General features: G+C 33.0%; 5 protein-coding genes across 8 annotated transcripts; 4 read left to right on the forward strand and 1 right to left on the reverse strand.

The window, feature by feature from the left end:
- Positions 1-2,972: 2,972 nt before the first annotated feature.
- LOC136982960 (patched domain-containing protein 3-like) lies at positions 2,973-6,959 on the forward strand. Its single transcript, XM_067279535.1, has 2 exons — positions 2,973-3,150; positions 5,626-6,959. The coding sequence occupies exons 1-2, from the start codon at positions 2,973-2,975 to the stop codon at positions 6,957-6,959; spliced, it is 1,512 nt and encodes a 503-aa protein (XP_067135636.1).
- A 2,933-nt stretch (positions 6,960-9,892) lies between these two features.
- Positions 9,893-16,981, reverse strand: LOC136983048 (patched domain-containing protein 3-like). 2 transcript variants are annotated; one of them, XM_067279682.1, is made up of 5 exons: positions 16,924-16,981; positions 13,573-14,112; positions 12,445-12,923; positions 12,048-12,374; positions 9,893-11,223 (listed from the first exon to the last, which is right to left on the reverse strand). In XM_067279682.1, the coding sequence occupies exons 2-5, from the start codon at positions 14,091-14,093 to the stop codon at positions 9,926-9,928; spliced, it is 2,625 nt and encodes an 874-aa protein (XP_067135783.1). In that variant the 5' UTR covers positions 14,094-14,112; positions 16,924-16,981; the 3' UTR covers positions 9,893-9,925. The 2 variants fall into 2 exon arrangements, with proteins under 2 accessions (XP_067135783.1, XP_067135789.1); XM_067279688.1 differs by lacking the exon at positions 16,924-16,981 and having other exon boundaries at positions 13,573-14,114.
- A 22,480-nt stretch (positions 16,982-39,461) lies between these two features.
- On the forward strand, positions 39,462-106,848 carry LOC136982974 (patched domain-containing protein 3-like). The gene is made up of 4 exons (XM_067279557.1): positions 39,462-39,999; positions 41,579-42,060; positions 63,127-63,462; positions 105,959-106,848. Exons 1-4 carry the CDS (start codon positions 39,479-39,481, stop codon positions 106,846-106,848), a joined length of 2,229 nt encoding a protein of 742 aa, XP_067135658.1. The 5' UTR covers positions 39,462-39,478.
- LOC136983062 (patched domain-containing protein 1-like) lies at positions 74,159-83,867 on the forward strand. Of its 2 annotated transcripts, XM_067279704.1 has the most exons (5): positions 74,159-74,799; positions 78,083-78,564; positions 78,648-78,788; positions 78,867-78,983; positions 82,339-83,867. In XM_067279704.1, the coding sequence occupies exons 1-5, from the start codon at positions 74,279-74,281 to the stop codon at positions 82,539-82,541; spliced, it is 1,464 nt and encodes a 487-aa protein (XP_067135805.1). In that variant the 5' UTR covers positions 74,159-74,278; the 3' UTR covers positions 82,542-83,867. The 2 variants fall into 2 exon arrangements, with proteins under 2 accessions (XP_067135805.1, XP_067135798.1); XM_067279697.1 differs by having other exon boundaries at positions 74,160-74,799; positions 78,648-78,983.
- A 15,324-nt stretch (positions 106,849-122,172) lies between the features above and the next one.
- On the forward strand, positions 122,173-136,702 carry LOC136983037 (patched domain-containing protein 3-like). 2 transcript variants are annotated; one of them, XM_067279669.1, is made up of 5 exons: positions 122,173-122,238; positions 127,533-128,101; positions 131,201-131,682; positions 131,769-132,104; positions 134,800-136,702. In XM_067279669.1, the coding sequence occupies exons 2-5, from the start codon at positions 127,581-127,583 to the stop codon at positions 136,092-136,094; spliced, it is 2,634 nt and encodes an 877-aa protein (XP_067135770.1). In that variant the 5' UTR covers positions 122,173-122,238; positions 127,533-127,580; the 3' UTR covers positions 136,095-136,702. The 2 variants fall into 2 exon arrangements, with proteins under 2 accessions (XP_067135770.1, XP_067135760.1); XM_067279659.1 differs by lacking the exon at positions 122,173-122,238 and adding an exon at positions 126,108-126,389.
- The last annotated feature ends 7,477 nt before the right edge of the window (positions 136,703-144,179 follow it).

The following is a 144,179-nucleotide window of genomic DNA, read 5'->3' on the forward strand; positions in this document are numbered from 1 at the left end:
CTATTATAATGCCGAAAAGTCACTTAACTCAGGTTTTACAACCAATTTGCGGGATTCTTTACGCACTTTCTTATTTAAAAGGTGTAGCATGGCAGGAATAGAGACATGTGCTGAGGGCATTATGTCCTCAGCACGTCTCTAGCCTGTCATGCTACACCTCTTAATTAAATAGCTCCTTACGGACATAGAGTTAATAACTAATATTTAATCATAATCATTGCTGTGATAACCGGAAAGTATTATCGTTTTAATCACACTTTTGACATGCGAAACTACACAACACCATTTACTTATTAATTATTATAATTTAGCTATTTACCTTACACAATATATTCTTACCTTCTACGTAAATGAAATTAAGGTTAATTATATAAAAGATTCCCTATATCTAATTATCCAGATAATAAAGTAAAAATTGAGATAGAGGGAAGAGTTATGTGATTAATGCTTCCCACAATGACCCACACGAAATTGCCCGTATGGATTCTTAATATCCTTAACCCAGTGTTGGTTTAAGTGTATTTATTTTGAGTTTATCATACGCTAAAATGTAATTATCAAGAGTAAAAAAATAATTGTTTTTTTAATATAATTTCCAGATTAACACAAACATGAAGTACGATTACATAAACAGATTTATTTCGTCAAAATTCAGGATTTTGGGATTATACGTGGGAAGGCATCCATTTATATTTATAATCGTTCCGCTAATAATTGCGACTATATTGTCGCTTGGATTGAAAAAATATCATCTGGTATACGACACAGAATATCTCTACTGTCCTCGAAGTGGGAGAGCCATACGCGATAGAAAAGTTGCCGAAACTCTCTTCCCTCCGGATGAAAATAATTTCGATATAATGAAAATGATGCGGTTTGGAAGAATGGGCATGCTGCTAATGGAAGCTAAAGATGGAGGCTCGTTGTTAAGGGAGAATATACTGAAAGAAATTAAGAACATTGATAAAATTATTCAAAATATCACTGTGACTTACCATAACAAGACTTACCAATTTGAGCAGTTGTGTTTAAGATCTGCTAACAGAAAATGTATCGAAAATTATGTTCTTAGTTTAAGTGGAAAAATGGAAGATATTAAAAATAATAAATTTCGTATGAAGTAAGTAAAGGTTTAATTAATAACTATATAAAGCTTTAAGGGTTAATATAATATTTGTAGAATTTAATTTCAGCAATTAAGTGTGCAATTTTTGAGCCACTTTTGATCTTCTCCCTTGTACTTTCGACAAATCTATTTCCCTTTAATAACGTTCATGGACCCCCTGACATTGAAGAAACGACTTTTTAACTGATAATTTATTCATTTAACTAATAAGTCGGCTTGTAAAAACAAATTCTCATGCCATTAATACTATTAATATTAGAAAAAGTCTATGTTGACAACCTCGAGAACTTCTCTCCCCTTAAACTGTACACATAACGAACGGCTTCTAATAGTCCCTTATCGTAGAAAACAGTTTAAAATTTTACCAATTTAATTATAAAGTTTGTATAATTATAATTTTTAGCAATAATTTATAATAATAATTTATTGACAAGAAGTAGTGTGTTCTAACAAACACGCTACTTCTAGAAATCATGTCATAATTTAAAATTACATTCATGTTTTAAAATAAGAGAATTTCCTTTAAAAATAGTGAAAAACTTATTAATACACCCAATTTTTAGTATAATATTTTTAAAAATAACATTATAAAACAGGGTATGAAAGAGAAATGACGACAGAATGTAGAGCATGTGTTAATAATCATGATATACTAGGAAAATACGTGACTTGTTTTTTAATTTAAAATCCCAATTGAACTGCTTAAACTATACAGTATATATATATAAACAGATATACACACGCATACTAAATGACTATATATAATCCTCTTGTCAAATTTACTCACATATAAATGTAATCTACTGTAAAAATATCCTACTCTTTTCAATCGTGTAAAACGAAATTAATTGGGAATTTTTATAGGAAACTTTATCCATGACAGCTGACGAATATCCAATTGACTGTAATACTTATCAAAACAAGAACATAAAATAGTAATTTACAGGAAAAGAATAGGATATTGTAACTTCCTCGTGCTATTTTAAGTGTATAATTAAACGATAAATGCCAAGGGATAAATATATTTTAGTTAACCCTACATAATGTAGGTTTGTTAACACTTTAATTAAGATAAATAATACAATTCTTATACAATTAAATGTTTTCTCTTGTGTATTTTTTTTTCAGATTTCCTTTCGAAGTGAAAAAGGAATCGAATAAACTTCTACTTTCGGTTGTAAATTTTGGCGGTGTGACGACTGACGAAAATGATTACATTTTGGAATCGAAGGCAATTAGACTTACTTATTTATTAAAATATACAACTAAGGAATGGAACGAAATATCATTAAAGTGGGAAAATGAATTTTTGGAAACTGTATCACGTTTAAAATCACAACGTTTGAATTTTTATAAATTCATCGGTGGTACCTTCGATAACGAATTTCACAAAGCTACAGAAATGGTTCTGCCATTCGTTCTTTTCGTGGCACCATTAATGGCAGCATTCGCCGTTATAACGTCCATGACTAAAGATTGGGTTACCAGTAAACCATGGATAGGAATTGCTGGATGCATATGCCCCATAATTGCTGGAATGGCTGCTTTTGGTCTGCTTCTTTTCTGTGGTGCCGAATACATCGATTTAAATATATCTATTATTTTCCTCCTCTTAGGTAGGGAAAGGAATTTATTAATTTTTTTTCGATTATATCGTATACTTTATACACGACACTATTTCTTACGTGCAGGTATAGGTTTGGACGATTCGTTTGTACTTTTAGCTGCCTGGAGAAGAACGGATCCTAACGATAGTGTTGAAAAAAGGATAAGTGATGCTTATTCCGAAGCTGCAACATCCATAACGATTACTTCTTTAACAAATTTTATATCATTTACTGTAGGGATGACAACACCTTATAAAGTGATACAGATTTTTTCTGTTTACGCAGCATTATCTATTCTTTTCGATTATCTTGTTCAAGTTACACTTTTTGGAGGAATATTAGCCCTTAGTGGCTTTAGGGAACAGAATAAACTGCATTCGCTATTCTGCATTGGTGTAAACCCCACGAAGCATTACAGTAAGTCATATATACACCTTACTTGTATTGTATAATTTGTATAATTTTTATTGTAAATTTTATTGTATATTTTAAAATGTATACATACCTTCTGAGGTGTTACTGAAAAGTAAATTCATGCACTAGATTATACAATTTACTAATTAGTAAAGATTTCATTGTACACAAGGAGCTGCTTCATAAGGAGCTCACATAAACACAAAAGCAAGCGAATTATCATAAAAATATTAAATGACAAGTTAAAGTCATATTTAATATTTTTTAAAGGAAATTGAGCTATTTAAGCGTCACATTTCTTTTAAAGTTAGATTGTCGACATTAATTGCTGTCACCGTTTGTATTATTTGTAGTATCTAGGCTGGTTATACTTCTACATAATCAAGTATAACAACCCGACGTAAATAAAGACACGATAAATAAAGTTATTTTAAATGTCAATCTGCACAATCCATTATCATAGTTTAGTTTCCTTTTTTCTTTTATTTATTATTAACTGCGTTGAAGGAAGTTTACTATTAAACAATGTCTGAACAATGCATTCATTATTTTCTCACTTGGATTTTCCCAAAATCTTTCATAATAGATGTAATAACAATTAATTAGTTGACAATTACATTAATGTGTAATAACTAAAGCAATTAACAATATGAAACATTAATCCCGTGCAAATATTTGAAAGCTCGTGTTTTGTGTTTATCTATTCATCTATTCAATACTTTTTCTATTCGATTTTCCCATAGAAAAAGTATTGAATTTTTAACGCTTTAATGGCGATTGTGTGCATAAAATATGATGTTACAACCAGCCTTAAGAGATTAATTTAAAATAAAAAAAACAATCGATTCAAGAAGACGTAGTCTGTTCAAAAAGTAATTTTTGGGTCCACCATTTATTTCTTAACTGTGTTCTAGAACACCCTTTGACGACCGGACCTTTCCTTTGAGGCTGCTAGGCCGCCGGGTTAAAATAGTTCCTTTAAAAAAACACAATAAAACATCCAAATTAAAACATAGGTTTAATTTGGAGTACTGGTTATACTTACTACAATAACATCCAATTAATAACAATCCCGACGTAATTTGTTTTAATTTGGATGTTTTATTGTGTATTGTATAACATACCCTGACCCTTTGTTTTAATTTGGATGTTTTATTGTGTTTTTTTAAAGGAACTATTTTAACCCGGCGGCCTAGCAGCCTCAAAGGAAAGGTCCGGTCGTCAAAGGGTGTTCTAGAACACAGTTAAGAAATAAATGGTGGACCCAAAAATTACTTTTTGAACAGACTACGTCTTCTTGAATCGACTAAAAAATTATCTAAAGACGAAATTTAATAATAAAAAAACAATATTTTATTTTGTAGTTATTGTCAGCATTCAAGAACGGAAAACAATGGAATTTTTTAAGGTTATTACATATTTCTGTAATAAGTTAATCGACTAAACTTTAATTTAGATCTTTCCTTGTTAATTAAATATCTTCCAGCATATCGAGAGCATTTCTTAGATAAAACAAGTTTATAGTTACCTAATTTTATTTTAATTGTCATTAAAAAGGGTTTTTATTTAGCTAATTTATTAATCTATATTTCTGTATTCTGTTAAAATGCATGTGAAAGGAATTACATATTATAAAATACAAATGAATACTCACAATAATAACTTTTTAACAGTTAAATAAAATTTAATTATACGTTACACAATTAGTCGCTATATAAATATTATTAATTAATAATTAATTTTATATTCTACAGGATGATTCGAACTACTACACGAAGTAACGCACTATAAAATAAATTACTACAAATTATTGTTATTACTGTATTTTATACAGAAAACACGCTGTGTTTCCTGTTGTTTTGTGCTACATAACAGACACTTGTTCTGCACTCTGATGAGCAACATAAGACTTGTTAGTCTTGCGTTACTCATTGGAGTGCATAAAAAGTGTATGGTATCACATCATGATATAAAAGCATTAAAATCCTTTATTTTAATTGTTAGCAATTTTATATATGAGGGCTATATCTAAACTAATGCAAAAGTGGATATGACATTTTTATTTGCTGATAGATCATTCAAATTGCACTTGTTAGTAGAATAACTCTTCCTCTATACAAAGGTACCATTCAACTTAGTCTCTACTACAAGCACTATCGTTGAAATCCTCCTTGAAAAAATTCAGGTGCGCACCTATTGTGTCCACTTCTTCACAGCCACTTTCATTGTCTCCTGAAGACTGATCTTCATTGGACCGAACAGGTAGAAGTCCTACGGCACCAGATCACGGCTTTACGATAGATAGGGATCAGATAATGCATTTGATGACACAGACGAGTTGAAAGTTGCTGTGAAGAAGTGGGTACAACAGTGCACACCTGAATTTTTCAAAGAGGATTTGGGTTATGTCCACTTTTGCATTATTTCGATGCAACACTCGTAACTAAATACATTAATTGAAATACATTTATCTTTCAGAAAACGCATTGCATCGATTTCTACATGTCGGTCTGATTAAAGAAAGTGCAGACCTTGAAGACAGTAACATATTTTTGAAAATTTACAAAGACTTTATTGGAAAAGCACTGACGCAGCCATCCGTAAAATTAATGATTATATTATTTTTTATAATATATATTTCGGGAGCTATATATTGTTTAGGAAATCTTAAACAAGGTTTCGACTACAGAATTGCCGTTCCTAAAAATTCCTACTCGTTCGATTTCATTACTAAGCATTACCAATATTTTGTGCAGTATCCTCACGGTATACAAGTCATTATTAACCAAACATTGGATTATTCTGATCCACAAGTACAAAAAGATGTCACTGAGATCGTTCGCAAATTTTCGACCGCTCCTTACATGGCTGGACAAGATATGGTGGATTCGTGGCTTAAATTCTATTTACTATCATTAAATGATACAAAACTGTGGCTTTCATATAGAGGATACGATATGACAAAATCTGAAGATTTTCTTAAGGGTTTTGTCGATGTTTTCCTTAAAATTCCCTATTATAGAAGATACAAAAATGACGTAGTGTTCAATAAAAATATGACTCAAATTATTGCATCTAGGTATTTAGTTGCCAGTAAAGATATCAACGATTTTGATTTGGAACGTCAAATGTTAACCAAATTATGGGAATTGGCTGATTCTTGTAAGTACCCTGTATATGTACATAACTACTGGTTTGCCATTCTAAATCAGCATATCAATATTAAAGAAAGCTCAGTACAAGCAATATTAATTGCTGCTCTAACTGTGACTGTGATGTTTTTTCTCTTTGTTCCTCATTTACTGTGTGCTGTTTGCGTGGCTCTAACTATTGCTTCGGTATTGATCGGAGTCATCGGTTATATGTCGTTACTGGGTATTAATTTGGATACTGTATCCATGTTGATCCTCATAATGGCTACTGGATTATCTGTAGATTATGCTGCTCATATATCTTACGCTTATATTACAGCCAAACAGAAGAGTCCAAACGAGAAAACCAAGAGAGCTCTAGAGGTAGCTGGGCATCCTATTTTTCAAGGGTGTATAACATCTATTGTTGCAGTCGCCATTCTTGGACTTGGACCTTCGTACTCGTTTATTATTGTTTTTAAAATTGTAACGCTGCAAATGGTGTTTGCGTTTTTGCACGGTATATTTTTGCTACCTGTATTGTTAAATGTATTGGAAAGTTTCATTTTATGTTTGACCAGAAAATTACCCGAAGAAGAACATTCAGAATGCGATGTTGAAAATAAAGAAGCCACGAACTTTCTTATGAAAGGAGGAGAATCCGTAATAACAGATAATTAACATACCTATAATTGATTTAGTCATTAAACATACACTGGCAAATTATTAATATGTTATATAGTAATTTCATTAGAAAAATTAATAATATTAATTAATTTATTTATAGAAATGCAACTGTATTGTGATCATTTCAAACACTTGAAATTAATATTAAATAAAAGCTTTTCATGTGAAGTATTTTATGTGTAGTTATTACATACAATTTTTTGAATGATTATATGTAAATTAAATATCGCTTTCTTAATTTATTTGAGACTCTGCTGTATAAAATTTTCAGAATATTGCCTTTCAAATTTCGTCTTAACCATTAGTAATTATATTGAGACTATAGGGAATTTTCATCTGATTTTATTATGATTAGATATAAGAATAAAGATAATTTCATAAGTTAATCTACAGAATATGTTGCCATAATGTATGAGCTGCTCAGAAAAAAATTTAAGTAAGCACCAAAATGAAAATGTTAAGAGGTACTAAGAATAAAGCTGGATTTGAGCTATAAATTTGAATAATTTTATTTTTATGTTTATTTTTTACACAGTATATTTAAGCGTTACTCTAAAACCATACTATCTTAATCATAGAAATAAACGACCATTTTTTTATTATGTATTATAAAAGCTGTAAGAATGTACAGTACTCCGGTCATACCGTTTTGTTTTCCGAGAAGATCAACATAAATCTTAATTACATGAGTAGAAATTTAAATTGTAAGGATAAGACAAAAATATTTTTAAAAACATATTTTAACTTCCCTCAATATTTACTGGCTTAGGGTATAAAGAACATTTTTATCTCTGTTATCAATACGACAGGGAAAAAATGTCCCTATCATATTGCTAACAGGAATGAGAACGTTTTTATTTCCATCATAAATATTACAGCCACACAATGAAGAGACAGAGAAAGAGCCAATCGCACAAGAAATGATTGCTGAAGGGTCATTATTTCTAGTGTGAACTCACACTAGAAATAATGACCCCTCAGCAATCATTGGCTGACTCACTCTGTTACGTCAATTTTGGATTAAACAGGGTAGACACATTTGCCTTTACATTTTGGAATTCTAATCCAGGCTTGTGATATAGTTCTTAAGAACTATTGAATAGTTCCTCTATTCTTCTATGAACTACTGCTAACTAGTGTTTGTTTACAACATGAAAAAAATTCAGCGATTACGAAATCGTAACTGTAGGCTACCTTCGTGAAGTTTTCTCTTGTATGTTTCTTTATTGGTACATACTTAATTAGCATGCGTTACATAAATTATCTTTAGTGATTGATATATATACATTTTATATTTTGAAATTTTGTATGGATAATAAGCATTTGATGTAGCTTTACAAAAATGTAATGAAAGCATGTTACATTATACTTAAAAATGTATTCAAAAATATAACTTTTCTTGAAGTACGTTCTGTGGCAAACTTAAAAATAATTCATCCAAGTACTTATAACAAAGTATTACGCTTGCTAAACAATAAATGTCAGTGTTATGGTATGCAAAAGTATGGAGAATACTAAGGAAATTGATAAAAATCCTATTCTTTCGAATTTGATATACAGTATATAAGAAGATAATTCGAAATGCAGACATAAAATAAGCAGAAAAGACCATTTCATCATTATTTTACTGTATATAAGTAAATTTAATACGATTCTTATAAATGGTATTTTATTTTGTAAATAAAATTATAACATATAAAAACAATACACATGCGTGTATATACAGATAATAAAATTTTATAACCTATAATATCTTATAAAACACAACATGCCCAGTGTTTGATATTGCTTTTAAGGATGATGGATCTGTTCTCACAAGTAAAGATTGCATTAAGCAATCACATAATTACATAAAACAATTGTCAGGTAGTCAATTACTGTACGTTAAACAATCGCTAAGTAAACGATCACACTCAACAATCACTTTGGCTACAATATAATTACAAATAGTTGTACAATAATTACTATTAATGTTTCCAGTTCGTGTTACAATTAAAAATATATATTTTATTTAAAGAATAAATATTTCCTATTGAATATACCGATATAAATACATTGCTGTAAATATAATTTATTTCACTTCGTATTTAAGTAAACAATTGCAGGGTTCATAGTAATTATGAAAAAAACCCTTAAAAGTAAGGAATTTTAATGGAAATTACTGCCCCATGTTAATTCGTGTATAATGGATAGAAATTTTCCAAAGCATCCAACTTTATTGAACCAATGAGTGCATTCAGAAACGAGTTTTATTATAAACTGAGTGCTCACTTTCTGAATAGATTAGTTGACCCAGATTCCAACACCTTATGAAGTGCTTAAAAAAGTAAATCCTGGCTTACTGGTTACGTACGGTACATACATTCCCATGTATTTTTGATGACACTTGCTGTTGTAGATGAGTACACTCACGCTATTTACACATTTAAGTGAGATTAAATTGAAATTAATAATCCATCAGTTTGTATATTTCTGGTTAAGTCGGGTAGTTTTACTTTCTGTTGATTGTCCGACATGTAATGCTTTGTTACTTCTGTCTCGCAGGTGATCAAGTGTCTCGCTATTGACTCTCTCCATTAAGGTCTACTAATGCATACTACTAAGCCGTTTACAATACTGCCAAATACCAGATTTGAGCATTACTCATAGTATAAATACATATATTGGGCGCGATTGACATGCACTTTCACTTACAAAAATTAATCATATAAAATTATCAACCGTAACTATTCTCGTTTGTATATTAATAAATACAGTCGAATTTTTAACAACCTGTAAACAACGGCCATCTCCGAATAACGGCCATTTTTTAATGTTCTCCTCAGTGTCTGTTGTTCGGAGAAATATGTATTTAATACATAAAAATAAACCTGTTTATGTATTATACGTTACATAATAAATTACTTCACAGTCAATTGATTAATACTAACGGTAAATATTTCACGATATTTCAGTTTATATTATTCAAATAAACGGGAAGAAACATTTGGATATTCACGTAATTCCGATGGCTGATTGGTTTCTTTATTCTTAGTTTTTCGCCATAACGAATATAAATTATCAAGAAACGATAGCATCACAGGTATTATAAATAAACCTAAAAACAATGCAGAAAACATTATAAGGGAAAAAATTTTTAATAAATCGTTAAAAACGGGATAAGGACTGTCAATAAATACAAGAAACGGCGAAATTGTGGAAATACACCCTTTTACGATTGCACTCCCAGCTGAATGAAGGGAATCTTTTATTTTTTCATTAGAACCTGTTTGTTTAGAACTAGCGTACGCGTAGGAAATATGAGTGGAATAATCTGTACAGAACCCGGCAAGAAATATCAAAATAATCTCTGATACTCCATTAATACTTATTCCCCATGCGGACATATAACCGATGGTAATTACTTCAATCGATGCTATGGTAAAACCTATACAAATGGCGCAAACGAAATTCGGAATGGCTATCACAAACACAAGAATCACCAGACAAGAACTAGCAATTATTGATTGTTTAAGTATTGCTGGAAATATAAATAACAAATCGAAATATGTAAATCGATGATTGAAAGGTCTTGCGGGTATATCCGATTGTTTTGTCAATTGTATCATATTATAAAACACTTCTTTTTCTTTGTCTGTGTTGTCGACTAAGTCGGTAAGAACCAAAAATCTGGAACCTAATATTTTCTTGCCATCAGGACTGAATTTGATATCATTATTCAACGATTGAGCCCATTTGATTTTCAAGAAAATATTACGCAGTACTGTTACAAAGTCGTCAGGGTTACTCATATTATACCCCCGTAGAGATATCCAAGAATATGGATTCTGTATAAAATTAAGATACATTCTCAGCCATGATTCCGTATAATTTTGTCCAGCCATATGCGGAGAATTTTCTAATTGATTTGTCAATTTTTCAATCCTTTTTTGTATATTCATATCTGAATAATCTAATGGTTTATCGATCAATATGTGAATTCTGTCTCGAAATTTCGAAAAGTATTTAACGTCGTAACGAAAAAAGTCATGAATATAGGAAGTTTTGGGGAATGCTAATGAGAAATCCGTAGACAAATGTGCATATTTTAGAAAATATATTCCTCCGCTAAGATATATTAGAAATAGTAACATGACAAAACATTTAACTGCTGGAAAAGTTAGTAGCTTTCCTAATTTATCTCTGTAAAAATATGTCTCAGTTTTATCGTCTTTTCCATCATTAGAAAATGAATTTGTTGTTAAACATCCTTGAAAACCTGTGAAAGAAAGTGATATATAATAAGTGTGATAACTATTATACAGGGTGGTTCCAAACTTCGGGTATAAGCTTTCATATGTGGATTTCTGGCAGGATATAGAAAATAATGATCATATTAAGAAATATCTGGAAATTCACTGGTGCTGAGACAGGATGACACCATTAGTATCATGAGCAGCACCTGCAGCTGTCATAAATAGTGATACATTTCCTCGGGCAAAAATCATAGTAGATACTCAGTATCCTCTATGACTCTCAATGCAAATGGTCATATGTTACATTATTGTATCTATGGTTCAATTGTGCGGGCTTCTGACATTTCTCATTCACTTTTCTGTATGTGAATAACTTTTCCACCTGTTCCTAATAAGAATATTGTGTCATTCCCCATTACCCCAACAGTTGTACCACAGAACCTCTTCTGCAGACAGACGCCATATTGCATACTCACACTTTAACTGTTAGGTTGCTGATAAGCAGATCTAATGTGTTGATGCCCACTGGTGTCATCCATCTCTGGTACATTTCTGAACTTTTATTAATAGTACATTTTTGTTCTTTTTCCTTTCAGGAATCCACTACTAAGGTTTGTTTCCGTAGTTTGGAATCACCCTGTATAAATATTAAAAAGTTATTATACTTATTCGTAAAGTTTTAATTTTAATTTTAATTAATTAGGATCGTTGATAGATTTCATCAACAAGTAAGTTGGGATTATTTATGTGTACAATATTCATGTATATTTTTAATTAATATGTACAAAGAATGACAGTATACAACATACAGTCTACGTAATACGAATTAACAAAAAAGTCCTAATACCTGATTTCGACGTAACGGGCATGCAAAGAAATGCGTGCAAGTTCTTCGCCTCCCTGTAGCCGCTGATTGCAAGACAACCTCCAAAAAATGTCATCTGGTAGACGTAGTCCATGGCTAAACTTAAAGCCAAATAAATGCTGGTAATTTGGATTACCTTAACAGGAATACTTATCCCAATCACCGCACATATTGTATTCGTCAACGAAGTAATTGTAATTGACACAGCAGCTTCGGAGTATGCCTCACTTATTCTTTTTTCGACACTGTCCTTTGGATCAGTTTTTCTCCAAGCAGCGACTAAAACAAATGAGTCATCTAATCCGATTCCTATAAAATGAAATTAAATTAAAGTTGTAATTACAATTAAGCATTAATTGTAAAATGTTTTAATACAAACCTAAAACTATAAATAGAACCATTATAGTCAATTCGACGAATTCCATTCCGCAAAGAAGTAGAATGCCAAATGCTGATATTACTCCTAATGTGGATGAAATGCAAGCAGAGATTCCAATTAATGGCTTACTCCTTACACAATCCATTGAAAGACAGGATAAACTTGCGAGTATTATCAATATAACTCCAGTGATTAACACGTAAAATGTTATGTGTCTGATTATTCTTGATTCGATATTCGCACTAACACTACACATTTTTGACAATTGAACGTGAACGAATGATACACGAGAAACATAATTTATTATTTTTTCTTCCCATCTTTCTGAGATTTGTTGCCTCGTAGAATCGCTGTTGTCTACAAAATATGTCAAACGAATTGCTTTGAAATTCTCTACGAAATTGTCTTTATCCGTTAATACACCACCCAATTGTATGGCATCCGTATTGATACTTGATGAACCTATTGTCAGTGGATATCTGTCATAAACGTAATTTTTATTTATTCTGTAAACATTATTATATTAATTTTATCATTTTTCTAGAATTAAAGGTTTCCAAAAAGTAACGTTAAAGTTAGCCATTGTTTCAGTAAGTGTAAGTATTCAAAATTAAGATGTGTTGCTAAATTTTATCTATAAATTCTATTTGATTTCCAAAATTCTAGCTCGTATGTTAATGGAAGAATGATATGGGACTCTAATGCAAAAATATGCTTGGTTCTATCTACTTCCGTATTAGAAAATTTTTGGAAACAGAATTTCCCATAGAAAAAACAATAAATTTTTAATACTACTGGAGTTGGCATGCACAACCAAAGAGGTTATGCATGCCAACTCCATGATGCATTTGATGGCATAATGATGCCATATTATATTGGCATAATGATGCAACTCCATGATGCCATAATGATGCATTACGTGGGCAATCTTGGAAGATTGCCCACGTAATGCATCATTTAAGGCAAACCTAATTAATTTTAATGAAATAGACGACAATTTATATATAAAATGGCAGACTTCCTGGAAAATAACTATATAAAATAATCTGTTAAATTTACACCAAAATTAACTGTATAGGCTTAAATAAAGAATATTTGTAAAATTTATAATTTTAACACGAAACAAACCTGATTCGGTACTTCTTATTTTTAATATCTTCAATTTTATCTCTTAAAGTTAAAATTCCATTAAAATTACAGCTTTCCCTGTATTTCCTACATATATCATTATATGTAAGATTGCGTTGATTCCAATATATATTCAAGTTCCAAATATTTCTGTCTAGTCGTTGTAATTCATCAAAAATTGCATCATTTAGCATGAATTCATCATTTTTAGCTGTTGCTATAATTACACAACTTCCTTTCATGTCTATTATTCGGGATAAGTCAAAATCGAATTCATTTTGTGGAAGTAACCTTTCTATGGCCTTTCTTATCTTTGAGCTCTCTCCGTGGATTGGAAGATATAGATATTCTGCATCAGTCACAATGTGTAATCTCAATAGACCCAAAGTTGTAAGTGCAGCGAAGAGAAGCGGAATAAATACAAAATATAATGGATGTCTGCCAATAAATAAACCAAGACGTTCGTACATAACAGACAAACGTTTATGAATCATGAAGAAGCGTAGTTTCCTGCACGGCATCTTTCAAATTCTTCAATTTCTAAAAAATAAAACCATTTAATACAATTTTTTCCATCATAAATGTTCTTATTGTTTAATTATTTTAAAAGTTCTACATTATTTATATATAAATACATAAAATACTTTCATACTGTCTACTCTAAAACAACTTTTATGTTAACATTCTTACGAACAAAAATTAATTCCTGTAGAAAAGAGTCTAGCAGGAAAGTTGCTCAACTTTCTCGGCAACATTTAAAACTGCGTGTGTGACGCCATCTGTTATGATATTTTATTATTAAAAGTTTTTACATTTATAATTAATTATTATAAAATGTCAAAAGGATTAACTTTGAGGATAATGACGAGTTTTATAAATAACTGTAAATGATAATAACTAATAAAATTTTCGTTAAGTCTGACCCTACTCGAGATATGACACGATCGCCTTTATTTCTCCATCCCCTCGACCTTTAACCACCAAAATTTAATAATATCAACCCCCCTAATAAACAAATCTATCTGCGAAATTTCAGAAATTTTCGACAAAAAGCACGGGAGTTATTAATCTAAAAACGGGGTGAACACAATCGTGCCCACACACTAACATCAATACATACAGAAATTACCCCCGAATTCTTTTGTATTTCTCGACGTTTCGAGGTGTCCTAAGTCCAAAAATGTAAAAATCTGGGAAGGGGGCCATTTTTTGTCGAATCGCCTCCTGTCATAACAGCCAGGAAAAAAAAATTTTCAACGTACAATAATAAAAGAATTATAATTTACTAGCAGATAAGCCTGGCGTTGCTCGGGCAAAAAGTAACGATAGCGAAGATTAAAATGATTACATTATAGCCAATTTTACCCATTTTCACAGAATGCAAGAATTAAGTCCTCCTGTTTCCACTGTGTTACGGCTAACGGAAATCTTAGCCGGGCACAAGTACAGGGTCGTCGACACTCGAGAGTCGGTAACCCAAGGTTCAATCTATTTTGGAGTATACGTTCGTTTTTCTTGCTTCGCATTCGCCGACGTTCTAGCAACAAGTGACCAAAAAACAAATTGTCTGAACCTGCTGTTCCTCTCGTCCTGCGCAGGGTTACTATCGAAACAACTACTGTAGGGGGTTCTGCCTTAGGGGCGTTCAGTCATAATCCCACGAACAATAGCTTCGCACCACTGGTTACTTGACCAAGCACATGTACCAAGTTCCGTTACAGACTAATTAGAGAATTTTTAGATGGGTCTAAAAATATGTTCGATTTGCCGCAAAAACGCAAAAAAGCGCATCTGCGCCTGTAAATCTTGCACGCTGCTTTCTGTTAACACTTCCATTGTTGACACTTCCATTGTTAACACTTCCCCCGCGGGAGGGAAGTGTTAACAACTTTCCCCCGCGGGAAATTTCGAAAAATCCCTTCTTAGTGTACGTTCTCGTGACGTACCAAATTTCAACTTTCAACTCCTAACCGTTTGGGCTCTGCGCTTATTATTATTATTATTATTATTATCAACCCATCTCGATTATATATAGGGAAGGACGAGGCAACTTCGACACGTTAAGAATAAGTTAAATTTTTTGTAATAAATACTGCTTTAAATTAAAATAAAAGCGTTGATTATTGTATACCAGAATGTAACCTTACCATAGAACTGGTTAAAATCAATTTGGAAATAAAAATAATCATAATAATAATAACTTTATAAAAAAGAGCAATTGCCGAAGTTGCCCCAATATCAGGAGCAACTTCGGCAACAGTAATGGGACAAGATAGGCAGGTATATAAATTTGTGTCATTAACAATGTATAAGTTAAAATTCACTATTAAAACAACGAAATAGAAGTTCAAAGGTATATTTAAGTAAATAAAACGTAAACAAAAATTAATTACAAAAAAATCAAACAGATAATAAATGAAAACATCCTAATGCAAGTTAAAAGCAAAATAAATGAATTAGTGAACTCAAACAAACAGTAGAAATGAAATATGCTTAACAGCAAATTGTTTATGCCCTACACATATCGCAAATAAATTGAACCAACTCATTTTCCACATGAACACACAGTTCACACTTGCAGCACATAATCCACTTTTCCTGAGTAGTTCTATATTGTTCATTGCAATAAGTATTTTCATCGTCATTTTCGGGTCTTTAGGACTTTCCTGCCCCTTTCCTTTAGTGAACTTCCGATCCGATTTCTCCAAATCCGTTGCCCTTCCGCAAGTTCCTGATTTTTTAACTTTAGCCTTGGCTTCTAGTGTGACTTTGTATGGGAATCCAGTTATTTCTTCCGCTTGTTGTTGTTTGCGGCCAAATCAAACCATAGCAAAATACGACCAGGAACAAGATCGGCAACACTGATTTAGAAACATTAAGTGGAACCCTGAGAATAGAATACCAAGCCATGATCTGGCCACATGAATAAGTTAACGTTTTATCCTTCTATCAGGAAAACAACTTTCGTTATTATGGAATTATAACAAAACATGCCAATTATATATAAATGGAAGCAAAATATTATAAGAAATTGAATGAAACAGACAACTTAACTGATATTTCGACTACGCTCGTCGGAGAACAACACAGACACCACACTCAACAAGCCGTCATTAGAACTCAACTGTCTAGCCTCTAAAGAGAATCTCCTTTTATTTTTTTTCAAAGAAAAATTAATTGACGAACTTGCCCCGTATGTCCTCCACTATAGATTAGGCGTTTAGGTTTTAATATCAAAATTTGATTATTAACATTGAATAATTTGATAAAATTTAACAAAATACATGTATTTCTGTTTTTTATTATCGAAATTATATATAAATTACATTAAAAATAAATTATTTATCTTACCAAATATAGCGATAATTCATTTTAATGGTTCCTCATTGACACGTTGTATAAAAAGGAAAGAATTTCTCACATAGTAGCTTAAGTAATCAGAAAATTAAACTTTGATACCAATAACAAATAAGAATAAAATAGCTTTTATAAAACAAAATTCATCTAAAAATGTGATAAGAAATGTATAGTGTAGTGGTTAAGTTTGATAATTCGCTTCGATAAAGTGTAAATTGACCTCCGAAATGTAGATATTCGATATCTCTGAAATAAAATATTATTATTAGTAGCTATCATTTTCTTATATAATTTCAATTGTTTTTTTTAAATTTATATTATAAATGCAAATACAAGATATCGATTGCTATACTTTAAGTGAAAAGCATTTGAAATTTTTGTAAAATCGGCTTTCGTTCGTTATAAAAACATTTAACACAAATCTCTTTGATTTAGGTTATCGGTGAGGTTTTCTGTTAAAATGATAGATATATTTGTAAAAATAATATTTATTTGATCTGCAGATAAAAACTGTTACTCTTTAAGCAATTACTGTTATTTTTAGAATTCGTATTACATTTAAATTTTGAAATATATACTTGCTTAGATCTATAAAACAACATATAATTTGAATTAATATGCGATAATATAAAATAATGTAATCGGAATTTTATGAAAATTTATTAGGTTATTCTCAACGCTTACATGTCGAATTTCCTAATATGAGGTCCATTCAAGTTCTAAGGTCTCTGAGGCCCACCAGTCGCCAAGCGGTTCCGTTCCCTAAATACTGGAAGTTCGGTCGTGAAGTTCGGATTGACCTGAACAGGTACCAGTTACCCTAAAAAGACCTATTGGAAGGCATCGCCAAAGTGTTGCCGAGGAGCATTATCCTGTTGGAAAAGCATGCTCCAACTATTTTCGGTTCATTTTTCTTGCAATGCTGGAAAGATATTCGTTAATTGAATAACGGAATCCATTCTACATGTTTGTTTATAAAGTAAATATTTTAACATCGATGAAGAACACTGAATTGAAACAGCAGCAGTCTTTTTCTTTCAGTGTCATTTTAATGCAAAGTAGAGGCTAGCGAGTTCGCACGTCAGATATAACGTAACATTGCTCTGGTGTATCAATCATGTGCATTAAACTACATAAAATAAATATGAAATTTATATAAATACATATATAAAACGATATTAAAAATGTTCTTCAATAAAATCGATTGATTTTTGATACAGCCTAAAATAAATTAACATTATAAAGTTTAGAAATAGCTAAATCATAAATTTTGGTAATGCTTGGTCTTTTAAAATAACCACATTCAGCCTTGTAATTTCTATTTTATTTATTATTTCCTTATGACTGACATTTAAACTTTTTTTATTCCATTATTTAATACAACTATAGTGGAAAAACATTTTATTTCAAGGACTAAAGCTGCTATTCTCAACCTTCTTACCTCCGCGACCCCCGAGTAGTAAATATAAATATAATTAATATTTCGCGACCCCCCACCCAAAGGAATAATAACAGTAAGCCTTACTATTACTAATTGAATTTTGACTGTAATTATAAATGTAATTTTTAAAAATATTATATAATCACAATGCACTATTTTATACATTAAGAAAATACCGACAGTATAAAAAATGTAATACAACTATTGCTATTATTTTATGTCGCTGCGTTTATAGCGACAGTATGAACACGCATGCATGACGTGTGCATACATACACGAGCAATTTACAAATTCCAACTTGATGTGTACATGCTCTTTGTAATTTGATCTCCTTCTATAATACTCGCTGCGAGAGCATGTTTGAACATGCATACGGATGAGTTTGAACGAGTCGTGCTGTCACTAGTATAAAAGAGGTGCTGGCGATCGCACCACTTCAGTTAAGTTTCGAATGCGAAGCGTGCGTCTGGTGCTTTTATTTTAGTGTGCGGTCAACCGTAAAACTGAATTGTTTTTTTTAATTTCTAATGCGAAATGGATAAATTTAGGAAAAAACGAAGTGAGCCATCTACATCCAGTGAATCGGTTGGTAAAAAGACAAGGTTGTACAATGACAGTTATTTAAATTATGGTTTTATCTCATTGGATAGAAAGCCACAGTGCGTTGTTTGTTCTCAAGTTCTCTCTGATGAAAGCACGAAGCCATCGAAATTAGTTCGACACTTGAAAACTAAACACCCGGCTCATAAAAACGAACCGTTGGAATTTTTCGAAAGAAAATCACGTAACTTGAGAAATCAACAAACTTCTATTTGTAAGTTAAATTAACTGTCTTAACTCGTAAAAAAGTTAAACTTCAAATGCATCTGTAACTATTATAACTAAAACACTAAAAATAGATAAATAACAAACCATTAAACCACTCGAATCGCATTATTGCCACAACAACGTAGACCACGTGTGGTTTAAGTACAACTCCAGTGCTCAATGTGCAATAAAATTCCAGTAACTGTAGTAAAATCGGTAATAAGGTAGATTTTTAACGAATAATATTGCCAATATTAAACACGTGCTAACACAAAACTCACGTGAGTTACATTTGTCACGTGATTATTGTGTTTAATTTGAACGTCGTTTAAAAATATTGAATCTATTACAAATTTTTCTTTTGTGACTCCAATTTTAATGCATATTGAATAAAACATTGAACGTGACAAGTACTCACCAATGCACGTGGTCTACATAGTTGTGGTTACACGGTGATTAACACGGTTAAATGGTTTATTAAATACATATTTTAAATTAGATTAGTGAGTTATAAATTTCTTTGCTTTTAACAAACAGCTTGAACTACTGTAAAGAATTTTAGAAAAACCATTAATCAGGATAATTGGCCCATTAAAGATTTGCTTAACTTTCCTCCTGTCAATAAAGTTAAAATTGTGTGTGCGTTCTTCATCTGTTTTGAGATTTTATCAAAAACTTTTATATCATTAATTATTATAAAATGGCAAAAGGTTGAGTTTTGAGGATAGAAATGTGTTTATAAAAAAATTGTAAATACTAATAAAGAGTAAAAGCTTCACTAAATCCGAGATATGACACATGATCTCCACTATCTCCCCACCCCTCGACCTTTAACCACTAAAATTTAATAGCACCAATCCCCAAATACACTGACTTCCCCGGAAAAAAACACACACACACACAGAAGTTATTCAGCTTCAAAATGGGCGAAACAAGTCCTGTCCTCCACACCCACTGACATCCGTACATACAGAAAAACCTCGAATTTTTTTTGCATTTTTCGGCGTTTCCCAAAAAGTTTTTAAATATATATATAAACTGTATATAATAGAAGGAAAGTCTGGCCATTGATCAAAAATTTTTAATGATTTAATCGATGGCCAAGTCTTTTCCTTTTATCTAACAGTCAGGAAAGTAAAACTGCTTTGAATTCAGTGGAGATAATTTTCAGGAAAATAATATAAATTAACATACAATGATAACTACTAGAAGTTATTTGATTTAATTTCACTTTAGTAAATGCTATATAAACAGTCATTCTAAATTAAAAGGAGAATTTGCGTGAAAACATAAAAACAATCCTAAATTTAGAGAATTGTATCGCTGAAAGTCAAATATTATAAACAGGAAATTTTTAAATAATTTTTATTTTAAAAATAAAATTCATTGTAGATTACTTTTATAGAATTTCAAAGATCTTTTTATTGGCTTCAATTTTGGGCGATCTTCCAAGAGATGTATATTCAAACTGGTTCTTGTGTAAGTGAATTAACGATATATTTTTTGTTTCTACTTTTTAATTTTTACTTTTCCGACAGAGGGAAAAGTATGGCGATCAGTCAAAAAAATGACTTTTCCAGATTTTTACATCTTTGGACTCAAGGGACCTGGAAAAGTCGACAGATGTTAATGTTAAGATGGTGGGGATTTTTTTCTATATATGGATGTTAGTGTGCGTGTGAAGCACGATTTCGTTCACCCTGTCTGAAGCTTAATAACTCCTGTGCTTTATGTCAAAAATTTCTGAATTTTTGCGGGGAGGTTTGTATATTTGGGGGATTGGTTCTATTATGTTTTGGTAGTTAAAATTTGAGGGGATGGGGATATAGATGTGTCATATCTCGAAGTGGGGTCGAATTTAATCAAATTTACAACACAAATACATTTACTTTTCGGTAAACTAAAAATTTGTACCAGTAAAAAATTTCATGACTTGGAAGCTGTTCGAGATATTGTCCCACTCCATTAATATCTCAGCAACAAATAATCCGATTTACCTGAATATTTCTATAAATATTTCATTCTGAAACACAAACCTACTTGCAAAATTTCAGAAGTTTTTGACGAAAGGAACAGCTTATTAAGCTTCAAATTGAGTGAAGAAAGTCATGCAACCACGCACGCACAAAAGCACTAATAAACATACAAACAGAAAAAATACCCAGTTTCTTTTGCATTTATGGACATTACAAGACCAATTTAGTTAAAAATGTAAAAATCTTGAAAGATCATGTTTTGACCGATCGATTTACTTCCTCTCTGTCGGGTAAGTATTAATAAATAACGACCTATTAAACCTATTTCGTAACATGGAAGTTAGTGATCTCCTGGCATGACTTGAAGATTGAATTTTTCTTATATAATAGTTTATTAAAAAATGGAAAACGTACATTTTACTCAACAGACGAGCCAAAAAACTTTCAAAAGTCATTAATATTATGTTATCGATTGCATTTGATTAAATGATAATATGTTAATTCAAGTTCACTCAGCTTAACCACGAAATGTAAGCACGTTGTAATATTTAGGTGGACAGATTCATTTTCATAAACAGTTAAAGTTCTACTTACTTCTTATCTAGAATCATAATAGATTTAAATATATGGACAGAGGAATCTTGGTAGAATTATTAAGACTGGTGCAGTCATTGGTACAATCATAAATCAAATAGGTTAGTGCTTTTCTATGGGAAAACCCTCTTCCAGAAATTGTCGAAAACGGAAGTAGATACAACCATACATTTTTTTGCATTAGAATTCTGTTTAATTCTTCTATTAACGTACAGTTCAGAATTTCAAAAATCGAATTCGTTAATTTCCTACGAATTTTCTACGAATTTAAGAATTTCTAGAAAACTAACGAATTCGGTTTTCAGAATTCTAAACCGCTCTTTAATAGAAGAATTAAATAGGATTTTAAGGCAAATAACTGTTTGGTTCTAACTGCTTCCGTTTTAGAGAATTTTCGGAGATGCGGCCCCCCTGTTAAGAATGACTGTTCTAGATTATGAGGGAAAAAGAAACAAAGAATCATTCGTTCTCAACAATATATTTGATTTCTATTGGATCATTTAAAGGCACATATATAAGGTCAGAATAAGCCATTAATTAATTGCTATGCCAACATTTCACGAAATTCTATCACTATGGTCCTTGGACTTACAGATTGACTAGTAGCGATATTTATTGTAACTCTTTAAAAACATTGAGTCAGTTATTTTTTTCACTCGACTCAATGTAACATAGGTAAGACGATAGCTGTCTCTTTTTTCCCTATATTTATTTTCATTTTTGGAAGAGTTAATCCCTGTGATTTATGTATAGTCATCGAGTATGCTAAGGTAAGGGGAAACTGTCTACGAGATCGCAATATACTGCCAACGTTCAAAGAGCGCGTTATGGGGATTATTGGAAACAAATTACCATAGATGAAAGGTTCTTGATACCTATCGAATTCCACTAAAATAAACAGGAAGAGCTGGAGGGCGAGCATTAGGAACATATATAATGTAGCGTGTAGTTCCTAGTGAACCATTGTAGAGACCAAAAGCTGAGTCATCTTTGGACGAAGGCAGAGCAATATCTGAAGTGTTTTCAGATGCTATATAAGCAAGAGGGCATCCAGTTGACTGCAAGTAGTCTTCGTTTCTTTGTTTAACTTGCTCGTTTGTTGGATATAGCTCTACTGCCGTTTGGAACTGATCAAGTTCATCTCTGGATAAATAGGCTCGATTTCTTGTCGTCAGAATGTTCAGATCTGTATCCGAGAAATCACCCGAAGCTAGATGTTGTAAGACATCTGTGAAGGAACTATCTGCGCTATTTTGTTTATGAGAATTACTAAGTTTAATGAACTTCTCAAAAAAATCAAATGCGAATGTAATGTAATATCCCAACAGGGTTACTACCTTGTTGGGACATTACATTGCAAAAAACACTTGAGTAGAGAGGAGTATCTTTAACAGGAAGAAGCTGACGAAAATCACCAAACAAATAGATAAAGAATCCACCAAACGACTCATCTTTCTCGGGGTTTATCTCCCTCAATCTTCTCTCGATCATGTAAAGCATTCTTGCACCAATCATTGCCATTTCATCGATGATGATAAATTTGAGCGACTTCATCTCAATCTGGAATTTCTGTGCAGCTTCTCTATTTAGAGATCGAAATTTCGTACTAACGATAGGAAGACGAAGGAGAGAATGGATCGTAAAGCCGTCAATATTGATCACTGCTGCTCCATGTTTTTTTTTTTTTTTAAGTCTTTCCGTCCTGTGGGCACTAAGAGGGCCTCTTTTAGTAGGCCCATTATGGGTTCGGCCAGGCCCACAATGGGGCGACCGGGTGAGGGACGGGGCCCGACATATCCGAACGGACCACCCCCCGAAAAATTCCTGGGGATTATTCGACCCGTTCGGATTCGATCCCGGGTCCCCCAGAGCGGTAGGCTGCCACTTTTACCGCTCGGCCATCTGGCCGTCGAGCTGCTCCATGATATAGAAGAATAAGTTAAAAAAAACTTTTTTAACTTTTTCTTCTATAAAGATTCTTTATATTAAGATTGTTGTGTATGTAGTTAGCGATAACATTTACCTTTCAAAATTACTGTTTTAATGCTTGTCATATTTTCCGACCACTAGATGACGCTTCTACACGTGCGTGCAGCAAGGTCTGTATAAGACCTGAAAAAAATTTTACTGAATAAAAAATGAAAAAAACCTGCTGATGTCATCGAAAACATCCAATAGAGTTTTAAAAAATTTTACAGGAGTCAATTATGTTCCAATTCGATTGAAATTTTCATATGCTGCACAAAACAAATCGCACAAAAACAGGTTTGAGTGTATACGCGAGCTCACATTAAATTATTTGTTGTTCAGCTTCATTTCGAAGAATCTCAGTTAGAACTGTTCATCTCAACTTTTCTGTCAGTAAGATTACATATTTTTGCCAGAGATATGAACAGTACTTTGAATGTAAAAAAGCTGTATGGAAGCAAAAACTCATTTATGCGTACTTCTGCCGGCTTCCGAAAATGGTGTTTTATTATATTTGTATCTTGTGTGTTTACAGAGAAAGAAGTTATGTCTCAGATAAGCTCTGTTAAAAATATCATCAAATAGTGTTTAATATTATCCTTTTTGATTAAATTTTATATAATTAGGAAAATATGACGTTTAAGTCTTTCTAAAGCCAAACATGTTCGTTGATTAAACGTTAGTCCAGTATTTATTTTTTAATGCATTAATATTGTATTGGTAAATGCTTTAAAATAAAATTTTGGATAACTTATGTTATTGCATTACTTTACCAAGTGCTTATATACGTAATTGCATCAGTTTTAGCACCTATTTAATTAGTTTCATTCACGACAGCGAGTGATGTGGATGATTGTTTCTTTTAAACTATTTGATCGAAAAGTTACATAAAATTGGGGATGCATAATCATCCGAAATTATTATTATAATTTTGACTGGAAATCACTGGATTTATGCACTTTTAGTTTAATTAATGTCGTATAAAACTGACTGCTCGTACAAGTTTGCTTGCAACATGCGACTCAAAATACCCCAAAATGGCGGCTCAAGAAGTAGGTGTCCTGACCTTCTTATACAGACCTTGGCGTGCAGGAAGCGACTAACATTTGACTTCATGCATTCCTTGTCAACATTATAACTCTGGAATGAATTGTCCGATCTTGATGAAATTTTCTAAGACGACTCACCATCACTCAAGGACGAACTGATTAAAATTTCAACTCACAAAAATGATCCATACTGAAGAAAAACTCCTATCTCCAGTTCTACAAAAACGGATCATTTTTGAAAGTTGAAATTTTAATCAGTTCATTCTTGAGTGATGATGAGTCTTTCTAGAAAATTTCATCAAGATCGGACAACTCATTCCAGAGTTATTTTGTTGACAAGGAATGCACGAAGTCAAGTATTAGTCGTCTCTACGTTCCGACAATTAATTATTATAAAACGACAATAAGCTTAATTTTGAGAGTAGAGATGGGGTTTTATAAAAAAAATTGTAAATGGTAATCATCATTATTTCCTTCCTACACGAGATATGACACATGATCCCCTCTATCTTTCTACCCTCGTAGACTTGTTACTACCAAAATTTATTAACGTTAATTCCCTAATTCTCAAACCTCCCTGCAAAATTTCATAAAATTTTTGACAAAACACACAGGAGTTATTAAGCTTCGAAGTGGGTGAAGTTTCCAAATTGTCCACACACTAACATCCATATATACAGGAAAAAAAAACCCAATTTTTTTTTAATTTCTCGACGTTTTAAGCTTCTCTCAGTCCAAAAATGAAAATCTGGGAGGAAGTCATTCTTCAAAAAAAATCCCGAAAACAAAATCTGGGGATCATTTCTTGACTGATCACCATATTTTCTTCTATTATATATAACAGCACTGAGAAAGTAAAGTGTTATTATTTAATTAAACATTATTATTACTTGCCATAGCTAAACATCTTTTGCACGTATTTATCTTAAATATTTTAACGGTAAATTTTAATTGTAATTAAATTACTTCTTTTAAACTTCTTTTCTTTTCTTTTGCTAAATAAAAGTGTGCATTCTAATTTTATTTATTTATTTATTTTATCAATACGACAAAAAAGAAATTCCCTAACGAGTTGCGTAACTTTCCCAGTGAAAAAAAATATTTATGTTTAAGAATTGTAATACAGTATTAGGAAAGTTTTAAAAAATGTAGCTCCATCTGTTATGAGATTTTATTTAAAAAAATAACTTTTATATTATTAATTATAATAAAAAAGGCAAACAATTTAATTTTGAGGGTGAAGATAAGTTTTTATTTGATAAACTATACGTTTGTACGAATAATAAAAAAATTCATAACTTAGAAGCTTTTTGAGCTATGGCTCCAGATGTCTTTAACCCCGGAAATATCCCGGAAAACATATCACTTTTATTTTCGAAATCCCAGGATAAGCAAAAGACCGGAAAACAAGAAACCGCATAGACAACATTAAAAGTACTTAGCTCTAGATACAAAATAGTTAGATTGGTAACAGTAAGTGTAACGGAGGGGATATTTTAGTTACCAAATCGCCATTTTACCGGAGACTGCACTATTTTTACTTCTTGTATATCCGACAATTTTAAAATGTTATCAAATAACGGGGGCAATATGACAAACTGGCCGTGACGCAGGTAAACGGCCAGTTTGAATAAAGAAGGAAAAAATGGCGACGCTTCCAGTTTGCTGTATCTATGTTAGATTGTTTTATTGACAGAATATACATTATTTGTCATAGCAGAAACAATTGCTCGGTTATGAAAGTCATTGTTTTGATTCTTATTTATTATGTTTTATAAATATATTTATAGATATTTCGTAAGTTCTACAGACAAACTCGAAATGTACAGTAGACACGCAACTTTCGTATTTATCTGTTATTTATGCACTTTAAAAAATAATTGAATTACACATTACACATATATGCACACATTATGAATTACACATTTGTGAGAGGGTGATATTGAGTTAATTAAACGATTTAATTAATTAAAGTAATATTCCAATCCAATACCCCCCGGGGAAAAGGGGCAAACGAAAGGTCACCGAGGAAGAGAAGACCATCCGGGACAAAACCCATACACATTCTATTTCCTGTGATTTCTGGACAGATAAAACAGTTTGAATATTAACAATTATTACTAAGGTCGCAAGACCAATCCTGACCTTAGTCACCTCCAGCTATTAATTCAGTTTGTTTGACAGCTGTTATCAATTATATGAGGTAGAATGAGTAACAATACCGGATAGAAAGAGGTAATAAATTTGACGAAACGTTCGATTTTTGACAATTAACATAAACAAGAGCCAGATCGAACTTGGAACGGGTTACATCATACATAGCATTAGTCAGCTCCCTTCGAAAACGGGTATAGAAAGGGGTTGGACACAGTCCTCCGGACGCGGACATCAACAGTGGACACAGGACCCGTTCCCGCCATCATCCACAACAGTCACCTCCGGCCCGAAGCCGCCCAATCCGCCAGCTCTCCGACGGTCTACCGATTCTCAGGCGAATGTCTTCAGGACAACGCATAAACCAGGATCCAAACAGCGAGTAATCGTCATGAGGTATTAACTTAGGCCGTTTTTGTAAACTCTCTCTCTGCCCGAATAGTTTATCAGTTAGACTAATATTAGCTCCCGATGTGAAAATCTAATCCTATCGGATCGTGGAACCCGAGAAGTGTCGACAAGACGTATAAATCAATGTCGCGCTAATAGAGTTATTAATCGTTTAACCTACATTGTATCTTCCATTTTTGTACTTTCTTTGTATAAGTTTATCTGTTTATTAAATTAGTTTTATGTTCAATGCATGTCATCCTTGAGTACGGCCGACACCTTATCATGACCTCACCGACCCTCCCCACTACACTAAATTACCCTCCTACGGCCATCCCTTGACAGGGAAGCCGATAAGCGGGTCGAGCTCGCAACTTAACCCCCTCTGTTTTCACACATTATCGGCTTTAATAGAAGAGTTAAATAGAATTCGAATGCAAAAAAAAAACAGCTTTATTTCCATCTATCGATGATACATCCGTAATCCATAATATATGGAAAAGGATTTTCCTATTGAAAAAGCATTAAATCATTGTCATGCCATCTGCTAAACGGTCGCTTGCATAATAAACCAGATTACAATGAGTCTAACGAATAATTAATAATTGAGACATAAATTTTGAGTTCTTAATACATAAATTCTATAAATGTCATTAATTTATAAACCAATAAACGTCATTAAAAGAACATTTTTCTTCTTTCTTGTCTATTGTATTAGAAATTTCCTTGTAAGTGAGATTATAAATAAAATAAGCTCATTATTTATTATACTTACCAGTAAATTTTCCATTAGGACTTGACATAGAGGAAACAAATTTATAGGAGGCGCAAAGATTCTAAATACAATAATAATAATAATGATAACAGTAAAATAATGCAAAAAACTTTAAGCAGTAATAATTCATAAAGGATTTACGGTAAATTAAAAGCGTAGATGACTACATAAGACATCGCAGTTGACTAGTATTGATAATTTATGTGAAAGTACTGTATGTTGCTTGATTAGTACGGTAGTACTCACGATTGGTTTGTAACATTAATGCCCTTTACCTTTTCAATATTTAAAAATCTCGAAAAATAAAATTAATTCAGAATTAAAATTATAAAATAGAATCATTCGGTGGAGAAGTGGACTTATTTGTTTTGGGATCCCAGCACCTTGTAAGCTTAGGGGCATTATATTTCTAAATACCCTATTGACACTTAGAACAAAAATATTTAATTTTCAACAATCAGGAAAGAATATTCGAACAATTTACATCCATATAAAAACGGGATATAATAAATAAAAAATTACAGGAATCCTATACAAACTTATTATAATAAATAACAATGTAAAAATTATTCATTAAACAGTTAAGTCTATTTTACAATGATCATAGTTAACCAGTTAACCAGAAGTAAAATAATCAAGCTTATTATACTCGTAAGGAGTATAATAAAAACTTGGTTCATTACTCCTGGTTAAGTACGTGTTTTGTAAATTAGTATTACTGGCAAGAAACTTTTTAATATCTTATTATATTTCAATTTTATTAACCAAAAGCGACATTGGATTCGAAAAAAATGATTGGCTAGTTCTAAATATTAGGAAACGGATACTTAGTTTTAAATCGTGACGACTGGAACCCTTTACGGGAAAAGAATAAAAAAGTGGAAACTATGACATCGAAATTCGAGGGATAGTCAAGAAATTTCTGAATGAATGAACGAAATAATCGCTATAAAATTTGGTTGCAGTTTTACAAATAATCAAGTAGTCTATTTAATTATAGAAATTTGCTTAGGTATAAAAAAGAATGGAGGAAAATGTCACTCTTTTTCATATTGCTGTTTCGCACGCATAATATATTTGATTAACTGAACGTATAACTGAGTTGTTTGACTACTTTAGACACAACAGGAGACAGCTTCAAATTCTCTGTTCATATAGCCAGGTACAACGATAAAGTATTTACTGCCGAATGAAAAGAAATTGCAGTTTTCGGCATAATAGAAAGTGAGTAAATATTTTTTCTTTTTATTTTTTGACCTTTATTCTTTGAGGATATGAAAAACAACTAACATTTGGAAATGTATTCAGCAATAAGAATTCTAGAATTTTTAATTATTTTTAATATATTTATAATCATACTTTTATATCGTTTTTCTAATAATGAAATTCAGCAATAAGCGGCGATAAAATGTGTTTATTTATAATATATTTTAAAAATATAATAAACTAAAACAATAGACAGTGATTGGAAAATTTAAGTACGGTTAAAGCTATTGCGAGCAATGAAAATTTCTGAATATTTCCGTCTAAAATCTCTAATCTGTGAACACATTTGTAATATATTATAGTCTCTTAAATCTTAAATTAAATCTTAAGCTGAAGAGAGGGTTCAGCTGTTGCCAATTCTTTAAAAGCACTGATTCTGAGTAAATTGTTTATGACACTGAATTGTTAAATATATAATTTTAGATCTTATTAATTGATTTTAGTCAATTAATTACCGGTAGGCCTATAAGGATATTATATTGTTTGTTGTGTAAAGGTGTTTCTTGCCTACGGTAATTATTATTTCCGATTAAACATTACATTAAAGTATACGTATTTATTTTAATTTTTAATTCATTAATGCTTATATAAATGTCTGATTTGCCATTATTATGCTTTTGATGGCATTTAATTAAATCATGTCATAAAAAAACTCTGGTTTACTCATGTAAAACTGTTATAATAAGGATGGATGATGCTGTGATGTAACGACGAAATAGTATTCAGGCTGTGATTCATCAAGGTAAACCAGTTCCTGTTCTGACTATAGTCAGGTATTATTAAAAAGAAAAATTATAAGTAGATACATTCTAACGAAAGAAAGAATAGAAAGATACTTTCAAAAACCTTTAATACGCAGTTAAAATTATCAAAACAGTTGACCGAACACATGAGATTGTTTTGATAGACGTTGGTTGTGGAGTAGTTCGCCCACGCTACGCTTACAGGACGTTACGCTATTCGGACGGTTGGTGAGCAGCAGAAGATTCTACGATCGGTTTTGGACCCGAGTGAACCCTTCAAGTACCGAAATCGTCGCAAGGTGTCTTCCCGACGAACCTGATCAACGGTGTTTACTCATGTATATTTTATTTTTTTTATTTTATTTTATTTCTTTATTATTTTATTTTTATTTTTGTTTTTACTCTTAACTCTATTATTCAATTTGTACTGTTTGATCTGTAACATGTAATTCTCATATTCTTTATGTATTCTGTCACCTTCCCGGTTGTGCATATGCGGTACTGGGTTTGTGTACTTATCTCTGTACATAATAAAGAAAAAAAAACAAAACGGTGTTTTCTGATCGAACTTACAGAACTTCATCTGATGTTATTGGCGCACCGGATCGATCGCCAATAGTGTACGCATCGGATGTTTTGAATTTTACTGGTGCAGAATCGACAGGATTGGAAAAGACGCTCTTCGGGAAGACTGAGCTGCGACGCAAGACAACGCAGAAAGCGAACCTAGGAACAGACGGAGCACCGCCGGCAATCAGAGACCCAGGTACACCATTTTACTCCCTTTCGCACAGAGATGCCGAAACGCGGGAAATCGCGGGGTTTTAAGGCAAGGGATTGAGACGTCGATGAGCCGGGAACGTCGGGCGATCATAACGGAAACCGACAGGAAGATGGGTCACGAGGCGAAGGCAGTCCGACCATGGGACGCGGGCCAAACGTGACGAGAGACCGATCTAGGGATGAACTTGAAGGGCTTAGGCTGCAGATCGAACTCGAAAAGATCAAGCAGGAAACGGCGAGAATCGAGTTAGAACGGAATAAACAACGTAACGAGGCTCGACACTCTGAGAACAGTGCAGTCAAGGAAAAGTTTGACGACTATGCATGGAGAGTAAAAGGGGCCCTTCCCAAAATGCCGGAAGGAGAAGAGGCAGTGCCATCGTGGTTTCGTACGGTCGAAATAGTTCTGGAGACCTACGAAGTACCGGAAGAACTGCAGGGGCAAATAGTTCTGAGCGTACTATCGGAAAGATGCAAAGCGGCGCTAACAAGATTGTCGGTAGATTAAGTCAGACACTACCTCTCCTTAAAGCAATTCATTCTCGAAGAGTTGAGGCTTTTCCCTGCGGAATATTTGAAGGGATTCAGGCGGGTCGAACGTTATGTGGGGGGAGACGTGGCCCCAGTTCGCGTCGCGTCTGAAGGACCTTTATGAATACTACGTAGATAGTAGGGAGGTTAAGACGAGGGAAGAACTTATTGAGTTAACAGTGGCGGACCATTTAAAGACAGTCTTACCCCACGACGCGAGGAAGTACGTAACCTTGCAAGAGGGGATGGGATGGAGCAAGCCCGCGGAATTAGCGAAGTTTATCGAGAAGTTCGCGGAGGCATCTGGCGGTAATCTGGGAAGCAAGAAAGAGGAGAATAGGAACCAACGGGACACCCAGGGAGAGATGGCGAGAAAGCCCGACCTGGTGACCAGGAATACTAGCGAGCGAACACCCAGGGCTAGCTGCTACTCATGCGGGAAGGCCGGGCACTGGAAGAGAGATTGCCCTAATCGGAAGGCGACTAGCGAGTTCAAACAGGCACGGCTCGTGTCCACGAGCAAAACGCCCGAGACGGAGAACCACTTGGTGGCAAGAGTAACGGCGTACGATCAGCCAGAGGCTGGGGAGTCGCCGAATAGAATTAAGTTAGTATGTGGCGGAAATCGACTTTCGGCTATAGTCGACTCGGGAGCGGAGATTTCAGTCATAAGGGAAGCAATGGGCCCGACGTCGGTGATGGAATCGAAAGGCGAAATCCAACTGGTTGGAGCCTTTGGTCACCGGATCAACGCGTTTTTGGTAACGATCCCAATAGGGTTGTAGGAGAAAGGCAGCCCAGGATTGCAGGGGCCGGTGCTGGTAACGTGTGCCGTAACGGACAAGTTAAATCAATCCATGGACGCGCTGTTATCGGAAGAGGATTACCGAACGTTGTTAGACCGGAAGAGGGAGGTCCAAGGGAAAGGGGAAAGACACACAAGAAACGTAAGAATAAAGGGAAGTGGTCTCTCCCAAGGGAAAGAACCGGAACCCCACCTGGGTGCGGCGGGCGACCGAGATGAAGACAGTGAGGGGAACGGGACGGATCTGTGAGATGCCCAAGTCCGAGACGATTCGCTCTCCCGATTGTGGGAGGCCGCCAAACACGGGAAAGATGGGCTAGTGGTTAATGACGGAATACTCTACCGTCGGGATAGTTGGTAGTGCCCCAAGAGCGGAGGGCAGGGGTTTTAAGTCTAGCCCACAATTCCGACTACCGTTCCGACTACCTAAATGTCCTCCGTGGGGAGGACATTTAGGTAGTCGGAAGACAGCGGGTCGCATTCGTGAGGTCTTCTATTGGCCAGGAATGGCGACGGATATTCGGAGATACTGCCAGAGCTGCCACGGTGCCAAGTAAGGGCGCCGGCACGTATTCTAGATAGGACTCCAATTACACCGCTCACGCGACCCTCTACCCCGTTTCAAGTGGTCAATATAGATATGATCGGACCGATAGAGCCCCCATCGTCCAGGAGTCACCGGTACGCTCTCTGTATGATCGACCTATGCACTCGATGGCCCGAAGTCGAGCTTATGAGATCACTTTCAGCAGCGGCCACTTGTTCGACACTCTTACAGGTGTTTACGCGGACAAGCTTTCTCAAGCTCATTTGCTGTGACCAGGAAACTAACTTTACCGTAGGGCTAACGCGGGAGATGACTCGAATTATTAGGAGTGCGCATTAGATTTTCGATCCCGGAACAACCACAAAGCAATGGAAGCGTGGAGAGGTGGAATCAGACATTCAAAAATATGCTAAGCCACACCATAGCGGAAAGCAAGAGGAACTGGGACAAGGTCGTTCCCTTTCTGCTATGGGCATACAGGGAGGTACCACATGAGACTACCGGTATATCACCCTTCGAAATGCTGTACGGAAGGGCTCCAGTAGGTCCGCTAGCCATTTTAAAAAGGGTATGGACCGGATCGGTAACGCCACCCGATAGTCTGAACAACAAAGCCGCGGCATACTTGCAGACCCTAGTGGAGCGTATTAAGGCGGTCAGCGAGATAGCGACCAAGCATGCGGCCGTGAAACAAAATCAGTAATCGACAAATTATAATTTGAGGGCACGGCCCAAGGAATTTAGCATTGGGGACACGGTCTTGGTGAGAAAAACGTATCCTGATAACAAATCCAACGATCGGTGGGAAGGACCAGCCATAGTGGAAAGGCGAGAGCGTGAGGGCAGCTACCGAATAAGACTAGAAGACGGTAGGACGAAGTGGGTCCACGTGGACCGACTCAGAAAATACCAAAGGCAAATTTGTGCCATTGGAGTGGTATTTGATTCGAACGCGAGTTTCGGGGAAATGGTGGAGACACCGTCGACGCGGCAGTTACACGACCGTGAACGAAAGAGCGGAGAGATTGGGGAGATTCCGTCACACCTCCCGGCATCGGCACAGACCGGCCTACGCAAGGTGCTAGAGGAATACCACTCGGTATTCGGGAGTAAGCCGGGAAAAACAAACCTAGTGACGCACAGGATAACCCTTACCGAGGGGTGGACTCCGAAACGGTTCGCCCCGTATCGGATTCCGCAAGCTTTGCGGAATAAGGTGGATGAGACCATAGGGGAACTTATAGACGCAAAGCTAATCCGGCCTAGCGTATCGGAATGCGCTCACCCAATAGTCTGTGTAGCCAAAAAGGGGGGTGGAATGCGCCTATGGGTGGATTATCGGCACCTGAACGCCGCTACGGTGCCTGATCGATATCTGATGGTGCCCTCCGCCGAATTAGTCTATCAGTTAGCTGATTCCAGATACATAACCTCGCTCGATCTCTGTAGAGGTTACTAACAGGTGCGATTAGAGGATGAATGTAAACACCTTACAGCGTTTGTTACGTATCGCGGTCAGTATGAATGGAAAGTGATGCCGTTTGGTCTGAGAAACGCAGCCGCGACATTCCAAAGACTGATGAATTTGGTGTTGGCCCCTTTCAAAGACTTCGCCGTGGCGTACATTGACGACGTGGCCATCTACTCGCGGAGTTGGGAAGAACACCTGACCCACATCAAAGCGGTGTTAAGGGCATTAAGAGACGCCGGACTGACGGTGAATGCCAACAAATGTCAGTTCGCTAGACCGCGCCTTCTATATCTAGGACACATTGTTGGCTCCGGACGACACGCTCCGGATCCGGAACGTGTTAAAGCAATAACCACTCTAGCTCTGTCCAAGACGAAGGAGCAACTCAGGAGCTTCTTGGATATATGCGGATATTATTGGGACTACATTTCGGATTTCGCGAAGTTGACGAACCCTCTCACCAATCTGCTCGCACGCCGAGCACCGAAAACAATCGAGTGGAATCGGGAGCTCGAGAGGTCATTTGAGGCGGTAAAGACGAAGCTCGGGCAAGCTCCGTTACTATTCTCCCCGGACCCGGAAAGACCTTTCGTCCTATTCACAGACGCATCGAATCACGCTATCGGCGTCTGTCTGGCGCAGTTCTCGCCAGAAAGGCAGGAAAGGCCAATAGCCTTCGCTAGTCGGAAGTTAAAGGGAGTGGAGATCCGATGGACTACCATCGAGAAAGAGGCCTATGCAATTATCTGAGGCCTCCACAAGTTTAATTACTGGATCTATGGGAGACCAGTCACTGTGGTCACAGACCACAATCCTTTGAAATATCTGACGTTGTCCACACCACAGAGTGCTAAACTTACACGGTGGGCACTCGCGTTACAAGACTATGACATGCGGATCGAGTACCGGAAGGGGAAACTACACGGTAACGCGGACGCTCTCTCACGTTTAGAGTCGGACGGTGAAGATCGCATCTCTTCCCGGATGTTTCGGAGAACGGGTCAGTCCGATCGGAACGGACCACCGCGATTTGTAAGGTTGTAACGTCATGGTGCAGGGTATCAAACAGGCTCAAGCGAGCACAGTTTGATCCTCGGCAGGAAAGGTGTCGAAGTGGAATCGAATAAACATGATTTCCGCCCTTTTCCTTTGGTCTGGTAACGATCATCGTTACAAGAAGACGGTTGAGGGAGAGACTGATGGAATGTGGACGGGTAAACACCGGCTGGTCATCCGACCCGTTGCCGACGAGTGTGGAGGGTAAAAGTCGAGGCGGGAAGAGGGGAGTTGACGCTCCGAATGTGAGAAAAAGGACAGATAGACGCGGGTTGTGGAGTAGTTCGCCCACGCTACGCTTACGGGACGTTACGCTATTCGGACGGTTGGTGAGCAGCAGAAGATTCTACGATCGGTTTTGGACCCGAGTGAACCCTTCAAGTACCGAAATCGTCGCAAGGTGTCTTCCCGACGAACCTGATCAACGGTGTTTTCTGACCGAACTTACAGAACTTCATCTGATGTTATTGGCGCACCGGGTCGGTCGCCAATAGTGTACGCATCGGATGTTTTGAACTTTACTCCCCGTTTTCCTAAACTCGATGCATAGTTTAAAGAAATTCAAAAGAATTTACTAAGGTCCCTCCAACAGATGTGCACATAAATATATATATATATATCTTTATTTATTATCGTTTAATATATTCGTTTAGTATTGTGCTGTATTGTATAATACAGGGTGGTTATAATTAAAAATGCTGTAAGGCGTTTTGAACACGTGACTGATGCAAATAGATTGCACATTGAACAAATGTTGTGAATAAAAGCATTTTGCGTGTTTCCATTTTGTGTTTCTTGTTCTTCTTGCGCCATTATTTACACTAGTAGTAAAAATGTGAACTAAATATTTTTGGCGTTTTCCTTTTCCCCATGGTCCATATAACATATACACCAAGTTTCATCAAAATACGTCCAGGAGAATGGGCTCTAGACAGGTCTGAGTAAGGCAACTTTAATTATAATCACCTTGTACTTAAATAAAACCTTTCATTCGTGTACGCATACCTTCTGTTTTAATATTCTGTTATTTAGTGTTAATGTCTTATGCTGTGTGAAAAAGTAGAGTATTGTATATCGCAAGGAATGTGTAGTATTATGTGAATTTATTATTATTATTTGCTTGCATTATAATGTGTATTAAACTTTCAGCAAGATTCAGTACAGTAACGTAATTACAGTTCTGTATATTAATATGTAAAACCACACCAACGTGATAATCTCTCTTTTTGTGACAAAAATTTGTCTATCCACGTTCATAAGGTTTTCCTGTATATAGGGGAAGGTGGTGCAAGATGGGACCATGGAGTAAAACGGGGAGTCTGTTTATTCGTTGTTAACGTGCTTTTATCTAGCTGTTATTTGGAGAACTAAATGTCTACCTCAAAAGGGATTGTGGGACGAGAGAACGTTTGAATCGCTCTCTTTGTTTGGAAGTAAGACAGTTTTCTAGGTTTCAGCAATACTTCATCTAATTTTACGCCTGCTACAAAGTTTCTACAAAGTATCATTGTAAACTTTCACATTACCTTTTAGATAAAGGTTAATTCGAATACCATAATATCTTCAAGACTATAATTGTTTAGTTTTGAAATAAAGTTGACCTGTGTTTGAGCCAGTATGAAAAGTGCACGTTGGGCAAGACAGGGTACCCCATCTTGCCCCGGGTTGACCATGAATACGGGCAACGAATCCAGAAGTATTTTCGGATGTAGACTTTATTGCTGCAGAGACCACAAACAGGCCCGTTAGCAGCAGAACACACAGGATGGTACAGGAGGTATGCCTTATCTGAGTGAAGAAACGGTCACTGATTACACCGCTACAAGTAGACCTACTCATTCAGTTTTTACTCTAGTCTCTCCCATAGAAATAAGGGGCCGTCCATAAATTACGTAAGGTATTTTGGGATGGATGGGGTCAAGGATTTCTTACGATTTTTTACTCAGGGGTAGGGGGTAATAGATCTCGTCTTACGTAATATTCTTACTTTTATTTTTTGATGTCGTTGAGTGGTGGAGTTTTGAATTTGGTAGTTTCTATTAAGAACGCTCGTTGTATTAACGCCGTCAAGTGTGACGTGATAGAATAATAACGCTAGCAGACACATTTTTTATCACGGGAGAAAGGTTGTGTAGTTGTTTCTATCTCTTTTTTTATTTTTTTTTTATTTGAATAAGTGCACCACTCCTACGGGGTGTTTAACACTAAGTATACATAAACCGAAATACATGATACAAAGTGAACATAAAATTAGTATTCGGTTTTTAGTAAAAACTAAAATGTAAAACTAGAAATTAGAAATTAGAAATAATCTTACCTTCCATATTTTTTGAACATAATTGTAAAAAGCATCAAACAGTGGCTTCTAAACAAGCTTATCGAGTGGATATGGCCACCTAAAACCAAGCGAAAAGATTTCTAATTGCAGAATAAGTCTATCTTGATCGTAAATCGGACAATGATAGATCATATGGTCGACGGTGTCTAGGTTTTCTGAAGAGCAAAAGCAAAAGGCAGTTTCTGCCGGGTTATACATGCTGAGTAAGTAGTTGAGCAGTAACAAACGTTAAATCTCTAAGTGGTGATGAGAACCTGCATTCAACACTAGGAAAATAATATCTTGTTATTCTTCCAGTTTTACTGCTCAACTATTATTAATTCCACTTTTGCATAGCGTTGTCATAAATATAATTTTTAAGGCTGAATTTACTTGCTACTGAATTTTTACTAGACTCCAGCTATGGGCCGCGTAAAGTAGCATTGGTTGTGTTGCCCCGTTATATAGAGTTTTATAAGCTTTACGATTTAGTCCCCTGGTGCACCGAGCACATTTTATCAGCATGTAGTTTATTTTCTTGGCCTTAGCCAAGATGTAACCAATATGGCAACGGAATGTGGTTTCTATTATCTCTCGTTTTATTTTGTATGAAGTTTCTGTTTACACGTGCACTAGCTGGTCGATTTGTCAATGTTTTTTGCGTCGTTTTGTGAAAATTAAAATTAATATAAAAATGAACATTATGACGTTGATTAATGATAATAATAATAAAAAGATTGTTAATAATTAAAAAATGAAGTTCTTAAAATAAATTGTTCATTCGAATTTATTAAATTTTTATATTTTAAAATTTGTTCGCATAGTCTTTTATAAATAATAGTGCGAGTACATATTAATTAACTAATTAATAATTATATATTATGGACCTAAGGTTTCATTAAAAAAAATTTATTTTTGTTGAAATCTTTCTATAAAATTATGCCTAAATATTACGTAAGATAGGGAAGGGGAGGGGGAATCAAAGAAAATATTACGGTTTCTTACACAGGGGTGGGTGGGGGTCCAGAATGGCTAAAATCGCCCTTACGTAATTTATGGACGGCCCCTAATGCCAATTACACATGCTGGAACCAAGAAAAAAAATCGAAAATGGCAGAAGGAGAGGAAAAATAGCGATCCTAACAGATACACCGTACAAACAGCAGCTGACGTAACAAGAACAATTAACAGCAGTTTCGGCACCCTCAGGAAAACGGTCTTTGTTTACCGAAAGAAATTCTGTAAAATCAAAAGTTACAGGCATCAGCAAGGGTAGACCTAACAAGAAACAAAAGACAAATGACACAGAATGCCTTTATTGCGGAGGGTTATACTCTATCTACAGAGTTGATCTGAATGTAGCCGTTGTGATAAATGGACACACTATTCTTGTGCCAATATTGAAGAAAACGACAGTTTAACCATTTTAATTTGTCCTTCTTGTATATAAAAATAATATCCTCATCTTACCCCATGGGTGGGGCAAGATTGTGCATTTACATATAATTTTAAAATATTAAATTTTCTTGTTTTCAAAACATAATCAAAAATTAAATTTTGTATTATATGTATTATCAAATGTTGTAGTTGCCGAGAAAAAAAAAAATATCGTTCTCATCAGAGTGGTTGCCATCTTATGACTTTTCAAACCTTAAAGTCCTCATCTTGCCTCACCTTCCCCTACTTAAATTATAGACAATGTGCCGTTTCTAACTGTCCTTGAATTTTTCAGGATCCTCATCAAATGTGAAGTCTTGAAATAAATTATCTGCCAAATTTAAGATTGAACAAATTACAGCTGGAATATCTTAACGTACGTGTAATTACAGAAAAGCATAATAAGTAACAGTAATTTTTTCAACTAATATCATTGAATATGCAATCTGACAAAGAGAAATTTAACGTTATTCATAGACATTTATCTTCAAGATTTCGTCACCTTGGACGGCTGATTGGACGTCATCCATTGTATTTTGTAATAATACCATTATTGTTCACTGCTCTGTCTGCTTTGGGTTTATTGAGACTACAAGTTATAAAAGATTCCGAATATTTACATGTTCCGTCGAACGGAAGAACTTTCAAAGCTAGAACAGAAATAGAGAAGTTCTTTCCGGAAAATGCTACAGACTTTGATTTTACACGAATGACACTGTATAAAGGAGCTAATATGATTATAGCGACGTGTAAAGATGGAGGAACAATGATGCGTGAATACGTATTTGATGAATTACAAATGCTAAACGAAAAGATTCTCGACATAAAAATACAATGGAAAAGTCAAAACATAACGTATTCCGATATTTGTATGACATCGGAAGGGGTGTGTTACCAAAATAATTTATTATCTTTAAAAACTAAATTTGAAGATGTCAGAAGAAAAAAGTTACAAATTAAGTAAGCATTATTTTTTGCTTTTTTAGTTTATTGATTTTAAATTTTAATTTTATTAGTCACTAGCAGGTAAGCCCGGCATTGGCCGAGTACAAACATTGAGATTATCAGATAATTTCGTACTACTTCTAACCTTTCTATTATATTATATTATAGTATTTGATTTATATGTACAAATTTGATTTATATGTACTACGTAAGAGTTTATCCCACCAAGTTCCCAATCTAATACATATTTTGTGTTGCCGGTAACCTTGTATTATGTAGTTTTTCTATTCGAATGCCACCAGACCGCTGGGTCCGATAAAAAAAAAACAGACCGTTGAAAAAGGAAATTGAAGTTAATTCGATTTAACGTAGTAGTTCCCGGAAGAAAAGACAGTCAACGACTACTAATTAATAATAATAATATTTGAAAAATTATTTAGTCAGTTCAATGATATTTTGTGTACACGGATAACGTAGTTTACATTCGCATATAAATTAGAGACGTGGCTAGATCATTTGACACTAGGGACAAACACAAATAAAGAGTTTTTCGGGTAAGCCTTTCATTAGTCTGTTCGAAATATAAATATAATAAAAAAAACTTTTTATTAATGCAATGCATATTATATAACACTATAATATTTTTCCTTCAGAAATTGCAAACAAAAGGTGCTGTACACTGGATTTTTTTAGAAACATAAATACAACGCGTAGGTTATGGGGTGGTGATCTGCTAAAACGAAAACAATGCATAAAATAATTATTTATTTGAAAGTCAATAGTAACTGAAATACACTAGAATTTTACTCTGGTAAAAGTTTAAAATCTTTCATTGATAGAGAATGCAATGCAATCAAGTCACCTGTAAAATAACAAATGTTATCTGTACTAATATAAAGAAGGTTGTAGCAGGTAATCTCCGAAACTACTCATCTCTTTCACCAATATTTAGAATGGACCTTCAGGGTGGACATAGGCTGTATATTATTCCGTTAAACATTCGCATAAATTAAAAAGAGATATCATTTAAGACTAAGGCTTTTGTGTCCAACAGATGGCGCCTAACTCCTCAAGTACAACGACCTAAGTTTGTTTTTCTGTGAGGCATTATGCTTTTCTGTGAGGATGAATTAAGGCAGATCATCTATCTATCTATATAAATAAAAATGTAATGTTCATTTGTTCCTACCGATTCCTTTGAACTTTTGACACAACGTTGCATTCGAATACGCACGTGTTTTTATATAATATACGTGTCGAAATTCCCCCCACTGGGGGAGAGGAACAGGATTAAGGCTTACCGCGAAGAATTCGGCTTCTATTAAACTATTTTAATGCGGATTTTTTACGTTTTTGATTGCGTTTTAATAGAGTACGTCAAGAGAATGTACACTAAGAAGAGATTTTTTGAAATTTCCCCCACGGGAAAGTGTTATATATTTATAATAGATACATTATTAGCCACAACAATGCTTGGCCGGGTCTGCTAGTTATTAATATTTCCGTTTAGTGAAAATAATAAACTAAGTATATACTTATTTTCAATTTTTAAGAAGATTTTAAGTTCATATACTCCGATTATGTTTTTTAACAGGTATCCTTTGGAGATAAATTCATCGCACATTAGTGCAGATACTATCAATTTAGGAGGGGTTTCGACTGACGAAAACAGTTTTATAACAGATTTTCAAGCAGTTCGTTTACTTTATTTCGTCGATTACTATAATTCCAGCAAACAGGAAATTGCTCACAAATGGGAAGAAGAATTTTTGAAAATAGTTTCACAAAATTCCTTCGTTCACATCCGTGTATCAAAAATGAGTGGAATTAGTATTGACAATGAAGTTAATAATATATTTGTAAATGTTATATGGCATTTTATTATTACTGGAATATTTACGACGATATTTGCAAGTGTAACTTGTCTGACGAAGGACTGGGTGACAAGTAAACCACTGATCGGTTTTTCCGGTTGTATTTCATCTTTGTTTGCTGTGGTAACTGCCTTTAGTATCTTAGTTGTTTGCGGAATGAAATATGCCGAAACGAATGTAATTGTTCCATTTATAGTTATAGGTGAGTGTACATAATATCGTTTTTATAGGCTATATAAATATTGAATTTGATTTAAATTAACGACTGTTTGAACATATTTTTCAGGTATCGGACTGGATGACTCATTTGTTCTGCTAGCTGCTTGGAGAAAAACCAATCCCAAAGACTGTTGAAGAGAGAATGAGTACAACGTATTCCGAGGCTACCATATCGATTACCATAACGTCTTTGACTAATGTTGCTTGTTCGTTAATTGCGTTGACTACTGGTTTCGGAATTCTCCAAATTGCTGGAAGTTACATGGCTTTGAGTATTTTCATGGATTACATCTATCAAGTCACCTTCTTCGGCGGATTTCTTGCATTGGATGGTTATCGAGAAGCCAAGAACTTGCATGCAATTCTTTTTGTTCCTGTTAATCTGGATGTACGACCATCAGGTAACATAACGTAACTTAATTGTTATTAAGCACTAAGTTACTCATTAAATAATTAGTTAACTCTAAATAATGAATTGCACCGTGGAATTTAAAAGAAAGGAAGTTATTGATACTTTAATTGTTTTTACAAAATTAAAATAATAATATTCTGAAGAGAAATTTATAGTCACTAAATTTTGCGGTTCACATCGCTGCAAATTCTTTTTCTGAGAAGAAGAAAAAGCTTTCCTGTAATGTTTGAAATGTCCCAAAAATTTTTTATTATCTTTACAATGAAATCTTGAGACGATAACGTAAACAAACTAAAAAATAATCCAGCAACGAGTTGCATAACTTTGCTAGCTGTTAAAAAATAACGTTCACTCTATATTTATAATTTTTATAAAATGGAAAAGAAGTAATTTTAAAGATAGTAATAGTAGTGTATTGCTAGTACGAATAACTTTTTCATTAAGTCCGATTCATCTCGAGATATGACTGATGAAACCCCTTTATCGCCTCACCCTTTCCACCTTTAACCACCAAAATTTAATCTTCTCACTCACAAGTTACCATGCCAAATTTCGCTCCGAAATTTGGCATGGTAATAGACGCCAGTACATACACACATAACATATCTATATTCTATATACTATTCATATAGTATATAGAATAGACCAAGAACAAACAACTCTAATCTGGTCAATATGACTTTGCTTATATAGTGACACATTTTCGGATGTCACCTTACTCATGGTATACCCCTTTTCTCTTATTTCTAAAATATGACTGGTTTCGGGATTAAAAAATTTGACTACGAGTAGCAGATTAAGAAATTTTTAGGGCTCTAGATTACTACATTTGGACCAATTTTTACTTTTTGGTCTACTTTAAAAATATTTTTAACTACATTTCGAGGAATTCGGCTTTAGTTAATTGAAACTTACCTGGAAACGTATCAGGTTCTCGCCGGATATGTACAGTTTAGTTGTAGTTTAGTTATATTACTAGCAGATAAGCCCGGCGTTGCTCGGGCGAAAAGTAACGATAGCGAAGATTAAGATTATTAGGTACAGTACATTATAGCCAAAATTACTCGTTTTCACAAAATGAAAGAATTAGGTTTCCCTGTTTCCAAGACTAATTAGAGAATTTTTAGATGGGTCTAAAAATATGTTCGATTTCCCCAAAATGCAAAAAAACCTCATATGCTCCTGTAAACCTTGCACACCGCTTTCTCTTAACACTTCCATTGTTACTCAACACTTCTATTGTTAACACTTTCATTATAAAGGATACATTTCTTTCATCCCCACGTGGTACCCTAACTAATGTGGTACCTTACTAAAACGCAGTTAAAAATTTAAAAAAATGCATCTAACATAGTACAGTAGAAGCTGAGTTCTTTAGAATAAGCCTTAATCCTTTCCCTCTCCCCCGCGGGGGTAATTTCGAAAAATCCCTTCTTAGTGTGCGTTTTCGTGACGTACCCTAACTGTGTAACAAATTTCAACTTTCAATTCCTAACCGTTTGGGCTCTGCGCTTATTATTATTATTATCAACCCATCTCGACTAGATTTCTGACTTGTCATATTTTGTATTTTGTTTATTTGTTTGAACGAATGAAAATGGTTATTGTCATTTGGTCTTTAATAAACTAAACTAAAAATGTAATAACGAGTGAGCACATTTTTAAAATCAGATGATAAAAATTAGGTAATAAATATTTTATATTTATCTTTCTATTTTTCTTCTAGGTTTACTGGGATTTATAAAACATGGCTGTTATTCAAGTGAAGATATTGTAGGCAAAACAACAATGGCATGTTACAGAAATCATTTAGGAAAGATTCTAGCGTTCCCAATTGTTAAAGCAACTATTATTATTCTTTTTCTTCTGTATCTCGCTGGAGGAATCTATGCCTCTAAATATGTACAGCCATCGACAGGTATCGATAAGGCATTTAACGACAATTCTTATATGATAAACTTCCTTCGTGATGAAAATACATTCTATTCGCAATATCGAGATAGAATCCAGATAATTGTTACCTCGTCATTGGACTACTCCAATCCAAACATCCAGAATGATCTAGAGAAATTAACTATAGAACTGGAAAATTCTCCTCACATGGCCGGAAGTAATTTCACGGAATCGTGGCTGAGACTATATCTGAAATTCATTAAAAATCCACAGTTTTGGATATCTCTCAGAGGATACAATTTGAGTCGACCCGAAGACTTCACCGATGCTTTACGAATGATATTTCTAAAATTCAAGTGGGCCAAACGCTTTAACAAGGATATAGTCTTTAGTGAAGATGGTACTAAAATATTAGCATCCAGATTTTTTATTCAAACAAAACTGGTTGATGATTCGATGAAAGCAAATGAAATATTTATCAATCTGTGGAATATAATAGATAAATGTAATCTTCCGGTAGAATGTTACAATTTTCGATATATTTTCTTTGATTCTATCCTCGAGGTAGTTCCCATAACCATTCAATCAATAGTGGTTAGTTCTTGTTTGGTAATTTTGATATTTATCATTTTCATACCAAATGTGTTTTGTGCATTTTGTATTGCATTGACAATAGCTTGTATTCAGGTAATAGCTATAGGATACATGTCTATGTGGGGTGTTAATTTGATTCCTATCGTAATGATTTTATTGATAGTGATCACTGGATTTTGTACGGATTATGCAGCTCATATAGCATACGCATATGCAAAAAGTAAAAGAAAGAATCCGAATGAAAAACTGCGTGATTGTTTGGATAGTGCTGGTCACGCGATAGTGCAAAGTTGTGTTTCATCACTTTTCGCCGTCGTTGTTTTAATCGGAGCTCCGTACGAATGCTTGAAAGATGTGTTTAAAGTATGTTTTATATTTTTTATTTCTTCTATAGTTCAAGGGTTATTTATTCTTCCAGTTATGTTGTCATTATGGGACAATTTTCTGTTATTATTATGTAAAAGTGATGAAAGACTGCGTTCGGACCAGGAGTTTTCGTATATTCCGAATACGAATGGAGAGTTGTTAAATTAAAGAAATTGTGTGAAAATTGTAAAATCTCTGAAATGTAAAACCTTAGCACTGTGAAGTGTTACAAATCGATAGACGTAAGCCAAGACGTAGAAAGCCAAGTTGACAATATAAGCATTAACTGCGTATATGAAAAAATGTTGGTTAATATTCTTATTAGTTTTATAAAAGTATTTTATTTTCTCTGATCATCGATTATTTTTCATTAAAATTTACTCAAAATAGATATCATCATCATTAACCCTGGGCTCATTTCCCGTTGGTGTCTGACGTCTTTTCCGCTATTTTCTTCCATTTCTCTCTATCCATTGCCTAGTTATTCAATTCCTGTATATTCTCTCCGCACCACTTCTTCACGTCATCAATCCATTCTGTATATGGTCCGCCTCTTTTGTTGGATCCATCCATAATACCATAGATTAGAGTCTTAGTTTTTCTGTTTTCCTTTCTTCTTGTGATGTGTCCAAACGGATGAAGTATCTTTTTCCTTCTTCATTAAGCAGATGTAATGTTTTTTCTAGTTCTTCACTTTTTTCAATGATAACTATGTCATCACAAATTTCAAGTTATTGAATTTTACCCCGTTAACTGATGTTTCCTGCATCTCTTCTGTCATCTTATTCATGACTCTTTCTAAGAGACTTATGAAGGTAGTTGGGGATATAGAATCTCTCTGTCTAGTGTCTCTTTTTGGTTCGAACCTATTTCCTAGCATCCCACGCAATTTCACAACTGCTTCTTCATTATAATTAATATAACTTAGCAGGTTTATTAGTTTATGATCCACTCTACAAGATTTTAACACTGCCAAGGTGGCTTGTTGGTCTATGCTGTCAAATGCCTTCTGAAAGTCCAAAAGCAGAAATCGATGTTTTTCTGATTTCTTCTTGCCTTTTCAAGTAATAGCCGTAATGTTAGTATCTGCCGCGTTGTACTTCTGTCTTTCCTGAAACCTGCCCGTTCGTTCTTCCATCAAACTACTTAGTCTTTCTTTTAAGATCATCATCAGAATTTTTCCTATGTAGCTTGTTAGGGAAATCGTTCAATAATTTTTGCACTCTAACATGCTGCTTTTTTATGTATTGTCACTAATACTGATTTTTCCCATTCTTTAAAAATCTTTTCTTGTTTTCATACCTCGTTGCACATTTTGTATATCTCGTCAATTAAGCTTACTCCTTCATGCGTAATCATTTCTCCTGTGATTTTGTCATCTCCGGGACTCTGATTGTCTTTTTACCGCTTTACTGCCCTTTCAGCTTCCTCCCTCATGATATCATTTTCATTTTAAACACTTGGTGGCGATATCTTTCTTAATTCATCTACTAGATTTTCTAATATATCTATATTTAACGTTTCCTTGTATAGTTCAGAGCAATAATTTGTCCATCTCTGTGGGACTTTCACCCTGTCCTCTAAAACCTCTCCTTTCTCATCTTTGATTGCCATTTGCTTTGGTTTCCAATTCAGGTTGACATTTCTGATCATCTTATATACTTCTCTAGTTTTACATTCTCCATTATATTTTTTCTGTTCCTACACTGATCCTACTCTGAGCCGTTTTGCTTTATCCGTCCTAATTGCTTTTTCCACTTCATTGCACTTTATGTTATACTGTTTTTCCAACTCTTCAGAAATGTCTCTTCTAAGCCTAAGAGCTCTTTTTACTTGGACAAGCTTTAGGGTTTCTAGTATGATTCATTTCTTTTTGATTTTTTCCTCTTCTGGTAGGGTCTGCTCAGTTCTTCCCTTATTTGCCTTTGTTATTTCTTTCACTCTTGTGTCTAGCTCTTCCATCTTGTTTAGGGTTTTTATTATCTTCTCAAATATATTTCTATTTATGCTCCCTATTTTCTCATCTTTTAGCTTTGAAATGCCTCTTTTCTTTTTGAAATGTGCATTCATTTTCCTCTTCACTTTTATCTTCATGTTTGTAATGGCTAAGCTGTGATCAGAATCTATGTCGACTCCCTGGTTCGATACTATTCGACACTATCATCTTCTGTGGATCAAAATCATATCAATCATGTTTCTTGTTGTTCCGTCATTTGATCTGCATGTCCATTTTCTACACTTTTTTTTGCTGGAATTTGGTGTTACATATAATTAAATATTGTTGTATGACAAATTCAAACAGTCTTTCTCCTTATTCATTCCGCGCTGCATATCCATACCCATTACTCTTTCCCAACCTTCATTATTATTTCCAGTCTTAGCATTCCAGTCATCTCCAATGATGATCACATCTCTCCGCGGTGTTTTCTCTATTATCATGCTTAGATCTTTACAGAAAAGTTCAATCTCCTCTTCACTGCTATCTGAGGTAGGTGCAAATACCTGGATTACTGATATATTAAATGGCTTTGCTTCAAACCTTGCCATCATCAATCTTGCACTAGCTGGATTGTATGCTAACAATGATGCTTGTATTCTTTTACTAAGCAGAAATCCAACACCAGCTTCGTGCCTTGTATCATTTCCCTACCAGATGACTTCACCGCCATTCAGTTCTCCCGATGCTGTCCAACGCATCTCTTCTAAGCCTAATATGTCGCATTCATATCTCTATTTTTTGAAATTTTCACAAATAGAAAAAACTTTACTAAAGGTTGCTGGAAACTGCATACAACAACAATAAAAATGCTTTGAATTGAATTGAAATTTTAAAAAAAATGAACTTAAAAGGTAATTTTCGTGATTTAAATGAAACGCAATACAAAATATTATTGTAAATTTTTATAATAAGTTTTTAAAAAGCAAAGATGGTCAATATTCCGATCACTCGATTTCTCGAGTATTCTTGATTTGTCTACCTTGACTGCTTTAATAGCGGTATCGAGCTTATAGCCCGATAATTCGGCAGTTCGTTTGGCTTTAATAATCAGGTTTATGAAGAAAAATTTCATACTTGCAGACTTCGTACTCGTTTCTATCCTTTCCCAATTTGTTGTCCTCAGTTAAAGTCTTTTAGTTGTTACATATATATTAAAAAAACTCTTTTTGCAGTTGTTTTTTTTGGAATATCCATATCCATATCCATTATATGGATGTATCGATTCTATACTGACTGCCAGCCGTGTTTAGTAAAACTGTTATTTTAATTATTTATTATGCTTTTAAAGGTATAATCAGATAATAAAGTATTTACTTTTTGTCAAATGCAAGTATTAGAACATGAAAACTAACGCACACTTTCTTAATTTTAATTTTTAATTCTTTGTTTGTCTGAATATCAATCTTGTTGCCTTTATTCTGACATTTATTATTACATTAACGTAAATTGTTATATCCTACAGTATTATTTAATATAACTTTTAATTAATTAATGTAATTTAATGTCAATTATTAATATAAACTAGATATTTATGTAAATATTTTAAAATTCTTCTTTACATGAAACTGTGTCAATCTTCTTATTTAATTATTTCTCCCAATGAAGTGTAATATATCAATAAATGACAGGTTTTCTTTACATCTGTTTAATTCTCCTTTTTCATTTGCCGAGATAATTTATTTTAGAATTATACCCGTTGTTGTGGAATTTTTCTTTGTCCTTTTAAAGGAACGTAAGGCATACATTCGTGGACCTCGGGGGGGAGTACAAAGTCGAAAATGTGCCATACAATATTGGACTAGAAAGTGTTAAAACAAATTTTGGCTGACGTTTCAGATCCTGGTTGAGGCCTCACATATGGTTACAACACTTCTGAATATATTATTTTCACAAAAAATTTTTTGATATTTTTCAAAAATACCCTTAATGTACGGAAAAGAGACATACATATTGATTTCTTGCTTTTTCTTTACGTGATATCTGTTCTCTAAATATTTATCGTACCAGTTCTTTAACAATCTTCTTGGGTAACCGTTTAACAAGTACTTCGTTTAATTTCCTCTTCAACTTTTATTAAATCTAGTTGTTCTAGAAAGAATCTTACGTATTTCCATCAGATAAATAATCCTTTTTTGGCTAATTGGCAATAAGATTTAAAGTGTATAACTTTATTTGCATTACAAGGTGTACTAATGCTATTATCAAAGAAACGGAGAAATAGACATTGTAGCATCTGCGATGCTGATTATGCTAGCGATGTCGAAGACAGAAAATCATATTCTGGTTACTGTTTTAACATAGGAAATAACCTTGTGAGCTGGTCAAGCTGTAAACAAACCATTGTCAGTCTTTCAACGTGCAAAGCGGAATATGTTGCAATTACCGAGGCTAGCAAGGAAGCAATCTGGATCAAATCGCTATTAAGAGAAGTTCTATCGAGCGAACTTAAAGCAAACACGATTTGTATATTTTCTGATAATCAAGCAGCAATATGTTTGGCTAATGGCGAAGGCTCTCACAAAAGGGCAAAACATATTGACGTAAAATTACATTTTGTAAAGGACCTTGTCAGTGAAGGAAAAATTAACCTAAGACACATTTCAACTGAAAGCATGTCTGCGGATATATTGACAAAGATACTCGGTCCTAATAAACACGAGAAATGTTGTAAACTATTGGGTCTTAATATTTGCTAATATTAATATGTTAACCGTTGTTATTGAATGACCTTTTGGCCAAGCAACAGCCAAGCGGGGGGAGGGTTTGTTAGGTATGTGGCTGCCACGTGCCAAAAGTTTATCTCCTGAAAGATAGAATATGATATACGATGCCACTGTTTATTTTTTCTCGTTGCCTATGACCCTTTGAATTCTTGCTATTTTTTAACGTCTAGTGTGTCTGTAGTTTTTTGTCGAATAAAGACGTGTAGAAGTTTTGTCTGTCTCCTATTTACATCCTTGCTGGCTCAGTTTATCCAACTTCACCAACAAATAAATTACAAATCCAGTATATGTTTTTACGTTCATTTTTACGCTAGTAAAGTCTCTGCCTCAGACGCACTTGTATAATTTGAGCAATGATAATTATCTGTTAGTTAAATTTATTTATTTATCAGGAGAAAATATCAGATACAGCTGTATTCACAGAGATGCAATAATTAATGGGTTTGTATCATTTCGTCACATCAGAATAGGAAACTTATTTATACAGCACATCCTTCAAATTCCTTAGAAAATTGTAATGCTTGATTGTAAAGCACAAATTAAAGTGCAAAATTAGAAACGACATGAAAAATAAAAATAATAAAAGTGTTATCTGTTTAATTTTTTTTAAATAGGCGGGTTTAATAGAAAATACGAAGTATGAAAATTAAATAATTGTGAGAAATCTGGGGGTTAAGACGTGAGACCTAACCCGTTCTCCGACGTCAGGAGGAAGAGTCTCGCTCGTAGTGTCAGTGGATGGCGTGAATTTAGGTGAATGGGAGGGTTAGCGAGGTCGTCGATAAGGTGTGGGCAATACACGAGTTACTGCAATCATTAAAATAAACTTAGCATATTTAATCTAAACAGGAAAAGAGATTACAGACGCACTGTAACAAAGTTACATTGTAAGGTAACGTAACATTAACAGAAGTTCCGTTTACTCGAGGCAAAACGGATATTGCTCACAGGTAACTATTTGACCTTTCGGTTAACCTTTTCTCGGGGAGAACATTAGAATCTTTGATTACTTAAATATTTAATGATTACTTTAAACATTTAATTAACGTAGATCAAAACAAAAGTGGAAATGAAAAAGGAGTCGAAATCTCACACCATCACTTTTCCAAAAATCGCACTATTTTTGAGAGTAGAGTGCGATTTTTATAACTTCGAAGAATTGGACACATTTAAACGCGTTATGCGGGAGCGAATTTTTTTGACTAAAGCAAAAATACGGGACCTCTCAAAATACGCCTTTTTGTGAGGGATAGTTTCTGGGAAGATAACATCGGTTTACCTGCGGTAATTTCCTTTGCGAACTTTCTCTCTCTAAGTTATGTTAATATAAAATAAAAATAACAGATTTAAAATATAATAGATTAAGCAGATAAAGGTAAAGAATTCTTTGAGTAGGTGGTCGCGTACAGTATTGCTACTTTTTCATCAGAGTGTGGCGTTACCACTTATCCAAGGCACGTTACCCTTTACGGCCTGTTACACAATAGGTAGAGAATACAAATCGACGTTTGCTGCGTTAGATAATTTACTGTTGAGTAATCAGTGACTAGTGGTCGACTTTCAAGGTTGAAAATAGTTCAAAGTCCGTCAACTGGATAGTTGGTTGGTTCATCTCACGTTGTCTTCGCTTGTTGCGAGTAGAATTGTTCCAAGAAATTCTTCGGATAATCGTGATTCTGTTCTGTCACTTCGATTGATTCACGTCGCGGGTCCATTCCGAAGTTGGAAACGAGCTTGTCCGATTTGAGGTAAGTAGGTGAAAGTCGAGTGAGATGGGGTTGTAGTTGACCGTTGATACACATATCGTCGAGTCGAAGATCGACTATAGATTAAAAGTTATTCTCCTGGTAGAGGATTTGTAGATACGTTGTAAACGAGGGTTTCCGTGAAAGGTTTCGTTGGCACGGTTGGTTGCTTTATGGTCTAAATGTTACTTTAATTTCACAATTCATAATTAGCAAAGTTAATAACCCCAACCTGTTTCTTAGTGTTTCTCCTCGGTTTTGCCGGGGAACGTTGCAATAGTTATACAAATTAACAAAAAGGTTTTATACTCTCGTACTAGTCGTTGAGCAATCGCGGTTTAAATTGTAGATCGCATGTCGAAATGGGAGGTAAAGATAATTCCCGGTAAATATCCTACGCATGCATTTGGTAAAGTTATTATCCCCGTATTATTTAATTTGCTAATCGATTAGCCAGTAAAGACCACATATGTGCCATTGGAAAGGAAACGGTGATGGAAGACAATATGCCCTTAGTATTAAAAGAAGTCCTATACGTTTCAAGGCTGGATGGACACCTCCTCTAGGTAAACAAATTGGTTGAAGATGACTACACAATACTTCTTGATTAAACAGAAGGAAAAATCATTTCCAAGAACAATGAACAAATAGCCAAAGTAACCCGAAATAATGTTTATATATATATATATATATATATATATATATTATTATTCTAGAGACTGATGAACAAAATTTCGCTAAACAAGTCACCACTAATGAGCTCGAAAGGAACGAAAATTTTCTATGGCATAGGAAACTGGGACACGTAAATAAAACATGCCTCGACGTAATGAAAACAGAAAACTTGCTTAGAGGACTCGACTACAAAAAGACAAAAACAATCCAATACGAAATATGCTTACAAGCCAAACACACTATAAAACCCTTCAAGGAAACTAAGGGTAATAAGACGAAACACCGTCTGGAACTAATCCATATAGATCTCGTAGGACCGATGCCTGCCGTATCGCTCACTGGCGATAGATACATGATGACGATCGTAGACGACTATAGCCGAAAAATATTCTCAAATTTCCTGATGTCAAAGGATGAAGCCGCCGATATGCTAGAACTCTTCATAAAAACAATGCAAAACAAAGCAAACAACAAAATAAAGCGCATCAGAACAAACAACGAGACTTAATTCGTAAACCGAGACTTCATTCGTATATGCAACGAGCATGGAATACAACATCAATTAACGTCAACATACTCGCCGCAAAGCAACGGGATCACCGAAAGGGCCAATAAAACAATTCTCGAAGGGACAAGGACTACTCACCGAAAGTCAACTACCAAAAATCTTTTGGGCCGAAGCCGCACGAACGGCAACGCATCTAAAGAACTGCACACCCACAAAACTAGAAAAGAATGCATCCCCCAGGAACTATTCTCTGGAAATAAACCCTCAGCATCACATTTACGAGATATTTGAATGTCTAGCATACGCGTGGACTCCAAGGGTAAAACGGAATAAACATGAGCCGAAATCGAGACCAGTTATATTTGTAGGATACTCGAGGATCAGACGAGCCTTCAGAGTATACGACCCAGAAACAAATAAAGTGGAGGAAACAGAGACATTAAGTTCATCGAATATCGATCAGGGTTGACAAATTTGTTTTTTTTTTTTTAATAAAACAATAATACACGTTTTATTTGGAAACCTTTGTTTTCTTTTGTTCTAAAACAGTTTTATATTACGTTATAAAATACTGTTTTAAAACAATTTTTTAAATTTTAAAAAAAATGTTTTATTACATAAATTTAGTAAATAAACTTTTTCTGACTTGTGAGCTAAATATGAACGTGGGGATGGGAAATTTTTTCACTTTCATGGGCCATAAAAGCACGTGACACGCCGACTTTTATCACTAAGAGATTTCTTGACCACATGCCAGGACTGTTAGCAATACAGCTAATGTATTGTAATATTACTTGGATAGTAAAAGACATTATTATTATCGTTGTTACTTGTTAAGTAAAAAATGAGTGCAGGAAGAAGGCTTGATAATATCTGGAACCAGTACAAACTAATTTCCGGAAATCCAGGAAAACCGGCATATAGGGTGCAAAGAAAAATATGTAGGAAAGAAATAGCTGGATTAGTCGCTGGTATGAAAAAACGTATAGAAGATAACCACCTACAGGATGATATACAGAAATTGCAAAAGCTGGGTGAGTATTTTGAACTATTATAAGTTTTAATTTTTTCTATAGCTTGCTATAAAGTTTTACCTGGGTCATGACTCAATTTGTACCTATATAGATATTCTTAAGTTCTTCGCCCGAGTAACATAGTTCTGCCCTCTCGGGCAGTTTACATAGCGTTACGAAAAAAGGTCCTTTTCCAAAAATCTATGGGCTAGTACATATACATCGTTATTTATGACCTATGAAAATTTTATTAATTACTTTTGCCGCGAAAGTTTTTTATAACGTTTTATTAAGTAGCATATTAATTGCTTCATCGTTTTTTATGAGAGTTTTTTTAAATCAAATTAATTAATCGTTCTAAACTTTTATAGGACCGTTTTGACTTCGATAAAAGTTTTAAAAAATACTATTGGATGATTTTTATGACATCAGCAGGTGATTTTTTGTTTTTTTATTCACTAGAATTTTTTATATATACCTTTTTTCAGTTTCTTCCCTATTTTAATAGCATAAAAATCGGAAATTTTGTGTTATACTGTCAACTGGTTTGTAAACAATGTAGACTGCACGTGTGAATTTTCTCGCTCTGTCAAATGAAAGAATAACAATCCCTGCAGCTATATTTATCAAATAAAAGCATTTTTGGTTACTGTATCTTAAATTTTTCATATAGTTTTTCTATAAAAACACGTTTTTTTAGGGTATTTATTCCCCGGCAATTGTTTCGGCTGTCAGATTTGCTTTTACATGGAAATAATTATTTAATATAAAAAAATCAATAGATAAAAAATTTTTCGAGCGCAAATTAATTAGGCCTCGGAATCTAAAGTCAATAGTATACATTTATATATTGTAATCATTGTGAACTGAACATACAGAAGTGTGTAAATTATTAGACTCATGCATAAAGTATATTACTTTTGGTTCTTATCCTAAAATGTATCATTTTATATTGCACTTGTCCGACTTGAGTCTAATAATTTTCACACGTCTGTATGCAGTAGTAATTTTAAAAACATACACCTAATTAGTAATTAATTTATTGTTTCTATATTTATTATTTAGATTAGCAGGAGTCAGAAAATCAGGAGCCTCAGTCTGAGACAAGTGGGAAGCGCTCTGCCACCACTTCTGGCTTCACTAGTGGCGCTGGCACTGCATCCCAAAGCAAAGTAAAATTGGAACGCATTGATTCGTTTATTGTGAAAACGTCAACTAATCAAAAAATGCAATTGGATCTCCAATGCGCAAAATTTATATATGCCACCAATTCAGCCTTTACTCAGTGTAGAACACCCCAAATTTATAAAATTTTGTCAGATGTTGCAACCCGGATATGACCCTCCACACAGAAAGGAAATTGGGGGACCTTTGCTGGACACTGTACACAATTCCATTGAGAATGAATCAGCTGATGAGTTAAAGGATATTACAGTCTGTATGGCTATTGATGGGTGGAATAATATCCATAATGAATCAGTGTTTCGTGTGTTTGATCCTAATAGAGCAGTTCATTTGATTGACTCAATTGATACAGGCACAGAAAGGCACACATCAAACAACTTAGAAATTATTGCAACTGCAGCAATAAAAAAATGCAATCAAAAGTATGGCTGTAAAGTGAGAAGCCTGGTAAGTGACAATGCAAGCAATATGAAAAAAATAAAAGAAACATTAGCAATGAGAGAAAATTTAGATATTGTCACTCATGGATGCTCTGCTCATATTTTAAACTTACTGGCTCAAGATATCAACATTAAAGAGGTTAAAGTTTTCATTCACCTAAACAACACTACTGAGCGTTATACATTTCTGAAAATAAGAAATTCTTCAAGCTGAAGAAGCCACTGTTGTCAATCCTGTTTTTGTTTTGTACATGCAAATCTTGAAAATGCCATTTCATAAAGAAACATTTAAAAATGCTGTATTTTATATTAAATAAAACATTCTGTACATTCTTGAGTCTTATACTGAAGTTTTTCTGATTTATTTTTATATTTTACTACTCGTAGATCCCAGTGTTTTATTTCCCCCCCAAAAAACCATGTTTTAAATGTTTTAAAACATTTGTTTTAAAAAAAAATGTTTTTAAATCCAATGCCTATGTTTTAAAATACATGTTTTAAAACATTTTTTTAAAATCATGCCAACTCTGATATCGATTAGAAAGAAAACTTTTAAACAGGTCAGACGGGAGAAACTAATAGAGAAAAACAAACAAATTCCTGGATGGGAATAGATCTAGGCGATATGGACAAGAACAGCGATCCCATACCCGTAGATACAGAAAGAAGTAGGGATGACGATATGCCCAATCGACGAAACCTACACAAATGAAGAACTCAACATTAACCAAAGTGAGGACACCAACATTCAAATACCTAGAAGATCACAAAGAATCAGAGATCAAATTCAACAAGGAATCAGACCTAACTACGACGAAAATTTCTCTGATACAGACAGATGGAGTGATACGGATGTAGTAAATATGACACAAGATTTCACACCAAATACCTCGAAAGAAGCAATCACTTGTCGAGAACATAAATCGTGGTGGAAAGCTATGAAAGATGAATATTAATCACTGATAGCACACACAGTATGGGACCTAGAAGACAGACAACCAAACACTAATGTTATAAAATCAAAATGGGTATACAAAAACAAAATGAATCCGGAAGGATCTATAAATATGAAAAAGGCCCGACTGGTAGCCTTGGGATGTTCCCAAAATATGGAATAAATTACAAGGAAACATTTTCACCTGTAATGAAATTGGAAACGCTAAAAATTTTATTAGTAATGGCAACAGAAAAGAATTGGAAAATAAGCCAATACGACGTTAAAACAGCCTACCTACACAGCAATTTGGACGAATGCATATACTGTATATGGAACAACCGATGGGATTCATTAAAGAAGGAGACGAATCGAAAATATGCAAACTATTGATATATCGATCTATCTACGGCTTAAAACAGGCTGGAAGAGCATGGTTTAAGACGATTACCGATCACCTGTGCCAAAACGAGTTCGAACAATTAACAGCCGATCCATGCTCATTTAAATACCAACTAGATGGAAACGTTCTATACTTAGGATATAATAACAATATCCTGGAATAAGCAAATCGAACACGAAGCTATGGCAAAAATTGCGAAATATTTCGACTTAGTTAATCTGAGAAACCCTAAATGCATTTTAGGAATCGAAATAACGAAATTCGAAGATGGAGTAAAACTGACGCAACAGAGACAAATAAAAGACTCGAGATGAGGGGAGGGTGTAAGGAGAGTGTTGATGAGTACTGACACAGGGGAAGGGGAGGTCATCCGAGTGTTTATGCATACAAAATTAAGTTCCTTTTTCAATGCGTATTATTTTTACGTTATTTCATACAAAGATAATCCTAAAGTTCTACATTTTATGTAATTTATTACATTCAAAATTTAAAGAAAAAAAACACCTTTCCAGTTTTTTTGGCACAAAAAGCCTAAGAATAAGAGCATTTTAACAGTATTGTTAGACATATATAATTCACCATTGTAGCCTTTATGCGTGTAAAATACTTTATTTTTGTTGAAATTTTGGCATTCTAATTTTGTAACTGTGTTTTTTATATACACATTTCTTAGAAATAAACATATCTTTATCGATATTTTAATAATTTTTAAAAATTTTATCGATTTAAATTTATTATACGTAAATTAAGTTTATTTATAAAATGTTAATATTTTAAACTGTTTTAATATTTAGGTGTAAATTTAAACAACAAGATTTGAAATAGAAAAAATATATAACTGAATTTTTTTTTATTTACAATGATTACGTCAGTTGTACAGAAAGTAGAATACCAGAAGACCTTCATCCACTTTCCAGCCTCGGGGGAAAGGTGGCGAGACGTCTTTGAACACAAACAACCCCTACGTCATCTGCTGTCGTGGAGGAAATTCGTTACCTGTCAATTATATTTTCTTGAATTTGATTGGCAGATTGGAAAAAAATTATGTGACAATACAGAAATATTTTTTCTTTACTAGACGTAACTGTTAAAGAATAAACATTTAAGATGTAATTCAGTCTCACAAGTGAAATATCGAGTCTGAGATTTAATTTAGAATGTTGTATGTAAAATATCGAGTCAAATATTTAATACAGAGTCTACTTGTCATCAGGAATGACGTCACCAAAAATGTTACTTATATGTTTATAGCCTGTATTGGCCTTGGTAGAGATGGCGATGTGTTAACAAAACAGGTTACGTTCAGTCGATACGCAAAATAGTAAATTTTTTTAGATATTATTGCGAAGCTTTTAGTTTTTTTTATTTAAATATTCATGGATATCGCTTAAAATCTTTCGTTTTATTGTTTTGCATATAAACATTATTTGAAAACAAGGAAAGACGGAATTATTATAAAATAATGAAATAAAATAAAATACAGGAAGAAAAAACTCCCTCCTGGCTGGTTGTTATGGTGCGTGCTAACCATTGTTCGTATAAAATAACCTGCTATCCGGTTGTTTGACTACTTTAGGAAAACGCTGTAAGCAATTTTAAATTCTCTTTTTATGTACTGTACGAGCATGGGTACAATTTTAAAGTAATGCGTATTTGCTGCTTAACGTAAACGAGTGAAAGTTTCCAGCATATATTAAAAGAAGGTGAGTAAATAATGCCTTTTTAGTTTACTTTCCCGGTTTTATTGTATATAAGAGAAGGAAAGTATGGAAGAGTGACATACTTAAGAATTTTACAACTTTAGACTCGTGACCTTGAAATGTAGAGGAATGGAGAAAAATTCACTGGGTTTTTCTCTATGTACGAATGTTTGTGTGTGTTCGGGCACAATTTTGTTTACTCTCTTCGAAGCTTAATAACTTCTGTGTTCTCGAAAATTTCTACAACTTTACAGGGAGGTTCGTGTATTAGAGGGATTGATGCTATTAAATTTTGGAGGTTAAAGGTAGGGGGATCATGTATCATATTTCCAATAGAGTTGGACTCTTTGCTGGATTTTATACAGTTTGATTTAATCCAATGCCATTCAAAACCATAACAATAGAAAGTCATATATTTTATCTACTAATATAAGCATCAATAAAGTAATTTTTTAAATTAATAATAAATTTATAGTTTCAATTTAATTAGTTACAAAACTAATAAAATATTTTTGTATATATAGTAAAACGTCGTTCAGTGGTAATGTCGTTTAGAAGCCTATGTGGCTGACTTTGAAATTTCCCAATAAAAGTTTATTAAAAGCGCTTTGTTCAGGCAGTTTAAGATTAGTTTTCTGACATCCTTTATGCACTGTATGCACATAAAATATACCTTTATTTACACTTCAAATTATATTTATCTCTACAGTTTAGTAAGAAGAAACAGAATTGTATATTTGTTCCATACACATAATTGAATATGGAGTGTGACAAAGAGAAATTTTACATACTTCATCGATGTTTATCTTTAAGTTTTCGTTATCTTGGACGGCTGATTGGACGTCATCCATTGTATTTTGTAATAATCCCATTTGTGTTCACTGCTCTGTCCGCTTTGGGTTTATTGAGACTACAAGTTATTAAAGATACGGAATATTTAGTTGTTTCAACGAAAGGAAAAACTTTCAAAGCTAGAACAGAAATAGAGAAGTTTTTTCCGGAAAATGCTACAGACTTTGATTTTACACGAACGACAAGACTTGAAGGAATGAATTTTATTATAGCGACGTGTAAAGATGGAGGAACAATGATGCGTGACTACGTATTTGATGAATTACAGATGCTAAACGAAAAGATTCTTGACATAAAAATACAATGGAAAGGACGAAACATAACGTATTCCGATATCTGTATGAAATCGGAAGGGGTGTGTTACCAAAATAATTTATTATCTTTAAAATCTAAATTTGAAGATGTCAGAAGAAAAAAGCTGCAAATTAAGTAAGTATTAATTTCTATATGTTTATATTTTATTGTTCGACTCTTACTGTAATAAATTGCCATCATTTTCTTATAATTTGTAATAATAGTATTGTTCTAAAGTAATTATATAATTCTAAATAATATCGAACTATATAAATAAGAATATAAAAATAGATGAATAGTGAAGATAAACAAAGTTAGTAATAATAAATTGTAAAAATCGACAGACATTTTCAATTATTCACTTGCTCTGGTTACGTGACTGGGATCATATTTTGATAAATCATAGAGTATAAATTATTTTAGTTTTACATATTTCAGGCTTTTAATTAAAAAACGCTATTAGATGCATTATTTTTTCCTCTTTACTCCGTGAATAAATTTTTTCACGAAATGGGAAAATGAGAGAGCACGCCATATTTAATCTTGTCTATCCGATCCCAACGATCCTACCCTCCGCTCGGATTAGTTTGATCGTGATCCAGTTGATCCTAGATGGCGTTTGTATAAGCAAATAGAGATTGATCGGATCGCAGTAGTTCCTTTGTATACGCGATTTGAACGATCGAAGTAGTATTGGATCAGTTTAATTTCTCACTCATATTTATCAATATATAATGACGAAATATTTAAACATAAATAAATTGGCAAAACGCACAACACGTCGACGCACGCCCTAATGCAAGACTGAAAGTGTTTTGACCTCTTGCGCGTAACAACACAGTAGTGATCAGGATTTTGGAAGTCCGCTATTGTAGGAAGTAATGTGTGTCCGAAAACGTAGAGCGAGCTACCGCGCTTTGTGGTGTATGAGCGTTCTGCATGGAAGCAAATTTTTTCATTATCGACAAAAATATTTTTAAAAGTTGTATTTTTTAAAAAATGTGTGAAATAGCGAATTGTGCGAAAATGGAGGGCAGCCTGTGTTTATTTTGAAATCAGTATACAGTGGGTGATCGATTAACGAACATAATCTGTTCCAAGACTTTGTTCGCTATCCGAATTGTTCGTTAACCGATTATCGATTTTCCGTTTTTATGGAAATTTGATTAATTCGTTCTGGAGACCTCAAAAATAAAAAATATATACTTTCTTACTGCGTTTATTTATATGTAATAATAAAAATACATATATACACAGTCTTGCATTTTTATTAGATGTTTTTTGTTTGCGCGGTTAAAGAATCTGTCCAATGTTGATTGCTTTTCTCTCTTCAGGATTTTTCTGAAGTAATTAATAGCATTGTAATCGTAAGAGATCCCCGAAGCCTATTAACCTCAACCTGGTTTGGATGCCATTTTAAGACCGTTGTTTTGACATCCTCTCACTTCTTCAAAAGATATTTAATAGCAGATATCAACATTAATTCTCTTTTTCAGAAGAAAAATATCTCGCCGAGTTTCTTGGTGTTCTTCATTCGAGAGTTCTTGGCGTTCTTCTGTCGTCAGATCCGTTTCGGGTTCGGGTTTCGGGTGAGCTCTTCAATGTTCTTTATTTCTCAGATGTGATTTTTGTTACTCCTTTAGCTGCTTGAGTCTTCTTGATTATACTGTATCTTTCTTAGATAAGATTGAACTGCGGACTTGTATAAGCCATACTGCCCAGCAACATCAGACATCTTCTGCCTATTCTCTAACTTTGCTATTATACTCTCGCCTTTCGAAAATAAAAACCCACGCAAAACTTAACGAGTGCCCGCCCGACAGTCTCGCGAATAGTATAAAATTTTTTTTTTTCTGTCAGAAAAATAAAAGGCTAGAATTACGAGGGAGAATTTCAAAGTTCGGAGGAAAACTGTCCAATTAGTATGTACCGGGTTGAGAGTCGATGTCAATGTCTCCCGCGCTCCGAAAAGTTTCGAATTGTTGCCCGAAGACAAGGGAAGACCAATCGGTATTCATTATTTTACGTCGCTTCTTCTTGTGTTTGTTCTGAGTTGTTCGTTGTCCGAACATAAAAATCTTTCGCGAAAGTGTTCGTTATCCGATTTGTTCGTTACCCGAACTGTTCGTTGACCGATCACCCACTGCAGTCTGCCTATTGAAAGAATCGACTTGAGAGCAACGTCACGCGTGATGTCACTCCAGTTAAACCAATCAGCACATTTCCTAATGATGTCGGCACTTTTAGCTTAATATATCAGGCAATTTGTGAATTTTGTTTTATTTTCTTTCATCAGAGGACAGAACAATTTTTCCGTTAATTATGTATTTTTTTATAGCATGCATTAACTGTAAAGAATCAATGAATTTAATAAATACTATAGCGAACTTCCTGGTATTCCAATGTCAGAACGGGAAGCTTTCATGACACCGTTTATAATAGTGGAGACATGTACAACAAATGAGGAAAAAACTGGAAGTAACTTACCACAACTAAGCGATCAATGGCCGATTCTCATTAGTTAATATTCAAGTTCATTCTCTTCGTAGACATACTGTAGTATCTGAATTATTCTCGAGTGTTATGCTGGTCAATGTGAAAAATTTCTCTTTGATAGAGAAAGTAATGCAATGAAATTTATGTGAAAAGTCGCAAATAGTTCTAATTATTCTCAATAATAAACTAAGTACGTATTTCTAACGTAAGACTTCTTACAATATTTAGTATACTGTATTGTAATTATATTTTTCACAGATATCCGATGGAGATAAATTCATCGAACATTAATGTAGATGCTATCAATTTAGGAGGGGTCTCAACTGACGAAAACAGTTTTATAACAGATTTTCAAGCATTTCGTTTAATGTATTTCGTCGATTATCATAATTCCGACAAACAGGAAATTACGCAAAAATGGGAAGAAGAATTTTTGAAAACAGTTTCTCAAATTTTTTTTGTTCACATCCGCGTATCAAAAATGAGTGGAATTAGTGTCGATAACGAAGTTAATACTATATTTGTAAATATTGTATGGCATGTTATTATTAGTGGAACGTGTATGATAACATTTGCAAGTGTAACTTGTCTGACGAAGGACTGGGTGACAAGTAAACCGCTGATTGGTGCTTCCGGTTGTATTTCATCTTCGTTTGCCGTGGTAACTGCCTACGGGTTCTTATCTCTCTGTGGTATGAAATATAATGACATGTCTGTAATTGTTCTATTTATTGTTGTAGGTTAGTATACAAAATATATTTATTTTTCGAAGCTCGAATGTAATTCTAATTAACAATTGGTTGAATATATTCTACAGGTATCGGACTGGATGACTCATTTGTTTTGCTAGCTGCTTGGAGAAAAACCAATCCCAAAGATTCTGTTGAAAAGAGAATGAGTATTACGTATTCCGAGGCTACCGTATCGATTACCATAACATCTTTGACTAACATTGCGTGTTCGTTAATTGCGTTAACTACTCCTTTTAAAATTCTCCATATTGTTGGAAGTTATCTGGCTTTGAGTATTTTCATAGATTACGTCTATCAGGTTACATTCTTCGGCGGATGTCTTGCACTGGATGGTTATAGAGAAGCAAAGAATTTGCATGCCATACTCTTCGTTCCTGTTAAGCTGGATGAACGACCATCAGGTAACATAACATTTAATTATTAAGACAATCATTAAGTAATTAATGAACATATAAATAAAGAACGGCATCGTACTTTAACTACATTTTAATAATCGAAGTAAAATTGTTTCTAATCACTTTTAGAAATGTTTGGATGTATAAAGTCAATTCATCCATTTGATGATTTTGTGTTTAAAAGAAATTACTTTGATAATTTATTAATAATCTAAATAACAGTATTCCAAATATAAATTGATAATCATAGAACTAACTAAAATTTCTGATTAGATCTTGGTGTATGTTAATTTTAATTTTCAGCAGAGAGAAAATCTTTCCTATAGGCCTAATATTCGAAATGAAAGCAAAACGCTTTCATTATCTTCTCTTCAATGAAAACTTAAGACAACAGGTATAGCACGCCGCAAAATACAGATATTAAGTTTATAAATACTGTAGTGGTATTCATCTGTCGATATTCATTTCTCGCTACAGTGTTAATAATATATAAGCAATATTCGATATTGTCACTAATGTAATAAATTCCGTATATCATAAAACATTATCGTGTCACTCTATTGCATAGAATAGTTAAGTTTTCAAAAACTGATGCTTTTGTTTTAATAATCACACAAAAGTATTTACTTTCACCTAACACAATGAATCACGGAATATAATGAAAACACGCCTCTCGTAAAATAAAACACAGCATTAAACGTAAACTAAATGAAAATGCTTCACGAGTGTTTAGGAATAAGTAAATTAACTTTGAATATTTTAAAATTTTATATTATTATTAGAGTTGATAACTACTTGCTTTCATTAGTAATTAGCAAATATGTCTGACATTTCCCGGCCATAGAGTAAGAAGAATAAACGATAAAATGAAAACTATATTTTAAGGTTGTTTATTTAGCTTACCATTGTTATGTTTATCACGAAAGATCGAGATCAATTGGAAAGAGTGGTGTGTCCAGATATCATGAAAGTCTATATTTTTCTCGGGTCATAGAGAATAAATAGGAAAAATTTGGTGCAGATCGCATAGGTTTAAGAGTTACTAATTTAAGCTGCGCTAAACTAAAAATACAACATTTAATAATCATATTTTTAAAATCAATAATAAAAAATAGCTGATAAATATTTTAGATTTATTTTTTTAAAATATTTCTAATAGGTTTTCTGGGATTTATAAAGTATGGCTGTTATTCAAGCAAAGATATTGATGGCAAAACAACAATGGCATGTTACAGAAATCATTTAGGAAAGATTCTAGCGTTCCCAATTGTAAAAGCAACTATTATTATTCTTTCTTTCTTGTATTCTCGCTGGAGGAATCTATTTTACGAAATATCTACTGCCAACGACAGGTATCGATAAGGCATTTAACGACAATTCTTACGTGATAAACTTCCTTCATGATGAAAATACATTTTATTCGCAATATCGAGATAGAATCCAGATAATCGTTACTTCATCATTGGATTACTCCAATCCAAACATCCAGAATAATATAGAGAAATTAACGACAGAACTGGAGAATTCTCCTCACATGGCCGGTAGTAATTTCACGGAATCGTGGCTGAGACTATATCTGAAATTCATTAAAAATCCACAGTTTTGGATATCTCTCAGAGGATACAATTTGAGTCGACCCGAAGACTTCACCGATGCTTTACGCAAAGTCTTTCTAAAATTCAAGTGGGCCAAACGCTTTAACAAGGATATTGTTTTCAGTGAAGATGGAACCAAAATATTAGCTTCCAGATTTTTTATGCAAACAAAACTAATTGATGATTTGCTCAAAACAAATGAAATTTTTATCAATCTGTGGAACATAATAGATAAATATAATTTTCCGGTATATTGTTACAATTTTCGATTTATTTTCTTTGATTACACCCTTGAGGCAGTTCCTACAACAACTCAATCAATAGTGGTTAGTTCTTGCGTAGTGATTTTGATATTTATTATTTTCATACCAAATTTGTTTTGTGCATTTTGTATTGCTTTCACAATAGCTTGTATTGAGGTAATAAGTATAGGCTATATGTCTGTATGGGGTGTTAATTTGATTCCTATAATAACGATTTTATTGATAGCGATCACTGGATTTTGTACGGATTATGCAGCTCACATATCTTATGCGTATGCAAAAAGTAAAAGTAAGAATCCGAATGAAAAACTGCGAGATTGTTTGGATGCTGCTGGTCACGCAATTGTGCAAGGTTGTCTTTCATCACTATTAGGCATTTTTGTTTTAATATTAGCTCCGTACGATTGCATGAAAGATATGTTTAAAGTATGTTTTATATTTTTTATGTCTTCCATAATTCAAGGGTTATTTGTTCTTCCGGTTATGTTGTCATTATGGGACAATTTTTTGTTATTATTATGTCAAAGTGGCCAAAGACAGCGTTCGAATGAGGAATCTTCAGATGTTCCGAATACGAAAGAAGGGTTGTTAAATTAAAAAAATAATAATAATTAATCCAAAAATTCCAAAATCTAAAATAGGTAAAATATTTATGGCACTTCAAACTGTTAAAGCTCTGTGTGACGTAACATCGATCGTCACGTTGAGGAATTTAGCGACAAATGAGTATATGATAAGATGTTTGCTAATTTTCTCATTATTTTTATGTGTATCATTATCATCGATTATGTTTATTAAAGTTTAAAATTTTATTTGTACACTTTATATATAGCCTATATATATTGTTTACAGAAATAAAGTCTGACCAGTAATAAATTTATTTGAATTTTGAAACTTTAAGAAACAATTCCAGATAGTTTAGAAAATATGCTCTTCGTATGTATTTCTTGATCTATTTTAAAAACATTGAGTAATTTTACTTTCCCGTTTACTGCATGGTGTCATTTTGCAACCGTAAATAACCTTATATTCGTGACAAAATACATTAGCAGTAAACTTGACCAATAAAAGAATACAAATAAACTGTATAATTTATTACTAGTTTGCACATCATTGTAATATAGAGTATTATTTTAAAACATACTGTACTGAAGGAATGTTAATATTCTGCATGCTTAAAGCCTGCAATTCCGTAAGAAAAAAAATTGCTTGTGACCCTCCTGAAGTCTATGAAGTTTACTTGTGACCGTATCCACACGAGGTTGTTCATTACTGATCTAGAGGGTCAATAAGCGAATAAAATGCAATATAGATTTCTTATATCAAGCGAGACTTTTAAGAAAAAGTTTAATCTAGTTATCTTATATTGTATTCAAATTATGTAAAAAGTAAAAATTTCCTTCGTGAAGGGACGATTAATTATTAATATCTTCTGATGTATTATTTTCTGTACCCATAACGTCAATAGCTTAAAGAAATATTTTTCTATAATACACGAACTTATCAAATTCGAATTTTTAAACATTATTTTAATTAAACATTTAATAATTTTAAAGTATTCAAAAAATGGTTATTTAGAACTCAATATGGAAAAATCATTTGAGTGACATCTATGTTTCTTAGAAATTTTATTGTTGTGTGTCCTTTATCATACCGTTTTCTGATTATATCATTTCAACTCATGCTTTGACGTGATGTGCTTTCTCGATTTCTCTGTCGTTTTCACAGAAAACATCCGGAGGACACATGACTATCGAGTCTTCTTAATGCTGACGTCACCGTCTGGCTAGCGACGAAATCGAAGGTTGTTTCTCTTTTGCTAATCCTCACCTAAATATAGAAAAGAAGAAAGCATCTTCAAAACAGGGGCTCAAGCTTCCTTTACGATTCCTGTTATTAAACATATAATACCATCTGTCACCTTTGCAGGATTACAGTATACTCAGCATAATGATATCACAACCTGCATTCAGATACAAGCAGGAGTGTTTATATACTCTCCTCTTAGAAACAGGAAGACTGCTGGATGAACCATTCAGTTTTCGCTGTCAGGTTGGAACTGCATCTTTTTGAAAAAATATTATATTATATTATATTAGTTATTAAGTTTATTTAAAATTCTTAAAAATAACTTTAAGTTTTATTTCCAAGTATGTTATGTATCCATAACAAGGGAAAGTATTGGAATCGTGTGTATAATGGGCCTTGCTAGTAAAATTTGGATGTGGAAGATCGAGAGGATGGAGAGATTTCACTCGTTGTTAGCATTTAGTTTTATATTGCCGCGGCTCACTTTTCCCGCCGTGTCATTCATGGTGCAGGCGTTAGCGTCTTCGCCTATCGGAAGGTTTCTGGTTCGAATCTCTTTAATGTGATTTTTTTTTCTTTTTTGTGTATACGTTCTCCGGGTCTGAGAACACATGTTAATTCGTTATCATTTACATATTTCTACCATGTCCTCATAGTATATAATCGCGAGCTCTCAGGTTGAAAGCAGTTATTATCTAGCACTGCAAGCTGCAGTGGTTGTACGTTCTCTGAGTGAATAAACACCCCTTTGTGTTTCTAAAGACTGGTTGCCATATGTATATACATACATACATACATACATAACTCATCTCCGCACTCAAAATTAGGGCCATTTCATAATAATTAAAAAAATAGAAAGTTTTTATAACAAAATCTCATAACAGATAGCGCCTTACACATATAATTCATTTAAGGTCTATAAACATAAAGATAACGTGAGTTACGTGATGCATCGCGGCAGTCGCCATGTTGGGGCTCTTTTGGTGTGTGCGATGTTTCTAGAGCGAAGCTGATTGTTTGTTTCTTTCGATCTCAATTAGTTGAAATTCTTGTTATATATATATAACAAGAATTTCAACTAATATATATATATTATTTGAAGATATTACGTTATTTCTTCTTGAATAAAACTACAGTAGAGCGTCGAAAATTGGCGTCAATTGGAGACTGGGGTTGTTCCAATTAGTCATTTCTTCCAATTTCCGACTTTGTACGAAAAGATATATTAACCTGTCCGATGTTCAAATTTTTCTCCGTTGTGTATCGCTTCCTGTTGAATTTTTCTCCGTTGCGTGTCGCTTCGTGTTGAATTTTCGTCGATTTTAAGCCTAACGAAAATCTTTTATAATAATAATCGAGGCTATCGTATCGTTAAAAATTATTTCTGCATTTTGTACAAACAAAATAAATATATTGAAGAATATAAAAACATGAAAATTATACTTTAGAAGTAAATTTAGTATCAAAAACGTTCGATTCAGCACGACACACTCCGACTGAAAATCGTTCCAATTTCCGGCCATTTTAATTACCGACGTTCCAATTAACGACGCTCTACTGTATTATATTTATTTTATGCAAAAATTTATTATCAAAACGAAAAGGAATTTTCTTATTAACCGCTATATCTTTATTATAATTAATGTTTTTTAAACAACAAACCGAATGCCCATTATTTTCAAGATTCTTTTGTGTATCGTGATCAGATCAGATTTTTATTAATTAATGACATTATTATATCTGAAGATAGCAGTTTTAATAACTATTCTGTCTGCTGCATGCTAATGTATTCCAGATGGTTGACATTATCTAAAATTGAAATATATTATTTATGCCAAAGTTAGATAATGTCGAATATTTCACCCGAAAATATCTATTGGATTTCTGTAAATCAATTAATTTCTATCTACATTAGATTTGCTTATTAACACGTAGCGCCATCTATTGGTAAATCAATTAAGAAAATAATAAACTAAATATAATTCTTATAAAAAAGGATATAACTTTAAAATACAGTATATATATATGTTGTATTCACTTAATTACTGTTTCATTTCTGAAGGGTACTTTCTTAATTTTAATAAGGGCCCTCCAGTAGCCGAGTGCAAAAAAACCTCCGAACTCTGGTAGTTAGTAGTGGGTTCGGGCATGGCCGATGGGCTGGCCACGTAGAGTTTTCTGGGTTTTCTTTACCTAAATAAGGTCCAGTTTCCCGTAAAAGATTTCTTGGGATGCATTCCTCATCAGATAACTCACGTGTTGCAGTAACCAAATAAAAACCAAACTAATTCTAACCAGCGATTATTTATCGTGACATCGTCAGAATGCCGAACTGTGACTTTTCGCCATAATGTTCTCAATTTTTTAGTGGTAATCTTGTCCCAATACATCATACTTTTCCTGTTAGCGATAGAATCGTGCGGTCATCGATCTAACTTTGTTCGGGAGAAAGATTTAAATCGAAATAACGTGACATCCTTTCTAAATCTGAAGGTCCTATATAGTTAATCTCGTCCTTCTGCCCCTATGCTTTCTACACCTGTCTCCTCTTTTATGTATCTAACGTCTTTCTTGAGACTGAGGAAGGACAAACGAACAACAACAGTCGAAATTTATAGGTCTACAATTTTTTTCAAATTGCAGTTCTCCTTTTCTATAAACTCGATATTTACGAAAACACTTCCCACATAACTTATACAATCTGTTGCAAAAATATAAACACTTTATTATAACACAAAATACTTAATACCCAGCTAGATGCTTCTTAACCTACGCAAAAACATCTTATCTCACTGAGAATTATTTATTAACCGTAACGAACGTTTTCAACATGTTCTACAGGCCGTCTTCAGATCTTTAAAAATCAAGGAATATTGATGACTGTTCTTTTTTTGTATAGAACAGTTAATAATAACACATTTAAAATACAAAATTCTTTGGAATATTGAGCTATTTCAATCCAAAGAATAAATTACAATAATATATATACAATTTAAAATAACAAAATATTAAAATAGATTTTTAAAAAAGTTGGTTAAAGGTTGAAAACGTTCGTTACGGTTAATAAATAATTACCAGTGAGATAAAGTGCCGGGCTGCAATTTTTTATCATAATTTTAATTTATTTAATTTAAAATATATATTCTTTATCTCAAATTAGTAGTGACTCGCCCCTGTACTGTACATCATACTTTTTCTTTAACAATAGAGTCGTGCCGATCATCTATCTAACCCCTTTCAGGTAAAAATATTTGAATTGAAACAACGTGTCTTCCGGTGCGAACCGGAAATTTGTATATAATTAATCGGTGTCTCCTTCCCTTAAACTTTTCAAATCTGCTGTCGACTGCCTTTCATTTATCTAACAACGTTCTCGAGATTAAGAAAAGGCAGACAGACAACAGTCGAAATTTATAGGTTTATAATTCTTTCAAATTGTAACCAAATAAATTTACTAGGGCCTATGATTTAATATTTACTTTTGACATGTAAATTAGATTACCGATATATCTAAAGAAAATTTACTACTAATATTAGACCGTTTAGTATAATTCCTTCTCGTTGTACTCTTCCAAAACTCTTTCCTGTCTACTGCTATGCTATTGGTTTCATTGATTAGGTCTATATTTCTGAGAGTTAAGCCATAAGCCATATTTAGCAACACAATACGAATAAATTTAAAATACACAAACAAAATAATAAATACACCTGAAAATTTCAGAAAATAAATTGAGTGAAAATTAAAATATGTAGCATCGAAATCTGCAAAAAAAAAAAAAAAAAATGAAAAGTACAATAAAAACAAAGAATTAGAACGATTAGTTTAAAAGGGAAAAAATTTAAAACAAAAAATTAATATTAATATAAAATAATATAAAAGAAAACATACCCCAGGGAATAAAATTTGAAAGGAAATACTTAATCTTATATTTCAAAAATTTTATTAAAATACTACGTAACAAAACATTTCAGTTCATATACTACTTGTCATTAACAATTGCCTGTGTATTTAAAACAATACCCAGTATTGGAAAAAATACCACGCTTCTATGACATTAACAATAACAGCAGATCCTGTTGACCATTATCTGACTGTTTCTTCTTTAAATATGTATCTCTTAATACCTTCCACTCTGTTTTTACGCTTTCAACTTAAAATAAAATTTAATATTTTCAATTTATTTTTTTAAACATTTAATACTAATGTCTTACCTGTTCTGTCATTATTTATTTGCATCCACCCTTCAATTTTTACTTTTTGAAATTTTATAATTTGAGTCTGTTTTGTCATAAACAATATGAGGGAATTTAATATCCTCCAACGTTTTTTCAACAGTATCAGACCACGTAACATTTACCATTTTGTTTGCACCTTTTAGGAATTTCCTGCTATAAATAGTGCCAAAGATATTGGATAAAAATAAAAAGTCATGTACACTTAGAATTATGAGTGCCTCCCGCTGATTGGCTGCGACAGTATCGCCAGAATGTAAGAGGCCATTAACAACTAAAGTATAATAGCATCAATGTTCCTTATACACAAGCTACGATGCCAAATTTCGTTTCTTAATCTTTACCTCATTCTGAGATATTAGACGAAAAAGTCGCTAACACACACACACACACGCACAAGCACACGCAGAGCAGACACTCGTACACATACATATATATCCATGTAATTTTTTTGTTTTTTTTAATTTATTTTGATTTAGGAAGTCTCAAAACGTAGAGATTCACAAAAAATCGAAGGTTCAAATTTGACACGATTTCAATACTTTCTGTTGCTATATAACAACCGGAAAGTTAGGGAAGGAAAAAGCCACTTTCTGGCAGCTTGATGCTTTGCATACAAACATTTTTCCAAGGATAAAGAAAAACAGAAATAAATGATATCATTACTGAGTTGTTTGACTACTTTCATAAGCCGTAAGCAACTCGATATGCAGTTTATATGTACAGAGGTACTACGGTAAAGTAACTCTAGGTTCCATTGTTTGAAAATAAACGAAATTTCACATGATTACAGTTACTATTTTATTGGTAGGTTCTATCCTGTAGAATAATGTTGGGTCTCTATAGAGGCTGCTACTAAGAAAATTTGCTGCTTAACGAAGAGAAATGAGAATTTCCGGCGTGAGTATAAGTATACAAGGCAAGTATTTAATAATTTTTTCTTATTTTTATTCTTTCCACTTTGAGGGTGCTCACTAGTATCAAAATCCACCTTATTACGTGCAACTTTTCGGCTATTTACGTGTCTAACACCTAAACAGGGACCAATCTTTTTGCAAAAGTCCTCTCGGAAGGTATTCTTTTGGCAGATCGTCCATGTTCCGAGTTGTTTCTAACATGAGAACACAAACTGAAAACTAAAATAAAGTTTTAAAATATATTTTACAAGTAAGAATTGCACAGAATGGTACCTTTAAAAATTAATATTTTGTAGATACTTAGTGATTTTTAATATTTTTATATCCTTCTTATTATAATCAAATTCAGATTTATAATAACAAGCAATAAAATACGCATTTTAAAATGATATTTTAAAATTATCAATGTTTTTTAAAATAAATAATTTAAAACATTGGGAACTAACCAAAAATTAACGCATTGTTAAAGCTATTGTGTGCAAAAAAAAATTTTACATTTCAAGGTGAAATCTCACTTCTACGAATAGAATTATATAAATGCTGAACATGAAAAAAAAATAAAAATGTATATTTTCATTACAATAAAGTTGACCAAACGTATTTAAATGCAATTTAATCTAATAAAAGAATATTAAAATTTTCCTGTCAATTTAAAAAATTTACAAAGGCACTGAATTGTGAAATATATCCAACCTTTTCCTCTTTTATTAGGTAATTTTCTATACGTAGACACGATTTCGTCTTAAGGTAATTAAATATTTTAAGCCTATTTTATTTTCAATATGCATGAAATACTAATTAATTAGTTATGATGAAGTATCAATCTCTTTTATTGAGATGCATAAACTGAGTAGATATAACGTTGAGATAAAGTAATACTTCTTTCACAAATTAGTTAAGTACTACAGGATGACCGTTTAGTTAAAGTTTATTTAATTTCGTTATTAAATAAACTTTAACTAAACAGAAAAAGAACGTTTTTCAAAGCATTTTTATCGCGATGTGTTTGGAAATATAATGCGTTCTTAATGTAAAGTGTACAGGTTTATATCATTAACTATTAGTATGTGTAGTATAACTTCTTATGGCGATATTATGATGTAAAGGTATGATGTTATACAACGGAATTTATAAATGTGCTTGCGTGCGGATAAAAATAAATTTACTACGTCTATATTCAATTTTTAATAAAGGAAAAATACCTTGTCAGAATGTAAATGAGCTTTCACAGCTATCCCGTCATTTACACTGTAATTGGATTAATAAAATTGTTAAATTATAAATTTTTAGTACACGTAATTATTTTAGTTTACTTTATTGATGCGAATATAAAGAGTTTGTTACAGCTTGGATGGCATTTGATTAAATGAAACTATAAAGAGTACTTCGGATCATTCATTTTAAATCTTATATATTGTAATAAGACTGGATAATGCTGTAAATGATTCCGTAAGATATCTCTCGAACTGTTAATATCAAATTGCAATGACACTTTATTATTTCTGTTTATTAGATTCGTCATCTTCTGTCTCGTGTTACAACTCATCTCCAGAAACTTAACCTCATTCAACAATTAATACCAAAGTGTATCTGACGAAAAGAAAAATAATTCTCGGCTCGTTCCTATTTCTAAAGGTTTACAACCGTCCCAGTTATCCCATTTACAGACTCTTATGATCATAATCACGTCGAATATTAAATTTTCTTAATAAATCACATTTATTCCCATTGATATTTTTCTTATGGCACGGAGGTTAATGAAGCTTCTTTGCTGTTAAATAATGTTTTTTTGTAACGTTGTATTCATTTTAATTTAAGTTAATAACAGTCAATTTGCTTTTTCTAATCATTTTTCATGTTTTCAGAATCTTCGTAGAATGAGAAGTCTTGAAATAAACAATCTGTCAAATTTAAACTTGAACATTGTTGGACTGAAATACTATTAAGCTATATCTAATTACAGTAGAAACTGAAACAGTAACTTTTTAAACTAACTCCGTTAAACATGCAGTGTGATAAAGAGAAATTTTACGCAGTTAATCGCTATTTATCTTCAAGTTTTCGTCACCTTGGACGGCTGATTGGACGTCATCCATTGTATTTTGTAATAATACCATTTGTGTTCACTGCTCTGTCCGCTTTGGGTTTGTTGAGGCTGAAAGTTGTTAAAGATACGGAATATTTATATGTTCCATCAAACGGAAGAACATTGAAAGCCAGATCACAAATAGAGAAGTTATTTCCGGAAAATGCCACAGACTTTGATTTTACACGAATGATAAGATATAACGAAGCAAATATGATTATAGCGACGTGTAAAGATGGAGGAACAATGATGCGTGAATACGTATTTGATGAATTGCAAATGCTAAACGAAAAGATTTTCGACATAAAAATACAATGGAAAGGACGAAATATAACGTATTCCGATATCTGTATGAAATCGGAAGGAGAGTGTTATCGAAATAATATATTATCTTTAAAAACTAAATTTGAAAATGTCAAGAGAAAAAAGCTGAAGATTAAGTAAGTATTTCTTTCATATTTTTATCATTTGTTATTGTATTAATTTTATGTTAGTTTTATTATGTATTTAACCAACTCTTTACAAGAATAATTTTATACGTGAAGAGTTTCCTTGTGGTGACTGTCGTCTGACATGGTGCAAATCATGCAAACTCTAGTAGATACATATTAACTTTTCAATGTTGAATATGACATTAGTAATGGTGCGTTGAATGATCTCTAAACTTTCTGTTTGTTTTGAGATCCGCTCAGGAATGGAATTTCCGAATGCGGTAATTTTCTGGCAGCCGAAATTCATTGGCAGATTTGTGAATGATTACAGGGTGCTTGTGTGGTCGAACGATAGTGCGGACTTCTCAAGGTAAATTGACAAAATACACTTGATGAAGATAGGAGAGTTGCTGATGGAAATTGTGATGCATTTGGTGAATGAAGACCCTCGATGAAACGGAAAATTCTTCGTATTAGAATTGAATGCAAAATCTTTGCAAATTTTCGAAACATTCGAAACAACAAATGGCAACACCAGATACAATACATCATCATCTGCAACTGCGAATTTTATTATGAAAATGAATATAAGTTGAAAGATATTTCTGTTGTTTTCTATCCATTGAAAAACTTAATTTCTGAACCTGTCGCATAAATTATTTAAATAATAATATTTATTGTTATAATTTGTAATATTTTTCTAAGTACAGGTAACCCCCGTATAACACGGGAGTTATGTTCCAAAAAATTGCCATGTTATGCAAATCCGTGTTATACGAAACAAAGAACTAGTACGAAAAGGGGGGTTTGGTTCCAAAAATTAAGAAACATGCTATTATATTTTCATATTTAAGATAAATATCTTTATTAAAATTTACTTAAGTGATGCATATTAATATAAATTAAACAATGTTTTCTTCGTCATCACTAAGCACTATTAACCGAGGGCGTTTTTTTGGCAAGATATCCTTATCCTCTGAGCATTTTTCTGCATTATCTTCAGATCCATGCTTTACCTTTTGCAAAAAATATGTTATTTTAGATTCCTTGCTTTTAGTTAAAAGATCTTTATAAATTTCCTTATATGGTGCTAAGCGCTTACGAAGAATAAAGCAAATATGGAATAAGAGAAAAACATCTGGCAACATTAAGAGCAGAAGCGTCGAGATCTGGCAACACTAAAACAAGTTTCGAGAAGGACCACGTGTATCAGCAGAAGGTGGAAAAAGAAACTTTACATACTTAAGTACTAATAATTCACGAAAATTATGATTTTCATGAACTATTAGTACTTAAGTATGTGAAAATTTATTACATTTTATGTTGTACGAGGGTTTTACCCAATTCTCGAACCGTGTTAGAGTGAATCCGTGCTATAGAAGTACCGTGTTATACGAGGGTTACCTGTATATTGTGGTTTTATTTATATCAATAGCAGAAGTGCATTTAATTTCTTGAGGAATAGTTATAATTACTCAATTAAAAAGGTGTGTAACTTTTCCTATAATAACTAATAATACAAAAATATATTGGCAGAAAATAAAAATTCTTTGGCGCTATCAGTTACGAGATTTTGTTTAAAAATAACTTTTATATAAATAATTATTATAACATGGCAAAAAGCTTCATATTGAGAGTAGACATGACTCGTATAAAATTAATTGTAAATACTAAAAACGAATAAAATTTTTATTTTCTCCGACTCCATATTTAAATATTCATGTACTGTACATGTACCATATTTCGAATAACATATGGTCCATGACTCTTTCTATCCGTACACCAGTGTTTCTCAAACTTTTTGGTCCGCGACCCCCCTTTTGCACTTAAAAATTTCAAAGGACCCCCGAAGAATGAGTATGTGTAGAAAAACATCCCGGAGGGAGGGGGTTAATTTAAATTCAGGACGAGTTAATTTCTTTTGTTTAATTAATCTATTCCATGTTGAAATTTCTCTCCGTTGCGTGTCGCTTTGCGTTGAATTTTTGTCAATGTTAAGACTAACGAAATTTTTTAAAAAATTATTTCTTTATTTTTCACAAACAAAATAAATATATTGAAAAATATAAAAACAAAAAACATTATATTTCGGAAGTTTATCTAGTCTCAAAACGTTCCGATTCAGCACAACACAGTCCTCAGAAAAACAAGCATAACTTACCATTCACGATGGGAAAAAGTCTCGTTCAAATACTGGCGCGTCCTTAAGTATTCTCTCATGGTCGCGCCAGGCTGCCAGCTAAAAACGCATATCAACTAAAATAACATCGGAGTATCCCAAGACATAGCCAAATATTGCAGCACCACAGCACTAGCGGAAATTCAAATTTGCCGACTGAAACGCTTTCGGTTGATCGGTTTTCGGATAATCGACGCTCTACCTAAGTCGACTTGCCTACAGACGCAACGCTGCTAGCGACCATCGTTCCAAATGACAACGCTGTTCTATCATAGTTTAGGCGGAGAGTGGAACTCGGGGGATTCCCCAATAGCGCACAAATTTATGAATATTATATTTAGGCTCGTATTTAAATATTTATATTGTTTTTATTATTTATATGTGCAATTTATTTAAGTAAAAATTATTTTATATATTTTTTATTTCTACTATTTCTAAACATGAATCTATAGTAAATTTATAAAATATTTGAAAAAAAAATTGATTTGGCATCAATTTTTCAGCGACCCCCCAAATATTTTTCACGACCCCCTTAGGGGTCGCGACCCCCACTTTGAGAATCACTGCGTACACCAGTAAATGCAATTTTCATTTTATTATACAGTATTTATGTATATTATTTATGATTTTCGTGTTTTAATTCGCTATTCGGGCATTTAACTGTGTTGTTTTTACCTCAAATTATGTTTATTTCATATTTTAAGTTTATCGAAATGGGCAGTGTTCACGGTCTGGGTATGGATTAATTCACTTATTCATTTTTCAGTATTTCTAATGGGAAAAAATTGATTCAAACTTCGAAAGATTCGGAGTTCGAATTTCCTCCTAAAATGAACTAAATTCGAAGTACGAGACATCACTGTATAAGTTTATAATACTCTGAAGGAAATTATAGAAATGAACAAATTCTTCTAAAATTTATTAACATTAATTTAAATTTACATCGAAGGGCAAATTTTATCGTATATAATTCCTTAAACACAATAAATTGTTTTATTTGTTTCACATTTGTTGAATTTATTCAGAACCCAAACTAACAATAACACATTTTCAACAGGATACAACTATTTGCATAGTTCAACAGAATCTAATTATCCTATTTCTTTTTAACAGATATCCGATGGAAATAAATTCATCCCACATTAATGTAGACGCTATCAATTTAGGAGGGGTCTCAACTGACGAAAACAGTTTTGTATTAGATTTTCAAGCAGTTCGTTTACTCTATTTTTTCGATTACCATAATTCAAGCAAACAGGAAATGGCGGATGAATGGGATAAAGAGTTTCTGAAAACTGTTTTTCAAAGTTCCTTCGTTCACATCCGCGTATCACTAATGAGTGGTATTAATATTGACAATGAACTTAATAATGTATTTGTAAACATTGTACGGCATATTATTATTAGTGGAACATGTATGATAACATTTGCAAGTGTGACTTGTCTGGCGATGGATTGGGTGACAAGTAAACCGCTGATTGGTGTTTCCGGATGTATCTCATCTTCCTTTGCAGTGGTAACTGCCTTTGGTATTTTACTACTCTGCGGTATGAAATATACCGAAACAAATTTGATTATTCCTTTTATAGTTGTAGGTTTGTATATAAATTACATTTTTAAAAAAGATATGTTATTTAATATAAATCGAAAATCTCAATTGGTTGTTTATATTCTACAGGTATCGGACTGGATGACTCATTTGTTCTGCTAGCTGCTTGGAGAAAAACCAATCCCAAAGACTCTGTTGAAAAGAGAATGAGTACAACGTACTCCGAGGCTACCATATCGATTACCATAACGTCTTTGACTAACGTTGCGTGTTCGTTAATAGCGTTAACCACTCCGTTCAGAATTCTCCAAATTGCCGGAAGTTACATGGCTTTGAGTATTTTCATAGATTACATCTATCAAGTTACATTCTTTGGCGGACTTCTAGCGCTGGATGGATATAGAGAAGCCAAGAACCGACATGCTATACTATTCGTTCCTGTTAAGTTGCCTAAAAGACCATCAGGTAACATTTGAATTAAGCTTTAAGTGAATCATTAAATATTTAGTTATCTTTCGTCAATTAAAGATGGCATCTTACATCTAAGGGTATTGTTATAATGTTCCCTAACATTGTTCACAATTGCATTCAAGATTGTTTGGAAATATGAAATCAAGTAATTCATTTGAACTAAGAAAACGGGCATTTTCATTATTGTTTTAATTTATATGAAACAATTTTACTTCCCGACTGTTATTATGCATAACACGGGAAAGTATTGGAAGCGTGTCAAATTTGATCCTCCAAGACTTATAAAATTTTGATGGTTAATGTCAAAGATGGAGAAATAGAAGGCAATGGGTCGGATTTAATGATTTTACTTGTTATTACTTTTTCAATTTTTCTTTTTATAAAATTCATTTTTATCGTCAAAATTAAGGGTTTTTCTATTTTATAGTAATTAATAATACAAATGTTATTTTTTTTAAAACAAAATTCAGTAACAGTCACAGACAATTTCAATTTTCTGTTAGTATGTGTTAGTCGTTAGTGTTTTTTGCCGGTAAGTGTACGCAACTCGTTGCTGGAATTTTCCGGATAAAAATATGAAATCTTTCTTTCGCTATTGACCATGTCTAAAAGTAAACAAAGCCTGAGCCAAGTCACGTGATTGGATATTCTTCAACTTCCGGTAGAACATGGAAGTTGTGTTGCCAGTGTTGGTTAATAGTCGATGCGAAAAACATCGCGTGTATCAGTCATAATCATTTCTGTTCCGAAAAATCCCCAGCGAATATAAAGGTTTAGACGAATTAAACAGGCATGGGTATTAGCAAAAATTATTGTTCAACAAGCAAAAACTACCCAATGGACGACAATTTAGCAAAAATGTTTCCCTACGCTAATCATTCTGCAACAATAGCACGCACACACACACACACACACAACACACACACACACACACACATTACTGATATTGCTAAAATACATTAATAGCGTTTTGTAAGTAGAACAATAGACAAACTCTTCATATTAAAAAATAAAATAGAAGTAGTGATGAACTTTTTTTATATATTTATTATTTGATGAGTACGTATTGCGTGACAAGTAAACCGCGTTTAAAAAATTAATATCACGACATTTTTAAGGCATAGAAAATGAATTACGAAAATTGTTTTTCGGTTTTCTTTAAATAACTATATTGTCTCATAAAATTATTGGTAGGATATATTATTGTTTATACATAAAACTAAATTTAATTCGACTTTTTTTTCCATTTCTTTGACGCTTTTTTTAGAGAAGAAAGTGCAACATTCCTCTCTTATTCTTGCTTTGTTTACTCAATACTATTCACAAGTGTCTACAATTACTCAAAAAGCTCTTATTTATATTTAAATATTTTTAATTTTTTAAAAATTTTCTACAGGTTTTTATATGAAGATAATGCTTCATACAAAATAATTTTGAAATATATTATATATATATATAGCCTATTGTTTAAAGAGATCCTATGTATAGAATTTTATAAAGGGGAAAAAACTTATAAAAATGTTAAAAAATAATTTAATTAAACTTTAAATGGTTCTAGACAATTAGGCAGTGAATGGCAGTGAATGGCTAGCCAAAGATGGGATTACTGCTCCTAAAAAATTAATTTGAATAAAAAACAAAATGAAAGTTTCTTTATCATCAATTTTAATTTAAATATAATACTGTTTTAAAGTAATATTTACTCTAAAAACCCTAATGCCAGTCAAATATAAGAACATTTAAGCCACTGAAAGAAGCCATATTGCATGTTTATATCTTCAATACACTATTGTACAGTATACATGTACATTTTAATCAAATATATTAGCTTGAAAGTATTAAATTTAAGTTAGAATTACTTGGAAAAATCCTTGTATAAGCTTGTTACAACATATTTCTATTTCTGCATATATGTAGAAGTAACAGGTAATTTTACACAGAAGAAACTATATATAATTTGATATTATAACAATTGTTTAATGTATCGCTACTCAATTGGAGTATAACTCTATTAAATTACTCCAAATTATAGTTAGAAATTTATGTAAAAGCATCTACAAATACAAATCTTAGAAACATTTTATAAACAAAATTATAACCTACAAGCAATCATTTTTGTGTACAATGTATACAGTAGATTTATATACTTTCATCAATACATAAATTATATTTATTACTTTAGTTAATAAGTCGTGAGGGATTGAAGTAAGATAGCGTGCAAAATAACGTAACACTACATCGTTCTAATAAAAGATTTCTATTTAAAGTTATTGTGGTGTGACAGATTTTTTTAATATAAAATCCAGTTTCTTTTTACATCAGACGTGAAACACGTGACATTAAAATCGTAAAATAAAATAGCAAATTAAGATAACGTTTGGGGGAATTTTTATATTGTCTACTTTCTCGGTAAACTATTAAATTATATGTATATATATATTATAATAAGAAGAAATTGCAGATTGAGAATATTGTTAAGAATTTTTATAAAAATTCCCGATGAATTTCGATAGTTATGTTAATAATAGTTCGATAGTTTTCTGGCAACATGCAGTGCAAAAACTCTCATCATTTTATTTCAATTACATAGTAACTGAAATATTTTCAGGATGTGTTTAAAAAGTTCGGAACAGATGTTGTTTACTCGGGCAAGCAAGGAAAAAAACAAGAACCGGAAGTACCAATGGTCCAGGATGTTTTAGTGCTGGTGCTGCCACCTGTCGTGATGAATACGGTCAATACTTCTTCAAGTGTTGTTTTCTAATGGTAGTCAGCTTTCAGTAAGAAATCACTGAACAGTGATTACCATTAAAAATCACTTAAAGTTATCTTATCTCTGACGTTTTCTATGTGACGTTCCTTATCTGTGATGTTTCTTATCAGAACAGGTGGTTAATTCTATTCACTTTAGGTATTATTTTTCTAAGTCTTATTGTGGGCGTAATGAGCCTAGTAAGACCCGCTTAGTTCCCATAGGGCAAAGAGACTAAATTAAAAATTATGAAAATTGGGTTTTCCATGTCGTTTTCTGTGTCGTTCCATAACAATCGTTTCGTACCGTATATTTCATTGAATAATACATCTAATTTAAAAACGTTGTTGAATTTACTCAATTTTACAGTTTTTTCATAAATCGTTTTACATTCACATTACTTTTTAATATAAGCAAGCAGCTTGACTTTACTGAAAATTATTATATATTGTAATATAATCGGGTTATAACACTAAATATCATTGTGTAATATTAATAAACGTAATTATTTATGAGTAATAAAAATATAATAACAAACATAATTTTAAACTCATTAAAAATATATTAAAATTATTTTTTTTTAAATATTTCTGATAGGTTTTCTGGGATTTATAAAATATGGCTGTTATTCAAGTAAAGATAATGAAGACAAAACAACAATGAGATGTTTACAGAAATCAATTAGGAAAGATTCTGACGTTCCCAATTGTAAAAGCAGCTATTATTATTATTTTTCTTCTGTATCTCGCTGGAGGAATCTATTTTACGAAATATATACAGCCAATGACAGGAATCAATAGGGTATTTAACGACAATTCTTACATGTTAAACTTCTTTCGCGATGAGAATACATTTTATTCGCACTATCGAGATAGAATCCAGATAATTGTTACCTCGTCATTGGACTACTCCAATCCAAACATCCAGAATAATCTAGAGAAATTAACGACAGAACTGGAGAATTCTCCTCATATGGCCGGAAATAATTTCACGGAATCGTGGCTGAGACTGTATCTGAAATTCATTAAAAATCCACAGTTTTGGATATCTCTCAGAGGATACAATTTGAGTCGACCCGAAGACTTCATCGATGCTTTACGCGGAGTATTTCTGAAATTCAAATGGGCCAAACACTTTAACAAGGATATTGTCTTCAGTGAAGACGGAACCAAAATATTAGCTTCCAGATTTTTTATTCAGACAAAACTGGTTGATGATTCGCTGAAAGCAAATGAAGTTTTTACTAATCTGTGGAATATAATAGATAAATGTAATCTTCCGGTACAACTTTACAATTATCTATATGTTTTCTTTGATGTTATCTTTGAGGCCATTCCCACTGCAACTCAATCAATAGCCGTTAGTTCTTGCGTAGTAATTTTGATATTTATCATTTTGATACCAAATGTGTTCTGTGCATTTTGTATTGCTCTCACAATAACTTCTATTGAAGTAATAACTATCGGATATATGTCTGTATGGGGTGTTACATTCTATCCAGTAGCGACAGTATTTTTAATAGTAATCACTGGATTTTGTACGGATTATGCAGCTCATATATCGTATGCGTATGCAAAGAGTAAATTAAAGAATCCGAATGAAAAACTGCGAGATTGTTTAGATATCGCTGGTCATGCAATTGTGCAAGGTTGTCTTTCTTCACTTTTCGGCGTCGTTGTTCTAATAGCTGCTCCGTACATATTTTTTAAAGATATGTTTAAAATATTTATCATATTCATTGTTTCTTCTATAATTCAAGGGTTATTTGTTCTACCAGTTATGTTGTCATTATGGGACAGTTTACTGTTATTATTATGTAAAAGTGACGACAGGAAGCGTTCAGACACAGAGTTTGCAGATCTTCCGAATACGAATGAAGAATTGTTAAAATAAAAAATAGTTATTTAGTCGTACTTAAAAAGTGGCATTGCTCCCAATAAATTTGTTTAGTTGATGATACTAGTTGATCTCTTTTCTGTGAACACAAAGATGGCCTTTTCAGCAAGCCCGTTATGAGTTCGGCCCGGCTAATAATAGAATAATAATAATATATACTGTATAATAGAATAACAATAATGTAATAATACGTTATTACAGTATTGTAATTAAAGGCTGTTAAGAGATTATTTTGCATTTTTGTATATCTTCAGACAAACTTTCACATAAATTTCTTTAATTTTTAATATGTCAGATTCATTGATATAAGTAATTTAAATGATTTGGTTTCTAGTAAACCAATAGAATATCTAATGCTGCCTGAATTAAAATATGAAAAATAAATAAATAATGTATAGTTCTCTAATACTCATATTTCTCGTTACCCTTTCCTATCTAAAAATTAAGCAGTTAATACATTTGCATCTTTCATTTTTATATTTTTCTAGCGGATGAACTCGGTGTTGCTCGGGCAAAAAGTAACGATATCGAAGATTACGATTATTAGATTATAGGCGATTTTACCCTATTTTACCGGGTGCAAGAATTAGATCCCTCTCTTCCGAGGCTAATTAGAGAATTTTTAGATGGGTCTAAAAATATGTTCGATTTACTGCAAAACGCAAAATCCGCATCTAAAATAGTACAGTAGAAGTCGAGTTCTTCAGGGTAAAGCTTAGTTCACACTGAGCGCGGCGATTCGCTGGCGAAAGCGAAAAACAGAGCGAATAACACGTCAGACATGACGTCGTTTCCGGCGAATTTTACCATTTCGCGAATCGCTTCGAAGTTCGGAACTGTCGAACTTTTTCGCTAGGGAATAAATTTCGCCACCAATCAGATTCCTTCTAGTTGTCACGTGGTTCTTGTTGTTTCCACGACGGCGACACAAGCTTCTTCTTGGTGTAAAGTAAATATAGAACGACTTTTAGAAGAAATGGAGGCTGCTCCATTTTTATACATAAAAATGGATCAGAGATACGAAGACGTCGATTTGAAGCTAAATCGGTGAAAGTTGATTGCGGAGCGTCTTAATTTGACAGGTGAGTAAAGTTAGTTTGGTTAATGTTACCTATGGTGCCAAAATGGCGGCTCGTCTCTGATTCAAGGAAACAGAAGAAAGAAAAAGTGAGGACGCACGTTCTAACCTAACCTAACCTATTCTAATAAATTAGTTGGTAATATTTATGGTAATTTATTAAAATAGGTTAGGTTAGGATAGAACGTGCGTCCCCACTTTTTCTTTCTTCTGTTTTCTTTGAATCAGAGATGTAAGGCCGCCGACTTCCAGGGGAAAACAGTTAATCCCGCGTCAGGAAAACCTAGGGTCGAAAACGTATGTGGGTGGTGGCGGTAGGATACAAAGATGACAAGTGTCTTACACAAAACCGTTTATTCTAACTACTAAGTTAACTTACATATTATTGGTACAAATTGCGATCTAGATCGACTCTTGTGGTGATAGAGATCTCCGGTTGTCGGTAGTCGGATGCGGTCCGTCTTCCGAAGATGCGTGCCCGGGGCTGGGATGACGAACTGTCTATTGCACTGGACGTGTGGCTTGGACGGGTGTCATCAGCTGGCGGACGTAGGTTCTGGCGTCTATGAGGTAACACTGGTCCAGAGGAGAACTGCCGCACTTCTTCCAAGAACGACGGAAGGAGGGTCCACTCCTTTGACCTTGCGACTCGGGAGTTTTATACGAGTTTTCCTCCTGAATTTCACCCTTTTGATTGGTTCTATTCTTCCTCTCCCTTACCCCGATTGGTCATTTCTTTTGTTTCTATGCGAAACTGGAGCCCGATCTGGGTCGGGAGAGTTCCGAGAGGTGTTGACGGAGTCTTTGAAGTTCGTGCTCGTATATTCCGGCCGTTATGGCCCTCTCTTTGACGTTTTTTTTGACCTCACGCGGTCCGCCAGATGCCTCGGTGGCCATTTACCCCCCTCTGTTTCCCGTTTCCGACACTCGTACACGAGCACCTGGACAAAGCTCCCTCTCTCTCGGTTGACATCCCCTCGGTCGTTCATTATCGTGTCGCGTTTGTTTTAGGATAAGTTTGGGAGAGTTTCTCTCGCGTCTGGTTTACATCACCAACATGTGTTCCTGACACGATTTGACTCTCGAAACTTCCCGACTTCGGAACTTTATAATTATTCACCATTTTTACGCGTTTTTGCGATTCCTACAGAGACAAGCCGCCATTTTGGCACCATAGGTAACATTAACCGTTTGTTTGTACTTGTAGTTAAGCCTACCATAAACTATTCGGTATAAAATGAACAGTCAAATTTGAAGCACGTGCATTTGTATATTATTTCTTATATAAATAAATAATTTAGGTTATTAATAAGATTATTTGGATGGCACAATTCTAGGGTTGTCTGAGCGGGACAGGAACTCTCCAAGTTGTAGACCCGCCCCCTCAGACAACCCTAGAATTGTGCCATTTGGGTTTTAAACATATAAAACTTGCTAAGTTAAATAATGACTCAATTCATATTTAATGATATGAGAAAAATATCAAAAACTTGAATATTAACCAAAGAGTTTAGGCAATATTTTGATAGCGATAGATTTAAATACCAAAACATTCTAAAAATACTTAACAAATGATATTTACTAATAGCAATTATTGTGAAACATTGAGGGGTGGATCTTTGTAATAATTAAATGTAAATTAAATTAATCAGTTCCTGTTCCCCAAGAATAACTTATAACAATCTTTTAAGTAGAATTTAAAACAAATTTAATAGGAAGTTTGCAAACCTAGCATACATAAATCATTAAAAACAAAAATATACCCATACAAAGTACAGAATGGCAAAATACCACTGTATATTGAATGAATGTCTTGTAAAAGTTTAATTGTATTTTATTAAGTATTTATAAAATAATGTAAGGAAGAAACAATGCTGTTAATTTTAACTGATCATTATTTATAAATATTTTAACATGGAATTTTGTTTGTCTGTTGTTATTATTTTGAAGTTGAAGAAGTAAAGAAAGAATCTGGTAGATTAATACAGGAAAGAGAAAAAACTTATAGATGAGAAAACCAGAAGTGGTGCTGGTGTGGACGACCTTCACAGTTGTACAGTGGAAATGGTTTTCTCAAATGCATCTTTTAATAAATGTATTTGATGAACAAGATGTTACAATTTTCACAGTATGTAACAGAAATATATTAAATATTATAATGAATAATGATACAAGACAATAAAAAGTCATAGTTAAAAACAAATATCTTTATTTTATTAGAACTTGTAGTAATCTGTTATTACAAAGTGAAAATTTGGAAGAGACGTGTCCTGTCCAGATGCCCTATCCAGGAAGTCCAGATTTTCAGAGTCTTTCAATGTAATATATTCTATTGTGTTCTATCCGAAAGTTAACATATATGATTTATATGTTGTTAGTAAATTAATCATTATTATTAAATAATCTGAGAAAAGGAATGTTAAATGCTCTTACATACGTCAAATATTTTTCCTTTTAGTTTATACCTGTATTCTTAAAATTAAAACATGAGTGTAGACTTATTATTTGTAGTTTAATTATATATATATATTTTAGTTTCATTTATGTATTTATAATTTTTAGAGCTATTTCATAAGATGTACCGTGCACATCATCATCATCTACAGAACAATTTTCAACATTTACCAACGCGTCGAAGAAAAAGTAATGAACAAGATGATGTGCACAATTTAATCCAACTGACGGACACAATGGTAAACCGACAAGAAAAAGATGAACTATACCATTATTGTGTCAGTTTAGCTGACAGATTGAAAAATCTGAGTTCACAAAAGCGAGCCTCTGCTCGCTTTAAGATAGAGGAAGTTATGTATAACATTACAAAAGAACTTTTGTGTAATGTTATACATAATTCGTTGTATACATAATAATGTTGTACGTAATAAAACATTCTAGTATTTAAAAATTATTTTATTTCTGATTTTTACATTTTATTATACATTTGTTATTCAATACGATTTATGTAATTTAACTGTCATGGTAAAATATTTTCTTGAAAATAAGTAGCAAATTGCTCTCTAATGTCTCTTGTACATTGTGAATAATTATGCTGTTGACATGGTCTTTGAGGAAGAGATGATGATCCACTTCCTATCTCCTTTTTCCACTGTCCTTCTTTAATAGTTCCAAGAGCAACCTCTTTATCAGTAAAATGGGGAGACAATAATATTTCATGTCTCAATTAACTTTGCTTTCTTTTGTCATCACAAAATTATGCAGACACACACAAGATTTTATGATACTATCAACAGTTTCTGGAGAAGCTTGAATGCAATCTGCATAGAATTCTCCAACGTGCAGAAAGAATGCCAAATGTATTTTCTATAACACGTCTTGCTCGGCTAAGTCTGTAGTTAAATATTTCTTCTTTTCGTTGTTAACTGTCTGCCAGGGTACGGTCGAAGTAAATAAGTTTTTAATGGAAATACCTCGCCACCAACCATAAAATATGGTAGGTTACTAGGCATTCCACTCATTGGTGATGATTGTGGCCAATCCAATTTTCCTGTTTCTAGTGATCTGCCAAGACTCGAATGGGAAAATATACTTCCATCACTTCTTCCACCAAATCCTCCTATATCAACATATATAAATCTATATTTGGCATCGCTTACAGCTAGAAGAACTTTACCTTTATAATTATAAAAAGCCTGTATTTGGAGGGCAAACCATTTGTTTATGTTTCCCATCTATAGCACCAACACAATGAGGAAAATTCCATCTTTCTTCAAATTCCATAGCAAGATTAGCAAGTTCATCTCTTCTTGGAAACTTCACATATTATTTTGCCAACACATGCCAAATAGCTTCACAAGTTTCTTTAATGATAGTGCAAACAGTTGATCTACCCATTCGAAATGCAAAAGCTTGGGAAATTTGATAATCTCCACTATCTAAATACCTAAAATTACCAAACAAATCATATCACTTGTATTTATAATCTATTATTATATTTCCTTATTTAAAAAAATATATATTTTTTATATAAATTTTCAATGTGGATATAAAACGAGATCTCGAAATCAAAAGTCTTATTTAATTTAAAATATAACTATAAACATATAAGTTTTAAATATCAATTTTATATTTAAATCCATTTTTGAACGATTTTTTTAACGGCAAAAAATAAATTTTAAACAAACTAGAACTATATCAGACACAAGTATGCTTGCTTGCTTATCGATATAAAATCACAAATTTGTTTCATTTCAATCGCTTAATAGTGAAGATACTTAATAAACTCAAAATTCCTTACCTTAATGTGACTTATAAACGTTTTCACGGAAATATGGCCTTACGAAAATTCGTGTCCTTTTTGCGTATCCATGGCCCTACTCTACAGAGCAATTCATCGAATAATTCTTTCGTCATTCTAAAAAACCTAAAAAGTGTTATAACAAAGTTTTTGTTATTCATATATTTTCTTACTAAAGAGAATAAAAATTAGTATAAATAGTCCTACCTAAAAAAATTCTCTCTGTCATTCAGTCTCATTTCCCGCACCAAATTAGCATGGTAACCATGTAATTCGCGGTTTTTTAATATACTTCTCACCCAGCATCGTTCACTCAGTGTGAACTAAGCTTAAGCCTTAATCCTCTCCCTCTCCCCCGCGAAGGGGGGAATTTCGAAAAATCTCTTCATAGTGTACATTTTCATGACGTACCCCAACTGTGTACCTAATTTCAAACTCCTAACCGTTTGCGCTCTGCGATTCTTATTATTATGTTCGGTTTTGTGAGTTATACTCGGGTGACACCGGTGGCTGTGTAATATACCGGACCAGAGTCAGTGAATAGCAACCAAACCAATACAAATATTAAATAAGTGTGTCAGCGTGTGTGACTGTATTCAGGAATTTCCTAACAATATGACATGTATTCAATATAATGGCCTTCTGTAGTGAAATGTATGTTTTTCTATTTAATTGTAATATTTCCAGCCTTTTGTGTAGTGTGTGTGGTATGACACCTGTACAGGAAAGAACGACAGGTACAATAAGCACCTTATCCATTCTCCACAGATGTTTTATTTCCTGGGCGAGTTCCGTGACCGTGTACTTGCTGATTTTTTCAGTGCATGCGTTTTGTATATTGTGAGTGTTTGGAATGGATATGTCTATAATGTATGTGATTTTATTGTGTTTGTCAATGAGTGTGGTGTCTGGTCTGTTGTGGTAAATTGTTTTATCTGTGATTATGGCTCTGTCGTAGTACATTTTGTGCGTGTTGTTTTCCAATATTGTCTGTGGAATGTATTTGTAGTATGGTTCGTGGATGTCTACTAATTTGTGTTTCTTTGCAAGCTCTTGTTGTATTATATTTGCTACTTGATTTTGTCTACGTAAATAATCTTTCTGCGCCAAGACCTTGCAACCAAAAGTGATGTGTTATACAGTTTCTGGCATGATGTGACATTTTCTGCACCTGTCATTCGTGAGTGTTGTATCTTTGAGTATGTGTTTTCTGTAGCTTTTAGTATTTATCACCTGATCCTGTATGGCGATCATAAATCCTTCCGTCTCCCCAAAGAGGTATTTCCGAGCTAACCAGCTGTTTGACGCAGTTTTGTCAACAAAATCCTGGGCCAGATCGTAGGGATGCTTGCCATGGAGTGTTTTTCGAGCTCACGCTTGCTTAATGGTGTATATGCTTTTTATATGTTGTGTCGTGTCCAGATGAGTAAAAATTTAATGGTGTGTTATTTGAGTCTGCTAGAGTTACTGCTTTATGTAACTGTGATGTTTCTTGTTTATTATTTTTTTTCTGTAGAAAAATTCTCGCAGTGTCTATATTTGTTTGTAATGAAAATATACTATGTCAATCAGGCCACGTGCACCATCTTTACGTGATAGGGTTAATCTTTATATGGTGGATTTAGTATAATGTTGTTTATGCTTCGTAAGTGTTGTTCTTGTTTTCCTTTGGAATTGCTCGACATCTGTGTGGTCCAATGTATAACTCCAAAAGAACAAGTGAGTACTGGGACGACATATGTGTTTATTGCTTTAACTGTGTGTTTTGCATTTAACTGTGTTCTGAGAGTAACATTTAACCTACTTTGGCATTCTCTAATTAATCTTTGCTTTATTTGTGTATGTTCTGTTAGTTTTATCTGCTGGAATCCTAAATACTTGTAGAACGCCATCTTCCATGGATTCAACAACGTCTCCATTTCCAACTGCAAAATCTTCTTTCTTCAGGACTCCTTTTTCTATGTTAAGTGTTTTGCATTTTTCTAGGCCAAACTCCATTTATAAGTCCTTGATGTAGGAATTTGTGATTTGTAAGAGTTGATGAAGTTGGTTTTGTGTGGATGCATAAAGTTTTATGTCGTCCATGTACTGTACATGAGATGTGACAGTGTAAATTGTGTTGTTTTTTAATGTCTGATATTGCTTGTTGCTTAACATGTGAGACAATGGGTTCAGGGCAGAGAGAATTCTAGGAATCTCCTTCAAAAATTCCTTGTTTAATGGATATTTCGTTTGTTTGTATGGAAGTGTTATGAATACTGAGATGTAGTGTCGTTCTCCAGTGTTATTATTATTATTATTATGAATCCATCTTGATTATAGGCCTATATATAGATTCAATTTCTAAATTAATGCATTCATTCTTTTTCAATCAGTCATTACCATCTCCCGAAGAATTTGGAGATTTTACTGTATAAACAAGTTTTATATTGTCATGCTGCGGAAATCACACAAAACTGAACTTTTCTAACAATTACTTTTCCTTCAATTAAATGTCTGATTTTTTCACAATAAAACAATTTATTTGTTAAATTTAACTAATAAATAATAATTTAACTAACAGGTAATCATTATTTCACAAACTATATACGCGCCATCAACGAGCTAGGACATACTACATAAAGTAGCTGAATCGACGTCATGGTGTCCACCATTTTCCTTTTAGTTAGGGGGGCATGGCATTTGTGTTCTGTAAAGGCAACGAGCTGAAATATTCCAACTCGTCGATACCACTTGTCGTTGCCACCAAGAGCGCTGTCATCATGGTCACAGTCACTCTATATATAATATATTCTAGCTCGTTGCATGCCATATAAACTATGTACTAATACTGTTTTTACCCCATAGGTGGCGCTTCCCATTAACAAAGCCCATTGCGATGAGACATGTTTCTCTTTTTGGCGTAATTTTATTTTACAAAGGTTAGCGCCATTTACAGCCAATCAGAGAAAAAATGTAGCAAAATAAACGTACGTGCTGACTAAAATGTATGTAACACGTAAAACTGCATGCATTGTAATCCTTAAAAACTATAAAGTCATGCTATTATGCTTGATAAGAACTTGCGTAAATTCAACGTAAGTATATTTATTTACAAAGTTGTAAAGGAATTTTGATTAGATTACATAAATTAATGATGTAGTTAAAGTTATTCTTGTTTTTATTAATAAGTTTACACAGTAAATAAAGTAACCAGTTACCATGAACTGCATGACATCTCTTTTCATCTTCTGTCCGAAAGTAATTAACAACCAAAAATGCAGAAAATATATACGATAATTAATTTCATAAATGAAATAAAATAACCAAATATTTTTAATATAAACTTTAAAGAGAGTTCGTAGAGATGTACATTGAATTTTTGATCAACAGCAATGGTTAGATACGAAAAAATTAATTATTAAATCAAGATAATATCTGTGAAATTAAATTTGGTGCTTTAGTATGCTTTCAATATTAATATATTATTATTTCGGAAACTTCGTAGTAGGAACGTGGTGTATTCTCCTAGACTTAGAAATAAGAAGATTTTAAATAATCGATTCACACAATAGATGGAATTTTACAATAGTTGACTATACAACAACACTACAAATCAAAAAGGAAAAGCCACATTTACAGGCGTTCTTTTTAAGAAGCTTAATGGGAATTTTTCTCCATTAGACAAGTTAAGAAATGTTTAGTGTCAGGATGTGTCTTACTTAATAGTGATTAAAGAGGTTTAGGGAGAGTAAAAACAACATCCAGTTTAACAAACGAATCACGAACACAATACGTAACAGTTCGAAAAACCCGCTATATGTCAAGGTCTGTATAAGACCTTGCTATATGTACTGTACACGTACTGCCATCTAGCATGATGACGTCACTTTTTTAATGCCTCGAAAATTTTGCTTATTGAAAAATTATTTTTTAATGCCAGTTCTTGAAATATAATAGTAAACTTGAATAATACACCTTTCTTATAGATAATCCCTTGACAGGAAGTACTAATTCATTTGTCGCCATCTAGTGAAGAGGGAGACAAACAGCCAGACAGAAATCCGTTACAGTTTAATTTAATTTAATTACTCGTACTTATAAAATTTGTTTATAACAAATACATTTTTCTTTTTTTTTCTTGATTGTAATTTTTCTATTTGTTGATAAACTACACCAAGAGTGAATGCTTTACTTTATTAAATCAATCTTACAATCAAGTTTATTACTTCCATAATTATAATTATCAATAGTAATGTTACATATTCAAAATGTTTTCCATTTGAAATCTTATTCTTGCATTTGTATTTGTGAGGGTTGTAAAAACCCATCGAAATTACAAACAATTAGGAAGTTCCGAAGTCGAGAAATCACGAAGGTTAAACCGGAACAAGAAATTATACCGGAGATACCAGACACAAAAGAAACTTTCTTAAAACTTATCTTAAAACAAACGCAACTCGATGACGAACGACCGAGGGGGATGTCGACCGAGAGAGAAGCAGGTGCAGGTGCTCGCATACGAGAGTCGGAATCGGGAAACAAAGGGGAGTAAATAGCCGCAGAGACATCTGACAGACCGCTTGGGGACAAAACGTCAGAGGGAGGGCCATAATGGCGTAAAATACGAGCGCGGACTTCAAAGGCTCCGTCAACCCCTCTCGACCCGGATCGGTCTCGGGTTTCGGGAAAATCTTATAAAACCCCGGATGTCGAGGTCGAAGCGCGGTTCTCTTCCAGACAGGCGGTTCCTCTCCAGTCGAGTCTGCTCCAGTCAAGACTGTCCGAAGATCCCGTGAAACAAAGTCTTCCTTCTACTGAGGCCGACAGAACTCATCCTCCTCTGCAACGGGACCCTATTCATCCATACACCGGTGCCACAAGAAAAGTGTCTCTCCGAAATCGACCTAAGAAGCCCGGAACGTTCCCAATGTTACCATACCAACATTACCATAACGATCTAGATCGTGTTGTTCCTCAATAATATGTAAGTTAACTTAGTTGTTAGAATAAACAGTTTTGTGTAAGACGCTTGTCATCTTTGTCTCCTACCGCCACCACCCACATACGATGTCGACCCTAGGCCATTTGCCATAACAAAGAAGCTTCAAAGTGGATGAAAAAACTCGTATCACAAACACTAACATCCATATGTACTGTACAGATAAACCTCTCGAACTGTTTCATTTCTCGACGTTCAAAGTTTCCCGGAGTCGAACAATGTAAAAATCTTCGACCGATTCCATACTTTCTCTCTGTTATATATAATATAACAGCCGGAATAGTAAAAATAAAAAAATACATTATTTACTTGAATTGTATTAACTTACGGAAGAAACTCTCATGGGTCGTCATTAAACAGCAAACTTAGTAAATCGAGTAGAAGTGACTTCAAAGAAAGGAACGATAAATAAATTTTTTATTACTTTAACAATACATTTCATACATGTGAATAGAATTTCAAGTTGCTGACGACTTACGACGAAGTAGTCAAACAACTCAGTAATTATTTTTGTTCCATTCGAAAAATATCTAATCGAAATCTTGAACACGAATAAAATTTAGAAAAGGGTTAAGCAAGATGCTAGTTATAAAGAAATTTATAAATAAATTATATTTAAAAAAAATTGTATTAACCTCCTATGTAATTCGAATGAGTAGGTGTGCGTATACGTATTGCCACGAGGAAGATACAGAAAATTTTATTTATATTTTTGTTGTTAATGAAACACCGCAATGAGGGTACTTGAAATTCTTATGACTAGCATCAAAGAATATTGAATAACAAAGACGGCGAGAGCTTTTCGGTACGATCATTTTTATATATAAGACATTACTGTATAAAGAATAATTTTAAGGAAATTAAGAAAATCAATGTTTCATTGAATGCATACTGATGAAAAAAAATGATTAATGAGACAATTGTCTGAATGGCTTCGCAATTTAAAGAATATGCATTTTCGCAAGACGCAGTACCTTGCCATACTATAAAATTGACTAAAAATATTAACAGAAGCAAAATACTACTGCGTTGATTAACTAGGTTATGAAACTTTCTAAACCAAAATGCAATTGAAAATGTTTAGGAGCTGCGAGACAGAGAATTTTCAAAGGAAAATTTGTTGCATAAAAATAATTTGTCATTTCAGTCATTATGAAATCAGAAATTTTTTTTTATTTCTCACTGAACAGAAGAACTAGTGCATAATTTCTATAAAAGTACTGTATATAGAAAACATGTGTGTTCCACTGCGTTGAAAGTATACCTGATGGTGTAAAATCTGTAATCGATGCAAAGGTGTAGGCAGAACAATTTTCTAATTTTTAAATATTTCCTTTAAAATTTTAATATCTTATATATATTTTTTTCTTACTAAAATGTATATGTACACTTTTACAGTTTAGAATTATAAGATTTAAATTCAAAAACAAATTTAAAGTTTAATTGGGCTGCAATTTGAAAAAAATTGTAGACCTATAAATTAACATTGTCTTTCGTCTGTCCGCCTGCCTTTCCTTAATCTAGAGAAGAAAGTTAGAAAGATGGAAGCCGAGATTAGATATGCAAATAATAAAAGATGCAGGCCACGAATAACTGTACAGGAACTTTTGATGCCAATTGGAAAACACGTTATTTCGATTCAAACTTTTTTCCCTGAAAGAAGTTAATGGATGACCGGCACGACTCCATTGCTAACGGTAAAATACGATTTACGGTACACGGGTAAGACACTACTAATTTGAGGTGGAGCGCGTATATTTTAAACGAAATAAATTAAAAATATTATTAAAAATTGCAGCCTGGCATTGTGACGATGTCACAATAAATAATTGCTCATTATATTTCAGGTCATAATATTGCCAGTGAAATAAAATATAAATGAGGAAAAAAGAGTCATTTTATTAAAAAAGATTGGCAACATAACGAGACGAGAAATTCAAAAGAATAAAACATATATGACCAGGATTATACTCAATATCAAATTGGTGTGATCGACATGTCCAGTTTCTCGAACTATACCGATAAATTCCTATTAACTTGTGTTATCGTTTCCTGGAGCTAGCTAGAGCAGTGCTTATTTTAAATAAAATCAGACTCTAGGTCACGGAGGGCTTGAGAAAATATTGAAGAGACGGAGTGGTAATGTAGATAATGTATTTACGTTTATTTATTATAGTGGGAAATTCTGCATATCTTTTTATTATTGAAATTTCATCGACAAATTCTTATTTTATCGAAAATAAGCTGACTTTTAATGTGCTTACAGCAGGAAAAATTTCTTTCCGGGGAACAAAAATATTCCGAGAATTTCCTTACTAACAAAAATTTCAAACATATTCTAATAAATACACTAAAGAGAAATTCTTCATTAAATTTTAAAATTTAATTTCTATGCTTTTAATTCTTTCTTAATTTATAGCGTATAGAATATTATGAATTTCCGATATGTTTACTTACAAACAGGTTTGACTTCCGAGTAATATTTTGATCAACACCAAATATTTTTTAATGTAAGCAGAAATGAAAACATTCAATAATTTATTCCTATTTTTTTCAAAATTTGATAAACTCGAGAAAATTCTTACATTAAAATTCTCTAAATTTGTTCATAAAAGTGTTCCAAAATATCCGAAATCAAATTTTTATTTATTCAGAAAATTGAAGGACGACATGAATACAATCTCGTTGCAATCTTATCAATGATCAGAATTAATGAGAGAAGTTTCATTAGGTTTTAAAAAAAGGAGGAAAAACACATGTTTAAACAACCACTTTTTCTATAAAGCAAAATAAAATTATTACTGAGTTGTTTGACTACTTTAATAAGATGTAAACGAGTTGAATTTCTGTTTATATGTACAGAGGCACAACGTTAAATAAAGACGAAATTTATTTAACCATTCATACTTTAAAGGTACGATTTCAGCTGGTTAAAAAAATTATTTTTGTATATTTTATTAGAAATTATTTTTGTATATTTTATTAGGAAGTTCTATTCTATAGATTGTAAGGAGACTTTGTAGAACAACGTTTCCATTCTATAGTGTCTACTACTTACAAAACTTGCTGCTTAACGAAGACACGTAGTTTCCAGCGTAAGTAAATATAAGGTAAGTATTTAATATTTTTTCGTATTTTTCTAAGACTTACTCTTTGAGGGATGCTTACGAGTGGTCGAGTGAATAAATCATTGATTATTGATAGCTGGTCGCGGGTTTGCGCTTCAAAATCGACTTTCTTTCGTGTGTTTAACACCCAAATAAAGAGTACATTTTGCAAACGTCCTGTCGGAAGGCATCCCACTTGGCACATCAACGTTCTGTCTATGAGGATACAAACAGAAAACAAAGGAACGTTTTAAAATATATTTTGTAAGTAAAAATTGCAGAATTTAATTACCTAAAAAATTAGTTTTTTTGTGGATAATTCTAAAATTAGATATTTTTTCCACAATATTTTAATATCGTTATTTAATAAAAATTTTTGATTTTATATAAATATCAATAAAAATCTCATTTCCAAAATATCTTTTTAAATTATTAATACTTTTAGAAAAAGTAATTTAAAAGAATAGGATTGAAAATATAACGTATTGCTATTGCGTGCAGAAAAAATTTTTCATTGAAAAATTCAAGGTGAAATCTGAGTTGTACGAATACAATTATATAAATGTTGAATACGCATAAAAAATGTTTTCAGTGTAATAAATTTAACTAAACCTATTTAATTGTATAAAAAGTAATTTAATATTTTGCTGTGAATTTGTAACAGTTTGCAAGGCTCCGAATTGTGAAAAATGTGCAGTTTTTCTTTTTTTACTAGATGGTTTTATATATGTAGATGCGATTTTGTAATACGACATTTAAAATATACAGTACATTAATACTTCAACAAGCGACTTAAAAAGCCGTATTTCTTTCCATAGATTTAAAAGTCTATATAATTTTCAAAGTGCGCAAAATGTTATTTAATTAATAATAATAAATACCGATAAATATTGGCAACAATACAATATACATTAGCTTTTTTTTGTTATCTTTAAGTATCAATGTTTTTTATCGAGAGAACATTTGCATAAATTTGTTGGTGTGACCTTAATATAAATTATCATTAATTTCTTCAGAAATTACTGAAAAAACTACTAGAAAGCTGATCGAATAAATTTTATTATCGAAAGACTTCAACTAAACACAAGCAAATTTTTAATTATTGCAATGTCTTTCAAAATACAATGCATTATTTAGGTAAAATGTACAGGTCTATATCATTAGCAATTAGTATTTGTAGTATAACTTAGGTAATATTATCGTGTAAACGTAAAACATAGACACATAATTTGCAATACAACTGTACATTAATGACGTTAATGTCACGGAATTTGTAAATGTGCTTGCGTGTGGACAAACACTAATGTCAATATTCAAGTTTTAAATACAAGACAAACTAGACTTGTCAAAATAAATCAACTTTCAAAGCCATGCTGCCAATTACATTCCAATAGCAGTCAAAACAGAATTGAGAAAAGTTGTAAATTATAAATTTAACAAGTTTAAAGTACAGTAGATTATTTTAATTACTTCATCGATAAAAATATAAAGAGATAAAGTGTCTGACTTACTAACACGTTTGATAGCATTTGATTATAAAATATATTTTGGATTATTCATTTTAAATCTTACGTATTGCGCAAGAGGATGATGTGATGTAAGAACGGATAATATTTAGTCTAATTCTTTCAGGAAAAACGGCTTTGTTGTACTTTTTAATCTGTAGTTATAATGTAGTTACTAGTTCATAGGAAAATATTTTACAAAAAATACGCATATCTCCTTTAAATGCAGTAGGCATTCGACCCAAAGTATGCAGGAGAGATTCCTATTTCTAAATTTTATATTAAAATTATTAGGTTGCCCTCTGGCTTCGACTAAAACACAACCAACTAATCCCATTTTCACTCGAAACGGAAACATCACATAAACACATTCGGATTTCGGAGCCTTTCGTATAAAAGTGAATGTTGCAAAAAAAGCGTTTATAGTGCGATAGTAAACGAAACTTATTTTTAACGAGAAAAGCCGAAAAATAGCCATTCGAAAATTAATGAAACACAAAATGTTAAGCACGGGCACCATTAAAGTGATCGATGACGTGTTTTATAGAATAATATTTGAATAAACAACCTGTAAGCATCTCACCCGACTCGGCATCTCATCTTTTACCTTACTTAAAAAAGAAAAATTTCTGTGCTAGTCACTTTCGCGAATGTCTGCAGTTTCGTTTTTGGTTTCTAAAAGTTTGCAACTGTCGTAGTCTTTCGATTTATAGATTCTAATGACCATAGTGATGTTGACTGTAGGGCTGTATTAATAGCTGACGTTTAATTCTACGGATTTCTTTCTAACGCCAAAAACCTGGTTCAATTACAGCTCTGATTGATACAGTTGGAACCTTGTCAGAGCTGTATAACATACACATAGGAGTAAAAAAGTCAAAGGAACTATACCTCTACATGTGACCCTTCGCGAGATACAGATCCCGAAATGAGGTGGCGCTCGATCACGAGTCGCGTCTTGATTTCGTGAGCTCTGCTAAGACTATAAAACTGGTTATGTGGTATTCGGCGAACTGTTTTGGTATTCGGGTATGTTTTGCTCGAATTTGGGTTTTGAGTGTATTTTCATAAACTCTCCGGAATTTTAATTTAGATAAAATAATTAACGTTTACCTGTCGAATAAACTAATGAGCTATATACTTAAACATTACATACTTTACTTTTAATCTATAATAAACATTTTAACCTAAATACTTTATTTTGATTTAGTTGTCTTCATTTTTAAATCAGTGATATCAATACATCGATAAGTTTATTTTAATTCGGCACAAAATTAATAATAATTTTTGTATATATAAATGTTAATTGTAGTCAATTTGTTTTTTCTAATCGTTTTTGAATGTTTCAGGGTCCCTGTCGAATGTGAAGTCTTGAAATAAATAATCTGTCAAATTTAGCCTTGAATATATTTCGACTGAAGTACTATTAATGCATATCTGATTACAGATAAGGAATAAAAATCGACAGTGGCTTTTCCAACTAACACCATTAAACATGCAGTGTGACAAAGAGAAATTTTACGCAGTTAATCGACATTTATCTTCAAGTTTTCGTCACCTTGGACGGCTGATTGGACGTCATCCATTGTATTTTGTAATAATTCCGTTTTTATTCACTGCTCTCGTAGCTTTCGGTTTACTTAGGCTACAAGTCATTAAAGATATGGAATATTTATTTGTTCCTTCATACGGAAGAACTTTCAAAGCTAGAACAGAAATAGAGAAGTTATTTCCGGAAAATGCTACAGACTTTGATTTTACACGAACGACAAGACTTGAAGGAATGAATTTTATTATAGCGACACGTAAAGATGGAGGAACAATGATGCGTGAATACGTATTTGATGAACTGCAAATGCTAAACGAGAAGATTCTTAATGTAAAAATAAAATGGAAAGGACAAAATATAACGTATTCCGATATTTGTATGAGATCGAATGGAGAGTGTTATCAAAATAATATATTGTCTTTAAAAACGAAATTTGAAGATATCAGAAGAAAAAGGATGAAAATTAAGTAAGTATTATTATTTTTTATATTTTGTTATATTATTATTTTAACAGTTCAGTTTTATTAGGCCTATATATTTATGCAACACCATCTGAATAGTAGACGACTACCCCTGATTGCAATCGACATTTGAGCCGTTGTTTCGAAAGTTATTGCTGATTCTTATTACAAATTAACATAAAATTTTCACAATATATATCTTTTAATATCAGTAAAAATTTTTTACTAGTAATTTATGTCGTCAACGATATTTATTGAGTTATTTTTGGAAGTGGGGCAAGACCACTGTAAATAATAGGGTTTCTCAAACCCCAATGTTTTGCTTGTTCCGATATTCCGGAAAATTCTACAGATTGTGTAATCTGTACAATCTGTACAAGCCATAATAAGCAAAAATTTAAAAAATTTAACTGTTTTCTAAAATCTAGAAAACTCTTAAAAAACTGTTTTATAAAAAGAATAAATTCTTTTTATAAAACATCGATGGGAAAAAATTCGCAATTTAAAATTCTTGATTTATCATTAAAACAAGGAAGGCGCATTTAAAGACAATACTATTTTCCGAAACTACTTGCAAACCATTAAATATCTAGCAATAACATAAATTGTTCACTTTCAAACTCAACGGCTCTTTTAATAAATATTTTACTTTAGTGTGAAGCGCCCAGAAATTGAGTTTTAATTGCAACATTCCCACTTTGCAGATTCTTGTGATTAGCTGTGGTCTGTCAGGATGGATATCAAGCAGATGCTAACTGACACAATTTAAGTTTTCGATGATGAATTTGTGTTTAGTAATGGTGAGATGAAAAATCCGATGAATTTTCTGCTTGTTGTATAGTTGTAAAGTTTATAGAATATTTCTGTCACCTCTCAGCTGTCCAATTTGTAAACGTGAAAATGTTTCACAGCCAAAATTTATAAACAGATTTATGAATGTTTATGGAGTGCTCAATCAATGGGGTAAAGTTTTAGAGGGAAACGGAGAAAATATGCCTGTAAAAGAAATCGCTAGTGAACGAAGACATTCGATGAAACAGAAAATTCTTCGTATTAGAATTGCGTGCAGAATTTTTGCAAATACAGTCGACTCCGCATAAGGGAAAGTGGAAATGTGTCGAGTTATCCGATGTGACGACTAAAGCGAAAGTTGGAAAAAAACCACAAAACTACAATTAATAAAATACAGAAGTGCATTATACAGTAGTATAGGCTTACAATACATTGTGTCCTCCATTTACAATTACTCTGTAGATGAAAAACTGAAAAATTCGTTTAGTGTTAGTTGTTTTGAGCACTTAACTGTCTCGACTTTCTTTTTCAACCATCACGAACGTCTTGAAAACATCATATTCGCAATTGACCAATGGTTGGCGAGTAACGTCTAAGGATTTTTAATGCCTCTGGCGTGAGAAAATGCAAAATTGGATTCTGGTGTGACGTTGATGTAGATTGTATATTTTCTTTTTGTTTACCTGTTATTATTTTATACATAAAAATACATAAAATGTTAAGGCATTTTTATTAATATGTATATATATATATATTAATATTAATATATTATTATATATTAAATATATATTAATAAATAAATAGACTCCCCCTCCTGAAAAAAATAAGTTCGCACCACATGTGCGGAGTGAATTCATTTTTTTAGGAGGGGTGACGACTTATCGGAGTGTGGGACAGCAAAACTATGCCTACTTATCCAGTGGTGACGAGTTAAACGATGTCGAGTAAACCGGAGTTTTTTTAACATTAATGCCTATGTAAGTCGGCCGGGACCACAGAAAACTGACTACTTAACCAGCGGTTCCCAACCTTTTTTTGACCAGGGACCACTTTGATTTCATTGTTGTTAGCAGGGACTACAAGATTTAAGAAAAATAAACTGTGTCAATCTAAAAATAAACTTTAATCAAAACTTTTAACATAAGTAATCGTTAAACTCAAGAGTAACATGCTTTAACAGTACTATTATAATAGAAAACATAACATTTTTAGTAAAAATTAAATTCAGTTTGTATCAATGTGGGAATAATAATTTAAAATGAATAAAAGTTTTAAATCTTTCGCGGACCATATTTTAGCTCTTGCGGACCACTGGTTGGGAACCGCTGACTTAACTGATGGTGTCGAGTTATCCGGGTGTCGACTTATGCGGACTCGACTGTATTTCGTTTATGCCTACTTGTGGGTCGGCAAAATCTCAATTTGTTCAAAGTGAGTGCCTAAATATCTCATAGTTGAACACGAGAAACATCGGTTCGCTCGCTGACGATCTACAGAAATAAGCATAAATTGAAAGATATTTCGGTTGTGTTTTACCTAACTGGAACTTAATTTCTGAACGCGTAGTATAACTTGTTTAAATTATAACGTTTATTATAATTTGTAAGATTTCTGTAACAGTATTGCTGTTGTAGCTATGAATTTAACACTAAAACACCATACTATACAATACAACAAACGTTTTGTTTCACAAATGAAAAATGTATATAATTACTAAATTCAATTTAGTCAAAAGAATAAGTTAAGGACATATTTTTCAACAGGATACAACTACTTTAACAGATTCTAATTATCCTACTTCTTTTTAACAGGTATCCGCTGGAGATGAATTCATCGCATATTAACATGGATGCTATTGATTTAGGAGGGGTCTCGACTGACGAAAACAGTTTTATAACAGATTTTCAAGCAGTTCGTTTATTCTATTTCGTTGATTATCATAATTCCAGCAAATGGGAAATTGTACGTAAACTGCAAGAAGAAATTTTTAAAATAGTTTCTCAAAATTCCTTTGTTCATATCCGCGTATCAATACTGAGTAGTGTTGGTATCGACAATGAAATTAATAATATATTTGGAAATATTGTATGGCATATTATTGTAGGTGGAACGTGTATGATAACATTAATCAGTGTAACTTGTCTGACGAAGGACTGGGTGACAAGTAAACCACTGATTGGTGTTTCTGGATGTGTCTCATCTACGTTTGCTGTGGTAACTGCTTCTGGTCTGTTGCTCCTCTGCGGCATGAAATACACCGGAGGCAATACAGTTATTCCGTTTATAGTTGTAGGTTAGTATATATAAAACACTTTTTTAAATAAATATATTCAATATAAATTAAAACTCTCAATTGGTTGAATGTATTCTACAGGTATCGGCCTGGATGACTCATTTGTTCTGCTAGCTGCTTGGAGAAAAACCAATCCCAAAGATTCTGTTGAAAAGAGAATGAGTGAAACGTACTCCGAAGCTATCATATCGATTACTATAACATCTTTGACTAACGTTGCGTGTTCGTTAATTGCGTTAACTACCCCGTTCAGAATTCTGCATATAGTTGGAATTTACATGGCGTTAAGTATTTTCATAGATTACATCTATCAAGTTACATTCTTCGGCGGACTTCTTGCACTGGATGCTTATCGAGAAGTCAAGAACCGACATGCTATACTATTCGTTCCTGTTAAGTTGGATGAAAGACCATCAGGTAAGACAGTAAATCATCATTAAGTTAATCATTACATAATTACTTAACTTCCGTGTATAGAATGGCATCTTACATTTACGTTCACTGTTATAATTTTCTTTTACAATCCTAATTTTCTTGACTAGTTTATTCTAATGCGGATTAAATAGATGCTGGAACGTTACATAATTTTGTTCTCTTCTGTCAATGTTGGCGTTTTTGTTGTTGCATTATCTAGTAAAAATAAAGTTGTAAATATACTAAAGATTCTTTATTGTTGTGATACCCCCATCTTTAAAGTAATAGGCCTGTTTTAAAAAAATCAGTACGTTTATGATATTTAGGTCTAATAAATGCGTTTTGTGCAATCTAAAAAACAGATGTTATTTTATCTTTCTCTAAAATCTTGTGTTAATATCCTAATGAATACAGAAAAAAACTATATCACTATTTTAGTGATATCTTTTCATAATTTTTTTACACATTTTTTATTCTAATTTAATATAAATTATCCTATGTAGTGCCTTATAGCAAAAAGATATAGCTTTTTTCAACTTCTCGCATGTTTTGCTAATTTCTTAATAATTGCGTTTTACTTTCCCAGCTGTTATTAGTATGGCGGTATCAAAAGTATGGCGGTCGGTCAAAAAATGACTCTCAAATTTTTATATTTTTGGACTCAGGAGACCTTGAAACGTCGTGAAATGCAAAAAATTTGGGGTTTTTCTGTATGTATGGATGTTAGTGAGTGTGTGTGTGGGAGGACGATCTTGTTCACCCTGTTTGAAGCTTAATAATTCCTGTGCTTTTTGTTGAAAATTTCTGAAATTTTGCAGGAATGTTTTTTATTAGAGTGACTGATGCTATTAAATTTTGGCGGTTAAAGTTCGAGGGATCGAGGGGTGAAGAAATAATGGTGGTCGTATCATATCTCGAGTAAGGCCTGACTTAATGACGATTTTACTCGTTGTTAGCATATACAATGTTTTATAAAACCCATCTCTACCCTCAAAATTAAGCTTTCTGCCATTTTATAATAGTTAAAATTATAAAATTTTTAAAAATAAAATATCACAACAGATGACGCCACCAAATGTTACCGGGAAAGTTGAGCAACTCGTTGCTGGATCTTTTAATATTAGTTCTCCAAACATAAAACTATAATTCAATGGTACAACATTTTTTCTATAAATAGTCGCTTGACCGGCAACTGCTGATTGATATGGAATGGGTTTCCATTTAGCGAATAGAGAGACAAAGAGACAGACCGAACTTCGTTATATTTTAATTTATGTAATATTAGTTTTAACGTCATACGTATGTTTAAACCTTCTCCTAAATCGACAGATTCAATATATGTATGACGTTTAGTTCAAATATGTTCAGGCGTTTTTCCGTGATGTAGCTACAAACATCCAAACATGCAAACTAACAACAAACAGACTTATCGTTACTTTTGTTTATGTAGAAAAGCTTCGGAAAAATCTTTTGTTCATTACACAAATGACTCTAAAATTACTACGTCTTACTAAAGTGATAAAAAAAGATTTAGTTAATTTTTAAAAAGTACGTGTACTTCCAATCAATTCGCTTCATAACTTATATTTCATAAATTTCACAATTTCTTCATAAATTACAGCAGATCCACATACTATTTTAACGTAAGCAAGGAGTTTTGATTTTACAGAATCCTGTTACTTCAGCAGGTTCTCAGACTTCAATTTTTAATCTGAAATCAGAAAATGCTGTTTTTATATAATAGGATTGTAACTGTAAATTCCACTTTGTAATTTTTATAAACGTAATTCTTTACGAGTATTTAAGAACGGTGATATTAACTATACTTTCAAAGTCATTAAAAATATATAAAATATAATATAATTATTTATTTTTCTTTGTAATAGGTTTTCTGGGATTTATAAAGTACGGCTGTTATTCAAGTAAAGATAACGAAAACAACACAACAATGACTTGTTACAAAAGCTATTTAGGAAAGCTTTTAACGTTTCCAATTGTAAAAGCAGTTATTATTATTATTTTTTTCTTGTATCTGGCTGGAGGAATCTATTTTACGAAATATATACAGCCTTCTGCAGGTAACGATAGATCATTTAACGAAAATTCTAATATGGTAAACTTCATTCGTAATGAGAATACACTCCATTCGCAATATCGAGATAGAATCCAGATAATTGTTACCTCGTCATTGCATTACTCCAATCCAAACATCCAGAGTAATCTAGAGAAATTAACGACAGAACTGGAGAATTCTCCTCATATGGCCGGAAGTAATTTAACGGAATCGTGGCTGAGACTATATCTCAAATTCATTAAAAACCCACAGTTTTGGATATCTCTCAGAGAATACAATTTGAGTCGACCCGAAGACTTTATCGATGCTTTACGCGGAGTATTTCTGAAATTCAAATGGGCCAAACGCTTTAACAAGGACATTGTCTTCAGCGAAGATGGCACTAAAATATTAGCTTCCAGATTTTTTATTCAAACAAAACTAATTGATGATTCGCTGAAAACAAATGAAGTTTTTATTAACCTGTGGAATGTAATAGATAAATATAATCTTCCTGTACAATGTTACAATTATCGATATATTTTCTTTGATTCTATCCTGATGGTAATTCCCACAACAACTCAATCAATAGTGGTTAGTTCTTGCGTAGTAATTTTGATATTTATCATTTTGATACCAAATGTGTTTTGTGCATTTTGTATTGCGCTCACAATAGCTTCTATTGAAGTAATAACTAGGATATATGTCTATTTGGAAAGTTGAATTCAATGCAATTATAACAGTTTTTTTAATATTGATCACCGGATTTTGTACGGATTACGCAACTCATATATCGTATGCGTATGCAAAAAGTAAAGGAAAGAATCCGAATGAAAAACTGCGATATTGTTTGGATACTGCTGGTCACGCAATTGTGCAAGGTTGTCTTTCATCACTTTTGAGCGTTTCTATGTTAATATTTGCTCCGTATGGATTTTTGAAGGATATGTTTAAAGTATGTTTCATATTTCTTATTTCATCCATAATTCAAGGGTTATTTATTCTATCAGTTATGTTGTCATTATGGGATAGTTTACTGTTATTATTATGTAAAAGTGAGCAGAGTCAGCTTTCAGACGAAGAGTTTTCGGATCGTCCGGATACAAATGAAGAGTTGTTAAAATAAAAAGTAATTATTTAGTCGTACTTAAAGAAGTGCGAGAAGAATGAAATAATTTAGACATTTTCTTAATCAATTTTATATTATAAAGTTAGTATAGTCTTACTGTAATGGTCCACTAACACAGTCAGTAAATAATAGATCACCTAACTACAACTTAAATCGCCGAAAAAGTTTATTTAAACGTAACAAACGTTTTCAATGAGATCGACTACGTTAGAAACTTAAAACTAGTTACTTAAAACTTTAGAAATAACAGAAACAGAATATTCTATGCATTACAAAGCGTTAATTTGTGAGCATTGACGTCATTGCCACATTGATCGAGCGAGTAATTTAACCACATATATACGTATTTTTAAAAATGTTTATTAATTTGTTCTGATTATTTTTATATCATTATTTGTGTTTAAATACAGATTGTTATTTACTAAAATTGTAAATACTATATTTGGTTGCTTAAACGTTATATAATAACTGATCTGATGGCCATTGTATTTATAGATTAACAAAGGCTTTCCAGATACCTTGCAGTTTTAAAAGATAATCTGTGGAGATTTTATCTGCGAATTAATAATTCGAATTGTTTAGTGAGTTTGTTATATAATCGAAAATAATAATTTGAATCAAGAATAATAATTTGAAATAAAAATCATTCGTTATACGAAAGTCGTTATACGAAGGTATAACGACTTCACAATGTGCGAATTGTTTAATTTGTGCATGTATAGTGGTGATATTCATCGGGTTCGCACAGGTTCGGCCGAACCCGTTGTTAAAATTTTCAGTTTTCCGAACCTTGTTAAACACACGGAACATTTCTCAGTGGTTTTGTTTTTGTTTTTTTTTTTAATATATTAAAATATACGTATTATACTCTGTAATACTACTAAACTAGAGCCTTATACCCCCTTCGCACCGAGCATTTCAATCTAGATTGTGAGCAAGGTCGGGGACTATGTCTTGGTGCGATCTCTCGCGACCGTTTCAATCTCGACCGAAACGAGGTTTAATCGCGATCGATTCAAGAGAGTTCTTGAAACTAGATCCAGTCATAAGAGAGATCCCACAATTTCACACGTGCGAGATAATACAAGATGGCTGTGGAACACGTATCGGGCTATGGACAGCGAAATAAAAAGGATATTGTATTTCGAGAGATGACATCTGTCTATTATCAGCAGTGCTATTCGGGGTGGAAAAATTTCTCTGTCTAAAAAAAAAGGTCGACAGCACTAATATACTATTGTTACTTGGTCTTCGCCCAGAGCTCGTTACGATCCAAATACGCCACTGATTATTAGATATATCGCAAGAAAAGGCATTGTATTTATCTCTAGCCAAAACTTCCATTTCGTTTGTCGGTGATTGTCAGGGAATAATTTTCTGCTAGCGAACCCTTTGTTAACTACTTCGAATATCACCACTGCATGTATACCATATATATACAGAAGGGCGTACCCAGAGAGGGGCAAGAAGAAGCAGCTGCCCCCTTATAAAAGAAAAATTAATGTTTAATAATTGACACACAAACGTATCAATTTAGTATCAGTTTGAATAATGAATATTGTGACTAGACTAGAGTCTAGAGCCATCTGTCGTGAAAACTTAGAACTATTTCGCTGTTTGTTGCATTCAAAAAAAAAAACTATAAGTTTCCTACTCTAGTTCAGATCCGGGGTACGCCCCTGTACATACACATTTTTTATTGTGATAATTTTTATTGTATTGTTTAAAAAAATTGTTCATGTTTTAGAACTGAAGAGGACCTGACTCGGTATCCGGCCGAAATGCGTATTGTATACTTTTTAAAATAAACGTGGTTCTTTCATAAAGGTGTATTTTATTCACTCTTGATTAGTAAGTGGCAATAGAATATAATGACGTATTAGCCATATTGTACATTACAAAGTCACTTGTTAAATCTAAAGATCTTTTCTCGTATTTTTTCCAGTGGGCATGAATAAAACATTTATTTAAACATACCCATCATAAGTTCTGCACGCCTCACCATTATTGGCCATCTGCTTGTCAAACCTCGACATAAGCTTTTACATTGTGTTCGCTAATGGAAATTCTACGGAAAGCCACAGAAATGTCTTCTTATTTGTAGATAATATTTAAGTGGAAGAAACTAAATCTGCAATATATTTATGCCTATATATTGATGAACACTTAGGTGGCTGCACACGTTGTTAGCTCTCTGTATTCCAGTGCGAAATTGTTCGTTAGAATGAATCAAATAAGAATACATTTAGATCCGGAAGTTATCTCGCTTTTATATAAAAAAGTTAGGATCGATAAATCACTTATAAAATAATTATATAGAGAAACACCTGTAATTATATACTAGACAAAATACGAGTAATGCAGAATAACTGAAATCGGAAGCTGTATCAACGTAGAAAATCAGCGCAATATCTTCCCTTTGTATTAAAATTATGAACGTGCCAATAAATTATCATTCAGAAAATGTATTAATTATACATTTAAGAGAAACAGACAGCGAAAGGGTCTGATTCAAAGTAGGAAGTGGTCCATCCTCCCTCCAGTAGGGAGATGGCCTTGTCGTGGCGGGAGGACTTAGCGGTACTGGCTTGGTTAGGTTAGGTTGTGATTAGGCGTATCCGGGTCTTCGGGCTCGGTCGTCTCTGGGAGTGCTCCATCAGGTGGCGCCCGCTGTTGGCAAGACCAGCCGCTACGAACAGGGTTTTTTTTTTTTTTTTTTTATTTCGATGAGGTAAGTCGAGTGTAGTCGATTGGACTTGTCCGTCTTAAGTTGGTAGTCCTGTCTTGCTGGTACAACAGACTAGAGGCCATGGATCTTTCAGTCCTTACCCTCTGGAATCTGAGACACACAAAGCGAACTCCCGTAACCACCCTTATGGCGTAAGGTCGATTTTGTATACTTAAGGCCAAGACTGACTAGTCAGTAGTCTAGTTATTGTTTGTCCTCTGACAGAGGACTTTCCCTGAGCCTTTTCTGCGACAAGTTTTTGAACGCTTACAGCAAGTAAATGACTCGAATATCACTGAGGTAGTCTTCTTTGTGGAGGATCCTGTGTGGACGAACAGCTGTTTGGACGTGTCAAGGCATGCAGCCCCGTCATCTTAAATAAATATGCAAGAGTCAATCTCTCCTTTGGTAGAGAACTCGAGGCGCAACTTGCGCCAAAACTGTAATCAAAGTGCGTGGATCGGGCTTCAGAGCGAGGAAGGCTTGTCAAACCCTTAGATAGGGGAGGGGTTATGCCGCCAGAGCCCGTGCAATTATCTCAGTTTGGTCTTATTGTTCAGACTCCGCAGTGTTTATTTGGTGCCTGTTTCCGATGATTAAGTTACAGTTTCTTCATATCTTTGTAGTGCCGCTCGATGCGTTGATCAAAAAGATTTTCTTAGTGCCCCAAGAGCGAAAAGGATATAAAAAGCGAAACTACCCGAAAGACGACGTTCAATACTATTTACGATTACCAAAATATGGAGTAATAATTGTCCAGAAATAAAGAAATTAGACTACAAAACTACTGAATCAAAGTTATAAAAGCTGTACTGTTAATAATAAATGAAAATTAATGCACAACATTGATAATTTATGTAACGTATATGGCATTATTTATTTTTCTTTTTCTTATTACTTATTATATTTTAGATATCTGAAGAAGACACTCATACTTGTCGTTAGCAGAAATGATTAAATAATTAAAATTATAAATGATATATCTGTTTTTATTAATATAAAGATTTATTATATAAATTGCAACACAGGAGTGGACAGTGCCTTTAACTAATCACCAACCTATAATTTTATGATGGTATTTATGAAAGATGCGGTATAGAATATTTGTAATTTATCTGAACTTATATTTATACTTTCCAGTATAAAAATATGCTGTTTATTTCTTACTGAACTCGGTTATAAATAAATATATATTTTTGTAATAATGTACAGGTTATCAATGAAGTTCTAAATCAATCGCTTTAACAGAAGGCAGATAAAGTGTTAAGAATAGAAAAAATGTATTTGTAGTATATTTAAGAATATATAAATTGTATTATATATCAATAGAGTATGTAGAATTTTAAACATCTTTGCTCAAGGCAAAGTTTTGTTTTCGTTTGGTTTATTGATTAACAATATAGCTTATATATGTATAAATCGTTGTGGATTATTATATTGTATATTATTATAATATCGAATGTTGTATGACGATTGCACCACTCTGCGAGAGGTGTTACGGGGTGCGTGTGTCGGTTAAGTGGCACATAGGTTATACTGAATGCAATAAATGTCGATGGTGCCATCTATTGTTATAAAAAGGTTTAATATATATAGTGTATTAAATCGCGATAACTTTTTACCTGCACATCGTAAGAAAGTAACATTGTTATAATATAAATTAGTCTACTTGTTTAAAGTTTAAAAATATAAGTTATATTGGCCTTCCTTAAAACTGCACTCGACTCAGAGCATCACGTGGTTCGTAACATGACGTCATCAAGTATGAGTTCAAATATCTCGCGAAGGTCACGTTTAACGTCTTGCTCCTTTGGTATTCTCGATACAGTTACCTATTTAAAAAATTAAACAGGTAATATATTGACAATTTTTCAGTTTTATATTTCATATTTGTTTATATCAATAGTTTCCTTTGTATTTTTACAATCAAGCATTATTATTTGCGAAGTTTGTATAAACAATCATCTATTCTAATAATACCGAAAACATGCTGAACTAAACTTTTTCATGAAGTAATGCTTTTCTTTTACTTAAATTGTCTGATTTATTATCGTAATAAATAAATTTATTATTTAAATTAAAAAATTAATAAATTTAACTCACGTATAATCATTATTACTCATACAATTTCGCCGCAAGTTGCGATGTTTACGTAGATGGCGCTTTTCGTGAGATTGTGGCATAATTTTATTTTGCATCGTTTAGCGCCACCTAGAGACAAACAGAAAAAAAATTAACAATATAAATGTACTGTGCGTAGTGCTGACCGAAATATACGTATCGCGTAGATTTTCATGCAAGGGAATTTTCAATCATGGACCAAACTAATAGAAGGAACTTTATAATAAACTACACAACAACACTCCTCATCTGAAAGGGAAAGCTGCATTTATAGACGTTTTGAATTAATAAGTTGGAATCACAAATAAAATATAATTTTCCCCTGTGAGAAGAATTTTACTCGTTTCCCTTTATATAATTAAAATATTGTAAACATTAGAAATACTTTTAGTATTTTGACAAAACTGATATTGTTATTTGAGTCGTAGAGCGAAATTTTATAAAATAATAATAGCATTCTTATCTATAAATTATTTCTTGAGTTTAAATATTGTAATGTATTAAGTTTTTAGTTATATCGAAATGTTTTTACGAAATCGTATAACAGCATGCTGTTACAACTATAAATAATTTAACAAGCTCGATAGGAATCGGAATTTTTTGATAAACTAGATCTGAAACTGTCCAGGGCAAAACCGTCCAGTAGGCCTACATTAAGCGCCTGACTTACAACATTCCGCTGATCTCGCATTTCAGTTCCACGTCTTCTCAGCTCGTTGATTTTATCCACCAATAACTTGCACGAAAGCACGGAGTAGAGCTCTGTGTGTCACTATTGAATCACTGACCAGTTTCTTGACACTGTCGGCGGCCGCAGAATCTCCAGGAGAATGTTCGTTGATAAACTCGTTGATTATCTCGACGTTCTCGCAGTGTAATATACCACACTGTTTATCCATGACCCCTAACGGATGACCACTGGAGTGGGTGGTAATTGCAGTCAAGTTACGTCTTGGTACAAGCGCTACGGACTAGGGCACTTCAGAAGAACCATTTTCATTTTCGAAATGAAGTCGTTGGCCTTGCTATATTCTACACGAATACGTTCACATACTCGGTGTAGGACATGGTCAAGACAAGTCACATGCTTTAAGTCGTAGATTTACTTCAAATTTGAGAATGCCGACATGTAATATGCTTGATAAGTAACGACAAGCGAAACCTTTTCGTACTAGACACAATTTGGGCACCACTTGAAGCTTGGAACGCTGTAGTTGAGTTCGTATTTTCAAGTTAGTACATTTTGAACAATATTGGTTATACATAGCATCCGGTCAGAGGTGCAACAAGAGCAATCAGCATGTACCGTTTTGTGGAATCTGTTGTTTCGTCCAGTATGAACACTACAGGATTGTCGCCGACAACATTCAGGATTTTAGATGTGGTTTTATCATAAACTGGTTTCACGTAGATTTTTCTAAGCGTGCCCTCGTCGGGGACAAGCCTTCCCATATATTTCTGGAAAAATGATTTAAAAACTGGATTGTTTAACTTATATAAGGGTATATTTGCCTGCAGAAGAGCGGTCGTTAAATCTGCATAGAACGTATTACTTTCCTTTTGAGATTCTTCTCTTTGAAATGCAGCCCCTATAAATGTCTGCTCGAAATTCTTTTCTTTCTGTTTGCCTTCTGTATGCTTTCCGAATTCATGTGTCGCCTGATTTTCGTTTCTTGGTGTTTCACATCAGCCGAAATCACATAATCGCAAATGGAAGAGCGAAGAACTTTTCCGTCTGGGCATACGCCTTCATCTTTTAAACTTATTCGATAAAATGTTCAGTTTAGATGCGGATAATTTTGCCATTTTTTAACCGAAAAAAGAAATTGGAACTGTTGAGCTAAGAAGCCTTCTAACATTCGAGACCTTGAAAATATGCAAAATTGAATAGAGCAAACAGTTAAAAAATTATTATAAACAGTAAACAATCAAAAGATATGTTTGATAAATTTTATTAAACATAAATATAACAATATGTTTAGCAGTGAAAGCTAATTGAAAAAATTTATGTACATTAATCCTTCATTACGAATTCCTTAAGAGGCCTTGGGTTCAGAAAAAGCTTGGAGGTCCCCTTAAGGAATTCGTAATGGAGGATTAATGTTCATAAATTTTTTCAATTATCTTTCACTGTTAAACATATTCTTACATTTATGTTTAATAAAATTTATCAAACATATCTTTTGACTGTTTATAATAATTTTATTACCTGTTGCTCTATTCAATTTTGCATATTTTCGGTCTCGAATGTTAGGAGGCCCCTAATGTCTGGAGGCTCCTAAGCCCAGGCCCGGTAGGCCCACACCTAAAGACGGGCCTGCTCAGAAATCTGGGTAAGGTGACTCAATACAGAATTTTCTAGATTGTTCTTTTTTTGAAAAGGAAACACTTGTAGATTTTTAGTGAATCTGTTTACATTGTTAGAACAACCACAAGGTGTAGTTATTCCAGAAGAAAGAAAGTTAATTATCGTATTTTTCTTCCTCAGCATACGTGGTCCGCTTTGAAGAATTTATGTTTTCTTTTCAAGTGAATGAACAAAAACCACAAAAAAATAATAATAATTGTCAGCATATTCTTTGAAAATGTAAAAAAGGGAAAAGCTGGATGCAAAATATATAGTTTGGTTGCTAGTCAGTTTTGGGTGCATTAGTATGTTAAACAATTTGGCAATGAGTGGGCCTACCGCAATAAAACGGACGTAGTTTGTTTTTTTACATTCCTTCCCTTTCAAATACCGAATGGGTACGGCACCCGAAAATCCGGACACTAATAATTATATACTTATTTCTTCTGGAACTCACAGTTAAACGAGTTATTTGCGTGAGAAAAATTATAGGCCTTTCACCCTGTTTTACTCTACACTTTCGTATTAATTGTTGAATGCGGTAAAGTTTCTAGAGATGAGTTTGTAAAAACCATAAATCCAGAAAAATTCCGAATATTTTGCATATCAATGGCCCTGAGTCTAAAATCTAAAACTCTTGAGGTCATCTTTCGACAGATCGCCATACATTCTCTCTGTTATATATTGATGTAATCTATAAAAGGACGTCACATTTTTGAAAGGATGTGAAGCCCTTTTAGAGATTTTATATAACAGAGTGAAAGTGGAAATATTTCATGTCGTTTTGTTGTTTGAAATATTTACTTGCAAAATTCTTATTATAATTACAGATTGAAATTAAAACGGAAATCGGTTTTCCTTAATAAATCAGACTAAATATTACCTCGTCCTTACTTCACAGCACCATTATATAAGTGAGTAATTCGAAGTATTTTTTATACTTTCATTAATCGAATGCCACTGAAAGTGTAATACAGTCAAACCTGTCTATAACGGAACCCCAAGAAATCGAACAACTCTTCCGTAGTAGACAGGTTTTCGCTATGTACAGGTTCCGTTATAGACAGGTTTGACTGTAATAGCGAAGCATGCATTTCATTTCTTTATGTTTGCATCAATAAAGTAAATTAAAATAATTACGTGTCTTTATCATGATTACATTTATAACTGAAGACTTTTATTAATTCTGTCCTGAGTAGAATTACAGACTAAATGACTTTCAAAGCTATCACTTACATCCTAACATGACTATCTTTTAAATTTCTTTTTCGAAAATTTAATATTCATAAAGTAAAGAAATTATTTCTTTGTTCACAGACAAGCAGATGAATAGCTTCCATAAAATGAAAAAAGAAAAAAAAATTGATAGGATCGTCACTGATGCACGACAGATTTATTTGCAGATATATATACTCGTATCTATGATTTACCTTAACATGATAATGTTTCGTAAGTTATACTAAAAATACTAATACCTAATGATGTAAACCTGTATATTTTATATAAATAATGTATTGTATTTTCAAAGACATCGCAATAAAAGTTCTTCAACTAAACACAAATAAAACATATTTTATAGTTTTCCTCCGATAACGAAATTCTTTCAATAAAAAATCAAGCAACGAATTGCTTAACTTTCCCGGCAATATTTGGTGGCGCCATCTGTTAGTGAGAAAAATTATAGGCCTTTCACCCTGTTTTACTCTACACTTTCGTATTAATTGTTGAATAGTTTAGAAATTGTTTTGAGGGCAGAAATGAGTTTTATAAAACATTGTAAGTGTTAATAACCATTAAAATCGTCATTAAGTTTAACCCCACTAGAGATACACCCGATTCTCATTATCTCCCCACCCCCTCGACCTTTAACAACCAAGATTTAATGGCATCAATTCCTCTAATAAACAAACCGCCCTGCAAAATTTACGACAAAAATATTGGAATTTACATATATATATATATATTCCAATATTTTTGTCGACAACAAAGATAAAACTGGGTGAGGTGCCATCTGCTATGAAATTTCATTTAAAATCTTTTTGTATTATTAATCATTACTCCGTATAAATTGTCTGCCAGCAAATATATATATATATTTGCTGGCAGACAATTTATACGGAGTAATGATTAATAATACAAAAAGATTTTAAATGAAATTTCATAGCAGATGGCACCTCACCCAGTTTTATCTTTGTTGTCGAAAAAGGTAAGGAACTCTTTGCTGGATTTTTAGACTTTTGATATTATTTAGTTATTTAAAACTATATCTAAATCAGAACTACAATTACAAAAGATATTATATATTAGAATTTAAAAAATTCTCGACGTTAGAAGGTTCCCTCGCGTCGAACAATGTAAAAATTTTGGTGGGTTATTTTTGACCGATCCCATACTTTCTCTTCTTTATATATTACAGCAGTAAGTAAAGTAAAAATAATCAATAAATATTAATTACTTGAATTGAATTGAACTTACGCAAGAAACTCATCGATCCTCGTTAAACAGAAAACAGTAAATCAAGTAGAAGTCACTTTAAACAAAGGAACGATAAATAAATTACTTATTACTTTAACATTACATTTTCTATACGTGAATAGAATCTCAAGTTGCTAACGACTTACGGAGAAAACAACTCAGTAATAATTTTATTTTTGTTCCATTCGGAAAATGTCTGCACGCAAAGCGTGCAGACATTTTCCGCATTACATTCGACATAAGCATCAATCTACCAGAAAGTGGTATTGTTCCTCTTTAACTTTATACTTAATCAAGCGTCTCTTATTCAATTTTTTAAAAATTTGTATCAAAATTGTATCTTATTAAATATTTCTTTGAACTTACGTTTATTTTTACTTGAAAATACAGTAGAGCATCGATTATCCGACCTCCGGTTAACCGACCGCGTTCTAATCGGCAAATTCAAATGTCAGCTAGTGATGTGGCGCTACAATATTTGGTTATGTCTTAGCTATTTTAATATTATTTTTGTTAAATTTTTGCATGTTTTAGCTGGCAGCACTGGCTCGACCATGAAAGGGAGGCTAGTATTTAAACCAGGCCTAATACACTATACTAATAATGTATTTTTTCATACTTTTCGGTTATCCGACCAACCCCAGTCCCCAATTAAGTCGGATAATCGATGCCCTACTGTAATTGAAATTTGTAATATTTTATAAGTTGTAAATGGGGAAAAAACATTTAAAATCATTAATCAAAAATTATTTAATGTAACGAAGAATTTATTTCTTAAAATATATTTGTAAAAAGGATACAATAATTTATTTCGCGATTTTTATTGTTATATTTTTTAAAAATTTTTACACACAAGGAAATTATTCGAATATTCTTGTTTCATGCAAAAAAACTTTTTTCTGCTGTAATACATTAAATAACGAAAAATTAACCAATTAAAAGACAATTAGCTTGAACATGAATAAAATTTAGAAGAGGATTAAGCATGATGCCAGTTATACGAAAATTTATAATTAAGTTAAATGCAAAAAAAAAGAAAAAAAACAAATTGTATTATCTTTGCTGGCAGGCAGGATGTGAGAAGAGATAAAAGCTCTGACGCTTTACTCCCTTTCAAAAGGCGCTCTGAGAGACCTGATGATACTGAATTTGGGAAAGCATGTCGAATGATCTTAGAGGCAAATTGTTCTGGATGTATCTATCCCCGTCTATCCTCACCCATCCGCTGTATTATAGGTTTTATTCAGGTCCAACTCATAACGGACCTGAAGAAAGAATTTTTCAGTACTCACAAGGTGAAAATAGACAAATACCTTTCATCATGGATTGAGGCGAAGAGAAATGATGTAACAGATCAGAGGAAATGTTGGCCCTGGAAGATAAAACTCTGACCCGAGCGCTCGTAAATATGCGATCTGGGTTAAAAATTCAAAGAAGGGGAAAGATTTGACGGTTAAAAAACATCTCGTGCTACCATAAAAGTTTTGAAATGACAGAAAATAGAAACAACGGGCTAAAATATGAGCGCACGGCTTGTAGTTCTATCGACAATCTCCCATCAGAGTAGACGAAAAGGCGTCGGCTCGAAACGGACCTTTCTCGTTACCAAATCGGGTCTCGGGGTTCACCTAGAGGCAAATGAGAAACCCGTCGGAAAGCGAGGAATGGGACGTTGGGCCAATCAGAAATATTAATGGAAAAAAAACTATACGAACTGAAATTTCAAGGCCGTCTCCCTCTGAAAAACGGGTCGTCAGTGGCGAAGATGTGCTGTGCTGTGAGACTCATCGAACACCTCGGACGCCGAATACCTTCGCCTATCATCTGAGCCGAAAACAACGAACCCTTCTCATCCGTCCCGGGGCTACGAGAGATTGGTCGAAATTCTCGCAAGTCCGAAGGTACACTGCGCAGCGCCAAGACAAATTCACAAGGTAACATCATCGATCCAACTGATCACCTATGTAAGCAGATTTTGGTCCCAATAAACGGTTGTCTTTGTAAAACACTTTTCATCTCTGTCTCCGCTACCACCACCCATGTGCGGATGACCCTAGTCTTCCGGACGAGGGATTAACTGATTTCCCCCTGAAATCAGTTAATCCCTCCAGCCAGCTTATAATTGCCACGAGGAAGATACAGAAAATTTTATTTATATTTTTATTGTTAATGAAACACCGCGATGAGGATACTTAAAATTCTTATGACTAGCATCTAAGAACGACGGCCGGATGGCCGAGCGGTCAAGGTGGCAGCCTACGGCTCTGGGGGACCTGGGATCGAATCCGAACGGGTCGAATAATCCCCAGGAATTTTTCGGGGGGTGGTCCGTTCGGATATGTCGGGCCCCGTCCCTCACCACCCGGTCGCCCCATTGTGGGCCTGGCCGAACCCATAATGGGCCTACTAAAAGAGGCCCTCTTAGTGCCCACAGGGCAGAAAGAGTTCACCACTCAGCAGTGAGGGACGTATATATACGTCGAGGGCGATCGTGTGGCAGTGGTGAGGGACGTATATATACGTTAAATTCTTTTGGGGGTATCACCAGAATCTAGCCAAAAACTACCGCAAAAAAATTCACATAAAAAATGAATTATGTAACAATAAAAAAAGACTTTTCTTTACTAGACATAACTGTTTACAAATACTTTTTCTAAAACGGAAATGAGAAAAATTGCGTGAAAAAATACTTTAAAAATTTTTCGGGTATATTCTCCACTACTAAGGGATAGAACCATACCTGACTCTCCCACTGCTGAAAGGTTAAAAAAAAGCATCTAAGAATATTGAATAACAAAGACGGCATCGCGTGTGGCGAGAGCTTTTTCAGTACGATCATTTTAATATATAAGAAATTGCTATACAAAGAATAATTTTAAGGAAACTTTGAAAATCAATGCTTCATTGAATGCCTACTGATGAAAAAAAAAAAAAATGATTAATGAGACAATTGTCTGAATGGCTTCGCAATTTAAAGAATATGCATTTTCGCAAGACGCAGTACCTTGCCATACTATAAAATCGACTAAAAATATTAACAGAAGCAAAATACTACTGCGTTGATTAACGAAGTTATGAAACTTTCTAAACCAAAATGCGATTGAAAATATTTAAGAGCTGCAGGACAGAGAATTTTCAAAAGAAAATTTGTCAAATAAAAAATAATTTGTCATTTCAGTCATTATGAAGTCAGAAAATTTTTTTCATTTTTCTCTGAATAGAAGAACTAGTGCATAATTTCTATAAAAGTACTGTATATAGAAAACATGTGTGTTCCACTGCGTTGAAATTATACCTCATGGTGTAAAATCTGTAATCGATGCAAAGGTGTAGGCAAAACAATTTGCTGATTTTAAATATTTCCTTTAAAATTTTAATATTCAATATATTTTTGTTCTTACTAAAATGTATATGTACACTTTTACAGTTTAGAATTATAAGATTTAAATTCAAAAACAACTTTAAAGTTTAACTGGGCTGCAATTTGAAAAAATTATAGACTTATAAATTCCCATTGTCTTTCCTTAATCTCAAGACAGTAGATAGAAATATGAACGACGAGATCAGATATGGACATAATAAAAGAGGAAGGTCATGATTTGAGATATACGAACTTCCGACGCAAATCGGAAATCACGTTGTTTTTCAATTCATACCTTTTCCCCTGAAAGCAGTTAATAGATGACCGGCACGATTCCATTGCTAACGGAAAAGTACGGAAAAGACATTGTGACGAAGTCACAATAAATAAATGCTCATTATACTTCTGATCATCATAATACGGCCAGCGAGATAAAATATAAATGAGAGAAATATAAGAGATTTCATATCACAAAATGAAAAAAGAGTCAATTTATTATGAAAGATTGAAAATATGACGAGACAAGAAATTCAAGAACATAAAACATATATGACCAGGATTATACTCAACACCAAATCGGTGTGGTCGACATGTCTAGTTTCTCCAAGTATACCGATAAATTCCTATTAACTTGTGTTAACGTTTCCTGGAGCTAGAACAGTGCTTATTTTAAATAAAATCGGACTCTCGATCACAGAGAGATTGAGAAAAAACTGAAGAGAAGGAGTGGTAATGTAAATAATGTATTTACGTTTGTTTATTATAGAGAGAATTCTGCATGTCTTTTTATTATTGAAATTTCATCTACAAATTCTTATTTTATCGAAAATAAGCTGACTTTTAATGTGCTTACAGCAGGAAAAATTTCTTTCCGGGAAACAAAAATGTTTGGAGAATTTCCTTACTCACAAAAATCAGAAAATATAACATTGAAAATTATTCATTTAAAAGATAAATATTCTTTATTTTTCCAAACATATTTTTATAGATAAATTATAGAGAAATTCTTCATTAAATTTTAAAATTTAATTTCTATGCTTTTAATTCTTTCTTAATTTATAGCGTATAGAATATTATGAATTTCCGATATGTTTAATTACAAACAGGTTTGACTTCCGAGTAATATTTTGATCAATACCAAATATTTTTAATGTAAGCAGAAATGAAAACATTCAATAATTTATTCTTTTTTTTAATTTGATAAATTCGAAAAAATTCTTACATTAAAATTCTCTAAATTTATTCATAAAAGCGTTCCAAAATATCCGAAATTAAACTTTTATTTATTCAGAAAATTGAAGGACAACCTGGTTGCAATCTTATCCATAATCAAAATTAATGAGAGAAATTTCATTGGGTATAAAAAAGGAGGAAAAGAACACGTTTAAACAACCACTTTTAAAGCAAAATGAAATTATTACTGAGTTGTTTGACTACTTTAATAAGACGTAAGCAACGTGAATTTCTGTTTATATGTACAGAGGCACAACGTTACATAAAGACGAAATTTATTTAACCATTCATTCTTTAAAGGTACGATTTCAGCTGGTTACAAAAATTATTTTATTAGGAAGTTCTATTCTATAGATTGTAAGGAAACTTTGTAAAACAACGTTTCCTTTCTATAGTGTCTACTAAGAAAACTTGCTGCTTAACGAAGACACGTAGTTTCCAGCGTAAGTAAATATAAGGTAAGTATTTAATATTTTTTCGCATTTTTCTAAGACTTACTCTTTGAGGGATGCTTACCAGTGGTCGAGTGAATAAATCATTGATTATTGATAGCTGGTCGCGGGTTTGCGCTTCAAAATCGACTTTCTTTCGTGTGTTTAACACCCAAATAAAGAGTACATTTTGCAAACGTCCTGTCGGAAGGCATCCCACTTGGCACATCAACGTTCTGTCTATGAGGATACAAACAGAAAACAAAAGAACGTTTTAAAATATATTTTGTAAGTAAAAATTTCAGAATTTATTTACCTTAAAAATTAGTTTTTTGTGGATAATTCTAAAAATTTTTTCCACAATATTTTAATATCGTTATTTAATAAAAATTTTTGATTTTATATAAATATCAATAAAAATCTCATTTCCAAAATATCTTTTTAAATTATTAATACTTTTAGAAAAAGTAATTTAAAAGAATAGGATTGAAAATATAACGTATTGCTATTGCGTGCAGAAAAAATTTTTCATTGAAAAATTCAAGGTGAAATCTGAGTTGTACGAATACAATTATATAAATGTTGAATACGCATAAAAAATGTTTTCAGTGTAATAAATTTAACTAAACCTATTTAATTGTATAAAAAGTAATTTAATATTTTGCTGTGAATTTGTAACAGTTTGCAAGGCTCCGAATTGTGAAAAATGTGCAGTTTTTCTTTTTTTACTAGATGGTTTTATATATGTAGATGCGATTTTGTAATACGACATTTAAAATATACAGTACATTAATACTTCAACAAGCGACTTAAAAAGCCGTATTTCTTTCCATAGATTTAAAAGTCTATATAATTTTCAAAATGCGCAAAATGTTATTTAATTAATAATAATAAAGACCGATAAATATTGGCAACAATACAATATACATCAGCTTTTTTTGTTATATTTAAGTATGAATGTTTGTTATTGAGAGAACATTTACATAAATTTGTTGATGTGACCTTCATGATAAATTATCATTAAGTTCTTTAGAAATTACTGAAAAAACTACTAGAAAGCTGATCGAATAAATTTTATTATCGAAAGACTTCAACTAAACACAAGCAAATTTTTAAAATATTTTTATTGCGATGTCTTTCGAAATATATTTTTAAATTATTAATACTTCTAGAAAAAATAATTTAAAAAAATAGGAAGCGATTGAAAATATAACGCATTGCTATTGCGTGCAGAAAAATTTTTTTATTTCAAGGTGAAAACAATTATGTAAATGTTGAATACGCAGGGAAAAAATATGTTTCCGTTGTAACAAACTTGACTCAATATATTTAAATGTAACTTAGAAAGCAATTTAATATTCTGCTGTTAACTTAGAAAACTTTACAGAAGTTTGAACTGTGAAAAATATACAATGTTTTTTATCAGGTAATTTTATACATGTAGATACGATTTCGCAATTTGCTTAAATTTTTTCATGTGATCTTGAGATAAATTATCATTAATTCTTTCAGAAATTACTGAAAAAAACTACTAGAAAGCTGATCGAATAAATTTTATTATCGAAAGACTTCAACTAAACACAAGCAAACTTTTAAAATATTTTTATTGCGATGTCTTTCGAAATACAGTGCATTATTTAGGTAAAATGTACAGGTCTATATCATTAGCAATTAGTATTTGTAGTGTAACTTAGGCAATAACTTTGCGTGTGGACCAAGACCAAGTTTTTCACCTTGTCAATATTCAAGTTTTAAAAACAAGAAAAAATAGACTTGTCAAAATAAATCAACTTTCAAAGCCATGCTGCCAATTACATTCCAATAGCAGTCAAAACAGAATTGAGAAAAGTTGTAAATTATAAATTTAACAAGTGTAAAGTACAGTAGATTATTTTAATTACTTCATCGATAAAAATATAAAGAGAAAAAATGTCTGACTTACTAACAGGTTTGATAGCATTTGATTATAAAATATATTTCAGATTGTTTATTTTAAATTCTACGTGTTGCGCAGGAGGATGCATTGATGTAAGAACGAATAATATTTAGTATAATTCTTTCAGGAATAACGGCTTTTGTTCTATTTTTAATCTGTAGTTATAATGTAGTTACTAGTTCATAGTGAAATATTTTACAAAATGTACGCATCTCTTCCCTTAAATCCAGTAGGCATCCGACTTAAACTGTGCAGGAGAGATGCCTATTTCAAACTTTTATATTAAAATTATTTGGATGACCTCTGGCTTCTACTACAACGCAACTAACTAATCCTATTTTCACGTGAAACAGATACATCACATAAACACATTCGGATTTCGGAGTCTTTCGTATAAAAGTGAATTTTGCACAAAAGCGTTTATAGAGCGATGATAAACGAAACTTATTTGTAACGAGAAAAACTGAAAACAACCATTTGAAAAGTAATTAAACACAAAATATTAAGCACAGGCATCATTAAAGTGATTAATGACGTGTTTTATCGAATAATATTTGAATAAACAACCTGTAAACATCTCTCTCGACTCGGCATCTCACCATCTTTTACCTTATTTAAAAAAGAAAAATTTTTCTGCTTGTTGCTTTCGCGAATGTCTGCAGTTTCCTGTTTGGTTTTTAAAAATTTGCAATTGTCTTACTCTTTCGATTTATAGATTCTAATGACCGTAATCACGTTGACTGTAAGGTTATATTAATAGCAGACATTTAATTCTATCCATTTCTTTCTTAAGCCAAAGACCTGGTTCAATTACAGCCGTGAATGAGACGGTCGGAACCTTGTCAGAGCTGTATACCATACACATAGGCGCAAAAACGTCAAAGGAACCATAGTTCTACATGTGACCCTTCGCGAGATACAGATCCCGGAAATGAGATGGCGCTCGATCACGAGTCGCATCCTGATTTCGTGTTCGCTCCGTTAAAACTATCGCGTTTAAATATTCAGTCCATGCAACAATGCAGGCTTTGAGGTAACCAATTAAATATTCGTGGAGTGCTTGATGTGATAAAATTTTGACGGGGTGTGAGCTGGCCTCCACGCTGAGGTGCAAGCGATAGTAAGCACCAAAACACAGGACTACAGGCGAAGCGATAGTCTATGCTTCGTGTTGCTCGCATTGACCGACGCAGACCATCGAGTATAGGCAGAATAGTAATACATTGGAACCACTGACCTTTGCAGGCGAATATACAAGTACGATTCCTTTGACTTTTTTGCTGGTACAGTGGAGTCTACTATTACTAGAGGTGTAGTTGTTTGATGTTGAATAGTGTTCTTTGTCACATGTTACTACTTATTTATTTCATTGGAAATATTAACCATTTTTAAAATTATTTATTAAATATCAATTTAATTCTTGAAAGTTAATTATTTCTTTCCAAAAAACTTTGGCCTTGTGAAATCAGTCATAGCCTTGGTCATGGTTCGGGCGTGACCGATGGGCTGTCTACGCGGAGTTTTCCGGGTTTTCTTCACGTTAGTAACACTTAATTAGGGTCCACTTTCCCATAAAAGTCTTCCCTAGATGCATTCCGCTCGGGAGAGTGGAATGCATCAAGGGAACATGTGTCGCATTGCCTTAACCAAATATGTCAAACTAATTGTAACGAGCGATTATTTATTGTCACATCGTCACAATGCCGGGCTGCAACTTTTCGTGCCAATGTCATCAATTCTTATAAATCGGTGCTGTCTTGCCATTGTACATTATACTTTTCCTGTTAGCAATTGAATCTTGTTGGTCATCTATCTAATTTTATTTAGGAGAACATTTTGAATCGTAGTAACGTAACTTCCTTTGCAACTCAGTAGTTCCTGTATCGCTGATTTGGATCCGCCGCTCCTGCGCTTTCCAAATATGCTCTGGACTTTCATCTGCATACACGTTTCTCGCGATAAAACACGGACAGGCAGCAGACTGACAAGGGACGATAGTGGTATATATAAATCTACAGTTTATTTAAATTGCTGCCCAATAATTTTTTTATAAACGCAGTATTTAGAAGAACATACTTCCCACGTAATGTATACAATCTGTGGCTAAAATTGAAACACTTTATTATTACATAAAAAGAATTATTCTCTCATTGTTACAAAGTTTTTTTATTTATTTAAACAAGTCTTATATGAAGTCTTTCTTTCACGTGTCAAGGTTAGCAACTTCGGCGACAGGCGGAGGTGGTCATCTGTATAATGGCCCAATGCGAATAGGAAAATTACATAATACGAAGTTACCGGGCAGCATAAAATATGTTTTAAGTGGTTATCCAGGATGCCGGGTTTAAATATTGAATCTATTTTGTTACGAAATTGGTTAGCAGATTACCGTTTGATATTTGGCTGTGAATAGTACAGTTCGACAGAGTTAACATTTTCAATTGGTGTCTACTTGACCTATAAAATTGCGCACCATCCGAGTATCGCGATAAATATGACGATGGTAAGCTGAAATAACCATACTCTTTTTATAGTTTACGTTTTAATTTTTGTTATATCATTGTATTTGATTTACTTAACTACAAAGGTTATCTCACGTAAGGGTTTATCACATCGAGTGGCCATCTAACGCTTTAAAACTCCTTTATTCCTCTACTGTACACAATTTAAAGAATTTTAAAAATGTGTTAGATTGGGCACTCAGTGTGATAAAGGTTTATCACACCGAGTGCCCAATCTAACCTGAGTGCCCAATGCCTTTACCTAAGATAACCTTTGTAAATATAAATCAAATACTGTACTATAATATAATATAAACAAGGGTTTGAAATAGGAAATAATCTAATGATCTTTGTCTTTACCGTTGTTGCTTTTTGCCCGTGCTCATCTGCTAGTTTCTTGTATTGTAGTTAAAAGTATAAAGGTTATGTTTTAAGTAAAGTAATATGGCAGACGGAAAAGTTATGCAACTCGTTGCTGGATTTTTTTCATATAATACAGTGAAACCTGGTTTATTCGAAGCCATTTTATTTCCCCAAATGCCCATCATACAGATTTTCATGTTAAATAGAATACGTTATGTGGAATTCGTCGAACAGTTTAACTCGAATTTGGATTTTGAGAGTACTTTCATAAACTCTCTGGAATTTTAATTTAAATAAAATAATTAACGTTCATCTGCCGAATAAACTAATCGAATATATATTTTTAATCTGAATACTTTATTCTGAATTTGTTGTCTTCATTTTTAAATCAATAATATCAATACATCGATAAGTTTTTTTCGAATGTTAAAATCTGAAGATGGCTTATTGAGTAAGCCGAAAACGTTAGTTTTCTCAATAAAATTATCTCAGCTATAAGTAAAAGGTGTTATTTTGTGAATTAAGCATTCCGAGCTCTTATCAGAAGGGCCTTTATCTATTGTGACAACGTTGTTAATAGAGATAAGTTTAATTTTATTCGGCACAAAATTAATAATAATTTTCGTATATATAAAAGTTAATTGTAGTCAATTTGTTTCTTCTAATCGTTTTTGAGTGTTTCAGGATCCCTGTCGAATGTGAAGTCTTGAAATAAATAATCTGTCAAATTTAGCCTTGAATATATTTCGACTGAAGTACTATTAATGCATATCTGATTACAGATAAGGAATAAAAATCGACAGTGGCTTTTCCAACTAACACCATTAAACATGCAGTGTGACAAAGAGAAATTTTACGCAGTTAATCGACATTTATCTGCAAGTTTTCGTCATCTTGGACGGCTGATTGGACGTCATCCATTGTATTTTGTGATAATTCCGTTTTTATTCACTACTCTCGCAGCTTTCGGTTTACTTAGGCTACAAGTCATTAAAGATATGGAATATTTATTTGTTCCTTCATACGGAAGAATGTTGAAAGTCAGATCAGATATTGAGAAGTTATTTCCAGAAAATGCCGCAGACTTTGATTTTACGCGAATGACAAGATATAAAGGATTAATTATTATTATAGCGACACGTAAAGATGGAGGAACAATGATGCGTGAATACGTATTTGATGAATTGCAAATGCTAAACGAGAAGATTATGAATGTAAAAATAAAATGGAAAGGGCAAAACATAACGTATTCCGATATTTGTATGAGATCGAATGGAGAGTGTTACCGAAATAATATATTGTCTTTAAAAACGAAATTTGAAGATATCAGAAGAAAAAGGATGAAAATTAAGTAAGTATTATTATTTTTTATATTTTGTTATATTATAATTGTGAGAGGCTGATATTGTGTTGATTAAATGATTTAAATAATTAAGTAATTAACATAATAATTTTAATCCAATACCCCTTCGGGAAAAAGGGCAAACAAAGGGTTACCTAGGAAGAGAAGACCAACCTGGACAAAACCCACACACATTCTATTTCCTGTGATTTATTGATAGATAAAACAGTTTAAATATCAACAATTATTACTAAGGCCGCAAGACAAATCCTGACCTTAGTCACCTCCAGCTATTGATTCAGTTTGTTTGACAGCTGTTATCAATTTTATGAGGTAGAATGAGTAACAATACTGGATAGACAAAAGTAATAAATTTGCCGAAATGTTCGATCTCTGACAATTAATATAAAAAAACTACGGACATAGATCGAACCTAGAACGGGTTACATCATCCGATGTCAGCCGTTAGTCAGCTCCACCAAAATGGGTATAAAAAGGGGTTGAACACAGTCCTCGGGGCGGACATCAACAGCACTTCCAGCCCGAAGCCGCCACAATCTCTGCCAATTCTTCGAAGGTCCACTTCCGATACTCCGCTAGTCAGCGAATGTCTTCCGGACAACGCATGAACCAGGATCCATGAACAGCGAGTAATCATCGAGAGGTATTTACTTAGAGAAGTTAACCTGTCTCCCACTGCCGAATAGTTATAAGTTAGACCAATATTAACTCCCGATATGGAAATCTAACCCGTCGGACATCGGAACCGAACATTAACGCACGAACGTTCACGCGCCAAATAAAATTGTCGTCCCGATACCAGTATTTACCGCTTTCCTTGTATCTTTATTTGTTCTGTACTCTAGAATGGTAATAATCTGTGTTTATTAAATATGTTGTTTCATATTCAAGCATGTCATCCTTGAGTACGCTCGACACCTTGTCCCGACTTCACCAACCTTCCTCACTACACTAATTGCCCTCCTACGGCCATTCTAATACAGAGAAGCCGATAAGTGGGGTCATGCTTGCAGCTTAACCCCCTCGGTTCTCATATTATTATAATATTTCAGTTTTATTATACATTTATGCAATCTCATCTGAATACTAGACGACTACTCCCGATTGTAATCGATATTAAATAAATGAATTATTTTAGTGATGAATCGTTCCGAAATTAAGTTGCAAATGCAACATTCCCACTTTCTGGCTCTTGTCATTGGCTATTGTCTATCAAGCAGGATATCAAGCAGGCGCTAACTGACACAATTTAAGTTTTCAATGTTGAATGTTTAGTAATGGGGAGATGAAAAATTCGACAAGCTTTCTGCTTGTTGTGAGATACAACAATCACAAAGTTTATAGAATATTTCAGTCACTTCTCAGCTGTCCAATTTGTGACCGCGGATAATGTTTGACTGCCAAAATTTATAAACAGATTTATAAATGTTTATGGAATGATGGAGTGCTCAAGCGATGGGATGGAGTTTTCGAGGGAAACGGACAAAATATGCCTGTAAAGCTGGGAGAGATCGTTAGTGACTCCCTGTTGCAGTAAGTGAACGAAGACATTCGATGAAACAGAAGATTCTTCGTATTAGAATTGAGTGCAAATATTTCGTTTACGCCTACCTGTGGGTCGGAAAAATCACAAGTTTGTTCAGTGAGTGCCTACATATCTCATAGTTGAACACGAGAAACATCGGTTGGCTCGCTGATGCTATACGGAAATAAGGATAAATTGAAAGATATTTCGATTGTGTTTTACCTAATTAGAACTTATTTGAATTATAACGTTTGCTATAATTTGTAAGATTTCTATAACAGTATTGTTGTTGTAATTATGAATTTAAACAACTCTAAGTAATATCAAAGAATCCAAAAATCTATTACGTATTGCGTAATGTTCCCGATAAAAATGCTAAAGCTGGGTGTAACGTCATCTGTTATGAAAAGTGTAGATACGAGTTTTACAAATATATATTATAAATGCTAATAACGAGTAAAATCTTCGTTATGTCCAACCACACTCGAGATATGAAAAATGATCCTTTTTTGATCTAACCACCCGTCGACCTTTAACCACCAAAATTTAATAGCATGAATGTCATTAACACATAAACCTCTAAAAAATTTTGGGAATTTTCGACAAAAAACACACAAGTTATTAAGCTTCAAATTGGTTGCTCCTAGTCATACCGATATACACACTAACATCTATAGATATAAAAAACCCCGAATTTTTTTCTTTTTTCGAGATTTGAAGGTCTCCGAGTCCATAAATGTAAAAAATTCTGGGAAATTATTTTCTCACCGATCGCCATACCGATCCTGTATAATATACATAACAGATAAAAATGTAATAAAAGCTCGATGAATCGAACAAATTCTATAACTTGTTCCGCATTATTTTAATAATAATGATCATTTTCAAAATGTGTCTAAGACATTTAAAGTTATTCACACGCTGTGACGAGGTTATCGAAAATTAAATTCCAACAAGTTCCTAAAGGATAGACCCAGCAGAACCAACGACAGAAATGCACTCAATTTTACGAAGAATACTTAAAAATGCCCAGAGTGTGTAATAGTATCACATATGGTCGATATGATTATTGTAAAATAAAAGAATAACAATTTTTAATTTGTTTTCCACTCGCACTCGTTTACTTTCGAATTTAATACAAATATAAGTTTTAATACAGAATTTTTTTTCTATTTGTTTAAATATTAAATAATTTGAATAATTGTAAACAGATTTCTGTTCAGAATGGCCTGTCCGTTTATTTTTAAATCTAAATATATTTGCCAATTGCTTCTAATAAAAAAGTCTAAGGAAAAAAAGTAATTTGAAGTCCCTCATCAGTAACACTGAAACACCATGTTATAGAATACAACAAACGTGTTGTTTCACAAATAACGTCTTAACAAATCTTTGTGACTCTACGATCTTCTCCTGCATCAATAAAATTACTTACTATGTATTTGTAGAAAGTGTAATGTATTAGATACAAAAGTATTAAAGGCTAATTAAATTACATATAGAGTATGTATCTGATTTGCATAGATTAACAGATTCAGATTAATATCTTTATTTTTCTTTAACAGGTATCCGCTGGATATGAATTCATCGCATATTAACATGGATGCTATTGATTTAGGAGGGGTCTCGACTGACGAAAACAGTTTTATAACAGATTTTCAAGCAGTTCGTTTATTCTATTTCGTCGATTATCATAATTCCAGCAAATGGGAAATTGTACATAAATTGGAAGAAGAAATTTTTAAAATAGTTTCTCAGAATTCCTTCGTTCATATCCGCGTATCAATACTGAGTAGAGTTGGTATCGACAATGAAATCGGTAATATATTTGAAAATATTGTATGGCATATTATTGTAAGTGGAACATATATGATAACATTTATAAGTGTAACTTGTCTGACGAAGAACTGGGTGACAAGTAAACCGCTGATTGGTATTTCCGGTTGTATTTCATCTACGTTTGCTGTGGTAACTGCTTCTGGTCTGTTGGTCCTCTGCGGCATGAAATACACTGGAGGCAATACGATTATTCCGTTTATAGTTGTAGGTTAGTATATAAAATACACTTTGAAAATTTTAAATATATTATTTAATATAAATCAAAACTCCCAATTGGTTGAATATATTCTACAGGTATCGGCCTGGATGACTCATTTGTTCTGCTAGCTGCTTGGAGAAAAACCAATCCCAAAGATTCTGTTGAGAAGAGAATGAGTGAAACGTACTCCGAGGCTACTATATCGATTACCATAACATCTTTGACTAACGTTGCTTGTTCGTTAATTGCGTTAACCACTCCGTTCAGAATTCTGCATATAGTTGGAATTTACATGGCGTTAAGTATTTTCATAGATTACATCTATCAAATTACATTCTTCGGCGGATGTCTTGCACTGGATGGTTATCGAGAAGCCAAGAACTTGCATGCAATACTCTTCGTTCGTATTAATTTGAATGAAAGACCATCAGGTAAGATAGTAAATAAGCATTGAGTGAATCATTAAATAATTAGTTAACTTCCGTGTATAGATTGGCATCTTACATTTACGTTCACTGTTATAATTTTCTTTTACAATCCTAATTTTCTTGACGAGTTTATTCGAATGCAGATTAAATAGATGTTGGAATGTTACTTAATTTTGTCAACTCTTCTGTCAAGGTTGGTGTTTTTTAAGGCTGCTGTATTATCTAGTGAAAATAAAGTTGTGAATATACTAAAGAACTTTAATTACTGTGTTACCCCATCTTTAAAGTAATAGGTTTATTTTTTAAAAAATAGTAAGTTTATAATATTTAGGTCTAATAAATGCGTTTTGTGCAATCTAAAAAACGGATGTTATTTTATCTTTCTCTAAAATCTTGTGTTAATATCCTAATGAATACAGAAAAAAACATTGTTTGTTCCAAACTTCTGGGCCCACCAGTGGCCAATCGGTTTTCGTATCCTGAACACTGGTAGTTCGGTTGTGGGTTCGCGACTCGCTCAGACGGGTTAGCCACGTGGAGTTTTCCGGGTTTTCTTCACGTCTGTAACGCCTAAATAAGGGCCAGCTTCCCTTAAAAGACCTTTCGGAAGGCATTTCCCCCTAGGCAGATCGTTCAAATGTTGCGTTGCCATATCTTAACAAACATCTCAACATCTCTTCAAACTTCTGAAATCAAAATAATTAGTAATAAGAGTGTTTTTATATTTTATAGTTGTATGTGTGGCATTACTCGAGTTTGTGAGATGGTGGGGATCGATGGGGTTTGGTTGGGAGTGGGTGAAAAAACAATGGTCTTAAGTAAAATCCACATTTATTAACCCGATGATTATCAATAATGATACTGCAAAACACAAAAAATTGCTCGGACTTAAGAGAGGAAAGGGTTTAGGAGCAGATGGAGTGGAAACCCCCCAAAGTATTTTTGTTAGAATGTCGAAAAATATTCATCTGCAATTTGGTACAGATACGTTGAACTGTATAGAACTCTTTACCCAAGATACATGTATACAGTAAAATGTGGGTATAATGAACGCCAGTTTAACGAAATTTTCGGTATAACGAATATATCTCGAATCGCCTATTTCCTATTCAGTCCAATGCAAAAATACAGTTATAACGAAAATTTCAGTTTACCGTAATAGAAATTATGTCCGTTACGAAAGAATAGCTCCATTATAATTAAAGTTATAAATGCATAAATTATTCATTATGAATAAATGATGAATATTATGTCAAACAGTCTGGCAGCATTCATTTTAATCCTTATTTATGGTTTCGTTTTGATGCTATTATTCTACAGTTTATTTCATTTTAAGTTGTGATAGCAAACACGTGATCGGAGTTACCCTCAAAATTAAGCTTTTTGCCATTTTAATATATTTAAAAATATAAAATTTTTAAATATGAAATATAACATTTGACGCCATCAAATGTTGCCGGGAAAGTTAAACAACTCGTTTCTGGATCTTTTAATATTACTTCTCCAAACATAAAACTATAATTAAATACAGTAGACCCCCCTATAACATGGGTTCATATAATACGGATTCGTATAACACAGCTAAAAAATTGCGATCGGGTTCGTATAACACGCTAAAAGAGACTCGTATAACACGGTAAAACGTCATCATCGATTCATGTCGCGACAGAATTAGTCGAATCTGGACCAATAGCGAATATTGTACAAACCGTTGTGTTTAAAAGGGGCACTGGACCTATTAAAAAACATTTATTATTCAACGGCCATAAAAATTATTTTTATTAATGATGTCTCTAAAGTTAAGTTATTTTTCTGCGAAAAATTCGCTGATCAGGAAACACGCGCCCGCCGTTCGATGAGCCGCTCCGCGACGAAAACAAGCTTAAGCAATGGCGTCGTCGAACGGTGCGCACTCGGAAAGTAATCCTACAATTTTTTGTTTATAGCATAGTTTATATGGATTTTTCCCAAAAAATTATACGTGTTGGAAATGTTGAGTCAAATTAGCCTAGAATCGATTAATTTATGGAAGAAAACCTTTCAAACAGCCGTAGCTCCTAAACTGCACACGTGCCGGGCTGTGATTGGCTCATGTATTTAAGTGACTCGTACAATACGGATTCATATAACACGGAACGTATCTACCGTGTTATAGGGATTTCTACTGTGGTACAACATTTTTTTCTTTTATAAATAGTCGCTTGACCGGCAACTGCTGATTGATATGTGATGGGTATCCATTTAGCCAATAGAGAGACAAAGAGACAGATTGAACTTCATTACACTTTAATTTACATAATATAGATTTTAACGTCATACGAATTTTTAAACCTTCTTAATCGACAAATTCAACATATGAAGTTTAATTCAAATTTGTCCAGGCGTTTTCCCGTGATGTGGCTACAAACATCCAAACATACAAACTTACAACAAACAGACTTATCGTTACTGTGTTTATGTAGAAAAGCTTCGGAAAAATCTTTTGTTCATTACACAAATGACTGTGAAATTACTACATGTCTTATTAAAGTGATAAAACTGTTGTTTTTATTTAATGGGACTGTAATTAAATTTTATTTTGTAACTTTTATAAACATAATTCTTTATCAGTATTTAAGAATTATAATACTAACTGTACTTTCAAAGTCATTAAAAATATATAAAATATCATATAAATATTTTTTTATTTTTCTAATAGGTTTTCTGGGATTTATAAAGTATGGCTGTTATTCAAACAAAGGCAATGAAAACAACACAACAATGACATGCTACAAAAACCACTTAGGAAAGATTCTAACGTTTCCAATTGTAAAAGCAGCTATTATTATTCTTTTTCTTCTGTATCTGGCTGGAGGAATCTATTTTACGAAATATATAAAACCCTCTACAGGTACCGATAAGTCATTTAACGACAATTCTATTATATTAAACTTTTTTCGTAATGACAATACATTCTATTCGCAATATCGAGATAGAATCCAGATAATTGTTACTTCATCATTGGATTACTCCAATCCAAACATCCAGAATAATCTAGAGAAATTAACGACAGAACTGGAGAATTCTCCTCACATGGCCGGAAATAATTTCACGGAATCCTGGCTGAGACTATATCTGAAATTCATTAAAAATCCACAGTTTTGGATTTCTCTCAGAGGATACAATTTGAGTCGACCCGAAGACTTCACCGAGGCTTTACGAATGGTATTTCTAAAATTCAAATGGGCCAAACACTTTAACAAAGACATTGTCTTCAGTGAAGATGGAACCAAAATATTAGCTTCCAGATTTTTTATTCAGACAAAACAGGTTGATAATTTGCAAAAAGACAATGAAGTTTTTACTAATCTGTGGAATGTAATAGATAAATATAATCTTCCGGTAGAGTGTTACAATTATCGATATAGTTTCTTTGATTATATCATTGAAGCAGTTCCCATAACAACTCAATCAATAGCCGTTAGTTCTTGCGTAGTAATTTTTATATTTATTATTTTCATACCAAATGTGTTCTGTGCATTTTGTATTGCATTCACAATAGCTTGTATTGAAGTAATAACAATAGGATATATGTCTGTATGGGGAGTTACATTTCATCCAATATTGACGATTTTTTTAATAGTGATCACCGGATTTTGTACGGATTATGCAGCTCATATATCGTATGCGTATGCAAAGAGTAAAGGAAAGAATCCGAATGAAAAACTGCGAGATTGTTTGGATACTGCTGGTCACGCAATTGTTCAAGGTTGTCTTTCATCACTTTTGGGAGTTTGTACGTTAATAGTCGCTCCGTACGGATTTTTGAAAGATATGTTTAAAGTATGTTTCATATTTCTTATTTCATCCCTAATTCAAGGGTTGTGTATTCTTCCAATAATGCTATCATTATGGGATAGTTTACTGTTATTATTATGTAAAAGTGAGCAGAGTCAGCTTTCAGACGAAGAGTTTTCGGATCGTCCGGATACAAATGAAGAGTTGTTAAAATAAAAAATAATTACTTAGTCGTACTTAAAAAAGTGCGAGTGGAATGAAATAATTTAGAAATTTGCTTAATTAACTCTATACTATTAATTAATTATGATTTTGCTGTAATGAGCGTTTTAACAGAAGCAAACTTTTTACGAAAATAAATGAATTGGTATATTACATTGAAGTTATCTACATTACTTAAAACGTTATAAATCTCAGAAACCTTCAATATTCTATGCATTACAAAGCGTTAATTGATGAGCATTGACGTGTAAGAATACCACATTGTTTTTGTGTGTAATTTAACCTCCGCATACGTATTTTTTTTAAATGTTTAATTTCTTCTGTTTATTTTTATATTATTAGTTGTGTTTGAATATAGTTTATTGTTTACTAGTATTTTAAGTACTATATTTACTTGCTTAAAAGGTAAATAATAACTGATCTGATGGTCTCTGTATTTATAGATTAACAAAGGCTTTCCAGATGCCTTGCAGTTTTAAAAGAAAACCTGTGAAGATTTTATCTGCGAATTAATAATTCGAATTGTTTAATGAGTTTGTTATATAATCGAAAATAAATAAACAAGAATAATAATTTGAAATAAAAATCATTTGTTATACGAACGTATAACGACTTCACAATGTGTGAATTTTTCAATTTGTACAAGTATATTCTATACTGTATATACACAGAAGGGCGTACCCAGCGAGGGGCAGGAAAAAGCAGCTGCCCCTTCTAGAAGAAAAATTAAAGTGTAGTAATTGGCACATAGACACACAGTACAGACGTATTAATCTAGTATCAGTTTGAATAATGAATGTTGTGACTAGACTAGAGTTAGGACTAGAACTATTTCTCTGTTTGTTGCTATTCTTGTACTCAAAAAGCTATGAGTTGCCCCCTGTAGTTTTGATCCAGGGTACGCCGCTGTACATACGCATTTTTTATTGTGATAATTTTTATTATATTGTGTAAAAAATTGTTCATGTTTTAGAACTGAAGAGGACCTGACTTGGTATCCGGCCGAAATGCGTATTGTATACTTTTTAAAATAAACGTGGTTCTTTCATAAAGATGTATTTTGTTCACTCTCGGTTAGAAAGTGGCAACAGAATATAATGACGTATTAGCCATATTGTACATTACAAATTCACTTGTTAAATCTAAAGATCTGTTCTCGTATTTTTTCCTGTTGGCATGAATAAAACATTTATTTAAACATACCCATTATAAGTTCTGCCAGGCTCACAATGGACTGGTGGTTGGGTGATGTTAGACGAGGCTCGTGAAAATTTCACGGTGGGTCTCGCAGAGCAGTAGGATTACGCCTTACCATTATTTGCCATCTACCTGTCAAACCTCGATATAAGCTTTTACATTGTATTCGCTAATGGAAATTCTTCGGAAAGCCACAGAAATGTCTTTTGATTTGTAGATAATGTTGAAATGGTTGAATCTAAATTTGCAATATATTTATGCCTATATATTGATGAACACTTAGGTGGCTGCACACGTTGTTAGCTCTCTGTATTCCAGTGCGAAATTGTTCGTTAGAAGGAATCAAGTAAGAATACATTTAGATCCGGAAGTTATCTCGCATTTATATAAAACAGTTAGGGATCGAGAAATCACTTATAAAATAATTATATAGAGAAACATCTGTAATTATATACTAGACAAGATACAAGTAATGCAGAATAACTCAAGTCGGAAGCTGTATCAACTTTGAAAATCAGCACAATATTAATATCACCATATTATATCCCTCTGTATTAAGAATATGTACGTGCCAATAAACTGTAATTCAGAAAATGTAGAAATTATACATTTATGAGTCACAGACTTTCCTGGCAAAGGGTCTGATTCGGATTTAGGAGGTAAGAAGAGTTTCATTCCGAATAAGCCTGGCCACGTCCTTTATGATGGGGTTAATCAAAAAGAGATTTTACGATTACCAAAATATGGAGTGATAATTATTCAGAAATACAGAAATTGGACCACAAAACTACTGAATCAAAGTTACAAAAGCTATACAGTTTATAATAAATAGAAATTAATGCATAGCAACGCTAGTTTAACGTCAAATAAAAAAATTACAGTCAAAAATGGAGAAAATGTGTTTGTTAACAACATATTTTATGAGTACAGTCAAACCTGTTTTTATGCGGTGGATAGGGACCGCATAAAAAAACGCATAAAAAATCGCACGAAACTTCACGAGTGGCTATAAAAAATAGTTTTCGCAACACAAAAAATATTTTTTTATGCGGTCAATAGGGACCGCATAAAAAAAGTCTCACAGAAAATAACTCAAAACCGTACGAAATAGAATTTCTTGACAACAGATGTCAGCACTTGACTGCATCGTCTGGTCTATCGTCTGTTTTACATATTTTTGTCCAGGTGGTGTTTTGTTGACTTAAAAAATAAATTATTTCATTTTTCGCATATTTATGCAATAATATTACTATAATAAGTTCATTTATGCTCTAATAAGTTTATCTAGCTATAATAAGTCAACATGAGACATGACAAATCGCACGATACTAGTCGCCAACTATACCGCACAAATAAAAAAATCGCACAAATAAAAAATCTCACGAAAAAAGACCGCATAAAAACAGGTTCGACTGTAATTAATATTTTTATTAAAATACTTTCACGTTAGAAAATTCACCGAATTCCGCAGGTAGACATATAATTACTCCAGCATTAATTTTCCAATTTGTTAAAGGAAAATTGTTTTTAAAATAATTTATATCTCTTCACTTCATACGTTTAAATTTTCTTAAAGTAATTTTTAATTTGTTTTAATATACTAGTTTTATAATATCGATTAATGTTTTCTTTCGAATGAACGTTGCTATACTCTGTGAAAGTATCTGAATTTATTTTCATACTTTCCAGTATAAAAATATGTTGTTTATTTTTTTACTGAACTCGGATATAAATAAATAAATATTTTGGTAATAACCTACAGATTATCAATGAAGTTCTAAATCGATCGCTTTAACAGAAGGTACTTAAGTGTAAGAACGAAAAAAAAATGTATTTTTAGTATATTTAAGAATATATCAATTGTATTATACTAATTGAATAGAGTATTTAGGATTGTAGATTATTATTTTGCATATTATTATAATATCGAACGTTGTATGACGGTTGCACGCCTTTGCGACTAGTGTTAAACGCGCCTCGGTAATTCGATACTTCATAGTTTACAATGGGTTCGAGTGTCGATATAAATACATTTGAATTGTGAGAGCTTCTTCCTAAGAGCGTGCTCGATGTTCTTTCGAAAGTAAGGTGTGTGTTTCTCCGATGAAGTCCCTCACTAAAAATACCCAATAAATCTAAAATATTTCTAAATGTATAATTTATATTAATGCTTTATGCCGCCGCCAGATGGGGAAGCCCGAAACCTCACATTGAACAGAATAAATGTCTATTGTGCCATCTATTGTTATAAAAAGTTTAATATTTTAAATCGCGATAACTTTTTACCTGCACATTGTGAGGAAGTAACATTGTTATAATATATATTAGTCTGCTTGTTTAGAGTTTAAAAATATAAGTTATATTGGCCTTCCTTAAAACTGCACTCGTCTCAGAGCATCACGTGATTCGTAACATGACGTCGTCAGGTATGAGTTCAATATCTCGCGAAGGTCACGTTTAACGCCTTGTTCCTTTGGAATTTATTGGTCGTTTACGGGGTAAAAACGGGATATTTTCGTTATAATTACCTGTTAATATTTAAACAGGTAACTACAACGAGAACCACAAAAAAAATTATGGGGTAAAAAAGAAGGTTGAGAATCTATATCTAATCTACCGAAAACATACTGAACGGAACTTTTTCATGAAGTAATGCTTCTCTTTTATTTAAATTGTCTGAATCATCTTTATAATAAATTATTTTATTATTTAAATTAAAACAATAAATAAATATAACTCACGGATAATTATTATTACTCATATTGCGATGTTTACGTAGATGGCGATTTCTCAGTACATCTAGCAAGATTTTAAAAACTAAAGTAACTTTTTATTCTCTTTATTCTTAAGGTTTAATTTTTTTCCATTATTTCAATACTTTGCCGCGGGCACAAGGTTGGGAACCTCTGGCTTAGAGATACAGAAGGTGTGACTGACCTTGAACTTGGATTCGTCGTTCTTCCCATTATTATATAGTAGATGACTTGCTCGTTTTCGTCAGTCAAGTCGGTGGATTTCTTTTCTATCGAACATTATGAACATTGGTAACCACTGTGAACGAAAACAAAAAGCCACGGTAGTGTTATTAAGCTAGAAGAGTATTTTACGTCGTAACTGGACAAAAGCTCATTCCCTAAACTCGATACTCCGTGACCGAACTCATTATCAATGGTAGGAACGGTTGGGGAAGAGCAACCTTGAGACTGGACAATTGTCAATACTTAAACGTAAATTGGCGGAAAATTCCTTGTTAATGTTTCTATTGGTATTAGAAGTACGATCTATAAGTAATAGCGTATTGTGAAATAAGGAAGATGTGTTCGAAATGAAAGTTTAGATTTTTAACTGTGTTATAAAGTTCTCAAATGTCTTCATCCCTTAAGACCGCAGACATTCAGGTAATCACTAAAATATTAGAATAATTTCAGTTAATTATTTTAAATAAGACGGTTTATAGGTGCATAACTATAACAAGCTGCATAGTTTATACTAATTTTCCTCCTTTCTCTTTTGTATATTTATGGACAAATTTTCCTGCTTTTAGAACAGATTAGTGTGAGAATTACTAACAGTAATATTAAGTTTCAAATTATTCTTAAAAATTGACTGTTTATTAATCAGATTAGAAGATAAAGAAGGAAGGGAGAGTGTTATAATCTGAGTCTCGAAAGATAAAGATAAAATGAATGATCATTTATGTAAAATACGAAAACTTTATAAAGCTAACTTAAAGGTTACAGAAAAGAATATTAATTCTGCTTTTAGAATTGAAAAAAATAAACCAAATGAAAAAGGCTGGTTATTTGTGGTGTTTAACTTCGATGAAGAATTAAAAGTGTATAAAAATATTAGTAATTGAAAAGGTTTAAATATATTCATTAATGATGATTATTCGATGAATACTGGAAATATCAAACACAAATTAAGGTTCTATAGTAAAGAAATTCGTTCAAAAAAAAAACTAAGAATGTTGAATTGCGATACAACAGATGAATTCTGTATGCTAAAATTACAAAGATGAAATTTCATATCTAGATTTTTCTCAACCCTTCTAATATCTTTCCAATAACTGGTTGATCGTAATTAAAATAATGTTTGAAAGTAGAAATGAAAAATAAAAAAATGACACAAAACATACTTTATATAAGTTTTTATCATTAACTCCTAAATAAAAAATATTTATAATCAAATATAAATTTTATGAATCTCATTGAATGCTGAAGTAATTTATGGACAGTATAATCAAAAGGCTTGAGTAACAATAGCCTGAATTTTAAATTATATTAAAGGCTATAATCCTTTAAACTTCGTAGAATCGATCTACATTCTCGGGTTTCCCAAAGCAATTTCCGGGAAGAGGAAAAGCGGTATCATCATTATTCGATAGGAGATCCGGCCGGCGATTAATACATTTTTGTATTTTATTTAATAAAAATTTCCTTATAAATATCATCGTGTTTCAACATTTCCTAGGTCTTAAATTAATATACAAAGTTTTATCAAAATGTCAAGACATAACCGCAGGCAACTTGGAATTCTTTTTATATCTAATTGATGTTACATAAATAAGAAATTTATTAGTCGTTCCAATGTTTGAAGATAAATGACATTTAGAAACTGCTGTATTTTATTAGTGTTATTTCCTGTAAAACAAAGTTTTAATTCTGTAGTGGCTTCTTATTTTGCTACTTAATGAAGACACGTGAGAGTTTCCATTATAAGTTAACAGAACGTGAGGAATTAATATATTTTTTTCTAATTTTTTAACTTTTCCTCTGTCAGAGGGCTCACCAGTAGCCGGTAAATAAAACTGACCACTCGTAGTAGGTGACGGTTTCGCGATTCAAAAACTGGTTTGCCCCGTGTCAGCTTTCTTTCACGTGACTAAAAACTAAGTAAGACCAGTTTTTTTTTCTTTTTTGGCAAAAGTCCTGTCTAATGGCATTTTTCTTGTCAGATCGCTCATGTGTTGCATTGCATGATCACGCGAAATCAATCTTTCCACTCTGAGGATATGAACAGAGAAAAAAGAACGTTTCAAAATATACTTTGCAAGTAAGAATTCTACCTTTAAAACAAATTTTTTAGCTTTTGTAAAAATTGGTGATTTTTGATAATATTTAATATCGTTATTCTAATAAAATAAAACAATTCAGATTTATAATAAGTAGCGATAGAATTCAGAATATATTAAATTAATTTTTCTTGAAGTAATGGAAATTTACTCCATTGTTAAAGCTATCGCATGCAGAGAAAATATACCGATTTTAAGGTAAAATCTCAGCTTTATGAATAATTCTGTAAATATTCAATATACACATACACGATTTCTTCATAACCATATAAGTCTCCAAATGAAATTTATTCTAATATTTAAACGCGGCACTCTCGAAAACCGCGGAGGTTGCTAGAATTGTTTATACAGGGGAGTGCGAAAGTAGGTATACACTTTTAATTATGGAAGAGAAACATACAGGGAGAAAATAGAAATAAAAAAATTTATTTTTACGTACAAATTAAATCACAAATACGGAACACGAACCAATAAAAGATAATAAAATTATTAATAACTAGCAGTTAGGCCCGGCGTTGCTCGGGCAAAAGTAATGATAGCGAAGATTAAGATTATTACGTTATAGTCACAAAAGAAAAAGAGTAATTTCATCAACAAACTAAATAGTTCTAAAGAAAGGTCGAATTTGAAAATCGAATATTGTAATATTGTTCGATTTTCACGACGTGTTCTGATTATATCGTTCGATTTTCGTCGAATGTTCTAAAGAAAAAAAGTTGAGAAAAACCGAATTAATCTGTTTAAATTTGAAAATCGAATATGTTCTAACATATTACCCCCCCGATTTTTTTTCCTCCAGCGCCCGTAAATGTTGCACGTCGCTTTCTCTTGTTCTCCATTGTTACTTAACACTTCTATTGATACTTAACACTTCCATTGCTGATGGAAGTGTTAAGCCTTAATCCTGTTCCTCTCCCCGTGGGGAGGAATTTCGAAAAATCCCTTCTTAGTGTGCGTTCTCGTGACATACCCTAACTGCGTACCAAATTTCAATTTTCAATTCCTAACCGTTTGGGCTCTGCGCTGTATTTATTATTATTTATGTTGGATTAAGTGAGATATACTCGGTTAACACCGGTGGCTGTGTACTATGCCGGACCAAAGTCAAGGCATAGTAACCAAAACAGAAATTAAAGAAGTGTATCAGTGTGTGTGTCTGTATTCAGGAATTTTCTCACAATATGACATGTATTCAATATAGTGGCCTTCTGTAGTGTGATGTATGTGTTTCTATTCAATTCTAATGTGCCCAGGCTTTTGTGTAGTGTGTGTGGTATGACACCTGTAGAGGAGAGAACAACAGGTACAATAAGCACCCTATCCATCCTCCACAGATGCCTTATTTCCTGGGCGAGTTCTGTGTACTTGCTAATTTTTTCAGTGCATGCGTTTTGTATATTGTGAGTGTTTGGAATGGATATGTCTATAATGTATGTGATTTTATTGTGTTTGTCAATGAGTGTGATGTCTGGTCTGTTGTGGTAAATTGTTTTATCTGTGATTATGGCTCTGTCGTAGTACATTTTGTGCGTGTTGTTTTCCAATACTGTCTGTGGAATGTATTTGTAGTATGGTTCGTGGATGTCTACTAATTTGTGTTTCTTTGCAAGCTCTTGGTGTATTATATTTGCTACTTGATTATGTCTGTGTAAATAATCTGTCTGTGCCAAGAGCTTGCAACCAGAGGTGATGTGTTGTATAGTTTCTGGCATGATGTGACATTTTCTGCATGTGTCATTTGTGAGTGTTGCATCTTTGAGTATGTGTTTTCTGTAGTTTTTAGTATTTATGACCTGATCCTGTATGGC

This window comes from Centruroides vittatus, unplaced genomic scaffold (assembly GCF_030686945.1).
Source record: "Centruroides vittatus isolate TY-2023 unplaced genomic scaffold, ASM3068694v2 contig_1176, whole genome shotgun sequence".
In the NCBI taxonomy this organism is placed as follows: domain Eukaryota; kingdom Metazoa; phylum Arthropoda; class Arachnida; order Scorpiones; family Buthidae; genus Centruroides; species Centruroides vittatus.

Excerpts from the sequence above, each read along its gene's own strand:
- LOC136983062 (XM_067279697.1), top strand. The coding sequence starts at position 74,279 with ATGCAGTGTGATAAAGAGAAATTTTACGCAGTTAATCGCTATTTATCT. Across the intron at positions 74,800-78,082 it reads AGAAAAAAGCTGAAGATTAA|ATATCCGATGGAAATAAATT; the intron begins GTAAGTATTTCT and ends TCTTTTTAACAG. Across the intron at positions 78,984-82,338 it reads GTTGCCTAAAAGACCATCAG|GTTTTCTGGGATTTATAAAA; the intron begins GTAACATTTGAA and ends TATTTCTGATAG.
- LOC136983037 (XM_067279659.1), top strand. Across the intron at positions 128,102-131,200 it reads AGAAAAAGGATGAAAATTAA|GTATCCGCTGGATATGAATT; the intron begins GTAAGTATTATT and ends TTTCTTTAACAG. Across the intron at positions 131,683-131,768 it reads TATTCCGTTTATAGTTGTAG|GTATCGGCCTGGATGACTCA; the intron begins GTTAGTATATAA and ends TATATTCTACAG.
- LOC136982974 (XM_067279557.1), top strand. The coding sequence starts at position 39,479 with ATGCAATCTGACAAAGAGAAATTTAACGTTATTCATAGACATTTATCT. Across the intron at positions 42,061-63,126 it reads TGTTCCATTTATAGTTATAG|GTATCGGACTGGATGACTCA; the intron begins GTGAGTGTACAT and ends TATATTCTACAG. Across the intron at positions 63,463-105,958 it reads GCTGGATGAACGACCATCAG|GTTTTCTGGGATTTATAAAG; the intron begins GTAACATAACAT and ends TCTTTGTAATAG.
- LOC136983048 (XM_067279682.1), bottom strand. The coding sequence starts at position 14,093 with ATGCCGTGCAGGAAACTACGCTTCTTCATGATTCATAAACGTTTGTCT. Across the intron at positions 12,924-13,572 it reads AATAAGAAGTACCGAATCAG|ATATCCACTGACAATAGGTT; the intron begins GTTTGTTTCGTG and ends CGTTTATGACAG. Across the intron at positions 12,375-12,444 it reads GGTTCTATTTATAGTTTTAG|GAATCGGATTAGATGACTCA; the intron begins GTTTGTATTAAA and ends TTCATTTTATAG.
- LOC136982960 (XM_067279535.1), top strand. The coding sequence starts at position 2,973 with ATGACAACACCTTATAAAGTGATACAGATTTTTTCTGTTTACGCAGCA. Across the intron at positions 3,151-5,625 it reads AAACCCCACGAAGCATTACA|AAAACGCATTGCATCGATTT; the intron begins GTAAGTCATATA and ends TTTATCTTTCAG.